The sequence below is a fragment of the Pinus tabuliformis genome, chromosome 6 (assembly GCF_031772625.1).
Source record: "Pinus tabuliformis cultivar Carrire ecotype Pingquan chromosome 6, CPIR1, whole genome shotgun sequence".
Lineage (NCBI taxonomy): Eukaryota > Viridiplantae > Streptophyta > Pinopsida > Pinales > Pinaceae > Pinus > Pinus tabuliformis.
The window spans coordinates 677,638,456-677,782,634 of record NC_142292.1 but is presented as its reverse complement, the minus strand read 5'-3'; the positions used below and the strand labels follow the sequence as shown (position 1 = coordinate 677,782,634).

Sequence of the window (144,179 nt, the reverse complement as noted above, 5' to 3'; positions counted from 1 at the left end):
AGAAAAGAAATAGAGGGATATACTTGAATTAATGCACATAGACCTGTGTGGACCCATGCAAACAAAATAATTAGGAGGTGCACTATATTTTTTACTGTTTATTGATGACTGCACAAAGTTTTCTTGGGTATATTTCTTGAGTAAGAAGAGTCACACATTTGAATACTTTAAGCAGTTCAAAAACATGATTGAAATGAAAGCAGGGAAATAGATAAAAAATCTACAGTCCGATCAAGGGGGAGAATACAAGAAAGATGAGCTTATCAGGTATTGTAAAGACCATGGAATATTGCAGCAGTTCACAGTACCCCATACTCCACAGCAAAATGGAGTATTTGAAAGAAAGAACAAAACACTGGTGGAATGTGCTAGGGGTATGTTGAAAGGTAAGAATCTTTCGAATGGTTTTTGGGCTGAAGCATTGAATACTGTAGTTTATTTGAAAAATAGGAGTCCTACAAAGAGTCTTGAGTTTAAAACTCCTTATGAAGCATTATATGGATTTAATCCTGCAATAAAACACTTAAGAGTATTTGGATCTAAAGCATTTTCCCATATTCCAAAGGAAGATAGAAGAAAACTAGATTCGAAAGCCATCAGATGTACTTTTATAGGGTATTGTTCACAACATAAAGCTTACAGATTATTTAATCCCTCTACTCACAAGATTTTTGTTAGTAGAGATGTCATATTCCATGAGCAGGATCATGAAGAATCTGATAAGCACAATGAGGATATTATGTACTTGGTGGAAGAAGAAGCAGAAAATAATCAGGATCAGCAACATACAAAAGCAGAAGATGAACAGCAACAACAACAGCAATAGCAACAACAACAGCAATACCAGATGCAGCAGCAGGAAGAAAATAATGATCAATCAAGGTTTGAAGCTACCCCACCTCTTAGGAGATCAGGTAGGAAGGCTCAATTGCCTGCAAGATATAGGGCAAATGATTTTATAACTAGTATGATGAATGTGGTTGAACCTTCTAGTTATAAAGAAGTAAATGAATGTAGAGAATGGAAAACAAACCATAGGTTGTAAATGGTTATAAAAACCGAAGATCAACGCAGATGGAACCATAGAAAAATTAAAATCTAGATTGGTAGCAAAGGGGTATTCACAAAAAGAAGGTATAGACTATGAAGAAACATTTGCCCCTGTAGCTAAACTAAACACTATCAGAATGTTAATTACTTTAGCTACTAAGAAACATTGGATAATACACAAACTAGATGTAAAGTCTGCATTTTCAAATGGAGAACTAAAAGCGAAGGTTTATTTAGAGCAACCTGAAGGGTTTGTCCAGAAATGGAAAGAACATTTATTCTATAGACTGAATAAAGCACTTTATGGACTAAAGCAAGCACGTAGGTCTTGGTCAGAAAAGATTGACTCATTTTCTCTGCAAGCTGGCTACAACAGAAGCAAAAATGACCCTAATATTTACACCATGCAGGATGAACAAGGGCGCATAGTGATGATTTCTTTGTATGTAGACAATTTGATCATTACATGTGATGCTACCTGATCAAGGAAATCAAGCATAGATGTCATAGGTATTCGAAATGAAACACCTTAGAGAATTAAGATACTGTTTGGGTCATGAGATCTAGAGAGATTCAGGACAAACTTTTTTGTCCCAAGGAAAGTATGTCAAAGGCCTGTTAGAGAGATTTAGGATGGATCAGTGTAAGCCTACAGTAGTCCCATTACAACAGAACATCAAACTGTAGAGTGGAGATGGCTCAAAGGAGGCAGATGCGACACTTTACAGACCGCTGGTTGGGAGTCTAATCTACCTAACCACCACTAGACTAGATTTGGCTTATGCACTCAGTGTGCTAAGTCAATATATGTCCAAGCCACTTGAAAGCCATTTGAATGCAATGAAAATTGTTTTGAGGTATCTACAAGGTACTGTAGATTACAGTATTATTTACACTGATTCTTCTGATGTTAGATTGACAGGATTTGTATATTTAGATTGGGCTGGAAATGTAGATGATCGCAAATCCATAACAGGTTATGCATTCAGCATTGGATCTGGGGTGATCACATGGTGCAACAAGAAGCAAAACATAGTCCTCAACAGAAGTAGAGTATCAAGCCATGTGTGCAGCAATGTGTGAGGCAGTTTGGTTGCGGAGAGTTCTCCAGGATGTCAGGGAAGAACAGATAGACGCAACAACAATCAAATGCGAAAATCAGAGTTCAATCAAACTTGCTAATAATCTGGTGTTCCACAAAAACTCTAAACATATTGATACACAATTCCACTTCATCGAGGAGAAAGTGCAATCCAAAGAAATCCATTTGGTATATTGTAATACATGTGATAATGTTGCAGACATTTTCACTAAGCCTCTTGGCAAGATTAAGTTTGAAATGTTTAGGGAGATGTTAGGCATATTTGTGAACCCCTTCTCCATCAAGGGGGAGTGTTGAAGATAATGGAGAATATCTTATAACAGTGTCAGTTGGTTCACATGACCTCAAGATAGGAATTAGTTTCTATTTCTTAGGTTACTGTTCTAACCTCCCTAAAACCATGATTACTATATAATGTGTGATGTACATGAACAATGTAGAGCGTTCTACAGAGCCAGACTCTCCTGGTTCAAACTCTCTTTCGTAGAGCTGACTAGTGGGTTTTATTTATTTTAATACAACATTGCCATTTTTATCAAAAGTCCTCACCTCCAAGATGAGTATCACCGTTTGTAGCCAAAACCTTGTTGGTACCATTCCTTGACCTCCTTTTTCCTCTTGAAACACATCGTTTGCCTACCTTTTTCCTTCATACATCTCTTAGACCCCTTGAAATTGATTAGTTAACAGTATTATAGTTGTTAAATGCATTAGAATTGATTTATGAGTTTTATGTTAAAGAATTAGGGATTTTTGATAAAAAGACTACAGGAAGTTGCAACATCCTGTAATTGGTTTATTGTTTGACATATGGCATTACAGCTAAGCTAAAGCAAAGGGTAGGGATGAAAAATAGAATGTACAAGCATGGACGAACACCTATCCTACAACAGAACCAACACTCCTGAATGCGCGGTCAATGATGGTCAAAGCACAGCATGTTGGCGACAAAAGCAGCAACAGCATAGGGTTCTAAACCGATTTAGTTTTGTTCCTTTTTGGAATCGGTTCAGAATGGAAACAACTTAAAAACTATGCCATAGCAAAAGCAACAACAGCCGCATAACGAATGTACATTCGTTCCGAAATGTAAACGTTGAAAAACATATGTAAACACAGTTATGTGTTGTTAGTTAAGTGTTATCATTGTATCGTTTTGAAAACTGAGCTTTTGAACTTAATACCAAAAACACGGTTGCAGTCACGATTTCATTGTTGCGTTGATTCTATAGTTGCTTGAGCACAGTCCAGTATAACTTTGAAACACGGATGGGCCCTACGTGGAACGGGTATACTGCCATTTCATTTCATTTGCAACTTCTGAATATTCAATAGTATGCACAGTGATTAGAGTTTGGTTTATGCTTTCATTGATTTAATTAGAAATTTGTATGAGTAATGTTTATGATGATAGCTTGAAGGATTCATCGCTGAGATCGTTGAATTGTATCCTGTAAGGGATCTGATCTTTCGTTATTTTTAAAAGCATCTTCATGAACCCTGTTTCTCATATATTTGAATTTTAAGTGTGCTTATGATTTTAGTATGTTTCAATCTTTCATGAATGATAAACATTGAATGCTGAGTGTTCACTAAACAGGGGTTTTATGCACAGCATCCTCGTAAGGGGATTGAAATCTTGGTTTAAGTAATACACAGTGTTTTTAAAAATAGGTAGATGAATTGAGTGACCTGAATGTCCAGGTGATAGGGAGCATACCTCAACCTTCTGTAAGGAAGTTCTGTAACCTACCATCACGAACACTTAGTTAGGAATCCTTTATGTCTATAGACTGTAGATGCATGCCTCGAAGTTTACTGACCCTGGTCGATAATAAATATAGCCTAATCTAGCACCCTAGATAGGACACTACATTTTGGTGCCGTTGCCGGGGAGGCGTAGTTAAAGGATTTAAAAAGAAAAAAAAATTCAATAAACAAAAACGAGCAAAAACATAGATTTAGAAATCATGTTCACTTATGCCTAGATCTAGAGATAATCAAGGTAGATTCATAAAAACCCCCCATCCAAAAACTAACCTATCATCAGGAGCAGACTCTTTAGGAAATACAACACCAGCTGAGGAATCCACCATACAAGCATTAGAGGATAAACAAAAGTCAGGGCAAAGACTTACTCTCATCGAAAGGCAAACTTTATTAGCACATAAATCGCAGAAGAAACACTTTCCTAGATCCTCTATACAAGGAGAAAGTAGCACAGTGATCGAACAATCTTTCTTTAATTTTCTCTTTAAAACAAGTGACACTGACACAGAGGAACCTATTAAAATGGTTGAGGAAGGAGATGGATCAGTACCAAATCAAGGACGAAGAGATGAAGAAGAGTCAACCTTTAAGTTTCCTATTCATGAACCATAAGAAGATGATGAGATCAAAATGAAAAACATACCTCCATCCGTGCTACCAAACTTTTATGGTATGGCTTCGGAAGACCCAGACTCATTCTTGTTCGAGTTTGACATTGTATGTTGAACATACGGTTACACAGATGATGCCCATAGGCTTAGACTCTTCCCAGCAACATTAAAGGCATCAGCCTTAAGATGGTTCATGAGGCTTGGTGAGCATGCGATAATTGATTGGGATGGCATGAGAAGGATATTTCTAAAGAAATATTAACCTTATTGTAGATCCAAAGATTCCAAAGGTGATATCTTTAGAATGAGCCAACAAGAGGATGAAACCTTAGAGGAATACTTAGAACGGTTTGTCTACAACTTACAAAAATCCAAACACCAAACTATGCCTCTTGATTTAATTCGCACAATATTCTTGAAAGGCATCCGAGAGGAATACATGGATGATCTTAATTTGATGGGCAAAGGTGACATTTCTACCTTACCTTTTGAAGAAATCACTGAATTATGCGAAAAGTATTCAAGAAGTAAAGCTAAAATTGGAAAAACAACCTTGTCATCCAAAGTCACAAAATCTGCTTCAGCAAGTGTCACAAGGGCTGAAATAGGGAATCTGTTAGAAGAATTTAAAACAGATCTGTTAAGCACCTTAGGGAACCAAATTGACACTCTAAAAGCTAAGAAGAAACAAGAAGATGAAGATCAGATAATGGCTATCTTCTACCCAAAATGCCGGAAGAAACATGCCTTAAAAGACTGCCCATTAGAAAACATCCAAGTTTGTGCCTTCTGTACTGAAAATCATGACATATTTAATTGTCCTAAAGTTAAGGTTTTGCAGAACTGTAATATGGCAGCTAATGCAGAGATGGAAAATGTGTATTACATGGGCACAAAGAGACCATGGCAGCCAAGGCCAGCACCTCAAGGTATGTTTCCAAATCAAAATTTGCAATTTCCTGTAAATGATCAAATGTATGCTCAGAATTCATGGAATGTACCCATGCCATGGCAGCACCAAAATCACCCACAGCAACAATGGAGACCATCTCAACAGTACTCTCAATCATATCATACATATCCTCAATCATACCAACCATATTTGCAACCATATCAACGATATCATCAGCCATACTCATCACATCCTCAACCATATCAGCAGTATCCTCAGCAGCATGTTGTTTACCAACCTCAACCTACTCAACAAGCACTGCCTGCTCCTCCATCAATAAATCCACCACAACTGCAATTTCCATCTAACTCACAACCTCCCAGACCTACTCAAATTCCTGCTCAAACTGTCCCAAATCCAAATAACAGAGCAGAGAGGCCAGCCTACAATGTAGAAGAGGGAACCTCATAACCCACACTACCCTTGCAAAATATCAACTTGAGGTCTGGTAAGGTACTCCACAAAGATTCTCCAATAACTTATAAACAAGAAGAAAACACAGAAAATGAAAACGAAACGACAAATCAAAGAAAACTAAACGATGATACCAAAGATAAGCAAATGCAACCATTGCATCCACCTTTTCCAGACCGATTGGTCCAAATGAAACTTCCAATGTCTATACCACAGTTTGATGTTTTAGATGAGCTCAAGAATGTCTATATAAAAATTCCGCTACTGCAAGCCATAAAAGACATTCCCATATATACTAAAGCAATCAGAGAAATGTGCCTTAAAAAGCCCACTAGGAAAAAGATTGATCCACAAACCATTCATGTTATAGGACATTTAGCTGGCCTTATGACAAATACCATCTCAATGGAGAAGTATGTTGATCCTGGTATCCCCAGAGTTACTACAATCATTAACAACATACAGATCCCAAACACTTTAATAGATCTTGGGGCCGCAATAAATGTCATGACTCTTGAAACCATGAGAACACTCCAGCTTATAAATTTGCAACACACAACGATTGTTCTAGAACGAGCTGATAGGTCTAAAGTGATTCCTGAAGGGATTTTGGAGGACATAATTGTTTCACTAGACTCTTGGGAGTATCCAGTGGACTTCTTAGTTCTTCAACCCAAATCCAATTTAGGAGGGCACCCTATCATTCTTGGTAGACCATGGTTAGCGACTGTTGATGCATTCATAGGATGTCGATCGGGCAACATGATCATTTCACGAGGAACTGAAAGAAAACAACTCACTCTTTATCCATCGGCACAATCACCAGCAGTAACACACAATTTATGGCTCGATGAAAAATACAATGATAAAGAATAAGTACAATCTATTTTTAGCATCGACCAAATCTATGATTTCCAAGAACAAAATAATAATGATTTGGTAGAATTGTTCCTTTCTCAACCTGATATTTCCGAAAATTTGAGAAACGACCAATATCATGCTGCAGATGAGCTTTTAGCCCAAAATTTTCAAGAAACATGCACCATTCAATCTTTGCAAACCACATTTCACGATATTTTTCCAGTTCAATCCATCACAAACACACAGAGTCAGATCATAGAGATTAGTCCAGGGAAAACTCTGAACATTGGCAGTCACCTAGACTCATCTCAGTAAGAGAAATTGACTCAACTATTGAGAAAATACCAGAAAGCATTTGCTTGGGACTACACCGATATGCATGGGATTCACCCGGACACATGCACTCACCATATTTATACAGATAGTACTGTCAAACCAGTGAGGCAACCGCAAAGAAGAATGAACCCCATGCTCCAGGATATTGTCAGAGAAGAATTGCAAAAACTGTTGAGAGTTAATTTTATATATCCTATTTCTGATAGTCAGTGGGTATCCCCATTGGTTATAGTGCCCAAGAAAAATGGTAAGTGGCGCATTTGTGTTGATTACAGACAATTGAACAAAGCAACACTCAAAGATTACTTCCCACTGCCATTTATTGACCAAGTGTTAGACACATTAGCTGGGAAATCATCATTCTCTTTTCTTGATGGTTTCAGTGGCTACAACCAGATCAAGATAGCCTCAGAAGACCAGGACAAAACCACATTCACCTGTCCTTGGGGCACTTATGCTTATAATGTTTTGCCATTTGGACTTTGCAATGCTCCAGCTACATTTCAGAGAGTTGTATTAGCTATTTTCGCTAATTTAGTTCATGATTGTGTTGAAGTTTACATGGATGATTTTTCAGTGTACGGCAATTCATTTGAACATGCATTAGAGAACCTTGAAAGAGTTTTGAAAATATGTATTGAAGCTAATCTGTCCCTGAGCAATGAAAAGTGCTTTATGATGTTAAACGAAGGGATAGTATTAGGCCACTATATTTCTTTTCAAGGCATTAAAGTTGACCCAGCAAAAATCCAGATCATTGTTGATTTGCCAATTCCAAAGAATCAAAGAGAGGTAAGAAGTTTCCTTGGGTATGCAAGCTATTACAGAAGGTTTATTGAACATTTTAGTAAAATAGCTTTACCTTTGTTTAAGCTTCTAACAAAAGATGTACTTTTCAACTGGAATGAGAACTGCCAGCAAGCATTTGAAGCACTCAAAAAGAAGTTATCAACCGCACCAGTCTTAAGGGGGCCTAACTGGAGCCTACCATTTCATATCTTTACAGATGCATCTGACACTGCAGTAGGTGCCTCATTAGGCCAAAAAGAGGAATCTTGTAATTATGCCATTTATTTCATTAGCAAAAATCTAACACCTGCAGAATCAAACTACACAGTCACAGAAAAGGAAACACTTGCCATCATATATGCTGTGAATAAATTCCGACATTATATAACTGGTTATGAAGTCTTTGTACATACTGATCATTCTGCCATTAGACATTTAATGAATAAACCAATAACTAGTGGCAGAGTTACCAGATGGTTATTATTGTTACAGGAATTTAACATCACAGTGTTAGATAGACTAGGTAAAGAGAATCAGGTGGCAGATTTTCTTTCTAGACTGCAAAATCCAGGTGAGGTTGTTCCGGTTGAAGATTCCTTCCCAGATGAAAATTTATTTGCAATTTCCATAGTGAATCCTTGGTATGTTGACTTGGCCAATTATTTGTCTATAGGAAGGACACCCCCATACTTTACTCCATATGAAAAGAAGAGACTAGTCAAACAAAGTGCTCGATACTCATGGATTAATGGCGATTTATTTTACACTGGTTATGATATGATTATTAGACGATGTGTAAGAAATTATGAGATAATTGATATTTTAAAATCTTGCCATGATGAACCGTGTGGTGGGCATTTTGCAGCTAAGCGAACAACATTCAAAATTCTTAGTCTTGGATACTATTGGCCATCCATTTTTAAGGATTCCAAGAGGTACGTGAAGAGTTGTGATAGTTGCCAAAGAATGGGCAGGGCAACAACTACAGATGAGATGCCACTTTAGCCCCAAGTTCACCTAGAGCCATTTGAAAAATGGGCTCTAGACTTTATAGGACCCATTAACCCAACCTCCAATGGTAAGAAGTACATCTTAGTATGTATTGATTACGTCACAAAGTGGGCTAAAGCAAAAGCACTAGTTAGAGCCACCGAACAAACAGTGGTAAACTTCCTTTTTGAAGAGATTTTTGTAAGGTATGGAGTACCAAGGGAAATAGTGACTGATCAAGGTACTCAATTTACTTCAAATTTAGTGAAGGAAATCACAGACAAATACCAAATCAAGCACAGAAGAAGTACACCTTACCATCCACAGGCCAATGGGCAGGTGGAATCCACAAACAAAACTTTGGAAGGGATCATCACTAAAACTGTGGCAATGAACAGAAAGAATTGGGAAGAGAAGCTCAAAGATGCACTCTGGGCTTACAGAATTACGTGTAAGAATACTACAGGATTTACACCATATCAGTTGGTGTATCGCAAAGAGGTAATGCTTCCTATTGAGTTTCAAATACATACTTTTAAACTGGCTGCAGATTTGTAAATTGACCTGGACCAAGCACAACAAGAAAGAATTCAGCAGTTGAACCAGCTGGATGAAATGAGGCAGCAAGCAGAGGAAACCACAATCCTCATGCAAAAACAAAGGAAGCAGTGGCATGATGCACATATCAAGAAGAAGTGGTTCAAGGAAGGAGACTGGGCTTTACTTTTTGACTCTAAATTCAGAGATCATAAAGCCAAGTTTACCACACATTGGATGGGTCCATACCAAATTATTCAGGCTTACGAAAATGGTTTAGTCAAGCTCAAAACTATTGATGGAGAAGGTCATTCCTTTACTGTCAACGGCATCGCCTGAAACTTTACACTAAGCCCATCAGCAAGCAAAATTTTCTACAAATAGTATCTCAACAAAGAGAGGTTGAGATACTGCAGCCTTCAGCTGCAGTATCCCTGCCTTAATTCATTTCATTTCAATTTAGAAATTCAAAAGAAATTTAAAAAAAAAAAAAAAAACAAAATCTAAAAAAAACACAACAAAAAAATTAAAATAATAAAAATGGGTTAGATGTGAAAACCAGACTCTGGCACACTCTAACCCCGACTTCTTACTTGAAAACCAATTCATTGGCAGGTAAGAATTCCTTTTCTTTTGTTTCCTATTTGATTTATCAACTGAATAATGACTTGAGGACAAGTCAAAACTTTAGTGGGGGAGAGAAGCATCAGCATTTTGTCTCCCCATTGTAAATTCTTAAAGATTTCTTATCTCATCTCCTCACTGTAAATTTCCAAAGAAGTTTGTTTCAGCACATCAGATTTCAATAAAGAAGTTGTTTTGTCATTGTTTTATCTCAGAGGGACCTGGTTAAAAACATTATGCAGGGGGACCTGTTCTGTCCAAAAGACCATGTTACCAACACCAGCAGTAATGGGACCTGTTTAAGACACATAAAAGGGACCTGTTAAGAGACTGTTACTTCAAGATTACTTCAACAAAGCTTCATCAAGTTTCAACAAGGATCCACAGGTTGCTGGGCACCAAGACTTCATCAAATACCAAAGATCAAGGAACCTGTATACATATAATTCTTTTTCCGGATTTCAAAGAAGCTGCATGAACATTTTCTAGATCTCAGAGGGACCTGTTGCATTCGAATCTATCTCAGGGGACCTGTTATGAACAACAAAGAATAGTCAAAAGAGACTAGTCCTACCTAGCATGCCAATGCAATGCTTGAAAAACCAACAAAAGTGTAATGTATTCCTTATTCTTAACATTTAAATCCTTAGATTAATTTTTAATGTTAAATTTAATAACTGTGACTGCTACGGTCAATTTCAGAGACACCTCCATACCTATCACTCCTTATCCTATTGTTAATCCCTATCATCTTCCAATACTCCAACCCATCTCATACTTATATGATTTTGTTAATCCCCTCTCATATCACCTTTTCAATCTCTGTTACCAACCAATTAGACCCTACAGCCATCCCAACATTTCTATTTGGCCGGGTACCAACAGAAGCAGGACACGTGGTGAATTGTTTGGAAACCAAATGTTATGCGGGCTTGTTCATTATGTTTGAAACGACCGAATTATGATTTAACCACCCGACGAAGTCAAATGATGCAAACGACTACCTGAAATCATATCCCAGTACTTCATATATGCTTCTAGCGCTTCTATGATGGCATCCATACGACCAGTACAACCATTCCTCTATTTCAAAAGATGAATATGTTATGAATTGAGTTAAGCCAGTTATTTCATTATCATTTTCAGTTGTTCTATGTTAGCATTCGACTCCTGTGACTTCAACAGTAAAGACTGAAAGTAGCAAGCGCCACGAAAGGAAAATGTAGTTAATTGGGTTCGACCTCCACCATAATTACAAGACAGTCAATCGAGCATCGCTTGGGTTACTAAAGGAGCTAGTGTTAAAGAGCCGAGGACGCCACCAGGTCAGCAGTATTGGGGCGGAAGACAAAAGGTAACAAATCAAAACTTCTTTGTTGAATTTGCAAAACATAAACAAAGAAGAGTTAGAGCACAACTCTCTGCCAAAATGACCAATAGGGTCGAACCAAGCATATTCAACAGTTCCCAGTATCACGAAGATTGCATTTCAATTCTTAAAGAAATACAGTGGCTGCCCTTTTTAGAGAAATTTCGTGGAAGTAATGAAGAGGTCACCAAACAATTCGCTTTTACATTCAACGGAGAGAAAGCTTTGATAGGTAATTTTTCATTCAGAGTTTTGGAAGACACCATAGCTCAGTCCCTAGGGATCAGCCTAGAAGGGAAGAAGTACTTCAAGACAAAGCAATTTAAAGAGAAATCATGGACTCAATTTATGTCCAGGTCCAGGGTTTCATCTGTTAATTGGAAGAAAGGCATCCCAAGGAGTTGGTTGGTGCATCCCTGGGACAAGATGGTCTATATCATCCAAAAGTTTGTAACTTGTGAAGGCCGCTACAGTATTGTTTACTTGTACCATATCAAGTTACTGTTACATTTGAAAGGGCAGTGTGTTATCAGTCTGCCATACTTCCTCTTGCAAAGCCTAACCAAAATGTCGAAGACCATCCAAAAGCAGAAAGGTAACGAAGACAAGAGCTTATATCACTTTGGGCTAATTAAAATTCTTATTGAGTATGAGTTACAGAGAAGAGGGAAAACGTGGAAGGAATTCTTGGCTGCTAACCAAATTAAAGACGAAGAGGACAAGGAAGAACCATAAGAAAACTCAGGATTTATGAATGATATCGATGAAGAGATTCCTATACACAAAGCAAGCAAGGTACCTCCACCTGTTAGCAATGTGAGGACAAGGAAAGTGAGAAAACAAGATGCTCAGGAAGCAGAGCAAGATAAAATTTTTACCACCTATACAAGAAGAACCAGGAGAGCATCAAAGGCCCAGCTACAAGAAGACTAGCCTGAATCAAATGCACCTATGCCGATGGATATTGAAAGTAGTGCCCACTCACAACCTGGACTAGGAGCTGAGATGGAGGTTGAAAGCAATAACAGGCAAGAAAAAGATTCACCACCTGCCATAAAGAAACAGAAGAAACTGGAGAAGCAAATTGAGAAGTTAAAGGAAGAACTAATGGAGGCCAATATGCTGGAAAAAGTTATCAAGAAAGAAAATGAAATGCTCAGAGCACAGAGTAAAGAGACTCAACAGAAAAATGAAAAGTTAAGGGAAAAAATTAAGGAACTTGAAGCTGAACAAACAGATATTTGTAAGTGGGCCACTAAATGGTACAACCAAAAGAAGGTCCTCAAGGAAAGGTACAAAAGTTTAAAGCATGAGCTCCATGATCAGAAAGATGCCCAGGTGAAGAAGAATGTGGATACATTGTTGAAGGCAGCAGAGGTACAGGCAGGGACAAAGTTCAGAGAAAGCACATCGGGGTTAGCATGAGGTCATGCTAATTCATTAAGTCGGGGAGAGATGTTGGTACCATTCCTTGAACTCCTTTTTCCTCTTGAAACACATCGTTTGCCTACCTTTTTCCTTCATACATCTCTTAGACCCCTTGAAATTGATTAGTTAACAGTATTATAGTTGTTAAATGCATTAGAATTGATTTATGAGTTTTATGTTAAAGAATTAGGGATTTTTGATAAAAAGACTACAGGAAGTTGCAACATCCTGTAATTGGTTTATTGTTTGACATATGGCATGATAGCTAAGCTAAAGTAAAGGGTAGGGATGAAAAATAGAATGTACAAGCATGGACGAACACCTATCCTACAGCAGAACCAACACTCCTGAATGCGCGGTCAATGATGGTCAAAGCACAGCATGTTGGCGACAAAAGCAGCAACATCATAGGGTTCTAAACCAATTTAGTTTTGTTCCTTTTTGGAATCAGTTCAGAATGGAAACAACTTAAAAACTATGCCATAGCAAAAGCGGCAACAGTCGCATAACAAATGTACATTCATTCCAAAATGTAAACGTTGAAAAACATATGTAAACACAGTTATGTGTTGTTAGTTAAGGGTTATCATTGTATCGTTTTGAAAATAGAGCTTTTGAACTTAATACCAAAAACACGGTTGCAGTCACGATTTCGTTGTTGCGTTGATTCTATAGTTGCTTGAGCACAGTCCAGTATACCTTTGAAACGCGGATGGGCCCTGCGTGGAACGGGTATACTGCCATTTCATTTCATTTGCAACTTCTGAATATTCAATAGTATGCACAGTGATTAGAGTTTGGTTTATGCTTTCATTGATTTAATTAGAAATTTGTATGAGTCATGTTTATGATGATAGCTTGAAGGATTCATCGCTGAGATCGTTGAATTGTATCCTGTAAGGGATCTGATCTTTCGTTATTTTTAAAAGCATCTTCATGAACCTTGTTTCTCATATATTTGAATTTTAAGTGTGCTTATGATTTTAGCATGTTTCAATCTTTCATGAATGATAAACATTGAATGCCGAGTGTTCACTGAACAGGGGTTTTATGCATAGCATCCTCGTAAGGGGATTGAAATCTTGGTTTAAGTAATACACAGTGTTTTTAAAAATAGGTAGATGAATTGAGTGACCTGAGTGTCCAGGTGATAGGGAGCATACCTCAACCTTCTGTAAGGAAGTTCTGTAACCTACCATCTAGAACACTTAGTTAGGAATCCTTTATGTCTATAGAATGTAGACGCATGCCTCGAAGTTTACTGACCCTGGTCGATAATAAATATAGCCTAATCTAGCACCCTAGATAGGACACTACAAACCTCAAAAACACTGTTTTCAATAGTCAGAATGCTCACATCAAACGTGCCACCTCCAAGATCAAAAACAACAATATTTTTCTTTCCACCCTTCTTATCCAAGCCATACGGTATTGATGCAGTTGTGGGTTCATTGATAATATGAGTTACATTCAAGCCAGCAATAACACCAACGTCCTTTGTTGCTTGGCGCTGTGCATCATTAAAATAAGCAGGGACAGTCACCACAACATCCTTTATAGTCTTTCCAAGGAATGCTTCTGTAGTCTCCTTCATCTTAGTCAAAATCATAGCACTGATTTCCTCAGGGATAAATACCTTTGTGTCTCCATCTCATACCTGAACTTGAATATAAGGTTTCCCATCTTTGTTCACAATCTTGTATGGTATCAGTTTCATATCCTTCTGAACTTCTTTGTCTTCAAAAAGTCTTCTGGGATGGTCGCGTCAAACAAATGTCTCTTTTAGATGCAGATGTATACAGATTTTGAATGGTGCATAAAGACGTGGAGCTTCAGCTCTCCCAGTGGTGGATCTACCTCCTGTAGATCAGGGAGACTGGATTCTTGGTGGATTGTTTGCAGGAGAAAACTGAATGGCCGCAACTTTCTCTGTGCATTCATTAAAAAGCCATTTTTTTCTCACGCAATTTACCAAATAAGGCTCTAGAGAACCCCTAATATCTCCCAATCAGTTACAAAGTTGCTAAAATAGTTCCTTGGTTTTATAACTGACCCCGTTTTGAAAAAAACCCACATTTTATTGTTTTGAAATTCGTTTTCATTTGGACATAAATAGTGTTTTAAAACTGACGTTTTTAAGTTGTTATGCATTTCATATGCTCCTGTAACTGTTGGGTCTTCCATGTCCACGACCAAGCATGGATGAGGAGCACATTAAATCATTCCTCACCTCAAACCAAAATTCTATCACGTCATTTTTCCAATGGAACCATCAGAGATATTTGTTTGTATCTTGTTCATAGTGTGGCGAATCCATGAACATGACAAGTGTGAGTTTCCACTGAAAGTTGTCAATCTTGATAAACATCTAAACATATGTGGGAATAGAACAGAGTATTGTAATCTATGGCAAGTATGTGAGATTCTGTAAAAAGCTAGCTCATGATTTACAGTTCCGTGAAGAAAATTCTAATGACACTAGAGATTATTCAAAAGAGCAGCATGGACAAAATAATCACAGCTCACCAGTAGCAGAATTGTCTCGGAGAGGCCGTAAGATACCTTGCAGCATCGTTGGCTTTAGCAATCACAGAAATTGCCATAATCATAAGATGATTTGTTATTCAAAGACGCAATCCTAATCAGCGACAATAATATCCATTTTTACACCACTGTATATGCTTATGCTTAATGTGATGGTGCGTATGATGTGATCGAAAAATAAACTTTTTTTTGTCCACTTAGACTGGTTGTATATGTCTGGAGTCGTATCCTTGAAAATTTGACATGTTTCCCACCACACAATTGGATTTGGAATCCAAGCTAACACAATTTTTTTTACAGGTCACATGAGAGCTAGTTATCAATTTGTCAATTTCCCAATTCTCTTAAAAGAAATTGATAATTTTTATTAAAAATTTACATTTTCCTTATTCAAAAACATGAATTTTTATTTTATTTTATTTTATTTTTTATTAAAAATATGACATGATTTTTTTATTTTTTATTTTTAATTATTTAAAATCAAAACATGAGTTTTTTATTGAAAATATTTGTGATGTTAATGAAAAAAATGCAAGAAAAAAAAAATCTAAATATTTTAATGTCAATTTTTTTTAAAAAATGCAATCAAGAACTTTAAAAAAAATGCAATCAAGCTTGATTTTATTTCCCTATTTTATCCTTCTTGAAAGAATTCTTTATTTATTTTTTAAGTATATGAATATTTCCAATGGAGCCATTTATGGATTAGACCATCTAAAATGTTCATATCCAAATTTGCAAAATGTACCTGATTGTGTATGAGGACATGAGAAATCGTTTTAACCTTTAGATTTGCCGTAAAGATCTCTTGAAGAACAGACGGATGTCTTGGCGCAATCGCATTTCGACACCATTCCTCAATGTAGTCCTTATGCTCCAAAGAATGTTTGATCTGAATTCTAGATCCTTTGTCCATAAATGGTTAATATCGAAATTTTGTATATTTTTTTTTATAAAAATGACATGCATCTAAATGATTTATGCATCTACATGCTTTAATCATGCATCTAGAAAAAGATTGAAAAATGAACTCTAGATTGAAAACTAGTTCCTATGCACAATTCCCCAGCAACAATGCCAAAATATTGTGGCAAATTAATTACCTATCATTTAATTGTCAACCCAAGGGTTTCGTAAAACTTGTGAAGCATGCGTGCACTATATATGCTAGAAAATAACTTTCAATTTAGATCAATCTAACTACGAAACCAAATAATGAAGAACCAAATTCACTTATTCTAATTCAACGCTCAATTCAAAAGAAATTATAGTACAACATGAGGAATTGAAATCTTAATCTTTCAATCTTGCAGAAACTAAAAAGCATACCACTCTTTCAGAAATGAAAGCAAAAATAATCATTCTTAACCTCTCACACACGAAAAGATATGAAAGCAAATAAAAAGAAATTCTCTTAATTTCTAGGTAGAAAGCAAATAAAAACAATCACTCTTAACCTCTCACACAGGAAAAGATATGAAAGCAAATAAAAAAAATGCTCTTAACTTCTAAGTAAATATCAAATAAACACAATCACTCGCAACCTCTCACACAGGAAAAAATATGAAGGAAATAAATCTTAATCTATGAAAGTAATAAATCTTAATCTATGAAAAACAATAAATCTCACACATTGTAGGTGGCCAATCCAAAAGCATGAGAGATGGCAAGTTGAGAGGCTCCAAATGCAAGCATAACCAAATCAAGGTGAACATCACTCATGAGCATGGTGCCAAATCCAAATTCTATATTCAAAACATGAGCATTTCCCCAACTTTACACATGCCTTTCAAAGGATAAGGTTCTCTTATTTATACAAAAACATAAGAAGCTACCTCATTAATGGAGGTCCATTATTCTCTCCCTAGATCCCTAGAAAATCTCATAGAGTTACAACTCAAATAGGTAATGATGAGACACATATCCTCTTTGACCTTTATCCAAATCTTCTTCCATATCTTGAAGATAATTCGAATTTCAGTATTGGAGGCCACATAAGGGTGCCTTGGAAGCTTCCAAATGACCTTCACATGTCATGAAAGTCAAGCCACTTTTAAGTATTAGCAAGTATATGTCATTTTTCTAAATTTTAACCATTTAATTCACTGATAATACTAGAAATCATTAACTTTCGAAAAACACAAAGGTAATCCATATAATTATGAAAATGGAGGCTAATGAATGGTTATATGGTCGTGGAGTTGTGACATGTGAGTGAAATGGTGGTGATAAAGGTGAAAGTGGATGATATTTTGAGTACATTTCAGAGACTCTACAGATTTCAAGATTGTTTGAGAAAAACCTGTTTACAATCATCCATAGAGCCAGAGAAAAAGAGAATTTTGAACTTGAAAAGACTGTATTGATTGATGTAATTAGAAAGTTAGAAACATTGAGAACCATAATAGTTAAAATACTAATAGATTTCTCAAGAATTGGAAACTTCCATAACCCAAGTAAGATTTAATGGAAAGGGATTTTACCTCTTATGTATATAAATAAAGGCTGATGTACCTAGGTTGGGATTGAGTAGATAGTCGAGATGGCCAAATTAATTATTGACCCAACCTATTAGGGAGGTGTAGAGAAAAATCCTTATCCTTCTAGAAGGAAGAAGTTTGAGTTGAACATGGGTCAGTGCTAGGGTAATATCAAAGATAGAAAACACATCGTGTTGGGGGAAGGCCTGTCAAAGAAAAATTGTGTGAAAAATTTAATATGGGAGTCAGGAGTCATGGTCTTGTAGTTTAGATGCACCAGTGGCAGTGTTCTCTAGCATGTGGAAGCTTAAACACTCATGTGGAGGTTAGAAGAACATTATAGAAATTATACAAAAATGACCATTCCCACATGAAAATCCCAGCTGAGATGAAAGAAAATGGCTGGGAAGGTTGTCGAATCTTATCTAGGTTAGAGGAGAGAGCACGTGAGTATTCAAGATGAACCATGGATTATTGGGAATATGGGACCAAATATGGGTAATATTGAGGAAAAAATATAAAGTAAGCTGAAACTAACTGGGATAAAATATGTGACACATGTAAACCATCTCATTAGGTTGAGCTAAAGGAGGATATTTGACATGGCTTGAACACAGATAGTGATTTATGTCTGCTAACCATAATGATTGAATCAATGTCACAATCATACAAACAAAGGAAGAAGGAAGCATGAAGTGTTATAAAATACCACCCCTAGGGATGGATAAGGAACAAAGGAATTGTTGAAATGAAGTTCTAGGTCAATAGACAATTAGAGGAGACAAGGATCATCCATGTTTGAAGCAGGAGGAGTAGTGCAAGGATGGTGCAAAAAGGGAGGAATATGATGAAGTGCGTAGAGAGAGCTAAAGGAGGAATAAAAAATATTAATAAGACGATAGGAGAAGGAGCCCCAAGTATTGGAAATGGTAAGGTGACATGACTATGGAAGAGGAGATTGTGTCAAAAGATTTTGGCATGGAAAAACAAGAAAGGATGTTTTGTCTAGAGTAGGTGGTTAGTTTACATCAAGAGGCCTAGACAAGGGAGGGCCTCCTCCACTCACAAGGATGGTTTTCATGTTAGGCTACAATCTCACCAGTTAGTTTAACCTAGCATCGATTTTGGGAAGGACTTGTAATTATATTTAACAAAATGGCGTCAAGACAATCTCCATTATGGGAATGTAGTAGCCAGGAACTCACTCTTTCCCCTGCATGATGGCAAGGCACTGGCATATTAGGGGTAAAACCCCTACTATGGCGAGTGGATGGAATCACAAACACCTCGAGGGTGCATGGTGGTTGCAAAAAATACCAATCACCTTGTCACAATGACCCTCATGGTACTGTGGAGAAGGTTAAAGCATTGAAATATAGCCACCCCTTGCTAGAGAAAGGAGAAGGTGTGGCAGAAAGAAGGTGGCAAGGGTCAGGGACAGACATAGAACTTGACCCTAGAGCAATAGTGGTGGCATGGATACTTTTTCTGAGCATGCGACTTTGGAGAGGGGGGACATGGAACTCCCCTCCTATGTTGTTGTAAGAGCTCCAGAGAAACTAGGCTCCCTGACCACCCGTACAACTACTGTACTAGAGGCTTGAAGACAACCTCAGTAATGATAGAGGTTACCAGATCCATGGGGATAGAAGGAGGATTGAGTGGCTCAAGTACGAGCCAAATTTTTTTGCTAGGGACCTATTGGAGCCCATAAATTTATTTCTGAAATTTTGATAAGTTTTGTGAAATTTACCAATAGTTAAGTAGTTATAAAAGTTTTGACAGTTAGCTTTGTAACTAATTTTGATGTAATGTTTAAAATACATGAGAACCACATGATGGGCCTCACTAATAGGTATATAATAAGGCCCATCTGGCCATCTTTCAACATATATTTACCTCTCTCCTTGCATTTGATAACACCTTTTTTACTATAATGTGTTTATTATGAAGATTAAAGGATGTTTATCATAACTTGTGGCCTAACATGATTAATGTATAGGAAACTGGTGCATTTATTGTTTAGATAATGCATCACCTACAATTCAACATGCTCCATGTATTTACTCACCTACAGTTAGAGGATCTATTGAACAAGTGATGCGCTCAAGGATTACAAGTATCACAGGGAGCCCGATCTACCTTTCCAGGGATTTTGGAGGGAACCAACCCTCCTTCCAAGGATATTGTCCCCTAAACTACTTTTGTATAAATAAGGAAGCCCATGGGCTCAAAATAATTTAAATTTTTAAAGAAGAATAAAGACTACTAGAGATAAGAGATTGTACTTGTCATTTTCAGTTTTTATATCATGTACTTGAGCATTTTTTTAAATTAATGAAACGCATTCTGTCATCTTAAATCTGAGCTTTTTTAAGAGAGTTAATACCCCTTGGGTTAGCGCCCAACTCAAAGGCTCTAATCTCTCTCCTTTGTACATTTTACTATGCATCCTTCCTTTTTGTACTTAGGTTAGAAGTATTTCCTTTGTTCCTAGCTTTGTTTATATGAGAAGTTGCCTTTGCAGATTTAACAGTCATCTCTCTTTTGGGAAGTTTGGTTGTGACCCTTATATTTGCAAGCATAAAATTATAGGCTTCATTTTCCATGCAGTAGGAAACTCTTGAATAAAATTCAATTCATCCTTTCTTTTCTGGTTTAATTTTCTGCAATTGACATTGCTACCATGCCTTAGATGTTTTGCAAGATTGGGTAATCTTCGTGGTGTGCAAGTCATAATGTTGGGTTGCAAGGAATAAAATTGTAATTTACATTTTTCATATTACTTTCAACACCCTCCCTCCTTCCTCAACAACTTGTTGAACCACATTGTTCACCGATAATTTCATTTCAGGTTTGTTAGCGGCCAACACAATCATTTATCCTTGTGAAATATGGGATCTTGAGGGTTACTAAGATTGGAAAGGACCTCATACTCTAACCATAGAGGAATTGCATAACCCTTTAGGTGAGAATCTAGAGATGTTTTGGGAACCCATAGGGGAGGAATAACCTACATCACGTACCCAAAAGATGGCTGAAAATAGGTAAACTAAGATCTTCCCTATCAAAGAAATCAATGGGGAAGCTAGAATGAAAAATATAAGCCATGTTTCACTCCCACACTTCCACGGCCTAGCTTATGAGGACCCTAATACATTCAATGATCAAGTTTTTTTGTTTGTTTGTAGAACCTATGATTACACTTCTAATGAGAAGAAGATAAATGTGTTCCCTTCCACCCTCAAGGATGTAGCCTTGTGCTGGTTCATGAGCTTGGAAGGAGGAAACATCACCACTTGGGATAAAATGAAATGATCTTTTAATTAGATATACAAGGATTATTGTAGATCAAGGGAAATAAAGGAGGAGATCTTCAAAAGGACCCTAGGGCTAGATGAATCCTTAGAATATTTGAAGAATTATTTCAACTTAACTACAAAAGAGCTAACTATACGCCTGACACAGAATCCCTGAAGCTTGTACTTCATCGAGGGATTAGAAAGGATTTAATGGAGCCCTTTAATATGTTGTTTGGTGGAGATATTTACCAATTGACTTGTGAGGAAATCAAGACAGTATTTGAGAATCATTCTAGGGTTGCAAGGAAGAGAGGTAGGTCTAGTCAAGGCCTGGTCAACCGTTCTCCCTCTACCTCAAATATCAAACATGAAATAAGGAGTATGCTAGAAGAATTCAAGAGTGAGATGTTGCATACCATTTTCTTATAAATGGATACTATGCAAATTAAGAAGAAGCAAGAGGAGGTAGAAAGCGCACTAGCTATCTTTTGCCCTAGATGCACCAAGAGGCACCCTAGAAATGAGTGCCCATTGAACGTTATAGAAGTCTACTCTGTTTGTGAGGATAACCATGCAACTAAAAAATGTCCCTCTCTTCCAGACCTAAAGGTTGTATATCAAGGGTAAAGGGTGGCTTGGAAAAACTTTGTTTCATTAACCAAAGGGGGCCACAAGGACCTTGACCCTATAAACAAAGCATGCAAGGTGAACAATACCCTTCTTTTAATCCAAACAAGAATGCATCCTTGCAGCCTTGGTATCCTCTAACCCACTCACCTTAGTCCTTTCCTTCTACTTGGTCCTATCCTCCTTAGCTTGTCAATCCACCCTTCTAGCCATATTAATCTCAACCTCCTCAATGGGGAAACCCTTCACAAGGATGGAAACCTTAGGAAGCCCAACCACCTACCTTAATGCCTCCTCCTCCACCTCAACCATATTTGCCCCACAATAATCCACCTAAGTAACCTGAGATGCCTGCCAAACCTAATATGAACCCGAACAATAAGTAGGAACAACAAGTCTATAGTGGGGAAACATCCTATCTTGATTATGTTGTGGAGATCCAGGAGATCAACCTTAGGTCATGGAAGGTACTTACAAATGCTCACCCACCTTCTCCATTTGAAGATCTCAAATAAGAGAAGGAATATAATCCCCCTGAAACCAGTATACCCTTGTATCTTGAATGGTTGGTCCAACCTAAACAAAACACCCTAGATGATGCTGAACTTCTAGGAGAATTGAAGAACCTGTGTTAAAATACCCCTTCTTCAGGCCATCAAATATTTTTCCATCTACAAAAAGCTCATAAAGGAAGAGTGTTTCAAGAGGTCTAGAAGAAGAAAAAGAGATTCCCCCACTATCAATGTTGTTGAGCAGCTGGTTGATCTAATGCTTCAAAAGGTCATCTCCCCAAAATATTTGGATCCACGTATCTCGGTAGTGGATGTACACATTAATAGTATTGTAGTCCCCAACACACTGATTGACCTTAGGGTTGCAATCAATGTCATGACAAGGGGAATTATGTTAAATCTCAACCTCCAAGGAGCCTTGAGGAAGACCACAACAGTGTTACAACTTATAGACATATCCACAGTAGCCCATGGGGGTGTTATTGATTATTTGATGGTGTCCATTGATTCCTGTGAGTACCCCGAATATTTCCTTGTACTCCAACATGAAACCAAGTTCAATGGGTATCCTCTAATTTTTGGGATACCTTGGTTCGATACTATTGATGCTTACATCAGTTGTAGGGCTAGAAACATGACAATTATAAATGTGCAGCTCACAAAGAAGCTTGTATTATACTCCCCTACTCAACCTCTTGCTAAGCATGACTTACCTATGTGCATAAAGGAAGAAGAAGAGGAATACTTTTATCAATCACCCCTACCCAATCTATAAATTACACACCATTGCTGGAAGCAAATAGTTAGATGAGGATGACCTTATTGAGGATGACCATGAGCTAGTAGAAGAATCCTTAGGGAGTCCTGATAAAAATCCATGGTCCAAATTGTTCAATGCTAGTTCTGATCAAGATCGTCCTAATATTGTGGAAATATGTCCATCCAAAACCCTCAAAATCGATCCTTCCCTCTAAGCATATAAAGAAGAGAAACTTCTCACTATGCTAAGGAAACATCTTGATGCTTTTTCATGGGACTGTAAAGAGATAAAAGGGGTGTATCCTTCATTTTGTACACATCACATTTACATTAAAGGGGGATGTAAACTCGTGTTCCAACCCCAGAGGAGAATGTATTGTGCCCTTAAAGACATTGTGAAAGAAGAACTATAGAGGCTATTGGATGCATGCTTCATTTATCATATTTCAGATAGTGAGTGGGTGTCTCCTCTTGTTATAGCACCTAGGAAGAATGGGAAGTGGAGAATCTGTGTTGACTATAGGGAATTATACTAGGCTACAAATAAGCATCATTTTTCATTTCCTTTCATTGATAAGGTTTTGGAAGGTCTTAGAGTGGAGAAGTTATTTTCATTCTTGGATGGTTTTAGTGGGTATAATCATATCCAGATCAGCCCTGAGGATTAGGATAAGGCCACCTTCACATGTCCATGGGGTACCCTTTTCCTATAGAGTCCTTCCCTTTGAGTTGTGCAATTCCTATGCAACCTTCCAAAGGGCATTGTTGATTATTTTTTCCAATCTTGTTCATGATGCAGTTGAAATTTATATGGATGAATTCACTCCTTATTGGAATAGTTTCCAGGAAGCTCTCTCTAATATGTGTAAATTTATAAATAAATGCATTGAAATGAATCGCTCACTAAGTACATAAAAGTGTGATTTTTTAATGAATGTAGGGATTTTCCTAGGTCACTTCCTCTCGTAGGAAGGGTCCAAGTTGACCCTAACAAGATTTCCATTATCAAAACGGTCTTTGTCCCTCAGAAACAAAGGGATGTTAGGAGTTTCTTAGGACTACATGGATATTATAGGATATTTATTAAATATTTTAGTAAGATGGCCTCACATTTGTTTGGATTTATAACTAAGGATTCATGCTTTTCTTGGATAGATAAGTGTCAAGATGCATTTGAACAGCTGAAGGAAAAATTGACAGATGCACCAATTCTTAGGGGGTCCAATTAGGCCTTGAGATTCCACATCCACATAGTGAATTTGACAAGGACGTAGGAGCATCCTCAGGAAAAGTGGAAGGTAAGTTTACCTATGCCATATATTTTATCAATAAGAATCTATCAAAAGATGAACTCAACTACATTGTTACTAAAAAAGAGCTTCTAGCTATTTTCATTCCTTCAAAAAATTTGGGAATTATATCATAGGGTACTGAGTTTTTATACATACTAATCATAAAGCCATCAAGTATTTAATGAAAAAACCTGGTTTTGATGCTAGGAACATTAGATGGTTGTTTTTGTTAAATAGTTTTATCTAATAATTGTTGAGACAGGGAAGGAAAATGTGGTTGTTGATTTTTTGTCTAAACTAACATTGCCTGCAGAAAAGGAGGACATAATAGATGATCATGTTGAGAATAGCAACAAGAAATGCTAAAAATAGCATTCAAAATATTCCAATTTTAATTTGTCCTTGAATTAAAATTGAGAATTAAAATTCGAATTTAGTCTTACCAGCTGCTTGGAAAATAATTAACTAATTCATTTTGAGTTAATTAGTTGGAGAAATTCAAGCTAGAAGTCTTTGTGAAGTCATGCAACAGTTATCCCTTAAATTAAGGAGATTATCCCTTAATTAAGGAGATAAGTATGAGTTGTATTTGAGTTGTAATTAGTTAGCTCAGTTAACTGAGTTATGTCCAGTTAAATTAGTTCCAAACAGTTTGAGGAATTAATTGTGAGTTCAGTTAGTTAATGCATGCATGCATCAAACTAGTGTACTCCAGATAACTGGAGATTTTCTCATAAATAACTCATGCATGTCTATTCAGAGAAAGACCCAGTTGAGATTAAAGACAAGGACATTGTACTATCAATTGCATGAGTTTTCCTATAAAGGAAACTCATCCATGCAAAAGGAACAAGGTTCCTTGAGGATTGCGCAGTTCTGACAGTCTGTTGGAGCAGTGTGTGAGATCAGTGTTACACTAGGTAACAGCTGGATCACCCAAGGAAATAGGAGGCTTGGAGGGCAGAGGAGAAGGTTTGTGAGAAGATTTGTTTGCCTGTGAGCATCTAGGAGGATTGTACTGAGAGTTGGCGAGCTGTGAGAGCTAAGGCTTTGTGTAATTATGATATATTTCCACCTTGTATGATAATACAGATAGCAGGGTTTTTAGCTGAGGCTTTCCCCAGAGTATTCTTTTGTGTTTCATGTGCATTGATTCTTCTTCTAGTTATATGTGTTCTGCTTGATCTTGCTCAAATCTATTAAGCTTCCACAAGTTTGATTGTAGAAGTAGATTAAAGTATTTTGATTTAGTTATATTGCATTATCAGGTTAATCTACAGTTAGAATTTCTACATGGTATCAGAGGGAGGTTTTGTAGAAAAATTCCTACATGGTATCAGAGCAAAGGTTATCAGGGCTGTGAACAGTTTACTGAGAATAATTTGAAGTTTGAAGTTCGGGGTTGCAAGTGTAAACCAAATTCACAAGATGGGACATTATTCAACTAATTGCCCATAGAAGAAGTCTAAGAAGGGATCCTCAGAAGGATCAGAAGGTGAGTCATTAGCCTCTCAGTTCGAACTGGACTTTACCCTCTTCGCATGCATGGTGTCATCAATGATGGGTTGTGTTTGGTATATTGACAATGAAGCCTCATTCCACTTGACTGGTGATAAAATTTTATTCAGTACCTTGGAGGAGAAAGACCTCAAGATGCACATAGAGATGGGTGATGATGGAAGGTATAGTGTTTCAAGAGTGGGCATAGTTACTTTTCAAAGGAGCATAAAGCTCCTATCACCTTAACTGATGTGAAGTATGTGCCTGGACTGAAGAAGAACTTGGTATCTATATTGATGTTGGAAGACAAAGGCTATGATGTTGTCTTCAGTAAAGGAAAGGCTTTCCTAAGACACATAGCCACAGGTCAGACCAAGAGGATCAGGATTCGAGTAAAGAATCTCTATAAACTAGAGGTAGATGATTGTTCTGCATTGAGTTCGAAAGAAGAATTGGTGCAAAGCCAAGACATTGGTGAGTTATGGCACAAGTAGTTGGGCCATTTGCATCATGGGACCTTGAAGATAATGCAGCAGATATCCACTGGACTTCCCAAAGGTAAACTTGAGCAAGTTGACACATGCAAAGGTTGTACCTTGGGAAAGTACGCCAAGTATTCCTTTCATGATCGAGACAGTTGAGTAGAAGCGATCTTAAAGTGAGTTCATACTGATGTGTCTAGACCATTCTCGATGGCATCCACAACGAAGCAAAGGTATTATGTGATTTTCATTGATGATTATTCTCGTAAATGCTGGATTTATTTCATGCAGAAAAATAATCAAACCTTCTCAAAGTTTTGTGAGTTCAAAGCTTTGGTTGAGAAAGAATCAGGGAAGAAGATCAAGGCCTTGAGAAGTGACAACAGTGGAGAATATGTCTCTCAAGAGTTTAAGGACTTATGTGCAGCGGGAGGAATTAAACGAGAGTTGACGGCACCTCATAACCCACAACAGAATGGGGTGGTTGAGAGGAAGAACATAATTATTGTAGGAGTAGCACGAGCGATGCTGCAAGACCAGGGCCTACCACTTCACTTATGGGCTAAGGCATGCAACATAGCGGACTATTTGCAAAATAGAAGCCCGCATCGCATACTTGGGATGAAAACACCAGAGGAAGCTTTCTCCGGTAAGAGACCAGATGTGGGTCACTTCAGGATCTTTGGCTCATTTGTATATTGCCATGTGACAAAGGATGCACGAAAGAAGCTTGAGCTAACAGTTTAGTTGGGAATACTTGTGGGGTACACTAATACACCTCACAATTATGGGGTGTACTTTCCTACTAGTCAAAGGACAGTGGTTCGCAGAGATCTCAAGTTTGATGAGTAGAAGGCCATGTGAGTTTCCCTTGAGAGGAGCTCAAACTATAGATTGTGGAGGAACTGTTGGTTCCTAAGGAGGAGGAGCCTCAGACTAATGTGAAGCAGCCGCATGTAAAGGTTCCAGGAGTGGAGACATCCACTCAAGCAGAGTCTTCCAGAGATGGATGGAAGCACACAAGAGAAGCTAACAGATTTGTTGTCGGATGTGAGAAAGAATGTGGGAGAACCATCTTCTCAGTGCAGACAGAGGAGGTCACTTGAGAGGTACATTAGATACATAGCCCTTGTTGGGGAATGCGTTGAGACCGAGCCATCTTCCTTTGAGGAAGCAGTGTAGCAACCGATTTGGGTTGATGCTATGGTGGAGGAGCATGACTCCATAGTTCGAAACAGTGTTTGGGATGTGGTTCCAAGACCAAAGAACAATTCAGTTGTGAGTTCCCATTGGCTTTACAAGGTAAAGCAAGCTGTTGATTGTAATGTGGAGAAGCATAAGGCAAGATTTGTTGCCCGTGGCTTTTCACAGGTCAAGGGGATTGACTATGATGAGAATTTTTCTCTTGTCACAAGGTACACATCTATCAGATCTATATTGGCTCTATCAGCACAGATGGGTTGGAAGATCCATCAGACAGATGTGAAGACTGCATTCCTCAATGGCTAGATTAAGGAAGAGGTGTACATAGAGCAGCCGAAAGGTTTTGAGACCTTCAAACATGAGTCACGTGTGTGTCGACTCAAGAGAGCTTTGTATGGGCTGAAGCAAGCACCTCGTGCTTGGTACACCAGGATCAACAACTACTTCACCAAGTTGGGCTTCACAAAGAGTGAAGCGGATGCGAACCTGTACCACATCATGGTGAAAGGTAAGCAGTTGATCATTGTACTTCATGTTGACGATCTCATATTGACAGGTGATGATAAGTTGATCATGTCTTGCAAGGAGGACCTTGCAAGATAATTCGAGATGAAAGACATGTGTGTCATGCATTACTTCCTTGGTATGGAAGTATGGCAGAAGGATGGGGAGTTGTTTGTGTCTCAGGGCAAGTATGCCAATGAGATATTCAAGAGATTCCACATGGAGAAGTGAAAACCCATGCAGACTCCTCTAGCAGGTAACTAGAGGAAGGAGGATGCTACTTCAGGAGAAGTAGTAGAGGCTACTGTGTACAGGCAGCTTGTGGGTTCACTGATGTACTTAGTGAACACACGACCAGATTTGTGCTATGTGGTGAACCAGCTGAGTCAAGTGATGGTTTAGCCTACCAAGATGTTTTAGAAGGTGGCAAATCATGTATTGAGATACCGCAGAGGCACATCTCAGTATGGATTATGGTACAGACAGACAGAGGGAGTGAAGCTATAGGGCTTCACTAATGCAGATTGTGCAGGGAGTCCATCATATCGGAAGAGCACATCAGGAGGGATTTTCAACCTTGTGTCAACTGGCAATTTCTTGGTATAGTAGGAAACAGAGGTTCGTTTCACTCAGCTCGGTAGAGGCAGAATACATGGCTGCAAGTCAGGCAGCATGTGAGACCATCTAGATTCGGAAAATCCTAGGTTGTTTGTTTGATCATAGGATGAATCCAACTGTGATCTATTGTGATAATCAGATTTGTATCAAACTCTCTGAGAATCCAGTATTTCATGATAGGTCTAAGCACATCGACATCCAGTATCATCATCTCAGGGACTGTGTAGCGAGGAGGATCATGTTGCTACAGTATATTTCGATAGAGGAGCAAGATGCTGACATTTTAACAAAGGCATTGTCAAAGTGTAAATTCGAGTTCCATAGAGATAGGATCAGGGTGGCAGATAATCCCTTTCTTGTTGAGAGGGAGTGTTGAGAATAGCAACAAGAAATGCTAAAAATAGCATTCAGAATATTCCAATTTTAATTTGTCCTTGAATTAAAATTCGAATTTATTCTGACCAGCTGCTTGGAAAATAGTTAATTAATTCATCTTGAGTTAATTAGTTGGAGAAATTCAAGCTAGAAGTCTTTGTGAAGTCATGCAATAGTTATCCCTTAAATTAAGGAGATTATCCCTTAATTAAGGAGATAAGGATGAGTTGTATTTGAGTTGTAATTAGTTAGCTCAGTTAATTGAGTTATGTCCAGTTAAATTATTTCCAAACAGTTTGAGGAACTAATTGTGCGTTCAGTCAGTTAATGCATGCATGGATCAAACTAGTGTACTCCAGATAACTAGAGATTTTCTCATAAATAATTCATGCACGTCTATTCAGAGAAAGACCCAGTTGAGATTAAAGACAGGGACATTGTGCTATCAGTTGCATGAGTTTTCCTATAAAGGAAACTCATCCATGCAAAAGGAACAAGGTTCCTTGAGGATTGTGCAGTTCTGAAAGTGTGTTGGAGCAGTGTGTGAAATCAGTGTTACACTGGGTAACAGCTGGATCACCCAAGGAAAACTGTGCAAAGAAATAGTAGGCTTGGAGGGCAGAGGAGAAGCTTTGTGAGAAGCTTTGTTTGCCTATGAGCATCCAGGAGGATTGTACTGAGAGTTGGCTAGCTGTGAGAGCTAAGGCTTTGTGTAATTTTGATATATTTCCACCTTCTATGATAATACATATAGCGGGGCTTGTAGCTGAGGCTTTCCCAGAGTATTCTTCTGTGTTTCATGTGCATTGATTCTTCTTCTAGTTATATGTGTTCTGCTTGATCTTTCTCAAATCTATTAAGCGTCCACAAGTTTGATTGTAGAAGTAGATTAAAGTATTTTGCTTTAGTTATATTGCATTCTCAGGTTAATCTACAGTCAAAATTTCTACAGATCAGCTCCTGAATGGGTGTCTCTTTTCTATTCCATTTTGTCTCCTTAGTTTTCTGATATATAAAATTACTTGGTTTCTTGGAGATTCCCTCCTAATATCTCCTCCAAGGAGAAGAGAAAAATTTTCAGAAGAAGTACCCCTTTCACTTAAATTGGGGGAAATACTTTCAAATTGGGAGCATATCAAAATTTGAGGAGGTTTGTAAGGGAATATGAAGTCTTTGAAATCCTCTGAGCTTTCCATGATCAACCCTGTCGAGGCCATTTTGTTGCAAGAGGACAACCTTCAAAATTCTCCAAGTGGGATACTATTGGCCTACTCTACGCTAAGATGCTAAGAGATACACTGCTAGATGTGATGAGTGCCAAAGGATGCACAAGCCTACACTAAAGGATGAAATTGCCCTATAACCTCAAGTGACTATTGAGCCATTTGAGAAGTGGGGTGTGGATTTCATTGCGAAAATTAAGCCCCCATTTCGACAAAAGAGATACATCATTGTATGCACATATTACCTGATAAAGTGGGATGAAGTGAAGGCAGTTAAAGAAGAAATAAAAAAAAAATGTGGTAGAGCTCCTGAGGGAGAAAAATTTCTATAAGTTTGGATTCCCAAGGGAGATAGTCACTGATTAAGGGGCTCATATCACATCAAATCGGATTGAGGGAGTCATCGCATTGTATCACATAAGGCACAAGATATCCACCCCTTATCATCCTCAAGCAAATGGATAGGTGGAGGCGAAAAATAGAGATTTAGAGATAATCTTAACTAAATTTGTCAGAAACGAAAAAAATGGATTGGGCAACCAAACTTATGGAATCCACTTGGGCCTATAACACCACATAGAAAACTATGACTGGGTTCACTCACTTTGAGCTAGTTTATGGAAAAAGGACATTGTTGTCCATTGAATTTGAGTACAACACCCTAAGAATGGTAGCACATTTGTACCTAGACATCACCAAATCTTATTAGGAGAGGTTGCAACAACTCAATGCTCTTGATGAATATAGATTGTAGGCTCTCATGCACACTAAAGTGGTTTAGCTGCAAAGGAATATTTGGCATAGAAAAAACATCAGGGAAAGGACCTCCTAGGAGGGTGACTCAATGCTCCGATATGACTCTAGATTCAAGGACTTAAAGAGAAAGTTGATGAAAATATGGTTAGGTCCTTGGTGGAAAAGTGTCATAAGAATGGATCTATCCATATCATAACAATTGATGAAGAGGGAATTCCACTTTTAGGCAGTGGTTACCAGTTGAAGCTCTACAATAAAACTCTGTCAAAGGAGGAGTTTACCAGTTCAATAAGTAATGAGATGAGTGTTACTTGGAGTACCAAAACTACCAATCCATCTAGACACTAATGAATAGAAACAAAAAATAATATAGAAAAAAAAGGAGAAAAGGCACGAGGGCTTCACTTAATGGACCTATGATTTATCACGTGCATTCGTGGCATACTAAACGATATCCCTAATTTGACTATATATTGGAACATGCCTCTAAAAATATCATTATTTAAACCCCTACCAATATGAACCCAATACACCTTCCCAATTTAAAAAAACCCCTACTTTCACTAGATATTGTCGGTATCTGGTTTTTCATTAACATTTTTTATACCCCTTTATATTTTTCCATTAACTCTGAGGTCCATTTTTTATACCTTCACATATAAAATCCCTTTACCCCATATATATCCTCCAATATATATTTTCATTTTTTCCACAAGATATATCCCCCAATATGAACCCATGTGGTATGGTATTTCTCCCTCAATGAAGCCCCATGAGAAAAGGAAAAAAGAAAAGAAGAGAAAAATGAGATAAAAATCCTGGGTAAAAACCTCCACGAGGCACTCGAGGCAAGATTTGGGATTGCAAATGTCCATGAGGCGGTCCAAGGGTCTAAAAAAATGGAAACAAAAAATAAAAGATCCCTAGGTGAAAACCTCCTTTGAGGAACTTAGGGCAATCTTGTACGTTGAAAACCTCCTTGGAGGTAGCCTATAGACCTAAAAAGAAAACAAAAACACAAATAAAGAAGAGCAAAGGATCCCTTACAACATTTTTCTAACATTTATTCTTGCAAGGTTCTCGTCAAAGTTAAAGGAGGATAACAAATCGGGAGATAAATTCAAACCCAATCTCCATATCCTCCAAGCTAACTCTCTACATGTCCTCCATCACTTCATTGATTTCCCCAAGTTCCTCTATCACCAGATGCCTTTTTTACTCAATCTTGCCTCAGTCTTGAAGTGCTACAAGATTGTCCTGCATTACTACAGGATTGTGATCGGTACAAAAAGAAGGTACAAATCCTATGTTTTTCACCTAGGAACAAGGGGAGGGGTCCACCATAACCTCATCATCCATTTCACACACTACTTGTCCTCTCCACCACCCAAATTTCCACTTCTATCCATTAAAAACACTCCTTTTCACCCATTCTTCATCTACTCACCCACAAAAAAGGCCTCTAACCCTTGTAAATAGGTTAGTCATGAATTATTAGTATTTAATTCATCACTTGTTCCCATAAGATTTAAGAGTTCTAAAAATTCATCCTTGATTCCTTTGAGTAGGAGTGTTTTCAATGTGTCTTTTGTCTAATGTTTATGTTTTGATTTTTGAAGGTTGTATCGAAATAAAAAAGAACACAAGCCTCAATCCAAAAATTCCAAAAGAGTGCTTAAAGAAACCACATAGGTCTCAAAACATTTCGACACTATCTCAACTCTCACTCCTTTATACTTTCAATTCATGCACTGCTCACTCCCACTCACTATGCTTTCAAAAGTAAAGTGTAGAAATCCTGGTGCACTTAACAAAATGGATAAACTTGCATAACACAAAAGATGACAACTTGTCTTACTTCCTCAAACCAAGAGGTATCTCAAACCAAACATCTAAATGAATTTTGCCTACGAGAAAGATTTTACGAGAAGGTTAAGAGAATCAGATTCTAAAGAAACTATGGGAAAGTAATGAACTAATTCTCAACAATACTTTTTACAATAGTTCATTCGAAATACCAAAAATACATATTTCACGCATGTTCCAGCTAAACAAACCAATCACAAGATGAAATCATTTAAATTTGTTGAGCAACCATACTCTATTCAAATGAAACTTATTAGAAGTTAGTCAATCTTCACTGACTGGGTTGTAGAAGCACTTTAATCCTTAATATGACTTGGTTACTAAAGCCAAAAGAACAATATTGTAACAATAGGCAAGTCTCAAATAAGGAAAAATAAACAAGATCATTTCCTGCACCCAAATATACATATAATGACACTCGAATATAGCTTGAATTTCCAACAATGAAACTTAAAGATTTAGCAACTTCACTATTGTTTACATTTATGTTATGTGTTACAAAATCTTCTAAAATGTCCAAATTCCTTTGATATGCTAGATTCAAAACACTTCAAGGGTTTTAATGGAAGATCTTGTTAAATGTTTCTACTAGATTATAATCTTTTTTAAAACCCCGAAAACTAAGGTTACCAATACCTAAGAAATGACTTCACAAATAGATCTTCCAGTTTACGAGTTACATACAAAATATAATGTCCACCTTCAGGGTAACTTTCGTAGAACCCATAACTCATAATGATTTAACAAGGTGTCAAGGTAATTGAACTCTTACTATAACCAAATATTAAGAGGGTAAACAAATAGTTTCAAGAATCGATCTGAACATAGTTGTAACTCAAATATAAATAACACAAATAAATCTTAAACTTATACAGTGACTCCTTCTCATATATGAGCTATGAATACTCTAAATCACACATAATTCATATATTTGAATTCAAAAGAAATAAAAGAATATTAAACAAGTTTCACAAGAACGCTCAACCAATGAACATGCACACCACAATGTTTATGTTTCAAGAATAGGCCACACACAATGCTATCTAATAGAGGAGTAACGAGCTAGACTGGTTGGGCCCAGAGTAGACACCTCATACCCTCATTACTAAAGTTTAAACTACAGATACCCTCGTTAAGAAAAGATTAAATTACAAAGAAAATGAGAACCATTCACAAAATTTAACAACAGTGGAAAGAGAAACAAACATTGATGTATTTTATTAAAAAGATCTCATTCTTTAATACATCTTGATATCAATAGTCCAAATAAAAATTGATCTGAGGAAGGGGGAAGAACCCCATATAATTTAATCCAACAACATGACAGTACAAGGAATGGCTTCTCTCTGACATAACTCTATTCGTTATGCTTTTCACAATACAAATTTGGCTTTAGACTGGCCAATCCATTACAACAATGTGAAAAAAAGAATCCTAAATGTTTTCCATCAATGCAAGTCTAGTACAACCATTATCCAATTGAGGAAATAAAGATTTGATACATAATCTTGCAATTTTTGTAAATCTAAGAATGATGCTAGAATTCTAGAAAAGTTGCACCCTTTTACAAATCTTCCTCAAAGAACCCTAAGTATCTCCCAAACCATGACAAATTTTGGAAAGTGCTCACGCGTTACTCAATTTCCTATACTGGGAGAAAAACCCATGTCCCAGAATTTTGAAATTTTTCTTCATCAGGGTGCATTCTAACTCACATGGAAGCATTAGAGATCATTATGGACAAAAACCATCTTTGATTTTTCCTAGAATTGTGCCAATACATCGAACCCCAAATTGGTGCGATAACTATTTCTGGTGCAGGAACAGGATAGAAAATGATGCACTTAGAAATAAACTGTTAACTCACGTATATCCTTGACCGGAGTTTCATGCATCTTGTTGAGAACTTGAAATAACACAAAAAGCCATAATTAATAACAATTTTGATATATATTTTTATTGAAAAAAGGGGATATGCTAAATAATAAATGATTACCTTGTCATGCTCCAATAATCATGCAAAATGATAATGAATTAAATAAAATCATGAGTAATCAAAGGGAAAAATGATGTACAAAATTCGACAAAATCGAGGCCCAACAACCACTTATTTTAATATTTGAAAATATAATAAGAGCAAACATGTTCCTCCTAACCACTGAACTACTATAACAACAATTACCCTCGAGCCTCAATCTTTCCTTCTATAAAAAATCTTAATAAGTATTTTTTTATAATATTCCTTATTATACCTTAGCAGCATCCTGCTAGATCAATGTCTAAATTTTGTTTCTTCTAGTCTACTATTTATCTTCCACTAGAACCCCTTTTTTTCCTTAGATTTCCTTTATCTCTCACAATCTTCTTTCTTCCTCCCTTCACCACATAGCTTTTCTCGCTTGCCATTTCTATTTCTGCTGGAAAGAATCTATGAAAATATGGAGGATTTTAATAGTGACAACTATCACTTCAAAAAAATTCCTTTTCTCGATTACAACCTATTTTTAACTGATATCCTGACAACTAGTAGTTTTACTACTCACATGTTGGATCATCTTATATTGCCAAATAAACAATACGCAGAATAAGTAATATTTACAAGTAAATATAAATTTCAATGTATGCAAAAAGAAATTGCACTGTGGGTATCACACCTCCACTATCAACATTTACAAATGTATCTGCAACATTAAACACCACCTACTACCTTGATATCCTAAATTCCTAGTGTAAGTGTGGATTTTCTTTGTGTGGAAAAGATGGTTTAGTAAAGTTTATCCTTTGTGGGGCAGCGACCGTGAGCCCCCACATCGATAGCCTCTCTATCACCCCATCTAGGGGTTCATACTCAATTTGATCATAAATAATATAATAAGAAATTTAATGAAATAATAGTTTTATTGTATTTAATTTAATTTATACTTCAATATTTTTAAATAATAATGTATAAATAAACATTTACAAGTAATATTAGTTTCTAAGATTAAAAGGTGATTATTTGGTGTTTAAACTTTGATTATAAATAATACCAACCTAGATCCATCTTAACACCGGATCTATCAAGCACCGAGTGGGATCAAATCTCTCGAGGTGCAAACCTATTTTTTGAGTGCAAAACTTGAGGAAAGGTTTGCACCTCAAGAGATTTCCTCCCTCTCAGCACTTGATAGATCCAGTGTTAAGATGGATCTAGGCTGGTTTCAGTCATGTGTGGTCATACAAATTTTGATGAACATCTAATTATTTTAATCATTTTAAATATGCTAAATATGTCTAAGATTAATCTGGTCAATTTAATTTAATTTTTTCTTAGTTGCCTCAATTCGTTGAGATGAGAAAGACTCTTAGTAACTTGAATGATGAAAAATGATGAAATACAAATTTTGAGTGCAAAGTGTCAATGTAACAATTTTTATAGATAGAAAATGTGAATACTAAGAATATAGTCAATTACAAACAATCTTCATTGCAATCAATTTGAAACTATTTTCTTCTATTGTTCCTATTGTCACACCTATTAGTTTTTCCATTTTCTCATATCGATCATATGAAAAGAATAGTTGGAAGCATAGACCATTCAAATATTTAACTCAAGCTAATGTAGTAAACAACATACATTTTCTCTGTTGCTATCCAATATTAATAGTAGTTTTCTCGAAATTCAATCATTGTGACTTATGGAGTGTTAAACCCCAAATAATTTTCAAAGGTACTTATTTTCTACTCCCGCATTTGAATGCAAAGTAATTAATAATGTTGAATGATGGAAAATGGGAATAATAAGAATGTACCCAATTATAAATAGTTTATAGTTTCAAGAAGCAAACATTTGGGGTAAGACAACATTTTATTTAGGATGAAAATTCAAGTATTGTATTTATGGTTGAATAATTTTTATCTGCTTACATTGAGAGAGTGTGTGTGTGTTTTGGGGGTCAGAAGGAGATAGAAGGGGAGATAGAGATATAGATGGGGCAAGGAGAGGGAAGAAGAGAGGGGCAAAGATAGGGAGGGAGGAAGAGAAATATATATGGAGAGAGAAATGTTAAAGAGAGAGAGAAGGGGAAGAGAGAGAGAGAGGGAGGGGAAAGGGAGGGAGGGAGAGACAAATAGATAGATATAGAGAGAGAGTGTGTATGTTTAGGGGTTGAGATAAAGAGATAGAGAAGAAGAGACAATGGGAGATATAGATATAGATGGAAGAGGTAGAGATGTACTTACACTAAAATCAATGCACACTATTAATCTAATTACTTTGAAATTAATGTGTATCATACATCTTGTTGCATCAAATCATAAATCAACATCTACACTAAAATCAATGCATCTAGTGCAAAAAATCAAATAGGATTAGAAATCAACATCTATACTGAAATCAATGCATCTAGTGCAAGAAATCAAATAGGATTAGAAATCAATATCTACATTGAAACTAATGCATCTAATGCAAGAAATCAAATATCAGTAGAAATGAACATCTACGCTGAAATCAATGCATCTAGTGTAAGGTATTAAATATGATTAGAAATCGATATCTACACTAAAATCAATGCATATAGTGCAAGTGATTAAAAAGGATTAGAAATCAAAATCTACATTGAAACCAATGCATCTTAGCAAGAAATCAAATAGGAGTAGAAATCAACATCTACACTGAAACCAATGCATCTAATGCAAGCAATCAAATATGAGTAGAAGTCAACATCTACATTCCCTAGTACATGACAAAATCCAATGGAAACATTGCAAACCCCCCAATCTTGAAATCCTAAAAAAACTAAAAAGTATGTTGGATTTTGAGTGAGATATAAAATTCTACTTTCTCCATGGTAATGTTAAAAATTTAAGTAAAAGGATGAAAATTAAAGTTAAAGGAGAATGTCACTTTTAACATTACCATGAATTGCATGTCAACACTAGCGCCATAGGTTTGAATATTAGGCTACTATATGCCTAATATTACCATAGTTTTTTCTTTCTCCTTCCCACTCCCAGTACTCCCACAATACTCAACCTCTATTTCTCCAAACCACTTGTTTCTTGCCTCCCCATGGAAAATGTATTGTATAAACAATACCTTATAATGTACATATTTTTATACAGTATATAAAAACCTTTTACCCCCCTATTATATGCTCAATATATTATTTCACTTTTTCCTCATTGCTTCTGCCCCAATATGAGCACACATGATATGGTATTTATTTTTTAGTGAATCGCCCATGCATTAGGCTCCATCCCATGAGTAGGTTGCTTAAGAGAATTTTTGTATCTGAGGTATTAAAATACCAATCCTTGAGCCAAGGCATGATGACAAAGAAAGAATAAAACCCTGTTGAAAATATGTTTCCATTGATGGAAATAGGGTGTTCATTGATAATTAGTGGTGGCACAAGTGTCAAATAATTCCTCAAGAGATCGAGTTCAAAGAAGAAGTATAAAAGAGCAGCATGGATAAGAGTGGTTCAAAGACTTTGGAGCTAGTTTTGGTGTAGCATATCCCCTCAAACACAAGGCATACCCATCCATATGGAAAGAGACCAGAAAGAGATTTCCAGTGGTATGTGGAAGTGAAAATAGCCTCCTGGATAAAAAGATAGATCAATTCAAAGTTTGGTGATCCTAAGTCAAAGTTAGCAGAGTTAGAAGGAGTTTGGGAACCCTTCTATGCATAACCAAGTTTTGCAAAGCAACCAAAACTAGTGACGATGGTGGAAGAGTGGCCAAACTAAGGACCAGGATGATAAGGGCAATAACACAATAACAGGAAGTGTTTTTATTGGGCATTGGTGGATCCCACCCCACGCAGTTACCCAGCAGAATTAAAACAATGCTCAAATGAAAAGAGTGGGATGATGTTAAGTGGTGATGCCATCCCGACATACTTAGCCCGGTGGGTGCACCCCGAAGGATTGCAAAGGACACACAATTGGTAGCTCTAGGAGATAGTCACAATAGAACATGGCAGCAGAGAATGCAGACTAATGAGAAGTGAGTGAGAGCTCCCCACTCCAACAGCTCATCCCACTGAGGGCTAGCCCAGAGGTTCATCCTAGAGGGATAACAAAGAGGAAATGCAAAGGAGATCTGACTCGATGGAAAATTATGCAACATAAAGGAGAATGGCTAAGACACTTTAAAAAATTTCCACAGGAAATTCGCGAAAAACAAGGCCTCGAGGACACTTTTTCTCTCCTCTGTGATAGGATAGGTGGCAACATGTGAATGGTCGGTGATAACATCAGCACAACCAAATAGAGGTGGACACGAGTCAGGACATTTTGGCATTTTCAAGTACCCAAAGGGCCCATATTTGAGTGAAACATGTCACCTATCACAGGCTGACATGTAGCATAGCTGACATCATCTTGACATCATCATAGTGAATATATCCCAAAAGACTTAAAGAAGTGTGGAAGGGATGTCTTGGGAAAGAGGTGTTGAGAAAACGTGGCACCTTATTCAGCATAGCTGCGTTTTTATTGGCTCTTGGTAGTAGTGGGAGGACATCGCAGGACAGTTAGGCCTACAAGGACCAACCTGACAGTTTATAAAAGGTGTAGTTAAGGAATGTGCTAGAAGATAATGCGTCAGGACACATTGGCATTGAAAGGTTGGCATAGCAACAAGAAAAATGATTGAGGCCAAGAGGACCCCAGAAGACCCATAATCTTGTAGAGATGACCTCAAGACATAGAGGACAACAACAACCAATCACAGCGCAGGCGCGTGGGCCCATATGACAATGTCACCTGGAGGAGATCACCCGCCAAAAGCTATTTTGCACAATTAAAATAAATTCACCGATAAATAAAGCACTATGGGCTTAGTGCCCGAGCCTTGGTCATTTCGCATAGAAATAGACTAAGGGCATATAGATTAAAACAAGGAAATTTTGCCCCCGACAGGTAAAAAGGGCTTAGTGCCTAAAATTCCTAGGTAGTGGTCGCAGAGACCCGGTCCTATGGCATAAAAATAGGTAAAGGGCCTGAGAAAAGTTTCTTAAGGCCTAAATTCGGTGGAACTATTAGTTTGGTAGCAAATTTAAAAATGAAGATAATGTTTTCAGCAGACAAAATTAGAAAAAACTTTTGCTAAAATCTATAAAAATCTATATTAGCTAAAATCAGTGAAATAACTTAGTTCAACTAGAAGAAAAGGATGATCAAGGTCAAAGAACATGGTGAATGAAGTTAGAGGACTAAAATAAATAGGACAAAGGAAAAAATTAAGAATGCATGCAACAATACAAGAAAATAAAAGAGGCCAAAAATATCAAGCCAAAATTCTTCATAAGCAGGATTGAGCAAGGAGGATACAAGAGTTTTTCAGAGAAAAGATATGAGTTTTGTGAGCCAGTTGAGGTGAAACTATTGGTGATTAGAGATTGTTGAAGGTATTGCTGATTCAACAAATTAATTTATTTTGGAATCATAGAAGGCCTTCATAGCTCTAGTATGAAAATGGATGAAAGATGAACCATTGAGTGTCAAGCAAGTTGTAGCTTGCAAATCATGGGTTGGTTCTCCTTCTAGTGGGTGTTGGTAAATATTTGGGTCTATAGGTCCATTTAGTTGTAGCTGATAAATCGAGTTGTAGCTCCCTGTTGGTTGTAGCCAGATAATTATAATAATAAGTTGTAGCTTTCTTTGAGAATGAATTGAAGAAGTTATTTTTTCTTTGTGTGTTCCATTGATTGCTGAAATTATTGCATGTCATGCTTATTTAACTAGTTATTTAAAGAATTCTATGGCTTCCTATTGTTCTTGCACAAAGTAAAATAATTTGTTTTTGGGAAAAAATTCCTACAATACTAATTCATCCCCCTCTCAGTATTGACATGGTTTCCAACAATGGGTATCAGAGCATTAGATACTTAATATTATTTAATAGTTGGAAGAAACATCAAGGACCATGGAAAGCTAGGAAGGAGGTTTTACCAACAGGGCACCTATGTTCAATGGAACAAACTACATGTTTTGGAAAGTAAGGATGAAGACCTACATTCAATCACTTGGAGTTGATGTGTGGGATGTTGTGGAAGAAGAATATAAAAAGCCTCTAGTAGTGGTTACCAAATATCATAAGATCATATTCACGTGCACTTCTAAAGCAATGAATTCCTTGCTTGTTGGCCTACCTAAACTAAAGCTTCTCAAAGTAATGGACCACACATCTGCCAAATCTATTTTGGACAAGATGAGAAGCTGCTATGAAGGAGACAACAAGTTAAAGAAAGCTAAACTCCAAGGGTATAGGATGCAATTTGAATCTTTAAGTATTCATGATGATGAAGGTATCACACGGTATTTTTTAAGAGTTGATGAAGCTGTGAACACCATAAGAGGGTTTGATGAGGAGCTAGATTAAGTTGTAGTAGTTCAAAAGGTGTTAAGAATTCTCCTAAAAGGTTTAATCCCAAGGTCTCAACCATTGAAGATATCTGTAATCTAAATAATTTTACTCTAGATCAATTACTTGTTACACTCATTGCCTATGAGATGAGGATTTCTAAAGGAAATGCTGCAACCAAAGAATTCAGCCTTCAAAGCAAAAAATAAGTGAAAATAAGAGCATGATGGCTCCTATCAAATAGATAAAGAAGAAGCCAAATTTGTGAGGAAGCTCAAGCATGGATCAGGCAATTATAAAGGTAAGCTACCATTCAAGTGTTTAATTTGTGGAAAATTTGTTCACTAGGCATCAAAGTGTCCTAAAAATAAGAACAAATATTCAATAAAGTTCGAAAGGATAGAAAGAAGTCCAAGAAGAGGGTCTTTTATTATCAAGAGGAGGGCTCCTTGGAAAGTGAACCCGTCCAATCCTTAGATGAGGACAGAGATGATGAGAGTACTAAATAATTTATCTCGATGGCCATTGAAAATATGCTAGTCAAGGATATTAATCTTGATGATGGAGAGGGAGAAGTCGATCTTGAAGGAGAACTGGTAAGTGCACTTGAGGAAATAGAGAAGTTGAGGAAGAAAAACAAATCCCAGAAGGAGTATTTGATAAAATAAAAGGTTGAAGTTGTCAAGCCATTGCTTTTGCAAATAGAAGAAGGTAAGAAGATTCAAGATTCTCTGAACCAATAGTTAAATAACAGAGTTCAAGCATGTGAAAGGCTAGAAGGAAAAATTGTCCAACTAAAGAAGGAGTTGGAGAAGGCCAAAACATAGCTCAGTTTCAACCAAAAAATTGGAAATGGGACTGAAGATTTAAATGAAATATTGGAAGTGCAGGGAGTCTTTAAATATCGAAGTTGTCTTGGCTTTGAAGCAAAGTCCAGTGCAATAGAAAATCTTAAGGGAAAGAAACAAAATACCTTTCTTCTAGTAGCAAGTAAATTGACTGTGCAACATCAAAAGGGAGACATGCAGCCCAAAAATCAGATCCATAAAAAATAGCATCAACAAAAGCAAAATGTTGGCTAAGAAAATCAAACTTCCCAGAATTCAGCCTAGCATAGAAGTCAACCTTCCAGGTATAATGATATTTTCCCAGGGTGTTATATCACATGCATGAATTATGGTCATAGAGCACCAAATTTCAAAGTCAATCTTTCCTACAGGAAGCCCATATCTAGAAGAATACTTCAGTGTAATAAAAGAAGACCCGAGTATAGTAATTATTTTTCTCCTATGAATTATTTGGTGCAATGTTTTAAATGTCAAAATTTTGGGCATATAGCAATTAGTTGCAAGCTAAAAGGAGAAGAATATAGAGCCATTAATTGAGAAAATGAATAAAAAACCCATGGTATGGAAAGAAAAGAAGAAATTAGAGCAATGTGATATTGCTTTGTATGCACAGAATGAAAGGAGGCATTAGTATGTGGACAGTGATTGTTCTAAGCACATTTTAGGAGACAAAAGCAAGTTTTTGGCATGGGAACTAGTTGAAAAAGGTAATGTAAATTTTGGCAACAATGTTCCAAGTAAAATTATTGCAAAAGGAGTGCTCAGCCTATCAAATGCCAAAGGGAAAGCCAAGAATGTTTTATATGTTAATGGGTTGAAGCATAACTTTCTTAGTGTATCTGAGATGTGTGATTAAGGCTATGATGTGATTTTTAAAGCCAATTTTTTCAAATCATGTCTACATGCACATATGGGATAATGTTTGAGGCTATGAGAAAAAATAATAATGTTTATGTGCTCAAAGAGAAGACAGAGAGATGTTTCTTGTCAAAGATTGATGAGAGTCGGTTATGGCATAACAGACTTGGAAATATGAACTTTGATCAGATAATCAATCTTAGCAATAAAAAAGGTGTGAAGGATTATCCCAAGATTTCAAAACCAAAGAATATTATTTGCAAGTCCTACCAACTATGAAATCAAACCCAAGTTCCATTCAAGGCCAAATAGAACTCATCAGAAAATCCATTGCATCTGGTAAACATGGATCTGAGTGGACCATCCAGAATGAAGTAACCCACAGGTAAATTATATTTTATGCTAATAATTAATGATTTTAGTTGGGTGATGTCGGTTTCTTTCATCAAAGATAAATTTGAATCTTTTGGGAAGTTTAAAGAGTTCAAGGCTATGGATGAGAATGACATTGATTGCAAAATCAAAAGCATAAGGTCAGACAATGGAGGTGAGTTCACTTTGAAAGAATTTTATGAATTCTATAAAACATATGGCATCAAAAGGAAGTTTATAATAGCAAATACTCCCCAACAAAATGGTGTAGTAGAAAGAGCAAACAAACTGGTGCAACGGTTAGCCAGAGCCATGATGAACGAAAGGAATGTCCAGTAGAGGTTTTAGGCAGAAGTTATTCATACAACAGTGCTCATCCTCAACAAAGCTCATTTTAGACTGAGTGACAAGACTCCTTATGAGTTTCAAAATGGTAGACCTGCACTAGTTAAACACTTCAAAGTTTTTTGTAGCAAATGCTACATCAAGAGAAATTATAAGAATCTTGGAAAATTCGATGCAAGGGCATATGAAAGCATTTTTATGGTATATTCACACACCAAAAAAGGATACAAATGTTATAATAAAAATATCAAGAGGATTGTTGACTATATTAATGTAAAGGTGGACAAACACATTGAGCAATAAGAGAAACAACTAGTAAAAACCAGCACTGACGAACTAGTCAACATTGGTGAAGAATGTGTTGAGCCATCTACAGAAGAAGATGATGAAGAACCTTCCAGTCCTCAAGCCAAATATCCCCCAAGGTATGTATAAAAACACCACCCATCTCATCAGATTATTGGTGAATTAAATACTAGTGTGCATACTAGAAGGAAGTTGCTCAACCCCCAGCCATGCACATGTTTCCATGTTGTCCATGAAGGAACCAAAAGATGTTGGACAAGCCAGTAAAGGCCAACATTGGTTAAAATCAATGAATGAAGAATTGGACCAAATAGAGAAAAATCATACTTGGGAACTTGTTCCAACACCTACTAATAAGAATGTCATTGGAACAAAGTGGGCTTTTAGGAATAAATTCAAAGATCATGGAGAAGTGGTAAGAAACAAGTCTAGATTGGTATGCAAAGCCTATGCTCAAATAGAGGGATTTAATTTTGATGAAACTTTTGCTCCTGATGCTAGATTAGAAGAAATAAGAATGTGTTTGGCATTTTCTTATTTTAGGAAATTCAAAATCTATCAAATGGATGCCAAATCTTTCTATCTCAATGGAGAACTACAAGAGGAAGTGTACATAGAGAAACCAGAAGATTTTTCAGCTAAGAGAGAAACCAGATTATGTTTTAAGACTCAAGAAGGTTGTGTATGGTCTTAAGAAATCCCCTAGGACTTAGTATTCAAAGCTAGACAACTACCTGCTCAATTGTGGATTTAAAAGAGATGCAACTGATAGAAACTTATATGTCAAAAAAAAAGATTGCAAACTAATTGTGGTGGTCGTATATGTTGATGGAATCATATTTTCTAGTGATTTAAATTTGTTGACCATTGAATTTTCATTTGATATGATGGTCGAGGTTGAGATGTCCATTCTTGGGGAGCATTCCTACTTCCTTGGGTTGTAGATTATGCAGACCCCCGAAGGAATTTTTATCTCTCAAAGTAAGTATCTCAAAGAAGTGCTGAATAAATTTGGCATGAAAGAATGTTCTTTAGTGATCACTCCAATAGTGACAAGTTGCAAACTTAGCAAGATGGATGAATCTCCAGCAGTGGACTAGAATTTATATAGATCCATCATTGCAAACCTCTTATATTTGACAGTTTCAAGACTAGACATCGTGCATGTCATTTCTATAGTTGGAATATTTCAAGCAGCTCCCAAACAAAGCCATATATTAGCATCCAAGTGGATTCTTAGATATCTCAGAGCAACAATAGACTATGGATTTGGTACCCAAGAGGTAAAAAATTCTCATTAATTGTTTTTACTGATGTTGATTGGGCAGGTGATGTAGATGATCAAAAGAGCACAAGTGGTGATGATTTCTTTCTTGGAGAATGTCTAGTTTCATGGTTGAGCAAGAAGAAAGCATCCATTTCCTTATATAAAACTAAAGCATATTACATTGCAACAACTTCTTGTTGCACTCAACTTTTGTGGATGAAGCAAACCTTGCATGATGTACAAGTGTTCTATGATTAGATTATTCTCATTATTTATGACAACACAAGTGGAACAAGCATGTCAAAGAATCCAGATTTTCACTATACGACAAAGCATAATCCAATAAAGTATCACTTCATGAGAGAGTGGGATGCAAATCAGATTGTGAAGATGGATTATGTTCCTACAAAAGAACAAGTTTCTGATAATTTCACCAAGTCCTTGCCTAGAGAATAATTTGAGTATTTGAGGCAAAGACTGGTAGTTACTTCTCTCGCATCCCTACACTAGCTCTTCCTTCAAAGAGGAAGAAAGGAAGTTTTTGTGTTTTCAACATATCAATATGAAGCGACCAGGTCCACAGGAGCATGTTGACATGGGGAGTGTGTTAGTGTATTTTTCATTGATGTCAAAGGGGGAGAGTTAGTAGTGATAAAAATAAAAATAAAAGTGAAGAAAGTTGTATTGTGATCAAACAATGGAGAGATATATGTTGAAGATCAAGCAACAACAAGAACAGAAGAATCAGTAGCATCATAGTAAAAACAACAAAGCATAAGAGAGGTACATCTCAAGGGGAGCAACATTCAAAAGAGACATTCAAATTTGATAAGGAAGTTTTATTTGATCTTGGTATTGTCATCAATGCCAAAGGGGAAGAATGTAGGAATTATGTTTTAATTGATGGCAACAGGGTATTCATTGATGATTACAGGTGGCACAGGTGTCAAAGAAGGCCTCAAGAGATCGAGTTCAAAGAAGAAGTATAAAAGAGAAACATGGATAAGAGTGGTGCAGATATTTTGAAGCCATTTTTGGTGAAGAAAATCCTCTCAAGCATAGGTCAAACCCACCCAAATAGAAAGAGTTTGGAAAGAGATTTCCAATGGTATGTGGAACACTAAAAATGGACTCCTATATCAAAATATAGAGCCAGTCAAAATTTGGTGACCCCAAGTCAAATTTAGCAGAGTTAGAAGGATTTTAGGAACCCTTTGGTGCATAACAAAGTTTGGAAAAGAAACAAGAAATAGTGGTGATTGTGGCGTAGCATCCAAACTAAGGAGTGGGCTAACAAGGTCAACATCCAGCAGTCGGAAGTTTTATTATTGGGTGTTGGTGGAGAATACCTGACGAAGTTATCCCAACAAATATACCCTAGAAAAATTAAAATAGTGCTCGAATGCAAAGGGCAAGATGATGCCAAGTTGTGACGCGATTCTGACAGCCTTACCCTAGCAGGTGAACCCTCAAGGATTGCAAGGGGCACACAAGCAGAAGCACAAGGAGATAATCACAACAAGACATGACATCAGAGAATTCAAACAAATGAGAAGTGAGTGGAGGTCCCCACTCCGATAGCTCAGCCAACTGAGGGCTATCTTGGAGGTGCATCTCGGAGGGATAAAAAAGAGATAGCGCAAAGGAGAGCCGACCTAACAGAAAACTATGCAGCATAAAGGAAAATGGTTGAGACCCTTTAAATTTTTTACAAAGGAAATTAGTGAAAAACAAGGCCTTGAGGACCCTTTCTCTCTCCTCTCTGACAGGATAGGTGAAAACATTGTTGGAATCGCGATTTTCGTTACACAAAAACCCGCAAGTGTTAGTAAACGGATGCATCACTAGAGTTAACAGGTCCACAAGAGATAGTTAATCCATGTCGTGAAACACACAGGGAGCACTGGATTAGCCAATGCCCAACAATCTTCCCCCCAACGTGAGTTGAGTGTGATTCGAACTCGAGACCTTAGGCTCTGATACAACTTGTTGGAATCACAAGTTTCATTACACCAAAACCCGTAGCTGTTAGTAAATGGATGCATCGCCAGAGTTAATGAATCCATGAGACTTGGTTAAGCCATGTCGCGAAACACACGGGGAGTGCTAGATTATCCAATGCCTAACAAACATGTGAATGGTTGCAAATCAGAGGTGGAAACGTGGCAAGAAATTTTGGAATTTTTGGGTACCCAAAGTGCCCCATATTTGAGTTACACATGTCACCTATCACAAGCAAACATCTGGCACAGGTGATGTCATCCTAGTGGATATAGCCTAGAAGACTTAAAGAAGTGCGCAAGGGATGTGTTTTGAAAAAGGCGTTGGGCAAACATGGTGGTTGATTTAGCCTGATTGTCTTTTTATTGGCTCCCAGTAGTAGTGGGAGGACCCTTCTTGACAGCTAAGCCTGTAAGGCCCACCCTAATGGTTTATAAAAGGTGCAGCTAAGGAAGGCGTTGAAACAGGTTGACATTAGCAGGTTCACAAAGCGGAAAAAAATTAGATTGAGGCTAAGAGGACCCCGCAAGACACATCATCCCGTAGAAATGACCTCGATGGATTATCAAAGGGAACAAAGGGAATGAATTGAGAGAAGAGGTGTCGGGACATGGAGGACAAAGGCGACCAATCACAGAACAGATGGACAGCCCCACATGACAACATGGATCGAAGGAGATTGTTGGCATTATGACACAGGTGTGGCGCTATGGCATAAGTATTGTCCTTGATGGCAACTCACTCAAGTGGCAAATCACAGTTCAGGCTCTCAAAATGATAGAAAATGAGATACCTGTAGGTGTGCCGAACAAAAGCTGCGGGCCAACAGGTGCTCCGAACTAGAGGTGCAGACATACTCGCAGGTTCTCCGAACAAAAGGTGTGGACATCAAATTCACACACTTTCATGCAGAGAAGCGCATGCACGTGGGAAATTTTATGATTGATCCATGGTATTTAGTCCGATGTTTTTGATCCTATGGTTTTGGTCCATGGTTTTGTTTCTAAAGCATTGAACCCCAATTTTGGATCCCTTGTATTGGCTTTCTATGGTTTTGGTCCATGGTTTGAATAAGGGCTTGTCTATAAAAAGGAAAGGAGATCATTTGGCTGAGAACTCATGTGTTGAATATCTTAAGGAGAGAAAGATCTGAAATTCTTGTGATTGGTTGGTGAATAATAGCTGGATCTGAATCAAGGAGAAACCTGAGCTATATAAGGCGGATCTACTGATGGGTCGAGATCTCCTTGGCGCATGATCGGATCTATAAATCTGATAGTCTGTGGTATACTTGAAGTCTGAAAAACTCTATAACCACAGGACCGCAGGTGCAACACGGTGCAAGTGTGGAGATCCGCAGGCCAGTAAAGGAGAAAGTGCGGAGATCCACAGGTTTATCAAGGAAAAGGTGCGGAGGTTCGCAAGTTTTGCACACCGCAGGTGCGAAGGTTCGCATGTTTTTCACACCGCAGGTGCGAAGTTCGCAGGACTGACACAGTGTGGGTGCGAAGACCCGCAGATTAGACTCAGAGAAGCTGCGGATGTGCGCAAGTTTCTGTTGGTGAAGTTGCGGACTTTTCTTGAAATCTGTTTTAACTGCTTCTTTCTGTTACTGTTGTGTTCTGGGTTTTGAATTAGTGTCTGGTTACTGGTACTGTGTTCTGAGAAGTTATTGATTCCATAGTTGCACAAGGAAGTTGATTAATTGCAAATCTATTTGAAGTTTGATTGCTATTCATGGATCCAGTTTGAAAATTCATTAAACGTGGTCGTTGAGAGAAAAGAGAAGGTTGTAGCCTTCTGCGGGTTGAAGCCTGCGTGTTGGTATAAGACTGCACCAGTACAAAATCATTGTAAAAAGAAGTTTCTAATTGAAAGAAGATAGAGACATATTGCAGCAGGTGGTTTTCACCCACATTTGGTTTCCACCTTATACCTTGTGTTCTTTGGTGTGATTGGTTGCTCTATTTTTCATGTTCCTATTTACTGTTATATGGTTCTGACACTCAGATTAATAATCCACATCTGAAGAATATATTAAATTATAACTCTGGAAGGCATACACAAGTTTCATTAGTCATAACCGCAAATATCTGTATAAGTTGAAAAGATTTTGATAATACTGATTCACCCCCCCCTCCTCTCAGTATTATTTCCAACAATTGGGATCAGAGTAGGTCCTTCAGAAGAAGCTTGATCGCTTGAAGGAAGATCTATCATCATGAACAACTACGAGAGAGAAGCATCAATCAGGCCACCAATTTTTGATGGGACCAACTTTGTCTATTGGAAGGTAAGAGTCACAGCCTATTTTCAATCTCTTGGTACAGAAGTCTGGGATATCATAGATACAGGGTACACTTTTCCTTCAGCAAATCCTACAGATCCAACTAGTAAGATGCAATATGAAACAAATGCAAAGGCTGTCAATACTCTATTAGGATGTCTATCTCAATTAGAATTCATCAAGGTTATGCAGTACAAATCCGCAAAAGAAATATGGGATAAGATCGTTCTGAGCTATGAAGGAGATGAACAGGTAAAACGAGCAAAACTTCAAACCCTCATAATTCAGTATGAAAATCTCAAAATGTACAATGATGAAAGTGTGGCTAACTATTTCCTACGTATAGATGAGATTGTTAATTGTATGAAAAACTTGGGTGAAGAAATAAAAGAGGTTGTTGTGGTTGAAAAGGTTCTAAGATCTTTGTCATCTAAGTTTGAATCAAAAGTTTCTGCAATAGAAGAAAAACAGAATCTACAAAACCTTACCATGTCACAGCTGCACGGAATTATAACTGCTTACAAAATGAGGAAAGGAGGACCATCAGACAGGAGAGAGGCTGCATTCAAGGCTTCAGGCAAAGGAGATTACTATGAGACATGACATATGTCAGAAGAAGAGGAAGAATCAAATTTTGTGAAGAACCTTCAACGGGGTGCTGGAAGATTTAGAGGTAAGTTGCCTTTCAAATGCTTTGCTTATGGAAGAGTCGGTCACTATGTTGCCAAGTGTCCTCATAAAGATAATCTTGACAAAGGTAAGGAACCTGTTAGATGGAACAAGAAACGGAATGTAAATAAGAAAAGCTATTACACTCATGAAGACAGTGATGGACTTTCAAATAGTGATGAAGATGAACAAGGTAATAATTATAGACTTTTAATGGCTTTTGAAGATGATGATTTCATGGATGCTATAGATGAATAAGGTCTTTATGAAGAGATTTCTAAACTCAAAATTTGTTTAGAAGAGAAAAATATGATTATTGATACTCTGCAATGTCAACTGGATGAAAGGGAAAAACATCATGAAAAGTTAGAATGTGAAATTGTGGGACTTAGAAAATAGATTGAGAAAACTAAAGCTCTTAATCTTAGATTTGCTAAAGGATCTGAAACGTTAGATGAGATTATCAAAGTGCAGTGTTCTCCACTAATCAAGACAGGTCTGGGATATAATGAAGAAACAACCCAAGCACAGAAACCATCTACCTCCAAAATTTATCTTGATGCAGCAAGGAGAAGTGAACAAAGACCCAATGGAAATCACCAGGTAAATCAGGGACAATTTACCTCAAGAATGAACAAAGACTACCAAGTAAATCGAGGGCAATCTACTTTAAGGACAAACATAAGCTACAACCAGCCTCAGGTAAAACCTTTTCAATTTGCCTCAAGAATGGATGTCAATAGAAACTACAATCATTTGGCTAGTAGATTTGATAATCACAGGGCCAATGTTTCTCTTGTCATAACTTTGGTCACAAAGCAGCTCAATGTGTTGCCTATAAGACAATCATGACTAGAGAAGCTCAAAAACAGAGGAGTATGACTGGGATCATGAAAAGAACCTACAATAACTTTTCTGCTCTTGAAAATGAAATAGAATGTTCTATTTGTAACAATTTCGGTCATGAAGATTCTGAATGCAGGAGCAGGTTTCGACAGACAACTCAGAAGGAGCAAGCCTCAAATGCCAAAACATGGAGAATGAAGGAACCACAACCAGAGAGATGTGGTATAGCTTTATATGCGGAAGGGCAAGAAAATCAATGGTACATCGACAGTGGATGTTCGAAACATATGACGGGTGATAAAGAAAAACTTCAGTCATATAGTGCCTTAGAGAAGGAGAAGAAGGTCTCCTTTGGAAATGACACCCCTGCTCTCATAAAAGGTAAAGGTTCTGTTCAGTTAAAGGAAAAGGTCAAAGCTAGAAATGTCATGTATGTTGATGGCTTAAAGCATAATCTATTGAGTGTCAGTCAGATGTGCGATCAAGGAACTGAGGTAATATTTCAATCAAATGGATGTAGTGTTTGTGATCTTGATACAAGAAAAACAATGATCAAAGGCATAAGAACTCCAAATAATTTATACATATTCAAAGAAGGACAACATCAATGCTATCTAAGCAAGAATGATGAACACTGGCTATGGCACAGAAGATTGGGGCATCTAAGCTTCTCACAGATAAGGAAAGCATGCAAATACCAGGTAGTTCGTGGTCTTCCAGACATCAAAATGCCAACAAATACAATATGCAAATCATGTTAGTTTGGTAAGCAAACCAGAACTAAATTCCCTGAGAAGGAAGGATCAGCTAGCAGGCTGCTTGAACTAGTCCATACTGATGTATGTGGTCCATCTAGGAAAAGGTCACCTTGAGGAGAAGAATACTTTATATTATTCACTGACGACTTTTCCAGGATGTGTTGGATAGGACTTATGAAGCACAAAGACAAAGCCTTCGAAAAATTCAAATCTTTCAAAACCTTGGTTGAAAACGAATCAGATCACAAAATTAAATGCCTCAGGTCTGACAAAGGTGGGGAGTTTACCTCAAATGAATTTTTCGATTTTTGTGAAGAACATGGAATAAGAAGGGAATTCTCTACTGCAAGGACTCCTCAGCAAAATGGAGTAGTGGAAAGGATGAACAGAACAGTTCAACAAATGGCTCGTGCTATGATGGATGAGTCTGGAACTCCTGCAACTTTCTAGGGTGAAGCTGCATTTGCTGCAGTTGTTATTCTCAACAAGACAAATGTCCGGGTGAACAGCACTCAAACTCCTCATGAGCTCTGGTATGGTAAGACTCCTACGGTAAAACATTTCAAAATTTTTGGAAGCAAATGCTATATTAAAAATACTGATGAAAATCTTGGAAAGTTTGAACCTAGAGCAGATGAAGCCATTCTCCTTGGATATTCTCCCCACAGCAAAGCATACAAGTGTTACAATAAAAGACTTGGAAGAATTGTTGACAGCATTGATGTAGTGGTGGATGAAGAAGGAAACATTCCTAAGCAAGTAAAGTCCAAAGATTTTGAAGATGATGAGCACTATCCTTCAACATCCAATCAGAGTTATGATGAAGAAGAAGTTCAAGAGGCACCAGCAGAATAGACAAGGATAGAAGAGAATACTCCTTCCAGATACGTTCAGAAGAATCATCCAGAAACTCAAATTCTGGGGCAGAAAGAGGCATGTATACAAACAAGAAGAAAAATTGCAGAAGCCTCAAGCTATTTGGCATTACTCTCCTCCACTGAACCATAAACTGTAAAAGAGGCATGCAAAGATGAATGTTGGGTCAAGGTAATGGATGAAGAACTTGAGCAGATTGAAAAGAATAACACTTGGGAGTTGGTTCCTAGACCAAAAGATAAGAATGTCATAGGGACAAAATGGATCTTCAAAAACAAGTTGAATGAAAATGGGGAAGTAATTAGAAACAAGGCCAGACTTGTTTGTAAAGGGTATGCTGAACAAGAAGGAATAGACTTTGAAGAAACTTTTGCTACCGTTGCTAGACTTGAGGCCATCAGAATGTTTCTTGCTCTCTCTAGCTTTCAGAAGTTCAAAGTATTTCAAATGGATGTGAAATCAGCCTTTTTGAATGGAGACTTAGAAGAAGAAGTGTACATTGAGAAACCAGATGGTTTCATCCTTGGGAATGATCCAAATCTTGTATGAAGACTAAAAAAGGCTCTCTATGGTCTTAAACAGGCTCCAAGGGCTTGGTACTATCGTTTGGACAAATACCTTCATCAACAAGGTTTTTCAAAAGGATCAGCAGATAGCAATCTTTATATAAAAATTGAAAATGACAAATTTTACACACTTGTTGTGTATGTAGATGATATTATCTTTGGCAGCAATGAAGAAGCTATGAGTCAAAACTTTGCCTTGGTAATGCAGAAATAATTCGAAATGTCATTGCTTGGAGAACTGACATATTTTCTTGGTCTACAAATCCAACAAAATGAAGGCAGTATCTTTTTATCTCAAACCAAGTACCTCAAGCAGATATTGAAGAAATATGGCATGGAAGATTCGAAACCAGTATGTACCCCTATGGTTACAGGATGCAATCTCAGTGCAAATGATGAATCAGCAGCAGCGCATCAACCAACCTATAGATCCATGATCGGAAGTTTTCTTTATTTGACAAGTACCTGACCAGACATCATGCATGCAGTGGGAATAGTTGGAATATTTCAGGAAAATCCAAAGGAAACTCATCTTCAGGCAGTAAAGAGAATTTTCAAGTATCTTCAAGGAACTCAAAACTATGGCTTATGGTATCCTAGAGATACGGATCTCACACTTCATGCTTATACAGATGCAGATTGGGCTGGAAGCGTGGATGACAGAAAAAGCACAAGTGGTGGTGCATTCTTTATGGGTTCCAAATTAGTACCTCGGTTCAGCAAGAAACAGAGTTCGATTGCTTTATCTACAGCTAAAGCAGAATATGTGGCTGCCGCATCTTGTTGCACACAACTCCTTTGGATGATGCAAACTTTGCAGGATTTTCAAATCACTTGTACTCCACCTATCTCCATCTTATGTGATAATACAAGTGCTATCAGTATCTCAAAGAATCCTGTCATGCATTCAAAGACTAAGCACATACCGATCAAGTATCATTTTCTCCGGGAACAAGTGTTGGAACAAAAGGTCAAATTGGAGTATGTTCCCTCTAAGGAACAAGTTGCTAATATTCTCACCAAACCATTGCCCAGGGAAACATTTGAATACCTTAGACAAAAGTTGGGAGTAGTTCATGCATCATCTTGCTGTTGAATCTTGTCTGTTGTACGCGAATTTCATATGGGGTATACACGTACATGGATTGGTCAGAGACCGATTAGCACAGGTTTAGGGGGAGCATATTTTCTTCTAAATATGCATTGTTGGCATTATGGTAGAAGATCTTGGAGGAGCAAGTACAGAAGAAGAACATGGATGTTGATTTGAATAATGCTGCTAATATGTCTTATATTTTTTTTTGACAAGATCTGGCCTACAATCAAGGGGAGCACGATCAGCACACTAGAACAGAGTTTTCAACATGTTCTCAGGGGGAGCATAACCCTTTGCCCTTGATGACAAAGGGGGAGAATGACTTTGAGGATCTTGGGGTTGCCATCAAGTCCAAAGGGGGAGATTGTTGGCATTATGACATAGGTGTGGCGCTATGGCATAAGTATTGTCCTTGATGGCAACTCACTCAAGTGGCAAATCATAGTTCAGGCTCTCAAAATGATAGAAAATGAGATACCCACAGGTGCGCCGAACAAAATCCGTGGGCCCACAGGTGCTCCGAACAAGAGGTGTGGACATACCCGCAGGTTCTCCGAACAAAAGGTGCAGACGTCAAATTCACACACTTTCATGCAGAGAAGCGCGTGCACGTGAGAAATTTTATGATTGATACATGGTATTTAGTCCGACATTTTTCATCCTATGGTTTTGGTCCATGGTTTTGTTTCTAAAGCATTGAACCCCGGTTTTGGGTCCCTTGTATGGGCTTTCTATGGTTTTGGTCCATGGTTAGAATAAGGGCTTGTCTATAAAAAGGAAAGGATATCATTTGGCTGAGAACTCATGTGTTGAATATCTTAAGGAGAGCAAGATCTGAAATTCTTGTGATCGGTTGGTGAGTAATAGCTGGATCTGAATTAAGGAGAAACCTAAGCTTTATAAGGTGGATCTACTGATGGGTCGAGATCTCCTTGGCGCATGATTAGATCTGTAAATTTGATAGTCTATGGTATACTTCAAGTCTGAAAAACTCTATAACCGCGGGACCGCGGGTGCGACACGGTGCAGGTGCGGAGATCCGTAGGCCAGTAAAGGAGAAAGTGCGGAGATCCGCAGGTTTATCAAAGAAAAGGTGCGGAGGTTCGCAGGTTTTACACACCGCAGGTGCGAAGGTTCGCATGTTTTGCACACCACAGGTGCGAAGTTCGCAGGACTGACACAGTGTGGGCGCGGAGACCCGCAGATTAGACTCAGAGAAGCTGCGGATGTGCACAGGTTTCTGTTGGTGAAGTTGCAGACTTTTCTTGAAATCTGTTTTAACTGCTTCTTTTTGTTACTACTGTGTTATGGGTTTTGAATTAGTGTCTGGTTACTGGTACTGTGTTTTGAGAATTTATTGATTCCGTAGTTTCACAAGGAAGTTGATTAATTGCAAATCTATTTTAAGTTTGATTGTTATTCATGGATCCAGTTTGAAAATTCATGAAACGTGGTCGTTGAGAGAAAAGAGAAGGTTGTAGCCTTCTGCGGGTTGAAGCCTGCGTGCTGGTATAAGACTGCACCAGTACAAAATCATTGTAAAAAGAAGTTTCTAATTGAAAGAAGATAGAGACATATTGCAGCAGGTGGTTTTCACCCACATTTGGTTTCCACCTTATACCTTGTGTTCTTTGGTGTGATTGGTTGCTCTATTTTTCATGTTCCTGTTTACTGTTATATGGTTCTGACACTCAGATTAATCACCCACATCTGAAGAATATATTAAATTATAACTCTGGAAGGCATACACAATTTTCATTAGTCATAACTGCAAATATCTATATAAGTTGAAAAGACTTTGATAATACTAATTCACCCTCCCCCCCTCTCAGTATTATTTCCAACAACCACCCAACAGAAGTTATTTTGAGCAGTTAAAAGAAATGTATTGGGAAATAAAGAGCTATAGAATTATCTCCTGACCCTTGGTTATTTCACATAGAAATAGACCAATGCTACGAAGCTTAAAACAAAGAAATTTTGGCCCCTAATAGGTAAAAAGGACTTAGCACCTAAAAGGCCTAGCTAGAGACCCAGTCCTATGGTAGAAAAACATGTAAAGGGCCTGCGAAAAGGTACTTAAGGCCTAAATTCGACATAACTATCAGTTTGGCAGTAAATTTAACAGTTAATCCAAAGTTAACAACAAACAAAATTAGAAAAACTTCTACTAAAAGATGTAAAAGGCCAAATTAGCTAAAATCAATAAAATAACTCAGTTTAATTGGTACAAAAGGATGACCAGGGTTAGAGAACATGGTGAACACAATCCAATTATAAATGAAATATATGGAATAGTAATAGTAGATAGATAAGACTCCCCATAGGTTGTCTATATTTATTTGCATCCTCAAACTAATCCCCTTATTTTTATGTTAGCTCCAATTTTATTCTATTGGATTAGAGATAGGATTACAGTTATACATGCAAAACTTTGTCAACATCTATCCAATATAATATTTTTTGCAAATAAATGTGTACATTGGATCCTGAGTTACTTAAATGACCAAGTAGTAGTGAAGATGCTCCATGTTTGTAATATTAAAACCATTCTTCATTCTTTTCTTTAATGATTCTATTAACACCTAATCATCAGGATTGGGTGAATAACTGAAATTGATGTAAATAAATAATAGAGAATATGAATAGTCACTGGGAGATGAAATGAATAGTCTCTCCCTCATGTATATAATAAACACCAACCTAAATTAAATAAACAAATTGTTTTGAGGAGTTACTGCCTAGTCTGACATGTTACCAGAGCCAGTGCCATTTTTTGGCTTCCCTCTGCTTTGTAACTCCCTATTTTGGCTATGTTCTGCCTTGCATACAAAGCGCTACTTCTATGCTCTTCTCTAACAGTCTTTTATTCATATTCACCTGCATATAATACGTTACTCTGCTCTGACATATAATCTGCTAGTATGCTGCTCATTTCCCATATAATCCGTTGGTATGCTGCTGATGGTGTTAGTTGCCTAAAGCCTGCTCTTAACTCCCTCTTTGGATTTTTGGGGTTTTCTTCACTGTTCCGGGAGAGTAGTGAGCAAGAATTAATGGTTGTTGCACTGCTTAGAAGAACTATGTTGTATCATGATTACTGCAAAGTGGAAGAGTGGTAAGCCTGGATTTTATTTTTTTTCTAATTGATAGAATGGTGCAAGCGTGAAGGTGACTATGTTAGTGATACGCTGGAATGATATGCTGGTGTGTTACTATTTTGAATGGGCTTGTATTTCATTAAGTTCGATCGTGGTCACGTTTTTGAATGGTTTACACCACACCTCTTTGTTGCATTAATTGTGGTTACCGTGGGGTTTATCCCATACTCCGCACAATATATAACACCTAAGGTTCTCCTCCCATATTTTTTCAACTCCACATCCATATCCCGCTCCTAGTTTGGTTGGTTGTATTACATTGGTTGAATGTTGTTTTATGTTACATACCACCCATAATATATATTGCTTGATATCACTTTTGTGTCATTGCGATACCACTCCACACCTTCCATTGGTTATAATATATTATTGTTAGTTATACATTGAATCTCATTGGTTATACATTGAATCATGCGTTGTATCACACACCTTCACTTCTGGTTTTTTAATACCTACTCCACTTAACACCTTCTCCATACTCTGATACACTTCCACTCCCATTTATTACATTAAGCATTGTCCATTGAATGTTATTGGCAATACTCCATGCTACATTTTTAATATAACTAAGGTATAATCTAGCATACCATAGTCCTCTGCCACTGGTTCATATAATATAACAGCGCAATATTGATATAATGCATGATATCAAAGCCACTAAGGTTGAATTGGATATTCCTGTTATCGCTTTTCTGAAGGCACTTTATCCTACTTACTCCAATTATCTTGAGTCATTGCAAGCAAATGGAAATCTCAAAGATATTACCTTTAACTCTCTTGTGAAAAAATTTGTTGAAAGAGAGAAAGCTTTTGGAAAGAAGACAACCCTTGAATCTTCTGAAGAGGATGTGTGCCTTGCTCATAAAGAAGAAAATTCTGCTCAAGATCCTTCTAGAGGAAGAGGTGGTCGAAGAGGAAGAGGAAGATATTTCAGAGGTAGGGGGGGCAGAAAATCTCAAGGAGAAAAGTTAGATTTGCATTGCATACGCTGCAAAAGAAATGGATCACATGATGCCTATACATGCAAGTTACCTTCGGACAAAATTGAGCAGCAAAGAAACCAATAGAAAGGTAAAACTAATGACACAGAAAAAGGTAAAGCACCTAAATCTGCTCATTATGTTGTGGCACAATGTAATGTCAGAGTAAATGAAGACTTATTTAATACTTCACTTTCTTCTTGGAAAAATGATTGGTTGCTTGATTCAGGAGCAACTTGCCACATGACTCCTAGAAAATATTTTTTTAAAGAATTTACTGATAATGTTGATGGAGCAGTATATTTTGCAGACCAATCAAAAATCAAGCCATCAGGGCTTGGCACAATCAGGCTTAAATTGCCTGGTCTTCTAGAATTTCTTTTGCATCATGTTCTATATCTCCCACAACAAAATAGAAAATTGTTGTCGTTGGTCCACATCCGCTAGCAAGGTCACTCCATTCAAATGTTTGATGGCAAGCTTGAGGTGAGAAGAGCATTTGACCATTCACTTGTCATGAGGGGAACAGAAGAAGAAAGGCTTCTCAAACTGCAAGGTACCTCTGCTCGTGCACAACATTTCTCATACAATTCACATTATGAAGAAGGTACACTTCCATCAAGTTTATTATGGCATGCTAGATTTGGACATTTGAACTATGACAGCCTCCGCTTGTTGTAGAAAAATGGTGTTGCTAGTTTGCCTAAAATTCCTAGGAAACTTAAGCAATGTGATGCTTGCATTCTAGGAAAGCATAGCAAACAGTCCTTTCATGATTCACATTCAAGAGCACATAGAACACTTGAACTCTTTCATTCAGATTTATGTGGTCCAATTCCTGTTCCTTCTGCAAATGGAAATAAATATATGATGACATTTATTGATGACTACACCAGAATGTGTTGGGTTTATTTATTGAAGAACAAATCTGATGCTTTTCAAACATTCAAGAACTTTCATACATGGATTGAAAATGATGCACAATATCATATTGGCTTTATTCACACTGATAATGGAAATGAATACACTTCAAATGAATTTGAAAACTATCTTCACCAACATGGGATCAAACATCAAACAACTGTGCCTTATAATCCCCAATAGAATGGTGTAGTTGAAAGAATGAATAGGACAATCTTAAATATGGTACGCTCCATGATGTTTTTCAAAAATGTAAAACTGATGTTTTGGGCTGATGCAGTTCTATGTGTTGTATATATAAAGAATAGATGTCCATCTAATGCTATTAGAAAAAAGACTCCATATGAAATGTGGTATGGGCATGTTCCTTCGGTAAAGCATCTTAGGGTCTTTGGTTCCACCTGTTATGCCTTGATACCAAAGGTACATAGAAAAAAACTTGGTGCAAGAAGTCATAAGTGTATCTTCTTGGCGTATTCAAACACCTCCAAAGCATACTGTCTCTATGATGAAGTCAATAAAAAGTTTGTTGTATCTAGAGATGTAATCTTTCTTGAATCATCCAAAACTGACAATGTTGTTGAGTGACAACTTGATTGCTTAGATAGATTCGTAAATGCAAAATCATTTCAAGAATTTGATAATCAAATTCCACATCTTGAAGGGGGGATTCCTATACTAGATCAACATGTGGAATCTTCTTCTAAAGAACTCTCTCCCCCGCATGAAACTCCAACAATGGATGATGCTTTAAGTGATGTAATTGATAGAATTGGGAGACTCAATCTTGATTCAATCCCAACTCAATCAATGGAGCAGCCTGGACCATCTAAGAAAGGTCCCCCAAAGTGGTTGATAAAGACACTTGAAAGTGTTCATCCTGATGAGGTTGGAAAGACAAGAACTAGAAATTCAAACCAGCAAAATGGAGGTGATGTATATGCCTCTGATTCACCTGTTGATATGGATGTTTCTTATGATTGTGAATTGAATTTGTCTACAGATTTTGAACCAACTTCCTTCAAAGAATCTGCTTCTCATGATGAATGGAAAGATGCGATGCAAAAGGAGTATGATGCCCTGATAAAAAATGGCACTTAGAAGCTAGTTGATCCTCCATTAGGAACCAAACCAACTGGCTGCAAGTGGGTCTACAAGAACAAGTATAAAGCAGATGGCTCACTTGACAAGCACAAAGCCAGGCTTGTGGCAAAAGGTTTTGCACAAAAGGAAGGGGTCGATTATGAGGAGACTTTTCCCCCACAGCAAAATGGGCTACCATCTGGACACTCTTTGCCCTAGCAGCTCAGGACAGTTGGAAATTCCATCAATGGATGTAAAAACTGCTTTCTTGAATGGAGATCTAAAAGAGAATGTTTTTATGTCCCAGCCTGAAGGATTTGCTATGAAAGGACATGAACATAAAGTATGCAAACTTGTGAAATCCTTGTATGGCCTTAAACAAGCACCCCGAGCCTGGTATGAAAAACTAACTGAGCATCTTCTGAAACTCAATTTCAAACATTATGATCTTGATGATCCAACTTTATTTGTCAAGAAATTTGGCAAAATAGTTGTATATCTTGTGGTATATGTATATGATCTTTTGATGACAGGGACAATGAAAGCTACATTGCATCCATAAAAAAGGAATTGAGGAAAGGTTTTGAAATGACTGATTTGGGCTATGTTCATTACTATCTTGGTATTGAAGTAACTCAACATCCGAAGTCCATATTTCTTTCTCAAAAGAAGTACATTGGAGATTTTTTGAACATGTTTGGCATGACAAAATGCAATCCTCTTACTACTCCAATGGAACAAAACTTAAAGCTCACATCCATTGAAGGAAAAGAATATGAGGATGCAACAAAGTATAGACAGCTTGTAGGAAGTCTCAACTACCTAACTACTACTAGACCAGACATTTTGTTTGTTGTTGGAATCCTCTCTAGGTTTATGCAAAAGCCTTATGAGGGACATTGGTCTGCTGCAAAAAGAGTTCTAAGGTACTTGAAGGGAACTCAAGACTTTGGAATCAAATATACACAGGTAGATGACTTCAGCTTGATTGGATACTCTGATTCAGACTTCAATGGAGACAAATAAACTGGGGTATCTACCACAGGTTATGCTATGATTCTTGGATCAGGAGCTGTCTCCTGGAGATCACGCAAACAATCAGTTCCAGCAGATTCCACAACAAAAGAAGAATATGTGGCAGTAGCTAAGGCAACAAAAGAAATTGTGTGGCTCAAGAAAATTCTTGAATATTTGTAGGTAAAACAAGTACAATCAACTCCACTCATGATTGACAATACCTCTGCAATAAACTTGGCCAAGAACCCAAAGTTCCATGATCGAACGAAGCACATCAATACTAAATATCATCTGATTCGACATCATGTTGAGGCTAAAACAATCCATCTTTGCCATTGTTCCACGAACGAGAAAATTGTAGACATCTTCACCAAAGTGCTTGGAAGAGAAAAGCTTGAAAGATTCATAACGATGCTTGGACTCACGAAACCTTTAGATTAAGGGGGGAAATGCCGACACCTAATCATCAAGATTGGGTGAATACCTAAAATTGATGTAAATAAATAATAGAGAATATGAATAGTCATTGGGAGATGAAATGAACAGTCTCTCCCTCATGTATATAATAAACACCAACCTAAATGAAATCAACGAATTGTTTTGAGGAGTTACTACCTGGTCTGACAGATTTAATATATGGTTCATTATTCCCTATTATCAAAATATCATATACATACACCATAAGATTTACAATAGTTTTACCAACATTCCTGAAAAACAAAGTTGCATGATCAAGATTAAAATTCTTCAAATTGGTATTCAAAAGATACTCATATAGCTTTTAATACGATGTGCAAGATTCTTTATCTTGGCCATAAAAAAGCTTGATGAGCTTAGATACCCTATGTTCTTGACCATTCACAACAAATTCTTCTAGTTGAGATATGTAGATATTCTCTTCCAAGTGTCCATTCAAGAAGGATATGTTCACATCCATGCAATAAATCTTCCGTCGATGTTGTGCTACTAAAGACAAAAAAAGCATGAATTGTATCCCATTTCATTAAAGAATAAAAAATATCCCCATAGCCTATTCCTTCATCATGTGCATATCCTTTCACTAGAAGACTCATCTTTTACTTTTCAAGTGAACCATTTGATTTTTACTTATTCTTATAGACCCACCTACATCCAATTGTATTGGTTCCAAATGGAGGATGCACCAACTTCCATGTCACATTCTTAATGAGAATCATACTCCTTCTGTATGGATTCTTTTCACCTATCTTGAGAACAAAATTTTCAAATGAATTTGGTTTAGTGTGAGTAGATAAATTCACATCATAATCATATCAATCATCCATATTATTTACATTACTTGAATCCAAATTATGTACACCACTTACATCACCTTGTTTTTTTGAACTTCCATTTCTTGAAATTTTAGCCTCATTAGGAAAAACACTCTCAAGTATATTTATGATCCAAACAATGTAAAATTTGAAATGTGAACTGATATGATACCAAAAAAGTGACCCGATTTTGAAAATTGGTGATGTAGAATACACATATTTTTTTTAGCATAGTTTTTACACTAGAAATTTTTTTATGTACATTACTTTTTAGAATTTTAGTGATTTGCATCTTGATTTTAAAAAGTGTTGATTCTGCATCATACCCTTTTTTAAAAAGAACTATTTTTTTACTTTAAATTTTCTAATATATTAAATGTGAATAATTATTTTTTAAATTTAACAATTTTTGAAATGGTATTCTTCTTCATATTTTCTTGTTTTTTCTTTTTGTAGTGAGGTTTTTATTGTTTTGCATATTTAGGGAAGAAGGTCGATATTTTAAAGTTTCAATATTCTACATATTTATATATCGTTAATTAATTTTTCAATGCACATCAAATAATTGTCTCTAAAAAACAATAATTTTTAACAATTGACATAAAAATAACCATTTTCAACATAAATATAACTAAAAAATTACACATTTTGATAATATTTTGCTAGAAATGACATGTCAAAATCACAATTTTTATAGGAAAAATTTAACAAAAAATGGCTAATTAATAGTTTTTTTTAATGAATTTCATGTCAAAAATAATAATAATTACTGCTTTTTTCAAAAAATAATGATTCACATAAAAATTAAAGAGAAAATCACATAATGCAAATATTGAACACATAACAACATTAATTGAATGCTTATTCTTCTCATAAAATGTCAAAGTCAAAACATTACAAGTATAACTACTTAATTTTACAAAAAATGAGCTTCATTTCCAAGCATAACTTAAATGTAGTCAACAATATCATGTAATCCAAACTCTTCATCATCTAGAGTTTCATCATTGTCTTCTTCTACAATATTTTCCACGTCATTTTGTTCATTTTCCTCTTCTAATGGATCTTTGATGTCTGTGAATCTCCCAATGTATGCCTTTCCAATCATTCCATGTAATGGTGGTTGAGGTTCCTTTGTCTTTTTTGTCACACGTGATTCACTAAAATCCCCTTTCTTCAACCCAATTTCTTGCATTGCATCTGGAAGAAATTGAAGAGAATTAATTCTTTGCTGAATAAAATTGCACTGTACTGGATCTTTTTCAATGGAAATGCAATTTCTTCCTTTTTGTAGGCAACATGCTAGTGTTGTACCTAATTATCAAGCACAAAATAAATAATGAAGTAAATTAATATAATGACATATAAATTAAGAAAAAAGATATTGAAATTCAATTCCATATAATAAAACTTACCTGAGCCAGAAAATAAATCCAGAACCCAATCTCCTTCATTTGAACATATGTCTATAAGATAGTTAATCAATAACTGTGGTTTTTTATAAATGTTAAGTATATCTCCTTTTGTTTATTTGTCTTCATATGTTAGTTTTTTCATAAAAGCATCATAAGCCAATACTTGGTTATGACTCTTTCCATCTACTCGATTAAAAAGCATAGACATATAGCTATCATCTTTTGCCCAACTATCAATATGGATGAACTCACAATCATTTATAAATGGTTGATCTTCATGGTTAAGAAGATTTGACTTTTGCCTGTAACATGAAATAGTAAAATTTCAATTAACTTGTACATAAATGAAGTTTTCAACATTAATCAAACATACATTTTCAACATCTTACCATGTAAGCTGCATCTTTGAGTTTGTTTTCCCCTTGAAGCTTGACAATAACATTGCCAATTGTGTGTCTAAATGAAATGTCACAAATCTCCATAATGGTGATGATGTGACTTCTACAAATCCCGCAACCACTTTACTAAGAACTTGATAAGTATAAGGGTCACTATCATCGTCAATGTTTGGGATATTGAAACCATGGGGAATATCTGCAATAACTAGGGCATAATCCCTTTTAGGTATAAGTTTAGAAATGTCTTCACAGTCGCCTTGTATTACTTGATATTTAATAGTGTGAAGCTCATTCCAAATGAAATGTGTAAGAGTTGGATCAAGTTCAACATTCCTAAGACATTGCTTCTTCAATCTTTCGATCTTAATTTTTTCAATAAAGGTTCTTAAACTATCTGGTGCTCCATTTTCATCATTCCTCATCTTTAATAAAATAAACAAATATATGTATAAGTTATAAAATAAAAATAGTATACAGATGAATAAAAATGAATGTATAAATCAGCATACCTTTTTTAAATGCAAGATAAAAAAAATTAGTGTTAATATAGAACTTGAATCTGGATAGTTGCGTACAACATCATCCCAACTATCTTCATTCAACAATTTAACCATTTGTTCTTGTATTTTCATGTAAGCTTTGTGATGAATAGATAAAGTAAAAAAAAGTTAATATAATGATATGTATAACAAATACTACCAAGAACAATATGTTATATTTAAAAGAAAATTATAATCTAGAAATAAGTAAAAATAATTCAACAAACTTACTTTTGAAATTCCTTAAACATTTCCTCCAATAATAATTCCCCTGACCTCACACGAGATAATATTTCTTTGACAAGATTTTCATCCTTCACTCCTTGTGTGATAGTCATATCTTCTGGAAGCTGCTTCATTTCAAGACCTGATATACTGTTGCTACATATCAATGGTTTAGACCTTTTGGCCTTTGCATTTTTAATGCCAATGTTCTCCTACATGCTAAAAATATCATTAATCAATTCCCATATCTCTCTAGTTCTAAATGCCAACTGGAAATCTTATCAATAGCTCTGAACATATCAGTATTTACTCTATCGCCTTTTGAATTGATTTTCTCCTCAATTTGATAGCATATTTCCATACAACATTCCTTTCAGAAATTTATAGTGACATTTATCTTATCCCCACCACCGTTTTCTTCAAATTCACTATGAATAGATCTAACCCTTTGGATGAAAGTCATGGACATTCTATATTCATTATCTGAATTATGATCCAATGCCACTAACTTTGCTTCTATAGATCTGATAAACTAGCATTAATAATATATTTCATTTTTTCAAAACTTGGGTTATTCCTCCATCAATTGTCTTTGAACTTCTATAGAATGGTTCCCCCCAAGCACATAATAATTTTATTCAAAACATTTTGACTTATCAAATGCTTTTTTGTTGGAAACTTGAACTGGATCAATAAGAAGCACATAATTAACCACATGAGCATATGGATTGTACCTCATCAATTTCTTCAAGTAGTGAACATGTAGGTGGTGTGGCTTTCTGATTTGATATTTACATGGTCCTTCACTCACCTTATAGATTTGTCTCAAATTAAGCTAAAATGTACGACCAGCCTCAATTAAGTTTCTCTTTGTCAAGTTCTATCGAATGTCATTTTGTTTTGTTTTAATAATGCCATCCTCTAAATCAACTCCTAGTATAATGATTTCCCTACTTTCTTTTGAAGCTTCAGTAGGATCTTCACTATTGGTAATGACTACTTGAGAATGTTCAACTTTAGTTTTCTTCCTCCTAACATTCTCATTATTAACTAGAACAGAGAAATTCCTGGGCATTGTTATATTTTCTCTTTTATGGCTCTTCTCCTTTCTAATATCAGTTCCAATGTCATCCTTAGTAACGACAACATATTCTCTAGTGTCAGTTTCAACTTCCTCATCTTCAAGAGTAACATGTTTACCTTTGCTAGATTTATCCACTAGGCATTTTTTTTCTAATCCCTTCGATGTAGTTTTGTAGCATCATGAATTACGACTTTTTTCTTGTTTTCCATAACTTCTTCTGACCCTGAGTAGAAACTATTGACAACATTCATAATATCTTGCTTTCTGAAATGAATGCCTCCCGACATAATTGAATGACTTTCAACAAAATTCTGTCAAACAAAATGTCATATGTCAATAAAAACTAAGTTATAAAAATATAATGAGATAGTTACAATAACACAAACACAAAAATAAATAAAAATACTTACAACATCCTGTGCAATCTCATTTACGATTTGTTTACACAACTTTGTAGATACCTCTCTCGTGTCATACAATGAATAGAATAAATGATATTTAATCATGTCATGTGACTTGGGCGGTTTTGTAAGTATATAAATAGCTTCAGTGTCTAGTACCAAACACACATCTATGACCCTTCCTATCACCTCATAAATTCCACTACCGTTAGGGATATCAACATATAGATATATCTGCACATCTTCACCTTCTCTTTCTTTCAAATACCATAAATTTTCTAGAAGCCTCACTTCTTTTTATTTCTTCTAGTATGAAATTGTCTTCTTATCGTTTAAGGCACTTTATAGATTTGTAGCTATCAACTCAGGTTTGGTTCGTTCAACAATGCTTTTTTAGGATCCACCTTTAATTTTATCAGTCATTGGTCCAGAAAGATTCACATAAATCTACTTTGATGCCATTCTCCTACCAAAAAAATACACATATAAATCAGTAAATTACAAAAAAAATAGCTTAAATTAACAACAAAAACAATAAATGATAATTGTTTTTGTAAAACATAACAATTTATAAAAGAAAAAAAAAAAATACAGCTCCTTCTTGCCCCACCCCAGAAATCAGCCCACCACCCAGCCCCCCATCCAACCCTGGTGGACCAACTGCCCACCACCCGAGCTGACTGTTGGGCCACCAGGGTCAGGCAAGGGGACTGGTGCCCGTCCCTCCGTCCCACTTTAGGGACCCAACAGTCGGCCTGGGTGGTGTGTCGTTGGGCCACTGGGGTGGGGTGGGGGGCCAGGCACCAGCCCCACCCCTCCCCACCCCGACGGCCCAATGGCCTGCCACCCCAGCCAATCGTTGGGCTACCGGGGTGGGGCAAGGGGTTGGGCAGCTAGCCCCACCGCCCCTCCCCCATGAGCCCATTGGGCCACCGGGGAGCATTATTTGGCCCACCACACCCTCTACGGACATAGTGTGTAAATCTGAATCATTTAAATTTTTTATTTCTAAAAAAAAGAAATTCAGTAAACCTATTGAATTTTAAAACTCGCACGCGACAAAATAGAAACTAACCTTTCAAATGTGATAATCTTCCACTGAAAATGTTGTTGATAACAATGTTGCTTCTCCACAAATTCACTCCAAGTCTTTTAACGAACCTCGAAAACCTTGATGTGATGTGAGAAATAGTGATAATGAAATTTATGTTATAGCAGAAATTACGGAATTGTTTTACCGCATGGTTAATGTGGGACTAATTTGTTTTTATAAAAACTTTAACATGTAAATTTTGTTATGGCGATATAGGGAACTATGATAAAACAAACATTACAGAATTGTTTTATCGCATGGTGAATGTGGGATTAATTTATTTTTATAAAGACTTTAACATATAATTCTTTTTATGGCGATATAGTAAACTATGATATAGCAAACATTATGGAATTGTTTTACAGCATGGTGAATGTGAGATTAATTTCTTTTAGAAGATATAATAAAAATCTAAAAAAAACATTCAATTGTCTAGTAAATATTATATAGTTTAAATAAAAAAATTAATTTAGGTAAAAGATTTAGTTTACAATTTGAATTTAAATATTTAATTTAAAAGATTTATTTCATAAGAAAATTTCAGTTAAATTCTTTTTAATAAATTGTAGAAGAAAATTATGGAGGAAAAAATTTTGGTGAAAAATTTTAGAGGGAAATTTTCATTCTTTAAGCTATATATTATCATTAGGAGAGAGTGCATTTGTATCATTCAACCTCTTCTATTTGAAAGGCATGGATTCTTTTGATAGTGAGGTTTCTCTTTGTGAAGCATCAACATCTTCATTGCGTAACAACTCTATTCATATTGATGAATATAACGGAAACTATTCCACTATGAATAGAGAGTCAAATATTCCACTTACTCCTAATCCTAAGGACTATGAGAGCAGCGATGATGAAAGACAGGATGAATAATTTCAAATAAATAACGAGTCAAGGTTTCCAGATAGTCCTAATCCTATGGACTATGATAGCAGCAATGATGAAGAGCATGATGAAGATTTTCAAATAAATAAAGGGTCATGGTTTTCACTTAGTTCTGATCCTATGGACTATGAGAGCAGCAGTGATGAAGAGAATGATGAAGAATTTCAAATGAATGGAGTGTCACATTGTCCACTTAGTCCTAATCCTATGGACTATGAGAGTTGCATTGATGAAGAGCACGATGAAGAATTTCGAAAGAATGGAGTGTCACGATCTCCACTTATTCCTAGTCCTATGGACTATGAGAGCAGTAGTGATGAAGAGCATGATGAAGAATTTCAAAAGAATGGAGTGTTATGGTGTCCACTTAGTCCTAATCCTATGGACTATGAGAGCAGTAGTGATGAAGAGCATGGTGAAGAATTTCAAATGAATAGAGTGTCACAGTGTCCACTTAGTCCTAATCCTATGGACTATGAGAGTAGCAGTGATGAAGAACATGATGAAGAGTTTCAAATGAATATATTGTCATGGTGTCCACTTATTCCTAATCCTATGGACTATGAGAGCAGCAGTGATAAAGAACATGATGAATCATTTCAAATGAATATATTATCATGGTGTCCACTTAGTCCTAATCCTATGGACTATGAGAGCAGCAGTGATGAAGAACATGATGAAGATTTTCAAATAAATAAAGAGTCGCGGTTTCCACTTAGTCCTAATCCTAAGGACTATGAGAGCAGCAGTGATGAAAGACAGGATGAAGCACTTAGTCCTAATCCTAAGGACTATGAGAGTAGCAGTGATGAAGGGCAGGATGAAGAATTTTCAGTAAGTAAAGAGTCACATTTTCGACGTAGTCCTAATCCTATGGACTATGAGAGAAGCACTCACAATGCACATGATGAAGATTATCCAATAAACATCAAGTAAAATTTTCCATTTAGTCCAAATTCTAAGGACTATGAGGTTAGCACTGTAGAAGGGAAAGATGAAAAATATCCTCCAAGTCAGTATTTCAAAAGCATATATGATCATATTGAGGATAACATTCCTCAGAATGACGATGAAAATTCTTATGAAAATGATGATCCAGTGATGGAGATGTTGCCATGAAATATTGTATCCAGGAGTAGGAGCAGACCTTTTCGTATCAATCCAGGATGTTCTAGTTATACAAGGGGTAGAGCATAATATCTAATGAGAATAAGTTCTATCAGCGCTCTCATTTCAACTGAATGTTTTCTAAAAGATTGCTTGAAACGGATGGATTTTAAGATTGCATTAGAGAAAATGAAGAGATATTTGTCAATGAATAAAAGCATGCAAAATTCATATTTAGTGGGGTGCATGCAATCTACATTGTCAGGTTATGATTATCAAATTCGATTGTTATTTATCTGTAGAAAGGCTTTCAAAATGTTTCATTCAATGGGTAATTTTCGTCTATCAAGAATCCAAGAAAATTTGGAAAAGGATCCCACATTTTATTCAGAAGTATGTCATAAACGATAGTTTGGGCCATCATCAAATACTACAATGTCCTGCATGAAATATCTCTTTTCAAAGCATGGGGAGTGTATGCCAAATAGAGAGATAATACATATTCCTAATAATTTCTCAAGATGAGAAATCTACAACTTATAGAAAGAATATGCAGAAGGTGTTGAGGGACATGGTTGATTTATTACATATCAATATTTTGTGAAGGTATGGAAGAAAGAATTCAACAATGTCTGTATTCCTAAGAAGATAAGGATGGGGATTTGCAGTACATGTGATTCTCTTAAATCAAAAACGGATAAATGTGAAGGGTCAGAAAGAGGTAAGCATTCATAAATTTAACTTTTAAAATTGTATAGTCATCAACTATGAAAACATATTTCTTAATGACTTTCTTTTATGTTGTGTAGATTCCATTGTCAAATCACTTCAGGAGCATCACAAACAACAAACAAGTGAAAGGAAAAATTTGTACAAGAATCGAAAGAAGTGTTATGATAATCCAAATAAATATTTGGGTTTGATAATTGATGGTATGGACCAGAAGAAAACACTTCTACCACATTTTGTTTGCACAACCAACAATTTACAGGAGGAAAATTTTATTCAATATCACTTGGTCAATTGTATGGTCTTCAATGGGAAAATGTTGCCAAGGGTATACTTCACAGCTCCAAATATTCATAGTGATGTAAATCTGACAATAACCATAATTCATTACGTGCTTTCTCATTGGTCTGGTAATCTTCCTGGAGTTTTCTATCTACAATTTGACAACACTTGTCGTGAAAACAAAACTCAGATTGTTTTTGTATATCTAAACATGCTTGTTGAATTGGGAATTTTTTAGAAGGTAAAGGTTGGTTTGCTTCTTGTTGGGAACACTCTTGACCATATTGATTAGATGCTCAGTCATTTTCAATCACATTGAGGAGGAAGGAAGTTGGGAGCTTTGCATTATTAATTGAATGTATTAAGAAATCATACATGCTAGAGCCTACTTTTGATGTGTTGGAAAAAACTATTGACATGCAAAGGTTTATTCTCAGATCGCATGGTGAGGAGAAATGCATTGAACAACTTAATGACATTAGCTTCCAACATCAATTTCGTATCAAAAAAATTGATGGGAAAAAATTAATATGGAGCAAGAAGTATTCAACTACTCCAGAATGGGCACCATCATCAAGTTTGGAATTTTTTAAGTTCATTCTAGATCATCCAATATATTGTTATTACAATCAGTTGTTGAAGTTCATAATGCACGCAAATAGAATAGAGATATAAATATTTTGAATCCCTAGAATAAATTTAAAAATGTATTAGATATACATATCAGTACTTTGATATTGCTGATTCAGTTTGGTGGGAGCCTTTTTTCAATAATCAAAGTGATATCATTTCCAGAACAACAAATGAAGACATACCTAAATGAAAAATCCATTTATTTGGCCACAAAATGTGTCAAATGAACATGAGGAAAAAAACATTGTTGAACAGCAACAATCTCAAGGTATTATTAATTCTTCATAGGCAAAGGAAAGAGAGATGTATATTGGTTCCAGAAGATCTCCTGCACAATGTGAAGCCATGGAATACCTTTACAAGGGTTCAGTACAGGATATTAAGGAGGGTTACATGATCACAGTGCTAGCAGATGGAGATCCCAATGTTTATCCATTCTCGGTTGCTAAGGTTATAAAGGTCATTACAGAAAATGGAGATGTTACAGGTGTTAAAGTACATTGGTATGCCACAAATACACACCCATTCAATGGTGTGTATAAGCCAGAGATGGTAGTTGATAAAAAAATTGGCGGAAAGAGAAAAAGAAAGGGTATAAATATAAATCATCGTTGCACAAACCTCTTAAAATTGGAGGATGTTGACATACTTGTTTATGACTTCAATTTAACGAAGAGAGGAACTATTCGCTTAAAGACAATAGAGATTCTAAAAAGTTTGTTACCAAAAGGAACAACATTGAGATGGGAGTCTGTTGAAACTAGTCATAGATCCAAAAAGAATTTTGAAACCTAAAATGGTGGGCATTCATGTGGACTTATATGGGGCACTAGTTGATGAAAGAGAAGAATATGGAACATCTTCATCTGCATCCATTCATTCATCTGAAGATGTAAATTCTAATGGTGTACAAGAAAATATGAGTGATTTTGAATAATTGTCTAAGACAGTTTATATAACTGATGTTTTCATCGTATCTTGAAATAAAAGTTTTGATTTCCATATGGTCTTAAATCAGAAGGTATGAGTCATTTTTATGTTTGTTGGATTATACGTTTTAATTAAAGAGAAGAATATGGAACATATTCATCTGCATCCATTCATTCATCTGAAGATGTCAAGTCTGATGGTGTACAAGAAAATATGAGTGATTTTGAATAATTGTCTAAGACAGTTTATATAACTGATGTTTTCATCGTATCTTGAAATAAAAATTTTGATTTCCATAAGGTCTTAAATCAGAAGGTATGAGTCATTTTTATGTTTGTTGGATTATATGTTTTAATTATGATGATTTTTATTGTTTAGAATATCTACAATGCAACAATAACTTAGAGATATAATGTATGTTTCATTCAATGTACAAATAATGACATTTTGATTAATTTAATCATGTAATTTGTTCATAATTTCATGGTTTTTTAATTTTATGGTTGTAAATTTTCCAAAATTTTGTGTATCTTTAATGTTATTGTTGAAAAAAATTAGAATTTTAGCGATCTTTAGTTTCATGTTATTATATGTTTAAAAACATGGATGAAAACTAAAAGAATTTTAATGTGTTTCAAATCCCATTATTTTATCTTATCATCATTACTAAAACATGTTGAAATTATACTTAGGAAAGAAAAATGTTATTCTACCAAAAACATTAGTGTGTTTTTTCCTCAAAAACAGTTTTTGTTGCACATAAAAATTTGGTTTTACTACCATGTTTTAAAAATGTTGAAAATTGACCCTAAAAAAAACCATCATTCTAGTATCAACACTTTTCGTTTTTAGGATTTTTTTGCACAATTTTTTCACAAAAAAATCATTTTCATTTCCATTTTTAGAACATGTTGAAAATTGACCCTAAAAAAAAAACATTGTTCAAGTATACACACTTTTTGTTTTCAACACTATTTTTCATGTTTTTTTGGGGTTTTTTGGCTAGAGTTCCCATTTTGAGTTTATAGTTCTCATTTCAAAGTTTACATTGTTTCCACTTCATACATTTATGTGATGGTCCAAGTTGCACCATTGATTGAGATGGTGTTGCATTCCCATTTAGGATTAGCCTTTAAATTCTCTCAATCACATTGTCCAATTAAACTTCCCATTTTAATGAAATGGTTGAATCATCTAGAAGAGTGATATATAGAACCTAAAAGGAGATCCAAAAGGTGGATCCAATTTAGGGATCCCAATTTCAAGTTGTGGAATCTCAAACTCATGCTATGTCTTTACATCAAAAAATATATCTAGATGATCAAATTATTGCTAAATATTTTTTCATTCTTAATGGATTCAAGGGAATCACAAATATGGAAAGAACTAACTCCTTATTTAACTCATTAAATTTTACATTCCTTGTTGGTACATGAGGACCAAATAAGATCCATTTTCATTTCATTTCCCTATGTTTTCTTCCTAATTCCTTAGGAATTATGGGATAATAGGTTAAACCAAAACCTTTGAGATGTCTCACCAAAGGAATGTGATCATACAACATTTAATGAGTCTTATTCCCAAGATCATGAGATGAAATTATATTTCTCACATAGACTATACAGAAATCTACATCAACCCTAAACATTAACTTCACATTCTTGAAAAATAATATTGAAGATATCTTATTCAAAAATTCCCCATTCATTATTTCTACTACACCATTATATTGACTTTGTATGGTAAAATGGTTTTAAATTTTATTCCATGTTGTATAATATGGTTTTCAACCTCGATAGAGATGTATTCCTCTCCATTCTTAGTAAAAGAGTTCTAATACTAGATTGACTTTATTTTCAATCCTTCCATGAAATTTTTATAAGTTTCAAATGATTGAGATCTATGTTGTAATGAATAAAGCCAAAAAATGATAGTGTCTTCATTGATAAAATTCATTATATACTTATTATCAAAGTCATATGAAACAAGAATGGGGCCACACAAATTGGAGTGTATCAATTCTAGCTTTGTATGTGTCTTGAAATTGGAATCATGAAAATATTCATTGCTATGTTTCTTAAGGATACAATCCTTTCATTTCATAAAATTACTAGAATGGTTGGAAAACTACAAACACCTTTTTTCTTCAACATAAAAAGAATATCATTAGTAGATGAACCAAATATAACATTCCACAAGACACTAGAAGAGTATGTATCTTCATCATAGTCAGAAAGGTATGTGAAATTTTTTGTTCTTTCAAATTTCCCTTTAGGATTCAACAATTTTCCATTCTCTCATCCTATCATAATGGCCATGTTTTCAAACCAACTCCTTATTTAAAATTTTCCACCAAATGTGTGAATGGAATGGCCTTACTATCAAATGTACATAAGATACAATAAGTTTTTGTAGGCTTCATACTATATCTATCTACAAAGTATACTGCACCCTCTACGTTGTCATTCAATTCTTCAAATAAATATCCTTTGAAATTTCATGTCGCAAGTAGCATAAACATCAAGAAACTAAGCATATTTCCAAGAAGCAAATGAAGTTTTGAATGATTCTTAATTTATGCCAGTATTGCAATGATAAACCACTTAATAAGCATACTCAGGAAATTTACCTTTTTCTTCCTTTTGTTCTCCTTTTCTTTGATATTCACCCATGGGATTTTTCATTGATATGCTTCATTTACATTTTTTCCATAATGAACACAGTGAATATATTAACTCTCGCCTTGATTATGCCTACCCCCATGCCTCTAAAATTATAATTTCCATATTGTCTCTTACTCCAATCTCATATAAAAGGATCACGTAATGGATTCTTGCCTTTCTTACCAATGTACGTAGTCTCTCTAGTGGGTTGAGTTTTCTTCTTCTTGAAATCGCTTTCACAATCTATAGTTTTCTCCATCAAAGAGTCAAAATCAAGGGACTTTAGTTATCCACTAGATTGAAGTGATTCAATATAGTGATAATATGTGGAGTAGAGGGCCTTGATGAAGCATGAGAGAAATTTCTATATTCACACTAGTAGAACCAATTTCATGCATCATGGATTTAATTTCGAAATATAAAGCCATGGGATTATTATCATTCATTTCCAAGTTGAAGACATTCATAATTAATAGAATTAGCCCTAATTTTGAATGTGAATCATTTTATTATATATTTTAATTTCTTCGAAGTACTCAAAGAATATTTCATAATATAATATGATGTTTCACTCTTCACTTATAGAATTATTATTCAAGGCATATTCTTTCTCATCTTAATCCATTCATATGGAAATCTCTCTGTTATCGATATAGTAGGTTTGGTATAACTATGACAAATGTTATCCCAAATATAATTAAATTTTTGGGCATGCTTGCTCTTTCTTGGCTATTCTAAATAGTCTCCACTAAGAACCACACCAACAATGGAAATCAAATGATGCAGTTTCACTGTCAATTGTTCCTCACAATAGAGATTATTTTCTCATGATCTCTTATTGTTGGATATCTTCGACATGTTGATCATATTTTTATTAAATTTTCTTTGATTATGGATAGGCATAATCTAGAGTAGCATGTGAGATCGATGATGACCAACAGCGTTTTCCTACTTTGACTAAGGAAGCACAACTCAAAATGTATAGGAATTCATGAATGTGTAGGTTTTCCTCAGTCTCTTTTCAAAGCCTTTTGTATTGCTGAAAATGCATTTTAAAAAGCCTATGAAATAGATTGAATAGAATGGTCCTCTGGTCCATAGTACAAATCAATCCAATGAAAATGAATATGTAAGATATGTAAAGGAAATTGTCACACAATAAAATTGAATAGAATATAGTTCTTCATTATATAATTTATTCAAACTGCATGGTATTTCAAAAATTAAATAATAGTAGAGTTAAATATATATCTATATATATATATATATATATATATATATATATATATATATATATATATATATATATATATGGTGTTTTTAAAGAACAAAACTAGAAGGAACATTGGGTTGGAGCATTACATAAAGGGAACTGATCCCTAAAACAATGATAGGAGGTTTTGGAAAAGGAGGAGAAGAGGATATCATAAGTTCAAAGATGAGAAAATCCTAAAGAAGTAATTAAATTCAATAGAAATTAGCGTTGTATTTCGATGGTGGACCATTGCGTAAATGAATGTGAAAAATAAACTTTGTATTTTTTAAGGAATTATTCTCCTATTCAACGAACACAAAAAAAAGTTGCAAGAGTGAATTGAGTCTTGACTTCTTTTGATTTACTATATATTTCCAACCATATGCCAAAAATGAAATTTTTACTAGGATATGTGCGAGAGAAGAGGAAGAAACTCAATTCATAGGAAAGGAGAGGCTAATGGATAGTTCTTCTTCCATGCATATAGAAAATAATGCAAGACATCAACAAACTATGCCAATAGTCTCTGTCAGCAAATTACCCATTTTTTCCAACCATTGAATTTTGAAAAACGGATGTAAATGTTTCCTTGCACAAGGTCCATTAAGTTTAGAATTGATCTATAAGTTTTCATGGATATTCCACTAGACAATTCATCACAATAGATTTGATAAATATTTACCAAAATTCAAAAAGCTATAACCCAAGAATTAATTTTCCTTATTATTTCTATATTTATTAAATTATTTAATATATGAACTGAAAATTTAGAAAAATCACTGACAAAAACCATAATAACAAAAGATATGAGCCAAGAAGCCCTTCCGGGAAAAAACCAACTAGAGGGTGAGGTTTCAATGCTCTCCCTTTCTCTAAATGGAAGTGGTGCAAATACAAAGGAGTGAGACTTGTGGCTTATGGGATACTGCATAACAAAATCCCTCTCTATGTTTCCCTCTCTGTATCCACTCTCAGCTACTATACTATAGTCTACTATGGAATAAAATGCATTAGAATAGAATTGAACACCTTTTCCTCCTAGTCACTTAGCTATAACATAGCTTGATAGTGATCAATAGATTAAATTGACCCACTCAATCCTTAATATGAGTTACACCTTTTTACTTCTAGAGTCTTCTACATAGTACTCATGTGGATAGCCCCTTTCCATGACTAATGGTGCCAACATCACATCCTCTTGAATCACGGTGGACAAAACAATAAGGTTAATTTATGGGTGGAATAATTTTTGTAGACAAACTTTGTTTGAGGTTTTCCTTAAACCATTGGAAATTTATTTGTGTAGAATAGTTCCACGAGATCTATTGTAAGTGAGAGTTTTTAGAACCCAAAAAAATTCATTGAATTCCTCAAACTAGCTTCAGAATATTTTAAACCCCAATTCAATAAACTAGGACCTGCCTACAAAACTGATCTTGTGAGTTGATTCCTCCCAATTCTCTACTCTAAAAGCATCAATATTGATGAAAAATAATGTAATGATCTAATCAATATCAAGATTTATTGAACATTGATAACGAATGAATTTTCTAATGCACCCATGGATACATAGAAATACATGATATTCCAATTCATTGGTCAATGATTTCCTTCATTTTCTTTTAACAATGATGCACTTTATCCTTAAAATATCGTCTATCTTTTAAATGACTAATGCAATGAATAAATCACCAAGGTGATGTAAAATGATTTGGGAAGAGATCTGGGAGTTATAAAAAAAAACACTAAGTTATGACACCACTAATAGGTTAGGGATTGAATAAAACAATAGATATATATATATATATATATATATATATATATATATATGTATGTATGTATGTATGTATGTATGTATGTTCTTTGGTTTCATATTCTTTTGCATCTATTGGTTGTTCATATTCACCTATGATTCTTCATTTTATCTTAAATTAAATATATACAATACCATGTCTAAGGATTTGGTATCCAACCAATAATACCACCTCACACCTTAGTACAAATCCCATTAACAATGATTTCCAATTGGAATACCACCCAACACTCCTGCATCACCCAATCTAACTAATGAATGTGTCGAAAGGAAATTTCTACAACCATGTATAAAGTATATGTGTAATTACTTCCATAGTATTAGGCACCTAATCCTTAGGGATTGGGAGAAAATAAGTACATATGTAAATGGAGAAATTTATTAGTTCTAATAGGAAAAGACCTTAGAATTGGAATCCGAAGGTCACCATTATTCTTGTATATAATAATGTTCACCTTAACTGAAAGCATACAATTGGGAGTGACCTTCCTGACCTGACATGGTATGAGAGCTCATGTCCCAATTTAGGTGCTTTTTCCCTGCTTAGTTCTCCTTTTCCATCTCTGTGATATGCTCATTTATGGCCTCTTTTCCTATCAGATCTTCCTTTCTTCCATTCTGTCTTTTCATATCTTCCATTCTCCTATCGTTAGTAAACCTACGCCCTATCTTTTCCCTGCTCCTAATACTCTATCTTTCTAGGCATTATCAACACTATGAAACTATTCCAATATTGTTTTTCCAATTGTTACTTCTACAAGCCTTCCATACCATCAGTCGTCTATTTTGAGGTGCTAAAGACTAAATAATGAGTGAAGCATGGAATCTATATTTATAGTACAATGGCCAAGAGATATAATCTTCATCAAAATATACATTTAATAAACAAGGCATATCAACTTAATGTTTTCTCCTAACTGGCCTAATTTTTCAAATATGAAGAATTTTAAGCTACAAACAATCTTTTCCCCTTAGTAATTATGTGTTTTTTTCTTCCTCAAATGTTTCACTAAAGATGATAAAGTTGAATGCCTTTAGAATTCATGTGAAAAGCCCATTCCAACATTACTTCTATAAACATGAAATCCCTCTTTGTGTATAGTCGTCGTTGGAAAGATGAGTCATGGTTGTAAAGTTCAATCATGGTTGTAAATTTGAGTCATGGTAGAATTGTAAAGTTCAGTCGTGGTTCTAAATTTGAGCTATGGTTTAATTGTAAATTTGAGTCATGGTTGTAAAGTTGAATCATGGTTAAATTGTAAAGTTAAATTGTAATGGTGAGATGGTGCAATCATTTAAGTGGTGAGAGGTGCGATGAGTAAAATCCAGGAATTGGATATTGGGAGACAAAACCCATGCAGAAGAGACTTTCAAATATGGTGGATGAGCTTACCATTGGTAGCCATGTGTAACAAAGCATTATTTCTCGTGTGTGTTCCCATAACCATAGCACTCAAGACTAATCAAGGGTAATATTAGGTACAATTTTGGGATGATCTGATTTTGGTGTACATAATAATGCATTGTCTAGACATAGTCATCTTATTTACAATTGTGGTTTGACTAAATTATGTTATTGTTATAGCATTAATGTATTTTTTTTAAAAATTAAAATTTAAAAGGTCAATAAAAGGTCAGCGGTATTGGCACCTCTTTTTTTTATGCAATTTTATATTTCAAAGATATCACCCACTAATATCCAAAGAGTTTCATACCACGTTTGTATATTTTTTGTTGAAATTTATTTTGGAGAAAGTGTTTAATACCACTACATAGAGAATGGTTTCCATATTAAAAAAGATTCATTATCTCATTTCCATTGTTGGAGTTGTACTCATTAGCAAGGAGAACTACCATGAATGATCAAAAAAGATCAAGAACACCCTTATCCTTAATGACCTATGGACAGGGAAAATTTTAAGGATGGAAATTTATTTTAAAGTTTAGAAACCTTGGTGAATCTCACTAGTACATAATATGCAATTTGTAAAATGTTTGGCAATGTTTTTGTAAAACTATTCAAATTTCTAATAATTTTATATAGTATATGCATAATGTTTTGGTGATTTTTAAGGTAAAAAAAATTATACTATAAAATTGGGGCGAATAATTTTTAGAAAAAATGGAAACTAAGGATTTTTTGTTGTTGGAAAAATCATGGAAAATTAGCCCACTTGCGAATATTAGCCCCTAAAATTTTCCCTGCCTATGGAAGGGTGTCTATGAAGGAGAAGGTGAAAATCTACCTACCAAGCCAACATCAGATAAATAGCTCACAATATGGGAGAACAAGGATAACAAGGCCTATGCCCTGAATTTTTGTGCAGAAAGTGAAGAGGTTATTTGTCATATTATTCCAAGTACAAATTATTTTGATGCATTACAAAGCTGAAATATTTAAATAACTCAAACCCAGAAATACAAGTAGTTTAGTTGATGATTAAGCAATTTAAACTGGAATTGAAGGACAATGACCCCTTAGCCCTAGCCTAAAAAATTAGAGCCGTCATGTATGATGTTGAAGCCACTAGAGCTAAAATGGACATCCCTCTCACAACCTTTGTCAAGGCCCTCTATCCTACATTTTCTCACTATATTGAATCATTACAAGCTAGTGCCCAACCTAGAGACATTAATTTTGACACTCTTGTGGAGAAGTTTTCAAATATGGAAAAAATATTTTGGGAAGAGGAAGACAACTACTCAATCACATGAAGAAGTTTTATGTCTTGTATATAAAGAGAAGAATAAGATACACTGTTCTTCTAGAGGAAGAGGTGGTAGAAGAGGACATGGAAAGAAGAACAATAGAGGAAGGGGGTAAATATCATCAAGGGGGGAATTTGATCTCCACTATGTTGATTATAATAGAGATGGACATGACGCATCCACATAAAAAAATTCTTAGGAAAGAAACAAGCAATAACAAAAATAAGGCAAGGGTAAAACACCAAATCTAGTGACAGGTAAAGCACCTAAACTTGAGTTTTATATTGTTTCCCATTGTTATATTGGAGTAACTAAATATTAATTTCACACTTTATTTTCTTCATGGAAATATGCATGGCTACTTGATACAAGTGCAACCTACCATATGACCTTCTCAAAACACTTCTTTGAATGCTTCAGTAACAATGTAGATGGAGTAGTACACTTTCCAGAAAATTAAAGTATCAAGCCATCCAGACTTGGCACCATCAAGATTTAACTCCCTAGACTTCCTGACTTTCTTTTACATCATGTACTCTACCTTCCAGAGTTGTGGAGAAAATTTTTGTCCCTTTTTCACATTCACCTGCAATGAAACTCCATTCATGTGTTTGATGGTAAAATTGAGATAAGAAAAGAAGCAGAGAACAAAGTTGTCATGACCGGAATATACGGGGAAAGATCGTTGAAGCTCCAAGGAATATCTACTCATGCACAGAATTGTCCACATATTTTTTGTTGGCATTGTAGTGTTGGCATTGATGTCAATAAGGTATTAGCATTGTTCATCAGATGCCTATGACTACCTACAGATGTTTGATGAGTGTTTAGTTGTTTCATTGTTCAACTTGATGGTATTGTTAGTTGGCATTGATGCCATTAGTTTTATGACATGACCTAGTGCAGGAATGGGAGGTTGAGTAGAGATGGTTGTAAGGTATGATATGATGCCTTGTCATAGGTTGATGATTGAATTGCCACTTATGTTGGATATGTTGTTGTTTTAGGAGGTCAGAGTGTTGCTAAAGGTGTTGCATATACTTCTACATGTCTTGGAAGCATTAGAGATGTTGCTGCATATTTTGGAGGTGATTCTACTAGTGTTTATGGCAGTTGGATGACTTGATGTTGTTGGTACAGGTGTTGAGGATGTTGCTACAAGAGTTACAGATGTTTTTACAGGATGAGGAGGTGTTTGGACATATTTTTGTTGCTGCTTGAGGAGCTAGAGGTGTTGGTCTTGATGAGGAGTTTGGTAGACCATGGAAAACATGGCATTGACTTGTTGAAGATGTTCTTGGCCTATATCATCAATTGTAGACTTGTCACAGAGTCTTGGAGGAGTTTCTAGAATATGATAAAGGTATCACTGATGTTTGGCAATGATCTAGGCTGAATTGGTTTGAGTTTTCCTTATCCTCCACCCCAGTTGCATGGATGGTGAATCATGGGAGCGACTAAAACTTTACAGTCGTTGGAAAGCAAGCTTGTGGGAGTGACTAAGGAGCTCCATTCGAGTTTGAGAAGTGTTTTTCATGTGACAGAACCTTTCCACGACTTTTTCTTCACATTCCTCACGCATCTCAGATAATTTTGGTATTAGGGAAACATTCTTAATCAAAACTTTTCAGCGTATGGTAAAAAAAGTTAGTGCGGCCTCCAAATATTAATCAAATTTGAAAATATCAAAAGGAAGTGGATTTAGTGGCTTGATTGAGTCAATGAGATGAATCTAGATCAAATCAAGCATATGAACAAAGGTTGTGGAGCTTAGTAGTTCTTGGTAATTATTGAGTTGAGCACCTTAGTTCATTTATATATTGGAGGAAGCTCAATGATAATATGGTTGATTCTCTTGGGTTCAGAGTGTGTGATTTTAGAGGATTGTGTGAAAGTTGTGTGAGCTGTCTAATGCAGAATTGCTCAAGTAGTTTGCAAGTATTGAAGCAATTAGATGAAGTATGTTTCAACCACCATTTTTGTGCAGTGAGTGAGAAGGTGAAGTGTGGATTGGTAGAAGTACGTGGAGAGATTGTGTTGTAGTTTTGGTATATTTGGAGATTAGAGATTTGATTTTTCATTGTGTTATTTGATGATATGTTGTTGCAGTGATCATGTTGAGTAGTTCTTGGTTCTGGTCTGAAATATTTTGAAATGAGAACCACGTAGAGGAGTGGAGTTGGAGGACTCTGGAAAAACTAATATAAGTGAGAATTTTACTCAATCCAATGGTGGTTGGATAGTTCGAAAGAAACTAGGCAAGGCTTGTTGGTCATGGTGGCTTTGAATAGATAGGAGTCTGTAGAGTCCTTTGTTAGTTCAGGAGTATCCAGGTGAGGATCATTGATCATGGTGGCCTTCACCAAATGGTAGTCCGTAGATCCGCATGATAAAGAGTCTCCATTTGATAGTAGCAAGCTATAACTCTATGTAAAGAATTTGCTTAACTTCGTAGAATATTTTTGCAGCATAGAAGCAGCAGGTGGTTTTCTTCCCTCGAGAGGGTTTTCCACCATATATACTTGTGTCCATGTGTTGAATGGTTTACATTCTTTCATGTTTATTTTTTATTCTTTGATCTCTACTTGTGTGTTTCAGTTTATGCATGGTTAAAGTGTAATAATTTGGAGAAAAATTTATAAGTTCCTTCACTACTGAATCACCACTCCCCCCCCCCCCCCCCTGAGTAGTGATCTAGTTTCCAAGAATTGGTATCAGAGTTGGGGCTCTCAACTACATCTTGATCGTTGAAGAATGGATTTGAGGAGTATTAGTAGAAATTTTGCAACTTTCTTTTCAAAATGGATTGGCAAGGAGTTCTAGTTCTTCCCAAAGATAAATTTGCAACTTGGAGAGTGAATTTGGATTCATATTTTTTGTTTGTTAATGAAAATATTTTTCTATCAATTGAATATGGAATTAAATATGAATCTAATAATTTGGGTAAAAATATTATTTTACGCAATGTTTCAAAATTTGATAGCATGTATGTGAGACACTGTGAGAGTGAAAAAGAGATGTTGGACCGGTCTTAAAGTTTGTATCTTGGAGGAAAATTGCAAACTTCATAAATGAAGAACCATTTAAAGGATTCTACTTTTATTACATTGACAAATCAATCCTCCTCACAAGAAGAAGATTTTTGGCTGGAAAAGTTCCCTAAGGTAAAGGTTGATAGCCTCAACAGGTTAGAACAAGAAAATCAACAAGTAGTCAAGCAAGCATGCCAAACATGTGAATTATTAAATGTGGACTTAGAGACTTACCTGGAATTCATACGTTTGAAGATGTTCCCGTAGAGTCCAAACCCTCTACTTCCTCCAAAATCGAGCAGGCATGCAAATCAATTCATAGAAGCATATACATGATATATAATTCAATGTGCATAAATAAAAGACATGTTAGATCATCACATATAATTATAGAAAATATTATTCATGAGACAATAACATATCAAGAACAAGAAATGAGCTTCTTTACTTATAAGCAGAAATAGGTACAGGAAAGGTACAACCCAATCCAATCCAAAGCATCGACGAAGCCTTCCTCTGGATCTGTCTAGCCCAAGCCATGAATAAAACCTCTCTAACAAGTGCAAGGAGATGCTATAAAGACAATGAACATCTCTACAAAGGAAACAAGGGTTTCCATAGAGATTGAGAGTGTAGGAGGCACGGGAAAATCATATTTGATTTTGGAGAAAAATGAGTATAATGTCAATAGCCCTTGTCTTATATCCTTTAGGCCTACCCAAAGTTTGTATATATACCACCTAAAATCAATTAATTCAGTTGTGCTAGAGGCCCCTATAGGTGGGCTCTTAGTAAAACTCATGAACCACTCCCAAAAAATAGAAAAATATTTTATTTTTTCATATTTAAAAAGGTATATGTGGGTATGAAGTTATATAACCCATGTATGTACACACTTTTGAATGGGAAGAGTCATGTATGAAATTTGAAAATAGTTTTTTAATAAAAGGATCAAGTCTGCATGGGAAAAGACTGCCCAAGGCCATACAAGAGCATCAAAATCTACAGGAGTGGCAAATGATATTATAACAAAGATGAAATCTCTAGTGAAAGCAAAGATGATGAGCAACCCAATATTATGGAACTAGAAGCAGAGATTCATATACTCATGGCTGAAAATAAAGATGAATGGATGTTGCTGCAAATGTTTGATGAAAAGGAGTGTGCATACAAAGAAGAAATTTCATATTTGAAAACTTAGCTAGACGATGGAATGAATATTGAAATTGGAATGAGGAAGTAATACAATGAGTTGGAGGATGAATATCAAAAATTTAAGTTTGAAACAAATTCTGCAAGGAAGGAACTAGAGAGGCTCAAAACTAGTGTCCAAGCATCTACAAGAAAATTAGAAATTATTGGAGCAGTTAGTAACAGTGAGAAAAATAAGAATCAAGTGTCATGCAAGAAGAAGAAGAACAAGCATAAAAGGCCAAAGAAGAAGAATCAAATTGGAAGTTGTTATGATTATGGAGTTTGTGGACATATAACAACAATTTGCAAAATTGGAGAGATCAAACTCTATCATCAAATCAGAAGCCAAAGGAGAAGCTACATCAAGCTTGCATGCAAACAAGATCTCCATCCGTCAGTTATAATAGTCTTTTTTATGGTTATTGTTTTGCATGCAATGATTTTTTCCATAGGGTTATTGACTGTAGGGCACATGCAAGGAATAAAAATCATATCAATAGAATACATCAGCCTATTCCCCTATTCCTTGGTCACATAAGATGTTTTGTGTGTGAAAATATTGGCCATGAGGAAAAGGATTGGAAGTTTCCCATGTGTTATAGGAGATCCAACCAGAGGGAGGATAATATGTAAGGCCAACTACATAATAAGAAGAAGGATCAACATATGAAAGTTTGGAGGAGAGAAGATTAGTAAGGAACTCCCATAAAAACCTAAGGCATCTGTGATCTTAGGGGGAGCATATGGTTGCATCATGAGTTCCATGTATATTTTTGGATGTGCAACCATATCTGAAAGAGTGTGTGAAGATAAATATGCATATTGAGAGATACATGTGTTTAGGGGGAGTACCTGAGGTTTGGAGTGGATTTTCATTTCTAATCTATTTCTATTCTAGATTTTTTTTTAATTGGATAAGCCATGTAAATTTGTTGATGGTTTTGGAGCAACTATATATTTTGGTTTCTATTGATGCTAATGAATATTTTTCAGCCTTGTATTTTTATGCGCTTGATTATGGTGTGATGGAGGGTCACACATTCATGGGGAGAATTGTTTCTTCCTAATGGAGTTGCAGATGGTTGGCATTGTGTTCTTATGTAGGAGCATGTAATGCATATACTTGAAATTGATGCAGTAGGATTATTGTTGTTGTTATCACATATTGTAGGATGGTGTGCTTGTATGACATGGTACATTGATAGTGCTTATATTGCTAAATCTGATTTATGTCATATTTTGTTGTATATTGCTCCCATGGAGATCTGATGATGTGTTGGAGATAGTTGATCTAGAGTATGCAACTTATTTCCCATGTTTTCTTTTCTAGTTGTATCATGTTGTTGCCCATGTGTTTTTGGACGGATGAGACATGAGGAGGAGGATTTTTGTTGCTCATGATATTTTGATGCATGATGATAATGAGATATTGTGCATTTATGGAGTGGATAAAATTATGTGTTGCTCACAAAACTTTGTTGCTAGATCTTATGTTGTTGCTTATCTATCTATCTATATATATATATATATATATATATATATATATATATGATGTTTTGTTGCTCACTGATTTTTTTCTTATGCCTTATTGATGACATGTTTCTCACTTATGATGAGGAGATTATGAGTTTAGTGATGTAAATAGTGCTATAGTGCTAGATCTTATGCTATTGTTGTTGTTGCTATGTGTTGATGTGTTTCTCATGACTTAATTTGATGACATATTATGTTGATGGTTGATGAGCCTCATGATGATGAGGATATGTATTTGTTGTTTTCTTTATGATATATTGCCATGTTACTACTAGTAAGTGATTTTGTTGCTAATGCCTATGTAAAGCATGGTTATTGTGGGTCGCTATCATGATGATGGTTGCAAGATCTTCATTGTTGGGATGGTGATGGACAAAGTGTTGAGTGGCCATGCACTAGCATAGGGTGTTGCTAGTTCTTTTATTTTTACTGCTACACAATGAGATATTATATCATTGCTCATGAAGAACTCATATTTTTTACACATGCCATATGTTTCATCTTTCTTGGTGTTGTTGTATGGAGCATACATATTTTCATGGAGGCCATGTATTTCATGTCATATTATTGTATTTGACATGCTTAGATGAGAGCACACTTATGTGCATATGTAAAAGCCATGTACCTCTACTGTTCTATCTAGCTGGCATATTGCTTATGGAGAGATCCATGGTGTCTAGTATGTCTTTCCATTAGCTATGTATGGGTCAATGTAAGTCCAAGTCATGAATTATTTTGTATATCTTTAATGCAGCCCCACTTAATTGGGTGCATGATGTAAACTTGGTTCCATAGAATTCTTGGTTGTTGATAAGTGTGTTTGTAGAGGAGTCAGTTGTCAATCCTATGTATGTGTCATAGCCATGTATTTGCTGCATGAAGCATGGTATCATATTGTAATTCACTGCATATCTTGTCCAAAGTCAATTGGATTCATGGTTCATGAGGAGTAGTCTCTTGCACTTAGCAAGGAGGCTTATTGCAGTAAAGAGAATGTGTTGTTTCAACATTAAAGAGAGTGTGTTTGTAGCTTCATTACATGCTTAGGGGGGACATGTTCAGTTTCAAAGATTGCATGGAAGTGGCTAGAGATATGTTGGCAGTTGATTTCCTTGCTTCACATTCTTATATTGTAGGACAACTTTGAGTTGCATCTGTATGGTGTTGAGTATGATAGGGGGAGCACTTCTCTCATCTGGCACATTATTGGCATTGTCTTTAGTGTTGATATGGCCCTTTTACGTTCATGTCAAAGGGGGGAGAGAATTTGGATGGATAGATTCTAGCTTCAAAGTTTCAACTTCATTATTGGACAGAGTTGGAGATCAACCTCATATGTTGGAGATCAGGTTGAGGTTGACATCAATGCCAAAGGGGGAGTTTGTTGGCATTGATGTCAACAGGGTCTTGGTGTTGTTCATCATATGCCTATGTCTACCTCATGATGTGTGATGAGTGTTTGGTTGTTGCAGTGTTCAACTTGATGGTCTTGTTAGTTGGCATTGATGTCAACATGTTTATGACATGACCTAGTGCAGGAATGGGAGGTTGAGTAGAGATGGATGCAAGGTATGATATGATGGCTTGTCATAGGTTGATGATTGACTTGCCACATATGTTGGAGATGTTGTTGCTGCAGGAGGTTGGAGTGCTACTATAGGTGTTGCATATGCTTCTACATGTCTTGGAAGCATTAGAGATGTTGCTACATATGTTGGAGGTGCTTATACCAGTTTTGGCGGTAATTGGATGACTTTATGATATTGTTGTAGTTGTTGAGGATGATGCTACAGGAGTTAGATATGTTGTTATAGGAGTAGGAGGTGTTTGGATAGATTGTTGTTGTTTCTTGAGGAGTTGGAGGTGTTGGTCTTGATGAGGAGTTTGTCAGATTGTTCTTGGCCTATATCATCAGTTTCAGACTTGTCACCAAGGTTTGAAGGTGTGTTTAGAAGATGATAAAGGTGTCCCTGAAGTTTGGCAATGATCTGGGCTAAATTGGTTTGAGTTTTCCTTATCCTCTGCCCATGTTGCATGGATGGTGAGTCATGGGAGCATGATCTGAACTTAAACAGGAACGCAAAAAACTTAAAGATATCATCATAAACACAGAGATGCAGAAAAAAAACACTCAATTTCATTAATAGAAAAATATTGAACTATGCTTACAAATAGAATGGAAATAAGATGGCTCGGGTGATGGTAGCTCATCTCTGAGAAGAGATGTGGCAGCTACATGCCTCTAAATTGTGTTGCAATGAGGCTCAAGGGCCTATTTATTATTGGAAAACATGAGAAAACCATAGAAAACCAAAGCCCTAACCCTAGGAGATGTAACACCAAGAGTGTGTGGCTCTCATTGGGGTTAGTTTGGCAGCCAACTTCCCGAGGTTGTAACTTGATCATATTATCTTCATTTGGCATGTACAATACCTTGTTTGAAAGGTCCCTCTGAGTACTACAGGTTCCCAAGACCATGCCTATGGCTACGGCTTGTTGTGGACCCCAAACAAATGCAGTTTAGGGGGTCAAAATTGATCTAGAAGTTTAGGGCCCGAAAAACGGTTAAAAATAGTAAATGCTGAAATGAACAACGAAACAAATGAAACAGATTGGGGGGTCTAGGTGGAATAGGCAGGTGGCCACCAATATCCACCTGGATTAGAGCGACTAAAACTTTATATTCACTGGAAGGCAGGTATGTGGGAGTGATTGAGGATATTGAGTCAAGTTTGAGTAGTGTTGTGCGTATGACCAAGCTTTTTCACGATTTTTTCTCTGCATTCCTTGCACAACTTAGCTATTTTTGGTATTATGGCAACATTCTTGATTATAAATTATTAGAATATGGTCTAAAACGTTAGTGGGGCCTCTAGAAACTAATCAAAGTTGAAAATATCAAATGGTAAGTTGATTTAGTGGCTTGGTCAAGTCAATAAGATGAATCTAGATCAAATCAAGCATATGAGCAGGGTTTGTGGAGCTCATTAGTTCTTGGTAATTCTTGAGTTGAGCTCCTCAGTTCATTTATATATTGGAGGAAGCTCATGATAGTATGGTTTATTATCTTGGGTGTGGAGTGAGGGTGAGTTAGGAGGATTATGTGCAAGCTATGTGAGTTGTCTAATGCAGAATTTCTGAAGCAGTTTGCAGGTGTTGCAACAGCTAGATGAAGTATGTTTTAGCCATAATTTTTGTGTAGTGAGTAAGAAGGTGAAGTGTGGATTGGTAGAAGTGTGTGGAGATATTGTGTTGTATTTGGAGATTTGAGATTTGATTTTTCATTGTGTGCTTTGATGATATGTTGCTATAGTGCTCATATTGAGTAGTTCTCAGTTCCAGTCTGAAATATTTTGAAACGAGAACCACATAGAGGAGTGGAGTTGGAGGACTCTAGAAAAATCAATATAAGTGAGAATTTTTCTCAATCCAATGGTGGTTGGATATTTCAGCAGAAACTGGGCGAGGGTCATTGGTCATGGTGGTTTCCAACAGATAGGAGTTTGTAGAGTCGTTTGTTAGTTTAGGAGCATTTGGGCGAGGATCGTGATCGTGATGGCATTCAACAGATGGTAGTCTATAGATATGCATGATAAAGAGTCTCCATTTGATAGCAACTAGCTATAACTCTATGTAATAAAATTGCTTGACTTAATAGAATATTTGAGCAGTGTAGCAATAGTGGGTGGTTTTTTTCCTTAAAGAGGGTTTTCGACCAGATATACTTGTGTCCATTTGTTGAATGGTTTACATGCTTTAACTTTTATTTTTGATCTCTACTTGTGTGATTCAGTTTATGCATGGTTAAAGAGTAATAATTTGGAGAAAAATTATAAGTGCCTTCAGTATTGACTCCCCCGCCCCCCAAGTAGTGATCTAGTTTCCAATAGTTTTGAGTACAATGAAGGTACATTTCCATATAGTCTTCTAGCATAATTTGGACAAGTTAATTATGATAGTCTTAGTTTGTCGAAAAAAATGTTGTTTCCAGATTTCCAACTATTCCAAGGAAACTGAAGTAATGTGATGCTTGTATCTTAGGAAAACCTAGCAAATAGCCATTTCATGATTATGTTTCCAGAGCACAAAGAAATATTGAAATGATTCATTCTAATTTGTGTGGCCCTATTCATATTCCTTATGTAAATGGAAATAAATATATGAGTAATTTTATTGATGATTACACCAGGATGTGTTGGGTATATTTGTTGGAAATTAAATTATAATATTTTAAAACTTTCAAAAACTTTCATGCATGGATTGAAAATGATGCATAATCACATGTTAGCTCTCTTCATACTCATAATGGAAAATAATATAATTCAAATGACTTTGAAAACTATGTTTGCCAACATGGGATTCAACATCAAATAATTGTTCCATGCTATCCTTAATAAAATGGTGTATCTTGAAGAATGAACATGGATATTGTAAATATGGTTCACTTGATGATGTCTCTCAGAAATGTAAAGCTAGTGTTCTAGGTTTATGCATTTCTATGTAAAGTATATAAAAAAAAAATATGTCCATCTCATGCTCATGAAAACAAGAATCCTTACGAAATATGGTATCACCACATTCCTTTGGTAAGGCATCTTAGGATCTTTCATTCCACCTGCTATGCCTTGATTCTCAAGGAACAAAGAAGAAAATGTGGTGTAAGGAGATGGAAGTGTATCTTCTTGGGGTACTCAGTTACAACCAAAGCATATCATCTATAGAATGAGGTAAATGAAAATCTTATAGTCCCCATATCAATCAGTAGAGAAACTTGTACCATCTTAGAAAGGTCCTTCAAAATGGCTCATTAAAACACTTGAAAGTGTTCATCCTGATGAGGTTAGAAAGACAAGAGCTAGAAATTCCACTAGACAGAAAGGAGGTGATGTAGATGATTCTGATTCATTTGATGACATGGATTTTTCTTATGATTGTGAATTAAATTTGTCTACTAATTTTGAACCAACTTCCTTTAAAGTATTTTCTTGTCACAACGAATATATATCATAAATGCACAAAGAGTATGAGGCTCTCATAAAGAATGGAACATGGAAGTTTATGGAACCCCCATTTGGGACTAGACCAATTGGCTGCAAGTGGGTATTCAAGAACAAGTATAAATTAGATGGATCACTTGACATGCACAAAACAAGGCTTGTGGCAAAAGGATTTACACAGAAAGAAGGGGTTGATTATGAAGAGGCCTTTTCCCCCATAGGAAAATGGGCCACCATCTAGACTCTCTTTACCTTGGAATCTTACAATGGATGAAAATTCAATAAAATGGTTGTAAATATTGATTTCTTGAATAGAGACCCAAAAGAAAAAAAAATTGTGTCTCAACTATAAGGTTTTGTTGTGAAGGGACAAGAACAAAGGGTATGCAAACTCATTAAATCCTTGTATGGACTAAAACAACCACCACAAGCCTGGTATGAAAAATTGACAAAGCATCTTCAGAAATTAAATTTCAAATACTTTAATCTTGATGTTGCAACTTTATTTGTCAATAAAGTTGGAATTTTTTTTTTTTATATTGTGGTATATGCACATGATCTATTGATAATAGGGAACAAGGAAAAATTTATTGCACCCATAAAAAAAATTAAAAAATAAAAAGATTTAAGATGGCATATTTGGGACATCTTGATTACAATTTTGGCATTAAAGTGACCCAACATCCAATATATATATTACTCTCTCAAAAGAAGTACATTGGAGAATTGTTGAACAATATTGGCATGACTGAATGCAATCATTTTTCCACTCTAACAGAACAAGATCCAAAGCTCACATTTAAAGAAGGAAATGAATTTGAGGGTGCATCCAAGTATAGATAGTTTGGGTGAAGTCTTATCTACCTCGCCGCTACCATACCAAATATTTCATTTTTTATTGGAATCCTTTATAGGTTTATGCAAAATTCTTGTGAGGGACATTGGTCTCTACAATAATATTATAAATTACTTGAAAGGAACACAAGACTTTAGACAAATATTCACAAGTGGATGACCTTAACTTGAATGGATATTTTGATTCAGACTTTGATGGAGATAAGGAAAATGGAGCATCTAATTTAAGCTATGTTATGATTCTTAGATCGAGAGATGTCTCAGGTCACCCAAATAGTTAGTTCTAGCAGATTCCACAATAGAGGTAGAATATGTAGTAGTTGAAAAAGCAAGCAAGGAGATTGTGTGGCTTAGGAAAATTCTTGATGATTTCTAAGCGAAACAAGTGAACTCTATTCCTCTTCTGGTTGATAATAATTATGCAACTAAATCGGCCAATAATTCAAAATTCCATGATAGAACCAAACATATCAACACAAAGTATCAATTGATTCAACTTCATGTAGAGGCCAAGACTATTCACCTATGACATTGTTCCACAAATGAGAAAATTGCAAACATCTTCACCAAAGCACATGGAGGAAAAAGTTTGAAAGATTATAATGATGCTTGGACTCACAAACACCCCTTTAGATTAACGGGGAAATTTTAGACACCTAATCCTCAGGGACGAAGAAAATATTTAAATATGTAAATAGAGAAATTTGATGAGTTAGAATAGGAAAATACTTTGTAATTGGAATCCCAAAGGTAAATAAAAAAAATATAAAAAAAATATAAATATAAATAAATATATATATATATATATATATATATATATATATATATATAAAAAATAAAATAATAATAATAATAATAATAATAATAATAATAATAATAAAATAAAAATAAACAAATAAAAAATAAAAATAAACAAATAAATAATAATAATAATAAATTAAAAATTAAAAAAAAAAATAAATAATATATATATATATATTATTCTGTAAATATGTGTTTTTTACCTCTAAGTATGAGATTGATGTGTAATTTAATCCATGCTCGACATCGAGTTGACACGTGGGATTTTCAATTTCAATTATAAATAAAATATTTCAAGATCAACTTTATGTGTGTGTATGAATAGAGAGAGAGAGAGAAAGTAATAGGTTTTTGACATCGATGCATGTATATGCAAAAAAATAATTTAAATGGAAAAATTGATTGGTTTTGATACCATTACATTATGATTGACCAGTTAACATAAAATCAACGAACTAAGAAAAGGGAGTACAAATAATAAAGAACTCATAAAAGTATGTCTCTTTGTGTGGATTTAGAAAGTGTCTGAAAGATCTATCATTATTGGTTTCTTGTTGTACCAGGTGCACATTCTAGTTCCAAAGATAATATTAGATGGTCCTCATATATTTTAGGCACATGTCCAAGGTTTTCAAAAATAGTTGTAACTCTTCTAGCATAAGGAAAATTTCCTCCTTAACTTCATTTCCATCTAGAAAAACTCATCCCATAAGAATTTTTATGTTGAAATAAGTGTCCACTATGTGCATACATTGACTAAACCTACCCTTGATATGCCCTATGTCTAGATCCATGTTTTCACTCTCACCAATCACTTTTGAATTAGTAAAAATCCAAGTTTTCTAGTAATATCCCACTCATGAACTACAATTTCATCTTGGATGGGTTGGGGAATCTTAGTTCTATATATATGCAGGGATGATTTGACTCATTTTTGGGCTCATAAACCTCCATGATTTTTATAGTAACCAACCATTCTTTTGCATCATTCCTTTTTATTGAGGAATTTTGTATAGCATTGAGATAAAAGACAAATAATTTGGAGCATGGAGACTTTACAAATGGAAGAAGAATGGCACAATGAATCTTCGACCCAAGGTGCTAAAAAGGAGTTGAGTATTCGAATCCACTAGTGTGAGAAAAGGATTTGAAGTAAGCCAAGGAGAAACATAGGCAAAGTTGAAGGCGGGGAGAGAGTGAGAAAAGGAAAGGAAGATGGAACCAAAGATATTTAATGGCATTAGGCTAGAAGGTGAAATTCAATACAAGGTGATAAAAAAAAAACAACAATGTTTGGAAGTCATGTCATGGAGATGCACCAAGGCTATATAAGATAACAAGAGATAAATAACCTACCAAAGGAAATATGTTACATATAAATTATATATATGACCTCCAATTTCATAGATTCCATTGAGAATGGAATGCCCATGATATATAATTATTGTCAAACTTTTATTGTTTCATCCTTTGTAATAATAGGGGCTTCATACAACAACCATCAACTAACGATAATAAGAATCCACCTCTACAATTCATGATTATCCTTTATGGGATGATAGACAAAGAAAATGGGTAGACACCTTCTCAAACCAATCCAATTTTGTTTCATATCATCCCTTGATTTTCCTGAATTCAATTTGTTTTAAATTCCTATTAAATCCTTCATCAAATAGAGTGGATGCCTAATGAAATATATTTCAAGTGATTTTCTAGCAATGATGGTCATTAGTGAGGGGACATGGCCACTTCCTTAACAATTATATCTTGGTGGGATGGCTACCATGTGCTCTCCCAACTAGAACTCCTTGTACACCGAATACATGAGGGAAATATATTTCCCTTCCAATTTTAAACATGCTTGTTTTATGGCTAAATCAATCCATGATTCCTTAGTGTATCTTAAAATCATTAAATGTGTGAGGAAATCATGATAAAAATTGAGGAAGGGCATTTTGTAACTTGATCCAGGCCACTTTCTAGACACCAGTAGTTGGAAATTGTAACAACCCTAGTTAAAAACTCATGTAAAAATATTTAAGGCTATGACCATTGAACATGTATTCCAAGATTAATGGTGGGAAAAATTCCTAGTGGGTGTTCATTCAGTTTATTATGGCTAAGGAAATTGGCAAAGGCAATGGCAAAGGCTTTGGAAAGGCATGAGGCATTTATTGGCATTTTATTAATTTTGTGAAAAGAATGCAAATTAGGAGAAATAGAAGCTGAAAGGTCACAGGTAGCATGTGAGGAGGAAATTGAAGGAAAATAATGGAAAATGAAGAAAATAGAGGCCTAATTAATAAAAAGGCTTATGAGGATTAGTGGGTAGGCTTGGTCAATGTAAGCTTGGTCAATTCTGTTTTGGTGGCACTCACTTCTATTCCTTCTCTCTCACTCATGGACACTTGGAGTTTTCTTGGAGAACTCTTGGAGAGAGTGGCATACTTGGAGTTTTGGAGCAAGAAGGAAAAGAAAGAGCAGGAAATTGCAAGGGGACATTGAGATCAGTAGCTGCAGCGGGTTTTGATTGCAGGTATCGAGTTGCATGTATGTTTTCCTTGCTAGTTTTGGCATGCATGGTGCATGCATGTGGTATATTGGTCATGATTTGGCGTTGGCATGGAGGATTGCCCAGATTGACAATGTATTTTCCTAGCCTTTCCATTTCCTAGATAACTATGGTGTTGTGGGTTCATTTATTTATTTTTCTGGTTGGTTCTCATGTTTCCTCTAGCTTGGGTTAAGTTATTAGTTCCTAGAGCTTTGGTTGGAAAAATGCTCTGGAATTCGTGTAACGGCTTGGGTTAAGTTATTAGTCCTGGAAACCTTGGTTGGACAAGCACTCTAGAAGCCCTGTAATACCTTGGGTTGAGTTACTAGTCCTGGAAGCCTTGGTTGGAAAAACTCTTTGGAAGCCCTTGGTGCGTTGAGTTACTAGTCCTGGAAGCTTTGGTTGGACAAACACTCTGGAAGCCCAATGATAACAATGGGTTGACTTACTAGTTCTGGAAGCCTTAGTTGGAAAAACGCTCTAGAAGCCTGGTGACAGTTGTGGGTTGAGTTACTAGTCCTGGAAGTCGGGGTGGAACAAATGCTCTGGAGCCCTGAAAGGATTGGATAGAGACCAATATGATGATGTTTTTTTGATGTCCGACCATGAGGTGGAATCAGTGTTTGATAGGTTGAGGTGGTTTGGCCTCTAGAAGCCCTAGATGGTTTTGGATTGATGTATTCTATGAGATCCCACATTCATGCTTGGAATATGGCACAGGGGTGAATGGCTCAAGAGATATTTAGCTCAGTCATTCTACAGTCAGGTGGAATGTGGCAGTCCCATACCAAGTTGGCTTTTGCATCATTAATATGAGGTTATTTCTCCTTGTTATCTCATGAGCATTATACTAGTTAATATGTTTATTTGATGGCTAATGTATCCTTGGTATTTCTATTGTTATTATGCTGGTTGTGATCATGTATTATGACAGTAGCTATGTATGACTCTCAACATGTTTTTACTTGTATAGAATGAACAATGTATCTATGGCCTAATGGATTAAACTACAGCTAAAGTGATAAGGAAACAATGCCTCATAGTGAATCTCAGAGAAGTATGAGACCCCTATGCTTAGATCTTTCATTTACAACCATAAATTGCATTGATGCCAAGTGTTTGACAAAATGTCAATCCCAGTTGGGGATGGTCTAGCCTAGTCCTGGAGTTAGTTTTTGGTTTATTAGTCTTTTCATCATGTGTTTAAAGGATTCTGGAAGTTACAACAAGTTCTGGGAAGTGGCCAGAATTCTAGGCTTGAAAAGTGCCTTAAATTCCCCAGACTCTAGCATAGGTCTGCTGGAAATAGTCCCTGGACGTAGGCATGTAGGTTTGTGGGAGCATCCAAAGCTCTTTGGACACTAGCATGCCCATATTTTGAGAATGTTTAGAGGTTTAATAGCTTAAAAACTTAGTGGGACCCAGGGGATGGTTAGCAAAAAGGTTGGGATGGTTCCTAAGAGTCCTATTGTTGATGTTGAAGGCCTGTATGGTGTGTTTCCATCGGTTTCACTTCCTTAACGTGACTTAGGAGGTCAAATCATATCATAGTAATTTCTCATCACATGTTTTCTCCAGTTGGTCGGTTACTTGGGTAGATGATGGAGGAGGGTGTTACAGAATGGTATCAGATTGTGGTTCACCCCTCAGACTATATGGACATTGTGTTGGTCATGAATTCATGTCGGTTGCATAAGTGTTGTTTATTCTTGTAGTCCATGTGCTTGTTGCATTTGCATGGTGTTGATCATGGTTTTAGTGATTTCACCATGTGGAAGTTGATGGTGTTGTTGTGGGATGCATCATCATGAGTGTATGATTGGTTACATGTCATTATATGTCATTTAGATGTATCACTCTTGTATGCTTGGTTACATCCTTATATGCTTGGTTAAATGTATCATTCTCGTAGGCTTGGTTTCAAGTATTGTTCATTTATGATTGATTATATGTGTTTATGAGTGTGTGTGGTGGATTACTTATTGATTATGTATGTTAATGTTTGCATGTGGTCAAGTGTACAGTGTTGTAATGGTGGTTGGCATGCATGAGGTCATGGTATGCATTGTTGGTAAGGTCATTCATTGATGACTAGACCCTAGCTAGAATGATGGTTTCATGGTTATATGCTTATGTGCTATGTTATATATGTTGTCATGATTATATTATAAATGTCTCACGCTGATTTTTTTATCTTTCAGACAAGGTATCCTCCTAGAGCTATACTAAAGTATGTTGGTTTATTGTGATTTTGTTTAGTTGACATGATATACCTTGTAGGAATAATATCAAATATGACTAGTAAGATGGTAGACTATAGTTCCCGAGACTCTCCCTATGGATCAGATGAGCAGCATGGTGTTGGGAATTCTTCTCATCTAGCAGACACATTGAGAAGCTTCAAGGCAGAAATAAGGAGTTGTAAGGAAGACAATGACAGAATCATACAGGAACAAGAGTGATCTGGATTTAAACAGGAATGCAACAAATTACAGAGATAACCATAAACACAGAGATGCAGCAGAAATAATACTTCATTTCATTAATGTAAAATACTAAAATATGCTTACAAATAGAAATGGAAATAAACCAGCTAGGACGATGGTAGCTTATCTCTGAGAATAGATATGGTGGATACCTACCTTTGAACTATGTTGAAATGAGGATCGAAGGCCTATTTATTGTTGAGAAATAATGGAAAACCCTAAACATCCAAAAACATAACCATAGGAGATGAAGCGCCAAACTATGGGCCCCGTTTGGATAAAATGGTACATCAACTTCCTGGGGTCGTAAATTTGGCATACGATCTCTGTTTGATGCGCACAATAGTTTGTTAGAAATATCTATTCGACTATAACTTTGGGAAGAGCAACATTGGTCAAAAATCCATGTTTCTCCCCAGTTTTCCCAAAAAACGTCATTTAGGGCCTCAAAACGGCTCCGGAAGTTCAGGACCTGAAAAACTGCTGAAAATAGTAAATTGTGCTACAATTAAGGAAACTGAAAAGCGGAAAGAGACAGTTGTGGGGGTCCAAGTGCGATAGGTGGGTAGCCACCAACATCCACCTGAATCATTCCTCCCCCCTTAGGAATCAAAGGTCCCCATTGTGTTGAGTTCCTCCATCTGCTGAACTTGGTCCCTGGTGAGCTGTTCTGCAATCTCTGATGTGTCCAGTAATGGTGGGAAGCATGGTCGATGGCTTTCCACATTAAACACTCGGTGCAAGCGAAGGAATGGAGGAATGTTGTGCTCCAAAGCATTGTTTCCCACAACCTTGGTAATGTTGTAAGTACTATGTCGGAGTGGTCTGAGCTTCTAATGGGCTCTTGTAAGGTGTTCTTTCTGCAGATGTAACCAAACTTTGTCGCCCACTTGAAACTTGTGTGGTACCCCTGTGGGTGAGGAGAAGTTGTTTCTATGTTTTGTCATGATCGTATCCCTTTGCTGTTGTTGTTGCATGGAGAAACCCTTCGCAGAGGTCATGGATGTGGGAACGATCTTCCCCTTACTTTGGGAGCGAACCAGACAGAAAATGAATTTCCTTGTCTGGGAGATGAGCTTGTTGCCTTTCTTAGCAGTGATCAAATAACTGGTGGTCGGTGGGGCTACCTCTAGTATCCTGTCTAATGAATTACCCAAAGTAATAATAACAGCATGAGGCCTTGACTCATACACAGCATGTCACTTCCATAAGTATGGTTGGCCTAATAGTACATCACAAACATCAAGAGGTGCAACATCACACAATACCTCATCTATAAAGGGCTTGATGCTGTAGGGAAGGTGGCACTGTTGGCGGACTTGGAGATCTCGTCTTTGGTGAATCCACCCAATATTGTATGGTTGTGGGTGTGGTGTAGTTGGTAGGCCCAACCGCTTCATGACCTCTGCTAAAATGAGGTTCTTTCAGTGGCCACTATCAACAATGAATTGTAGCGGCGAGCCCTTCACCCACATTTGTGAGTGGAAAAGATGCTCCCCCTCTTCTGGATCTTCAGGCTCATTCTTCTAGATCTTGGCAGTGGCAATAGTGGCGTTGGGCTCTGCATCAATGATCTGCTTCCCTTTTCCATTCCCCTTGTCGAGTTCTAACTCAAGGTCGGAACATGCATCTGATTCTGAAGCCTTCAACTCGGCCACCAACGACTGCTTGGTCCGACACTCACTTGTGTTGTGAGTGGGGCTCTTGTGGAACTCACACCTCCTTCTTGTGTCCTTCTTCAACTTCGTCGTGTTGTTCTTTTCTTGTGTCTTCAACAGGTTGTCTTGGGTCACCCCACCTTGGCTTTGTCCTTTAGTCTTCAAATTCGTAGATCCAAAGTCTCGCTACTTCTGTTTGAACTTTTGCTCAATTTTGACAGTGTATAGGTATGTCGTGCCGAGCGAGGAGATGTTCAAGAAATCCATCTCTTCTTGGATGTATCTATGTAGGCAACTGCAATATTTGAGTACCAAATGCAGCTCAGAGTCCTTGATACCCAACTGTGTGCGAAGGGTATGAAAAATGTTTGCGAACTCTAGCACATCTTGGTCCCTTCCTTGCTGCAGCGTGGTCCACTTTATTTATTTGTCTTCATAGCTTTTGACAGGGTAGTACTTCTCCTTGGTGGCATCCTGGAGATAATTCTAAGTGGGTGTGGCTGAAAATAGTGAGCTCGTACTTTCATCCTTCTGCTTGTAGAAGGTTTCCCACTAGTCCATGACGGGGGGGCTACTTTGAGAAGAGCGAAAATAATCTTTTCCGGACCGGAAAAATCATGAACAGAAAAATACCCTTCTAGCGTATTTAACCATTTATCTATGACCTGCATCTATTTGACCCTCGAATATTGGGATTTCAAAATTAACTTGTACCTTAAATGGTGTGGTGTTTCCAGAGTAGCTGTTGGAAGTTGATGCGTTGCCTCTAAGTAGCCGCTGAAGGATCTGGGCAAAGTTGTCCATCATCGGGCTCTTTTGTCACTCAAGGGATTCTTCGAGCAAGATTTTAATAGGATCTCCTACCCCCTCGTTTTTCTTTTAATCCTTCATGGGAGGCCATCGGGATTTGCAAGGCTGGTCTTGTAAAGGTTCGACTAGTTCATGCCCTAAATCCTTATATCCCGACCTCGTTGGGGAAATGCAAATAAAATCAGAGAAAAAAAGCAGATCGCTCTGATACCACTAATTCAGATTTAAATAGGAACACAACAAATTACATATATAACCATAAACACAGAGTTGCAGCATAAATAATACTCCATTTCATTAATGTAAAATACTGAAATATGCTTACAAACAGAAATGGAAATAAACCAGCTAGGGCGATGGTAGCTTATCTCTGAGAAGAGATGTGGCGACTACCTTCCTCTGAACTGTGTTACAATGAGGCTTGCAGGATTCGAAGGCCTATTTATTGTTGAGAAACAATGGAAAACCCTAAACATCCAAAAACATAACCCTAGGAGATGAAGCGCCAAACTGTGAGCCTTTTTTGGGTAAATTGGTACATCAACTTCCCGGGGTCGTAACTTTGGCATACGATCTCCATTTTACACACAAAATAGCTCATTAGAAAGATCTATTCGAGGACTATAACTTTAGGAAGAGAAAAATTGGTCAAAAACCCATTTTGCTCCCCGGTTTTCCCAAAAAATGTCATTTAGGGCCTCAAAAAGACTCTGGAAGTTCATGACCCAAAAAACTGCTAAAAATGGTAAATTGTGCTACAATTAAGGAAACTGAAAAGGTGAAAGAGATAGTTATGGGGGTCCAAGTGGTATAGTTGCATGGCCACCGACATCCACCTGGATCAAAGAGAAACAAGCAGAGGTAAATGTAATGATACTTCAGAGTTTGTGATATTTGCAATGATAGGGGCCATGTTAGATCAGCCATGAGCAGGAGGACAGAACTAATTGGGCATATGGTAGTAGGTCCTGAAGTGGTCACAGGTCAGATAGAGACGACATAGTGAGAGATGGAAGATTGTTGGACACTCCAGATAGGAGAGGTGATGGACACAGGTATTATTCTAATTATGGATTAGATAGGCACTATGATCATCATCGTTATCAAACTTACAGGAGGATTGATAGTGGATACTTGCCATATGAGTTTAAGAAAGTGAAGCCACTTACTTTTGATGAAGAGATGAAGAAACCACGGGATGTAGAGACATGGTTTCTTGGCATGAGGAAGTTCTTCAGGTTACATGATTATTCAGATCACATGAAAGCTATAGTAGCTACATTCAACCTCAAAGGTAAAGTAGAAATTTGGTGGGAAGATGTGAAGAATGTCAAATGTATTCATAAGGAGGACTTGAATTAGAGTGAGTTCAAGAGTTTTTTCAAGAAGAAGTATTTATTGGAGAGATACTTTGATGACAGGGAAAAATAATTCTATCAGCTAAAGATGGGATCGATGACAGATGAGGAGTACACTAGCAGGTTCTTGGAGCTAGTAAGGTATGTGCCTTACCTCACAGAGGAGAAGGCCAAGATTAAGAGGTTCATTTGTGGATTACTATCTGTATTCAAAGACAAGATTGAGTTTGATGAGCCTAGATCATTGGAGGAGACCATATGAAACCTAAGGCATTGATATGAACAATCAAAGCGCAGATTTGATACTAAACCAGACTGGAAAGGTAATGCAAAGAATAAAGGAAAATAGTACAAGAAATTAGAAATACCTTAGGGTATAGGAAATAAAGAGAACATAGCACCATCTAAGAATTTCAATGCATATGATAGAGGATATGTACATCAACATGAGGAGAAGAATAAGGAGCCCATGTGGTGTTGGACATGTGGAGGGGATCATCGTAGGAGATATTGTCTGTAGCATCAGGGTGGTAGGCCTCAGATATATAGTGCACAGGATGCACAAACTGTTGGGGATGTTGGTCAGAGCGTTCCTCATGTTTATGCATCATTGGATAAGAAACAAATAGACCATTAGGAATCTATCATTGAGATGGACATAAAGCTTTCTTATCAAGTTATTTCTATTTTGATTGATCCTGAATCTAATAATAGCTATGTTAGTCCTGACTTGGTGCATAAGTGTGGTTTTGGTAAGGAATTGCATGCATAATCTTGGTTAGTGTAAATGGATACAGGTACAAAGAAGCAAGTTCACCATTGGGTAAGATCTTGTGCATTTGATTTGAATGGTATGCCTACTGCAACACATTTGAATGTATTACCATTGGGATCATGCAGTATGTTGTTGGGCATGGATTTTTTGTACCTTCATAGAACCAAGGTGGATTGTTATGACAAATCCATTGAGTGTGTGGATGAAAATGGAGAACCCAAAGACTTACAAGGAAAGAAGAAAGGCACATTAGTTAGGATGGTAACAACTATGCAGGCCAAGCATAATCACAGGAAAGTGTGTGTGTTATTTGTAGTACACATTTCTAGTGACAAAGGTAAGGAAGCTGAGGATGCAAATGTTTTGAGAAATTACCTAGTTCTACAGCAGTTCCAGGATGTATTTCCTGAGGACATTCTAGAGTTTTCACCTCACAGGGAGGTAGACTTTTCTATTGAGTTGGTGCTAAGGGAAACTTCAGCATCAAAGGCACCTTACAGGATGAGTACACCTAATTTGGTAGAGTTGAAGTTGCAGTTGAAGGAAATGTTGGACAAGGGATACATTAGTCCAAGTGTATCACTTTGTGGTGCACTAGTATTGTTTATGAAGAAAAAAAATGGTACTCACATATTATGCATTGACTATAAGCAGTTGAACAAAGTGACCATCAAGAACAAGTATCTGTTATCAAGGATTGGCAACTTGTTAAATCATTTGAAGGGAGCATTAATGTTCTCGAAGATTGATTTGAGATCCGGATATCATCAGGTATGCATCAAATAGGAGGACAACTATAAGACAAATTTCCAGACCAAGTATGGGCATTATGAGTTTGTTGTAGTTCTGTTCGGCTTGACTAATGCTCCAACTACTTTTATGTGCTTTATGAATAGTGTGTTGCATACGTATTTGGATAAGTTTATTATTGTGTTCATTGATAACATATTGGTACATTGTAAAAATGAGGAAGAGCATGTCAAGAATTTAGCAATAGGGTTGAGGTTGTTAAGAGAGCATCAGTTGTATGCTAAGCTCAAGAAGTGCAGTTTGTTTCAGACTGCAGTACATTACTTGGGGAATTTTGTCTCCAAGGAGGGAATTGGAATAGATCTAGAAAAGATAAGGGCCACCATGGAGTGGGTGGCTCCTAGGAATGTAGATGAGGTGAGATCCTTCATAGGGTTGGCAGGTTATTACAGAAGGTTCATCAGGAACTTCTCATAGATTTCTTATCCTATCACATCATTGCAGAGAAAGGGTAAGAAGTTTAAATGGACAGAGGAGTGTGAGGTTAGTTTTGAGAAGCTTAAGTAGTTGTTAACACATGAATCAGTGTTAAATATTGTAGATCGAGACAAAGAATTTGTAGTATGCACATATGCTTGCAAGAAGGGACTTAGTGGAGTCTTTATGCAAGATGGAAAGGTGGTATGCTATGAGTCATGAAAACTGAATGAGCATGAGTAGAACTACCCCACACATGATCTTGAGTTGGCATTGATCATACATGAATTGAAGATGTGGAGACACTACCTTCTAAGTAGGATATTGGTGTTGATGAGTGATCACAATGGGTTATGGTATGTATTTGACCAACTGAACCAGAATGGTAGGCAGGCTTGGTGGTTGGCCACAATTAGTGAGTTATATTTTGAGATCAAATACATCAAAGGTAAAGAGAACAAGGTGGTAGATTCCCTTAGCAGGTGAATACAGGTAAATCACTTAGTAGTTATGAGCTCCAATGGGGCAGACTTACATGATAGGATTCTGCACGCAGGTCAATAGGATGTGAGGTCTATGGAGATTTTTCACAGGTTACAACAGGTTTCAGATAGTAGTAGAGGTACAGTTGATAGTACAAGTACAAGTATAGGTATAGGTATAGGTACAGATATAGGTGCAGGTACATGTGGTGGTACAGGTACAAGTGTAAGTGCACAAATTGTGGACTATTTCCTTACAACAAATGGATTGCTTAGATTTAGAGATAGGATATATGTACCAGTTAGAATTGAGCTCAAGAAGGCGATCTTGAGAGAGTTTCATGCAAAACCACATTCGGGTCACCCAGGTTATTAAAAGACATTGACTATAGTAAAGCAGTTTTATTATTGGCCGAATTTGAAGAAGCGTGTAGAAGAGTTTGTGGCTACATGTTTCGATTGTAAACATGTGAAGGCAAAGTGTAAACATCCATATGGACTGCTACAATTGATTGTGATTTAGAGAATGGAAATGGGAGGTCATTTCCATGGACTTCATCACTAGTTTGCCAAGGACAATGAGACAACATGATTCCATCATGGTTATTGTGGACAGGTTGACAAAGGTTGCACACTTCATTCCAGTGAAGTCTACATTCCAACTAAAGATGTGGCATAGGCATTAATCAGAGATGTGGTCAAATTGCATGGTGTTCTAAAGAAGATTGTGTCAAACAAGGATGCAAAGTTCACTTCTAGGTTTTGGAAGGAGTTGTTTACAAGTTTGGGCACAGAGTTTGCATTCAGTACAACTTATCATCCGTAAACCAATGAAAATACATATAGGGTTAACAAGATATTGGAGGACATGTTGAGTATGTACGTGATCCATTAGTAGTGAAAGTGGGAAGAGTATCTTCCATTGGTAGAGTTCACTTACAACAATGGGTATCAGGAATATTTGAAGATGAGTCTGTTTGAGGCATTGTATGGGTGGAGTTGTACTCCCATAAGTTGGAGTGATCCAATTAACAGGGTGTTGATTGGACTGGACATGTTGGTGGACATGGAATAGGAAATGTAGGTAATCAGGAAGAATTTGAAGGCATCAAAGGATAGGTATAAGAGTTATGCATATCAGAATAGGCTGCTCAAGGAGTTACAAGTTTGGGAATAGGTGTACTTGTGCATCAAACCAAAGAAGAGCTCCTTACAGATTGGATCATGTTGGATCATGTGCCAAGTTGGCACCACAGTTTTGTGCACCCTTCAGTATTATTGAGAGGATTGGGCTAGTAGCCTATCAACTTTCACTACCTTCGACAGTCAAATTCCATGACATTTTCCATGTCTCATTGCTTAATAAGTACATTAAAGATGTTGATCATATGATTTACTGGTCTGCATTTCCATATGGAATTAGATGCATAGTGGGAGTGTGCCCTAGAAAAATGAGTCAGTTACTGTTCACTAAGAGGAGAAGTGGCATTGGATTGTAGCGCTAGAAATTGGATGTAGATTTGACTTTGCTATGGATTTTGACTTTCTAGGAATGATCTAAATCCTTGTATTACTTTGAGGGTGGAGGTGTCAACCTCTGGATTCCCTTATTGCAGATGCAAGCATCATATCCATTTTATTTGTTGGTTAAGAAAATGTGCACATGTGTATATGTGTTTATTATTGTAAATATTGTATCAAGATGGATTTATAAATCTCCATAGATAGTATGATTATTTTATGGTTGAATAAAATGTGTATAAGTATATGTGGATTGTAAATACCATAATGAGTTGTGTTGTAAATCTCCAGTAAATGGTATGTTTGTCTTGTCTTAGCAAATGGTCATTGTAAATACTACAACAAGTTGTGTTATAAAGCTCCATGGGAAATATGTTTTGTTTTAGACAATCTTGTTGGTTATAGGTGTCATTGAACACCAAGGATGGTGTTCCCCCAAGGGGGAGGGTTCTATAAAACCCCTGGTTAAAAACTCATGTAAAAATATATAAGGCCATGATTATGGGACACGTATTTCAAGATGAATGGTGGGAAAAAAATCCTACTTGGTGTTCATTTGGTTTATTATGGATAAGGAAATTAGCAAAGGAAATGGAAAAGGATTTGGAAAGGCATGAGGCATTTATTGGCATTTTATTTATCAAAATAATGGAAATTAGGAGAAAAGGAAGGTGAAAGGTCATAGGTTGCATGTGAGGAGGAACTTGAAAGAAAATAATGGAAAATGAAGAAAATAGAGGCCTAATTAATAAAAAGGTTTCTGAGGATTAGTGGGTAGGCTTGGTCAGTGTAAGCTTTGTTAGTTCACTTTTGGTGGCAGTCACTTTTATTCCCTCTCTCACTCTTTCACACTTAGAGTTTTCTTGGAGCACTCTTGGAGAGAGTGACATACTTGGAGTTTTGGAGCAAGAATGAAAAGAAAGAGTAGGAAACTGAAAGAGGAAAGTGGGACCAACAACTACAATGGGTTTTTCTTGCAGGTACCGAGTTGCATGTATGTTTTCCTCACTAGTTTTGACATTCATGGCGCATGCATGTTGTTTATTGGTCATGATTATTCATTGGAATGGACGATTGCCTGGATGGACAGTGGATTTGCCTAGCCTTGGCACTTCCTGGATAGCCATGGAATTATGGGTTCATTTCTTTATTTTTCTAGTTGGTTCTCATGTTTCCTTTAGCTTGGGTTGAGTTATTAGTCCCTGGAGCCTTGGCTGGACAAACGCTCTAGAAGCCCTATAATAACTTGGGTTGAGTTATTAGTCCCTTGAGCCTTGGTTGGATAAGCGCTTTAGAAGCCCTATAAAATCTTGGGTTGAGTTACTAGTCCTAGAACCCTTGGTTGGACAAACACTTTAGAAGCCATGTAACAACTTGGGTTGAGTTACTAGTCCTGGAAACTTTGGTTGGGAAAACACTCTGGAATCCCTTGGTGGGTTGAGTTACTAGTCTTGGAAGCCTTGGTTGTAACAACGATCTAGAAGCCCGACACTAGTTGTGGGTTGAGTTACTAGTCCTGGAAGCCTTGATTGGACAAACACTCTAGAAACCCAGTGACAACTATGGTTTGAGTTACTAGTCCTGGAAGCCGGGTTGGAACAAACGCTCTGGAGCGATAGAAAGCTTAGGTAGAGACCAATATGATGATGCTTTTGTGATGTCTGAATGTGAGGTGGAATCACTATTTGATGGGTTGATGTGGTTTGGCCTCTAGAAGCCCTGGATGGTCTTGGATTCATGTGTTCTATGATATCCCACGTTCATGCTTGGAATATGGCACAGGGGTGAATGGATGAAGAGAGATTTGGCTCAACCATTCTACAGTCGGGTGGGATGTGGTAGTCTCATACTGGGTTGGATTTTTCATCATTTATATGAGGTTATTTCTCATTTTTAACTCATGAGTATTATACTAGTTTATATGTGGATTCTATGGCTAATGTATCCTCAGTATTTATGTTATTATTATGTTGGTTATGATCATGTATTATGACTATAGCTATGTATCACTCTCATCATGTTTTTACTGTTATATGAATGAACAATGTATCTATGGCCTAATGGATGAAAATGTAGCTAAAGTGACAAGGAAACAATGCCTCATAGCGAATCTGAGATAAGTATGAGACCCCTATGCTTAGGTCTGTCATTTACACCTGTAGATTGCATTGATTCCAAGTGTTTGACAGAATGTCAGTCCCGGTTGGGGATGATCAGGCCTAGTCCTAGATTTAGTTTGTGGTTTATTAATCGTGTCATGATGTTTTTAATGGATTCTGGAAGTTACAGCAAGTTATGGGCAGTGGTCGGAATTCTAGGCTTGAAAAGTGCCTTAAATTCCCCCGATTTTGGCACAAGTCTGCTAGAAATAGTCCCTGGATGGATGCATTCAGGCTTGTGGGAGCGTTCATAGCTCTCTGGACGTTGGCATGCCTATAGCATGGGAGCGTCTAGAGGTTTAATAGCTTTAAAAACTAGTGGAACTTAGGGGTTGGTTAGCAGAAAGGTTGGGATGGTTCCTAGGATTCCTATTGCTGATGTTGAAGGTCTATATGGTGTGTTTTCATCAATTCCACTTCCTTAATGTGATTTAGGAGGTTGAATCATATCATAGTAACTTATCGTCACATTTTTACCCCAATTGACTGATTTTTGGATAGATGTGGGAGTAGGGTGTTACATAAATTTTGCTGGGCTTAGTACCATGTAAAAATTTTATGATCATAGAAATGATTATTTGGGATTTTCCTTCAATGCATAATTTAGTGAATGATTGGCTTTGTGCTATCTAGATGCCCATTTCAGTATCTTTAAGTTCAATATAGTTGTTGTTATTTAAACCCAAAGGCCATGAATAAATGAAAAGATCTTCCTTGTATGATCATAAAAAGTTCCCCCAAAACTTACTTGGGGTCTCCTTTAGAAGAACTATCAAAATTAAGTTTGATAAATTTCAAGGGAGGGACTTCCAAACAACTAGGATTGAAGAGGATATTAAGGAAAATTTTCGTATGTTGAAGGCTGGTTATTAAAGCCTATTCATTGACAATGGCCAATTTTTGTCCTTGGCTTGTCAATCCTACTTTGACTATTGTTGAGAAGCTATTGTTTCTTATATATGATCCTTGATTCTGATTCATTTGAATTCCTAAGTGAAAGAAAATTATGAAATATTTGGTGATTTATTTCTTTCCAAATTGCGAAAAGAATGAAACTAGATAGAAGTGACCATATTCTATTGAGAATGAGATTAAGATAGGTAATTTTACAGAAAATCTTGATTGTATCGTCGAGGTTTCTCTTGTTACAATCTGAGGGAATTGATTAAAGATATGTTCAACATCTCTTGAGGATGATTTGAAAAGATGGTGAAAGGAGGGCCTTGATTAAAGATATGTTCAACATCTCTTGAGGATGATTTGAAAAGATGGTGAAAGGAGGGCCTTGATTCCATATATTTTCCGCTAGAGAGAATTGATTAAAGATATGTTCAACATCTCTTGAGGATGATTTGAAAAGATGGTGAAAGGAGGGCCTTGAGAGACATATTTTATTGAGTTTGTCCCAGGTAATATTTTTTTCCCTGCATTAGGACCGAGAGGAAAAATGATATTTTAGGCACACACACACTACACACCCCAATTGAAAATCAAATATATTTTTATTGGAAAGAGAAGGACATCTATCCAATCCATTTTGAGGAAGATTTGTAATTATTTCCCTACTTAACATGGAGTTGAAATGTGGAATTTTAAACATTGTTTTAATGGTGATCATAAAAAAATTACTTCATCACCTTAAAAAAGATATTTCAATATTAATTATGTATATATACTTAACCAAGCTTGATGGTTAAGAAAATTTGTTTCGTCCTAAGAAATCACATGTACATCTCCTTTTGATTCCTTGAGGGTCCCATACACCAATTTGGTACACCAAGATGATTGTTCCTCAATTTCAATTTCAAGGAAGATATGTAACTAACACATGACACTTGCGCGTATACACACACACACACACATATATATAAGTTTCTTGGATACATCTTACCTATAAATTTATCATGTACTTAGAGTGATCAAGTTTTTTTTATTAGTAAGCATTTTCTTAACTTTCAAAGGAATAGCACATTAAGTATTTGACATACCTCCACTCATAATAAATCTATTAAAATAAATGTTTTAATACACTTAATGTTTATAATTTTTGTATTGTAAGTATTATGTGTGTAAAATAAAATTTGAAATAAAACTTTTATTAGCAAACTATATTTTTATGTCGATCGATGATCCTTTTGAATATGTTCACCTCATTTTTTCGTCTACCCTTTTCGTCTATGTGTGAAATTTCTTCACCATATGACCTTACATTTTTATGCTTACGATAATACATATGACATATGTATACTGGTGACATCTGTTTGACGTGACGTATGTTCCACATTCTATGTACCTATGTGTGATATCAAATTTAAAACATGATTGACTATGAAGATCCCTTCTATGCTACAAGGGCATTCTCAATGTTAGTAGTATGCATTGATTTTTTCTTTGGAATAGGTTCCATTATTTTAATAGATATGTCATTGAAATTAATTTTTCGCCCTTGCTTTTAAGTTGTTAGAGTATTTTATGTAATTTTTTTTGTTGAGAGAGGTAATGGATTTTATTTGATCTACGGGGATCTTTGAATCTCAACGCAGTAAACTACTCAGATCCTAAGGTTTTAGTTTTAAACAGGAAGTTTAATTTGAAAGTTTTCAAAACTATTCATATCTTTGAGTACCAATTACTTGTTCAAGGGTCCAAACCGAATGAATACGATGTAGCATGGAGGTTCAGATCTAAGAATGAAAAAGCATGGAGGAATTATAGGGATTTTAGAACATTCACTTTGGTTTTCAATATAAAATGAAAGTATAAGGTCATAGGTGTTGGCCGATGGAACTCAGGAAAAAATTCCCAACCAAGGATGATAAGAATAGACATAGGGAACTTCAGTGACCCACTTCATCACATCACATCTCCTTTTTCGAATGCTTCTTTTATGGTTCTCAATGAAACCATAAATGACACAGTCCCTCGTTCCCTCTTCTTTCAATCCTTCAATGCCATGGCCAATAAACGCCCAGATAGCTTATCAATATTGTGAAACTTGCACTTGATTTTATTAGTCCAAAATCATATCAAATGATCCCTCAGTGCACTTCCATCACACATCATCAACTTTGGTACTTATTCCTAACAATATTTAGTCCTCATACCCATTCGTTTGCAACCCAAATTGTTTCACATGAGAACCCTTGTTCTCTACTCTCTCTACACATGAGAACACATATTGTATCGTTGTTGGGCATGGGATCCCCTGAAGTAAATTTTGGGGCTTAAAGCCCGAGTTTTGGTCAATTGTATTGTAAGACTTCGTGAAGTACGGGTGCGGAGCGTGAAAGTCTAGGATGAGTCATAGGGTTTTCCACCCTAAGAATTGTAAAATAATGTAAAGTTGTGTTGGCCTACCCATGGTCCACGAACCATGGGATTGTATAAATAGAGCGAGGCTCTGAGTGTAAAGATAATTTTAGTAAGGAAGTAATATATAGATGTGAAGGCATGTTTAGATCATAGAGTGAAAGCTGAAGTGTATTGGGTCATAGTAGTAGGAAGAGGCTCTGCAGCTGAGTGCGGAGAGGCCTAGTAGAGTCCGCAGTTGAGTACATAAACCCCTGCAGCTGAGTGCACAAGACAGGGTTGGGTTTGTAAGTGGGATTGTACTTGGATTTGAAAGCTAATAAAGAGAAGTTTATTCTATGCATCTATTCTCGAATATGTATGTTGATGTTATGCATTACTTTACTGTGTTGTTTACTATGCGCAAGTGATAATTACATGTATGATTGCTCATAAGTTAATTTAGTCTAAGTAATCCGGCTAACGGAGACTAAATAAGGAAGACTTGGGTAAATAACATGGGTCACGCTATGACTAGAACTACACGAAGATAGTATCACAGGGCACGGGGTGCCCGCAGGTGCGCATAGTGCAGGAAGTGCGAAGGTTGGGTCACGTACCAATCACCACATATCAGACATCCCCAAGGTGCGGAAACCTGGTTCTAGCACCCTCTCATACTACTTTGAGTGGGACCTCAGTCCGTTGTTGTTGGGAAAAGTATCCAATTCGGAATGCCCCTATCCCACTCTAAGAGGTGATAGTGCCTTAGCAACAAACAAGGAAAACTATCTGAGTATTCTTCTTTATGAGATGTAAATAGAGAAAGAAGGATGTAACTAACCGGTGTCTTCCGCTAGTTTGTCGATCCAATCACTCTCTCTTTTGTTCGCTTCCTGCTGCCTGCTCTTTCACTGGTCCAGCTTCACCGAGTTCCTGCAAGATCACAAGAGAGGAAAACTACACAAAAGACATAGATTCACATTCATAACTAGTTTAGGATTAGATGTAAACTAAATATGCAAATATAACAAAACATCATTGAAATACAAGCATATAAGAGAAACTCAAATAGCTTTATTGATATGATAACAAGGTTTAAGAGGAGATACAACCAAATGAGTCCCGATCCAGCATCTACCTCCCAGCAAAGGAATCCCTTCCTCTCCTCCAACAAAGCATAAATCACCCAATGTACTAATCTCAATCTCAAACCAACAGCAATTCTCTGCAAAGTACAAAATTCCAACCTCCTGAACCTCTGGGTGAGAGATCCATATATAGATGTAAGCAGAGAGGATGAGTCAGCTTATGTTTTGACTTGTGGCTTCTCTCTGTCAGTTCTTGCTTCCACTTGGAGGTTGAGAACCTCTTACTCATCATTTGGTCGAATTCATTGAGGCAAGTGTCATTGAGGAAGATTCTGGAAGCTTCCAGGGTCTTTCCACCTCGTTGAATGAACTTGCCATTTGTCATTTCCCGCTCAGCACACCCTGGTAGTGCTTCTACCTGCGTTGCAGTGCACCTAGCCAGTGTAACCTCTGCATTTCAACGCAGGCAGCTAGTGGAGCCACTGAATTGATCCTGATTTGACCATTTCTGAGTTGTTTTTGGTGGAGAACTTCTGGGAGAAGCTGTCATTGGTTTACCTTGTTCCTTTAGGGGTAGGAACAACTCTTTTAGGGACTTTGGATCCCTTGGATTATGGACATCTCATGCTCAATGCTGTAAGGCACAAAAATGTCTATAACAGTTACCCCCTAAAGTATGAGGCCGTTTATCGGGTGAAATGCTTTATTAGGAGGATCCGAAGTTCTTCCAATGCTGGGAGGAGACCTGTAATAAGATACAATACATTACATTATTTTTCATACTGCTTTCATGATCTAGCTGAGGCGGGCATTCCCATGCTCAGCTTTATAAATTCCTTTTTTTGTACATAGAACAGACAATCGTTGATGGTAGACTGATGATTTTGATGAAATCACCATCCTTTTGGTAGGATGATTATCTGTTGTAATGCTGTACATGTCAATGTCTTTATTTTTCCTGAATATATATCGCAGCCCGGATGGATGAAACTAGATCCGGGGTCTTCAATCTCGTTCGATCTTCACTCTAAGTACAAGTCGATCCATGTGAGAAATGTTCTGAAGTCGAACATGGAAAGACATCGCTTGATTACCAGTCAATGATGTAAACTGTTAACAAGCGCGAGAGGAATCACCGATAATGATAATGACCCTCAAGGTACTGCAGTACAATTCACGTGGTGTGAATAAAGGACTTGGCGTCGAACACCACGCAAAATCTCTCGGTCGAAGGTCATTGATGTATACCTGTCGCCGGAAGTGAGAAACTTGCCATTGAGGCGTGCAAGCTTCAAAGTACTGAAGGGGGTGTTCCTAGATCAACTTCTTGGATAATGAGCTGATGTCGACAAGAAGCGATCCGTCAAAGGAGGGCCTTAATGTATCCCACATCAGTGACACGGAACGGAGCAAATGATTTTGATGGAGGTGAAAACGATCTGATGATATATGGTTCAGGGTGGCGGTCATGAAAGGATGAAGGATAATGTATGGTAGTGGACGGGACACGGTTGACTTCTCTGGATGACTTCTCTTGAACATATCGGCGACACTTGTGTGATGGATTGGTAGCATTTACCCCAAAGATGGATGGTATGGCGAGACCATGGTGATGTGACCGGTGAATGACAACCCAACCCGACTCAGGCACGGAGTGGAAGTGTCATGTTCAAGAGCGACTTGCTACCAATAAAAGTTCTTTGAGTTTCTTCCCAATTTTTCCCCAGTCATTTCTGACCAGTACCTCTTTATTTTTGTCAAGCTTGAGGAGGATAACATATGCTTGTTCTATAATTTGCCCTTCGGGCAAACCCATCGCTATGTTTTAACGAGCCTAGCGATAGTGAAACTCGTTCTCGTCTAAAGACAAGTTTGTCACTATTAATGTTTTTTAATGAGTTTAACGACAAAGATAACTCAGTCCATTTTCATTTTTAGAGAGTCTAAAAAGGTACGTAAAGATAACTCCAAAGTTCCTTTTTCGTCATCTAATCCCTTAAGTCCGAAAAAGTATAAAACAATACAGAAGGGATGAGTTTTCGATAGTTTTAACGAGCCGAACAAAACAAGCGCTCGATCTTTTTGTGCAATAATCCCTCAGGTCCAAAAAGATTAAAATCTAGAGGAGGGATAGCACTTCCGGTCGCTTTAACGAGATGGAAGGCCAAAACTCGGCAATCTTTTCATATTTTACGAGTCAGATGAAAAGAGCTTAAAGAAGACTCGTCTTTTGAGGAACGAGTGATAAAACGGGTAGCAGTTGATTCCAGGTAAGGGTCGGAATCTTCCAATCACGGCAGTGTTACAAGGATGGCTAAGTGAAATCACTCTTCGCAGTTGTTCCTCAAAATGGGTAAACAATCAAATGGAGGTGAATGATCGACCAATGGAAAAGTGGAGGTGACGGTGCAAACACGACCAAGGCTTTAATGGCTGATAAATTTACATTCACGGTGGTTATTTACCGGAGGGTTCATTTTTTAACGAGCTTAAACGCGGATTGAAACACTTGCTCGATCTTATGTTTATTTTTTAACGAGCATGAACTATGTGCTAAAACTGCTCGATGATAAGTTTGCATGCCCCCAGCATAATAACGCAAATCAAGGTGCATGCCCCCAGCATAATAACGCAAATCGAGGTGCATGCCCCCCAAGCTTCATTGCATTCAACTCGGTGGTTGGAATGAAGGTTTACCTTTGAGATTTGAAAAGGGGATTTGTTTCATTTTTTAATGAGGTTGACACAGTAAAAGAACTATCCTCATGACTCCTTGTTTCATTTTTTAACGAGGTCGACACGAGATAAGAACCATCCTCGAAATCCACCGTATTTACAGTATTTGATAGAAAATCGAAAACTGAAGGATGATAAAGGTCATCTTGAGTATCTTCTCCACAATCCGGGAGAAGGGAACGATGTTGGGAATCATTCCATGGTGCCCCATCAATTACCATTGATTGGACAATTCCTTCGTCGGTTCCATGCTCTCGCGACCAAGGATCTGAAGGGGTACCATATTCTCTAGACCTATCTATCCAAACGCTTGATGGGCGTTGATTTGGGGTTGCCCCCCAGGCCAAGAAAATTGATTGCTACAATATTTCTATTAGGGCGATGATCCATGCTAACAAAATGTTTAGGAATCTTCCGAATCCATTAGATATAGAAGATTTCATATTGTAGGTTTCCACTGTGGCCACTTCTGCCAGATTACTTGGAGGCGGTAGGGCAAAAGTACCCATTAAGGCAGGGTCTTTTAGGAGGCCTACTCCAATATTTTGAAGCGAATGATCGCTTCCATGGATCATTGGAATGCTTCCCGTAACTTGTGAATTGTTGGGGAGAAATGTTTGTTGGTCAACGATTGTAATTCTTCCTTGAAAGGGAAATACAATCTTCCTGAAGTAGGTCGACACAACTGCAGCCATGGCATATATCCAGGGCCTACCTAGTAGTATGTTGTAATCGAGGTCTTCATGGATAACCTCAACATCAATTTCTACTGTTTTGCCCCCCAGTTCAACTCGCAAGTTACTTAAAATCCCATATGGAATGTATGATCGTCCATCAAATGCTTTTAACGTCGTTGACGATCTCGACAAGGGTGGTGAGCCTAAATTTTTCCAGCAACTCATCGATATGATACACGTAGATGCCCCCTCATCAATAATTGTTCGGTGAACAGTTTTGTTGAGGGCTTTCACTTGAATAAGGAAAGCTAGTTGAGCTGGTAACTGAGGATCGTATCCTTTGTGGTCGAAGGATACAAGATTGGAATCCTTAGGATCAACCCCACCAATGGCCGATAACAAAGCCTGCCTTTGGGATGGACAATTTTGTAGTACTTCAAGAGTCGACATAGCGGATGGCGATTGGGCCAAATCTTCCACTATGTTATAATGCTACGCTGCTCTGGCGCGAGGATTAAATGTCGACTTGTGTACTACTCCCTTTGGCGGTTTTATTCTTAATTCAGGAATGATGGGTGGTACAACTTCTGTCGAAGTTGTTGTCGAACTACTCGGTTGATCTTTACCTTTGTCATTCGACAGCTGCGGATTCCCGTAATCTTTGTTCCTTGTCAAAATCAAAGCATCATTTTGTTGCTTGGAAATCGACAACATTAGCACTTGCGACGGGGAAGCATTTCCACTATCAACCAGATTTGTTCCTGGATTTGGAAACGGATCAGTTAACACAGCTGAGGTTTGCGAACTCTTAAAGAATCTTTTAAGCTCAACTTTGTATGGACAATGTGAGGTCCAATGATCCTCATCACATATGTGACACCCTGAGGGGGGTGGTTTCCTATTTCCAGGAGGGTTTGAAGAAGTTTTTTCGGGAGATGACTCACCCTGTTTCTTCTTCTTCCCTTTGCTTTGTTTCTTCTTGCTTCCTGGTTGTTTGGTTTCTTTGCCTTTATCTGCTGATACGGCATTTACTTCTGAAGCAAGAATTTTGTCTTTTGCATTTTGATCTGAAATCTTACGGGCCTTCTTGGATGTAGCCTTTGTCGATTTTGCGTTTGTTGTGCCAATCACACCATCACCGGCGTGAGAGTCATTGTTTGATTTAGGAGGAGGAGGAATTGAGAATTCCGGTCTAGGGGCGTCAGGTATTTTGTCGTAGAGTGTGCCAGACTGAGTATAGACCAAGTCTAGATATTGCGCACGAGCGATAACTTGCTCTTCCGTTACGACTCCCCCCTTCGCCACATCTTCCGTTATGGCAAGAAGTAACGAATTGATAAACCATTCAGCTAATAGCTGATCGGGAACGTATGTTTTTACCATCCTACGACGACGTCACCACTCATGTATATGATCAGATATGTGAGTGGCCATTGTCTGTTTGAAGTTGGTTAAGATTTTCGTTCCCGTTTCATACCTTATCGGTAATTGAAAATGGGTTAAGAAAGTCGTGGCTAAGGTGCTGAAATTGTCGAACGAAGCTCTAGGCAATTCAATATACCATTTTGCCGCTGGACCCATTAACGTCCTCTGAAAAAGGTGAAGTCTTATCGAATCATCGTTTAGGGTGTTTGATGAACACCATAGATGAAATGTCATCACGTGATTCGACGGGTCTTCACCTGGATTTCCATTAAATTTAGGAATATCTGATGGAAGTTTATGAGGAATCGCTAGCCACCAAGGGGCGTAAGCAATTGGATCGTTCGTTAACCGGTGTAAATTGGGTAACTCTAAAATTGCCACGAATGGTAACTGTTGATTCAGATTAGGTGAAGCATACCCAGGATACGATGGAATTGCCTGAGCAGTTGGCCTTTGCATACCAGCATAATGTAATTGATGTTGGTACGACTGATATGGTTGGTGGACATGACCGCTGTAAAGTGGTTGATTTTGACCGTTTTGAATGTACGGCTGCCCACTGTTCGCAAAGATCTGCTGCTCAGAACCTTGGTACACTTGTTGGAATTGTGGTTGTTGGTATTGCACTAGCCATGGTTGTGAAGCCATGTTCTGTTGTGCTATACTAACCGTTGGACCAATGTGTGGGGTAATTGTACCCGTTTGGACCTGTGTCGTCCCACCAGTTGGCGATTGTGGTTGAGTCACAGGGTCAGGGGGCTGTTGCATTACAACCTGAGAAATCTGAGGTTGACATACAACAAGCAGCATTTGAACTTGTGACACTGTTACAATAGCTGGTGTTGTCGAGATGTTCGACATAGGTACACATTGTTGCATAGAATACACAACTCTTGGTTGTTGGGGTAATATAGGTACCCAACCACTTGTCGTAACTCCAGTATAACCTGAATACTGTTGAGAACTCCCGTATGGATATCCTCCCGGAGGGGGTAATGAAAGGGCATACTGCCCCCCCATACGGTGGTAATCCGGAACTCAAGGGGATTGTTTGCCCTTAGGGACTGGATGGCCCAAATTGACCTCCAAATGGATCAATTTGTCGAGTCTCAACATAAGAGTTGCTGGATATTATTCCGGAGGAACAAACAGGAACGGACTACACTGTCGAAATAGTCCCTGGATGGACTCCTTCTAGCGGTTGTGAGCTAGTCGGGACAGATGGTATGCCGGAAAACATTGTCAGAGTGACGGCAGGGAGTTCTGCCGTCGCTGTGTCATTTGACACAGTCCTAGATGTTGATGGTTGTTCAGACATTTTGAGTCTATCCAAAAGATTACCTAGCGATTCTACAGGAACTTCCACTGGTGGTAGACTAACTTCTGATGTCGCAGGAAATAGAGTGACCCCGACTCCAAAATGTGTTGGAGTACTTGCTTGCGGATCTTCTACAATTTCCTCTATCGCAATCAAACCAGGTGGAAGGGGAAGACCGTCAGGTCCGTAAAATATTTCTGGTGCCGAAGAAGGGGTTGAATCGACAGTGACAGATGTTTGAGGAGCAAGACTCTCTGAACCGGTTGCAGATGGAACTGGTTCAGTAACGCAAGTGCTTACTCTCAGACCAGGATCAGTATCACTATCCCTCTGTGGCTGTTGAACTTCTTCTATAGGGGCAGGGTTTCCAGAAATGTTTGGAGTAACTGGAATCTCGGATGTTGTTGGAACACTTGTTCTAACTTTGATAGGAGATTTTGAACCGGTTAAACGAGTCCGCTTTGTCTGTACTGTTTTCGATTCTGGAGACAAAGACGGTTGACTCGTAAGCCTCTGCGAATGACAGGGTTTCAATTGACTTTCTTCCACGATTGCGGATTACTCGATCAACCAAAATACAAAAGGGGAAAGTGTGTTTCCGAATTAAATGAATTTTTTAGACGCTTTAGACACAACTTGCTTTTTCAATTTTAAAGAGTCGAGAAAAAGCTAAAGATGACTCTAGTCTCCTTCGATGTTTTAACGAGCCCGAAGTGACAAATGCTCGGATGGACTTTTTCCATTATAGAGTTTGAAAAAGGCCAAAAGGAACTGCTCTGGAGTTCTAGGTAGAGGGTGTGCCAAACTTTTCGCAAAACCGCAGAATACTTTTTAGGGTACGGGCGGTCAATCTTCCTGAATGCTGTGTTCAGTGCATTGTGATCAGTAGGGCGGCCGACACGGCTTCCTATGGATAAAGGTTATATTCCTATAGGGGTCTCCCAATATATACGCGATGGTACGTGGGAGCACAATCTGTACTGGCACTTATCGTCTCTCAGGAGGAATCACCCAACCATCAGCGAGGTGACCAGTGACCAGGTTTTACGACGCCGGAACACGTCTCTAGCCTAGACCTCTATGTTGTGCGTTATGTTACAAAGCGTTGTTAAGTTCATTCAATTTATTTTAGGTTGATCTTTCTTAGAAGTTTTCCTTTTTGGATCACCACGAGATGTATGATACAATTCCTAAATGCAGTCTAAAGATGATAAGCAAGCTTTTATATCTTTTCAACAATGAAAATCCTAGCTACAAGGGGAAAAGAAAGACACCATCTTTTCTCAAAGAGCATAGAGCACACTGTAATGCACTTTTTCCTAAATCAACATACAAACTGTCAAAATGCAAATGCACATATGCATGTATTTGTTTTCACTTTCTTAATATTGATGCCTAAAAAGAAAGCTGTTGTACAAATTCGAATTCGATTTCAAGTGAAAAACACAAACAAGTTCCTTTTTCGAAATCAAAAAGACGATTACGACACTTTATGATTTACTTGTTTCGACACTTGAAATGCATAAATTCAAACCAAAAGACAAAAGTAGAAGCTAAATCAACTGTGAACAACAAACAAACTCACTCCTAAGATCAAAACGACACTTACGACAGGTCTAGATCTAAGGGCGACAGTATGACTAGTTTACTTTTGTGATGGGAAACTGCAAATGATGTAACAAATACACAAAGAACAAATACAATTTCTTTATAAAACTGAGGCGGAATTGAGGCAAAGAAAAGGGGTTTCAGATAGGTACACACACTGATAACAGGCTGCAAAAAACATAGATAAAACTGAGCAAAAGGAAGCAGGGAACCACAGCTGCACAAGGCAAAGGCTGATCAGCGCACCCCCAGCACAGAGAAACTGAACTTCAGCGCAGGTAGCCTTCACGGGACCTGCGTTGAAATGCAGAACCTCTTCACAGAGTCTGCGCTGAAGCAGAAACGAGAGTTTTTTCTGGGTTCTGGGTCACGGTTTGCAGTTTAATCTACAGTTTTTGGCTGGATAAAAGCTATCAATTAGGTACAATTAGAGGGATGATTTAAAGGAGGACTAAGATCTATCACAAAGGGCTGTTAGAGCACTTGTAGATCAGCTGTTCAGATCATAAACAGGCTCAGCGAATGGACTAGAGTAGTAGATCTCTACTTTGCATTTGAAAATGGCAAATGCAGTTCGATTCGGCACTCCTGAGTTTATGAGAAGAACAACAATAGAAACACAAATAAACTAACAAGATAAGATCCCCAGCGGAGTCGCCAATTTGTTGTTGGGAAAAGTATCCAATTCGGAATGCCCCTATCCCACTCTAAGAGGTGATAGTGCCTTAGCAACAAACAAGGAAAACTATCTGAGTATTCTTCTTTATGAGATGTAAATAGAGAAAGAAGGATGTAACTAACCGGTGTCTTCCGCTAGTTTGTCGATCCAATCACTCTCTCTTTTGTTCGCTTCCCGCTGCCTGCTCTTTCACTGGTCCAGCTTCACCGAGTTCCTGCAAGATCACAAGAGAGGAAAACTACACAAAAGACATAGATTCACATTCATAACTAGTTTAGGATCAGATGTAAACTAAATATGCAAATATAACAAAACATCATTGAAATACAAGCATATAGGAGAAACTCAAATAGCTTTATTGATATGATAACAAGGTTCAAGAGGAGATACAACCAAATGAGTCCCGATCCAGCATCTACCTCCCAGCAAAGGAATCCCTTCCTCTCCTCCAACAAAGCATAAATCACCCAATGTACTAATCTCAATCTCAAACCAACAGCAATTCTCTGCAAAGTACAAAATTCCAGCCTCCTGAACCTCTGGGTGAGAGATCCATATATAGATGTAAGCAAAGAGGATGAGTCAGCTTATGTTTTGACTTGTGGCTTCTCTCTGTCAGTTCTTTCTTCCACTTGGAAGTTGAGAACCTCTTACTCATCATTTGGTTGAATTCATTGAGGCAAGTGTCATTGAGGAAGATTCTGGAAGCTTCCAGGGTCTTTCCACCTCGTTGAATGAACTTGCCATTTGTCATTTTCCGCTCAGCGCACCCTGGTAGTGCTTCTACCTGCGTTGCAGTGCACCTAGCCAGTGTAACCTCTGCATTTCAACGCAGGCAGCTAGTGGAGCCACTGAATTGATCCTGATTTGACCATTTCTGAGTTGTTTTTGGTGGAGAACTTCTGGGAGAAGCTGTCATTGGTTGACCTTGTTCCTTTAGGGGTAGGAACAACTCTTTTAGGGACTTTGGATCCCTTGGATTATGGACATCTCATGCTCAATGCTGTAAGGCACAAAAATGTCTATAACATCCGTGCTTGGCGGGTTGTTACTAAAAGGGCCAGTAGTACCAGGATTTGCTTGGCTGAATCATTTCCGAACCTGCGTCAGGCCCCACGTAGCCAACAAATGGTTCTGTTGCCGGGACCGGGATCTGCATAATGGATGTCTGATTTCGTGCCACTGGAACCCAACAAAGAAGGAAATTGAAGAGTGATTGGATAAGAAGATTCATGAGTTCGCAACACAGGAAAACAGAACTCCGCAAATATCTGAGAAAAGGTGGCTGGATCGCTATGTGTATACAGAAATCCATCAGATTTTATTTGCATCCTTTCCATCTGAGCTGTATGAGTGGATCGTGAGGTTAGCTAACAGCCAGGGAAGGTATAGGCTCAACCAACCAATAGTGTGGACTTCGGAGCTAGTGCGCAGACTAGAAGCCTTAGAGGATAAGATAGCATGAGGTGTGGACCACTGGCTCAACCAAATAATAGGAGGATTTATCACTGAGTTTGTGGTGGACACAACCGTCAGTTACAGCGAGGCAGAATGACATTTTCTCAAGGGACCGCGAGGTAAGTATATTAAATCTTTGAATACCTGGATTAAGATGCTCTTATGTGAAAAGCGGGTTATGCAAATAAATTAATGTTTGGGACTACGCGGAGCGGAAGAATCTACAGAAGCGGAAGTAGTGAAGAATTAGAAAACAGTCCTTTAATTTCACCCTCGCGGGAGAGTGAGGACGAGCTCGCGAAATTTTCTCCGAGAAGCATGGTCAGTTTGATAAGGCAGCAGATTCCGCGGTTACCTCCACCCACCCCGCCACCCGCTTCACCTCCCTCACCTCCATCCTTGCCCACTCCACCTCCACCACCTCCATAGTTCGGTATGGCAAGCGCGATCAAACTACCAGTATGCAGAGGAGTAGGGAATGAGGATCCGGACCAATTCTGGTTCATGGTAAGAGCAGTATGGGTAGCACAAGGTGTCATGGATGATAATATTAAGAAGGCTACATTGGTGAGCACGCTGTAAGATCACGCATTAACATGGTACATCAAGCACTCTAACAACCACCCAAACGTAGGGATAGCAAAGATCCAGAATGTGTTAAACAGAGAATTTAGCAGGCCTAAATCAGAGATGCAGTCAATCATCGTGTTTACAGAGATCGTGATGCTTCCAAGTGAGACTCCCTGGGATCTGAACCAAAGGCTGAAGAGTACGATCCACAAGGCCAATACGACGCTAAAAGATGCACAACATCACGCATGGTTTGTAGCCTCTCTGACACCACACTTCAGGATAGTGCTGTCACATCAAAAACTTTCTACCCAGGCCGAAGCGTTGGAAATGGAAATGAGATTACATGAGACCTCGATACAAGACCCTGGGTTGGGAGTTCAACAAATCCATGCACAGCTACAAAATCTATGTTTGGAAATGCAAAGTTTGAAGCAGGATAGGGCACTGCGGCCAAAGGCGTGCGAGGAATTATGGTGCCTAAAATGCAAAGGCCAAGGCCATGACAAGGATCATTGTCCAGTGTTCGTGAACTACTTGGCAGGAGGACGACCAATGTCGTTGAGACCAGAGGCGCAGGCAGGGCCGAGCACGGCACCCACTTTATGGTGCGCGATCTATCAAATAGGAGGGAAACACAATTTTCTGCAGAAGTATACACAAACTCCCCAACAGTTGTTTTGTAATTCCTGTAGGTCGGTAGGCCAGAACGACCACACTTGTCGCAGCTACGAGTTAATTATGGATCGGACCCCAGCCTATAAGATGCAAACAGAAACGCGAGCCCTCAACCCAGCTGCAAGGATGGGGCACGCTGGATTTCAGGGTTGAGGTCAAGGATGAGGAGGAATGGGACCAGGAAGGGGCCACAGACAGTTAATTTGTTACAATTGTGGAGGACTAGGGCACTATGCCCGCGATTGTACCAACCCGACGAGGATATCATGTTCGTACTGTGCTCAGTTTGATCATGAAACAATAGATTTCCCTACGTTGATCACACAAATGTGCGAAAAGGGGTATTCCATCCTCCTCCGACTCAAAATATACAAATGATGAGGTCTGAACCGCGCGAAGAAGACCTGAATGTGAACATGATGCTTAGAAGCGGTGTGACCACAGGGGAGGATAAGGGGAAGTAGCCTAAGGAAGATACATGGGTTCGCAAGGCTCTTGCAAAGGAAACTGAGTTTGACTTAGAACACACAAAGGAGATGTTCTTGGAAGCTAAGAAGAGCTTCGTAGAGGCCTCCACTTCAGGTAGTAAGGATCAACCAAAGCCAGGAATGGATCCTTCAATGCTTACTACCTTTCTAGAGACATGCATGAAACTGTTGCGCGACATCAAGGCAGTTAAGGGACTATAGGAGCTGATCACCTGGTGCACAGGGTCAGGAGAACCATGTGTAGTCCGGAAATTGGGAAAGCATGTATTATGCACTGGGGGGGAAATGAGATTGACTACATAGATTGGTGAGTATGAAATGGATCAAGTAATCCTAGATCTAGGTTCAGATGCGAATGTGTTACCAAAGCAAACATGGGAACACATGCGCAGGCCCACGTTACATTGGTCCCCTATTCAATTATGAATGGAAAACCAACAGAAGATTTTTCCCATCGGGAGGTTGCAAGGGGTAACAGTTGATATTGAAGGCGCAAGCACATAGACGAATTTTGAAGTGATAGAGATTTTCGATGACATCAATCCCTATCCTGCATTGTTAGGAATCGACTGGGCCACTGATATGAACGGAGTCATCAATATGAAGAAGCACAAAATGATCTTCGAGAAAAAGTCACTACGTGTAGTAGTCCAACTGGACCCACCCGAAGGAGCACACTACACTGAACCAGTGCGCGACGATGATCTCGATTGTATTTACAATATCACTACGCAAAACCAGGATTGGGTGAATCTGACTATAGATGGGAGGATTTCGTGGAAGCGCGAAAGCTCCCGCACTTTGGATTTAGACGAATAAGTAGAGTTGGCATAATCAGTTGAATGAGGTAACAACGCTGAATTGCAACATGATGATTAGATCACTACGTTGTGTAACAACAGAGACCCGAGAGATGCCGACATATGATGGATTGACAACGGTGGATGAATTCTTGAGCAAGTTTGAAAGCGCAGTACCAGAACAACAACGGTTCGATCCATTGAAGTGGGTGCTATGCACAACACCTGCACGCTGGTGGGGAACACATCAAGGAAGATTTGAGGACTGGCGCAGATGTAGAAGGATGATGTGCCTACAATTTGGGAAACCATAGCTACGATTAGAAGACAAATATGATGGATGAGATGACCTGCACATGCACCTCGCGAAATGGACCAAGGTCTACAGGGAAGAACCACAGCTCGAATGGGTACACTTATTCTACCATACCTTGGATGTAATACCCATGAACTGGTATACTGAGACAGAACTCCACAGATCCCCCGCAGTAGGTTTTGGGGCTTAAAGCCCGAGTTTTGGTCAATTGTATTGTAAGACTCCGCGAAGTACGGGCGCGGAGCACGAAAGTCTAGGATGAGTCATAGGGTTATCCACCCTAAGAATTGTAAAATAATGTAAAGTTGTGTTGGCCTACCCATGGTCCGCGAACCATGGGATTGTATAAATAGAGTGAGGCTCTGAGTGTAAAGATAGTTTTTAGTAAGGAAGTAATAGATAGATACAAAGGCATGGTCAAAGAATAGAGTGAAAGATGAAGTGTATTGGGTTGTAGTAGTAGGAAGAGGCTCTGCAGCTGAGTGCGTAGAGGCCTAGTAGAGTCCACAACTGAGTGCGCAGACCCCTGCAGCTGAGTGCGCAGGGCAGAGTCGGGTCTGTAAGTGGGATTGTACTTGGATTTGAAAGCTAATAAAGAGAAGTTTATTCTGTGCATCTATTCTCGAATATGTATGTTTATGTTATGTGTTACTTTACTCTGTTATTTACTGCGCGCAATTGATAATTACATGTATGATTGCTTATAAGTGAATTTAATCTAAGTAATCGGCTAACGGAGACTAAATAAGGAAGACTTGGGTAAATAACACGGGTCACACTACGACTAGAACTGCGCAAAGACAGTATCACAAGGCGTGGGATGCCCGTAGGCTACGTGCAGTAAGTGCGAAGGTTGGGCCACGTACCAATCACCACATATCAGACATCCCCAGGGTGTGGAAACCTAGTTCTAGCTCCCTCCCATACTACTTCAAGTGAGACCTCAGTTCGCGCTCCACAGGCTGTTGCTGAATGGGCCAGTAGTACTGGGATTTGCTTGGCTAAATCACTTCTGGGTCAGGGCCCACGTAGCCAACAATCGTGCACAATGTATATACAAAAATATTATCAAACAAATGAGGCTTGAAGGAAGGTTAAAGATTGACATGATCATGAAAGCCTTAAAACATTTCAAATTGTAATGAATAAACACCAACCTTTCATCCTTGTAGTGAATGATTCAACTTGGACTACCAATACACCATTTAAATATGGAACCAACAAAAAAGGCAGAAAAGTAGTGTTCATTTTTAAATTCGGAAGTATCTTGTGTCTATTCATCAAATGATTACATAATTTTTCTTGTTAGACAATATTTCAGTGTTCTTTATATACTTTGAATAGGTATGCGTGAAGATCTACAAGTAGCTCCAATTAGAGCTACAGTGATACTTTATGTATATGCACATAATCCCACTGGTGTAGATCCTACATTAGACCAATGGGAAGGAATTTTGAAATTAATAAGATCAGAAGGTCTACTGTCATTTTTTTACAGTGCTTATCACGTTATCTAATATCAACACATTGAAACTTTCATTTCTACACGATATTTTCCCTATCATGTGTGGTGAAATTGAAGGATACATTTGTTTGTCTTATGTTCATCCATATGTTATTTGTATTGAAGGTTTCTTTAAATTGTGCAACAAATCATGACCTTTCACTTCTTTGATTCAGGGATTTTCTAGTGGAATCCTTGATGTAGATGCATACTTTGTTCGTTTGTTTGTAGGAGATGGTGGTGAATGCTTTATTACTCAGAGTTATGCAAAGAATATGGGGTTGTATGGGGAGTGTGTGGGTGCTCTTAGAATCATAAGGACAACTAACCTCAAAACCACTATGTTTTCAGGGATAAGTTTTATTTGTAAAAATATTGTATGTCTCAACTAAAATAAACTATTTGAACTTGTCATATGCTCAAATATCACCACTCTTGAATATCCAACCCTCAGATTAGTTTCTTGAAGTGAGCACTTTATTGTTACAATGATATTTTGTTTAATATATTTTAAATAATTTGAATGATGTTCTTTTAGGTTTGCAGGAGTGCAACAGTGGCAACTCGAGTTGAAATTGGTTATTCACCCAATGTACTCAAGCCCTCCTATTCATGGTGCTTTGATTGTATCAACCATTCTCAGTGATAGGAAAATGTTTAATATCTACATTTCCTCTAGCATGTCAATGATAGAAGTTTCACTACTTAATCTCTTCTACATATTGGGAATTGTATCTAATGTTGGAATCTTTATTACAATTGGACTATTAAGTTGAAAACATGGAATATCGATTTATTTGCATGCACCATCAACTCTATGATGCTATGAATCATGGTGAGATTTTGTACTATATACTCCATTAGGAACCTTTCAATTGCATATATAGTATAGTCACATCAAATTCTACACGCATTAATATATTTGTGGATAATCATTCACCGATAGGAACTCCTCAAGACTTGAGCCACATTATTACGCAGACTGGAATGTTCACTTTTACTGGCCTGAACAAATATTACCATATTTATGACTAGAGAGTACCATATTTATTTAACTTATGATGAGTCTATCTCTCCCTTTGCACTTTAGTGTGTTTTAGAAAAGCACAATAGAAGCACTCAATTTACTACTGATTTGGTACATAAATTCCAATTCACTAACTTGTGCTACCTATTGCATGAGGATAAGCATGGAAGATCTGAGCTCTAAAATAGTCCCACATCTTACTGATGTCATCCATGTTGTTTTTCTTCACCTTGGTTAGTCTTTTGGTTTTCCATACAATAACTTTTGAATAAAATAAAACATGCCAAGCCTGAACTTGAAAAGCACACTTTCTTGCGAGAGGCAAAGAACTACAGAAATTTTACTATCTTCATATAATTTGATTTTTCATGCAATTCATTAATTACTGAGACTTGAATATTTTAGTGTACATAGTATCTCTTTATAAAGCGATAAACTTTGATAATATGTAGCAAATTATCCTCAAAACCTTTTATCACAATCTTTCCATTTACCATTTATTTGTTTATCGACCAAAGTTAAGTTAACAGTATTATGCATCAAATATATAATATTTTCTTAGGATTTTTCTTTTATATCAGATATTATCACATCACGTGAGGAATTATAACTTATACTACATGCTCAATGTTATGCTACTATGGAAAATTTGCATGAAAGACTCTATAGGAGAATTATATTTTTGATACACAGTTTATTGATAACTTTGTAAGATTTGGTGCTTGTAGAGCAATTGGAATATTTGATGAAAGTATGATTTGACTTTATGTTAGAAAAATTTATGACCAAAATGCGTAGCATTGTAATACATAATTTTAGTCATGTTTTTCCATGGCTTGAATTCCAAAACAATGGTCTTAATAGCTGAGACACAACATAGCCTATCATCCTAGTTTTGTCCATTAAAGGTTATGTAGGTATATTGCCTTACAAGTTGTAAAAGTAAAAACATGTGATAAAGCATCCTAAAACCAAAAGGAAAAATTAGAGTATTTTGTGTACATGGACATTGGGGGCACCAATTTGTGATTATCTAACCGCATCATGTGGCCAATGTCAGTTGTGGATGTATGGCTAGCTTCTCCAAAAGCATCCATCAACTTCAAGCATTGTGTGTGTAGTTTTCCCAAACACTCCTCTGAGGCTAGAGAGAAGCCACAAAGGGAGGAGTGAAGCATTGGTGTTGCTTGGAGAGGGTGATAGGACTAACTCCTTGAGGAGGTTAAGATAAGATGCAATTTGTCCATAACCAAAGATTGCAAAGACATCACTTGTGAGACCATATCCTATTTATCCCTTTTCTGTATGAGTGTGAAGGATCTCACTTCAGTTTCTCGTTCCTGCATTTTCAATATATGGTTTGTTAGTTTCTCGAATTTATTGTTCAAATCCTTCTTTCCAAGGAAAATTTTAACAATGGAAAATTATCTTGAAGTTTAAAAACATTGGCGAATCTCACTAGTCCCTAACATGCAAACTATAAAATGTTTATTGATGTAGTTGTAAAATTATTCAAATTTATATTGATTTTGCATATACTCTTTATATGATGTTGGTGACTTTTATGGTGAAATAATTTTATATTGTAAAATCTGGGCGAATCATTTTTATAAAAAAATGGAAATTGGTGAATCTTTTTTTTGGAAAAATCATGGAAAATCAGCCCACCTGCCCTAAAATTTCCTATGCTTCTTTCCATGTTTTCTCCACCGTGAATCATTCTATCATTGGTAAGTACAATGTATATTCAAATTTTCCATGAATTGGAGTATGGTCCTTTTAATCGGCTATATCTTGAATTGCTTTAATGTTTGTTTTCCTAGTATTGATTTAATCCTGAATTGATTCAATGCTTCTTTTCTTGGTATTGAGCATACTCATATCAGTGAGACTTTCTCGAAGTTATAGAAGAGTTCAATATGATCCCATAGTCCAGATGAAAGAAGTTATCCATTGTAAGATCACATGAAAATTTATATCCATGGTAAAGATCACATGAATTAGTCCTCATAAGTAAAACTGCTCATTGATCATAGCTGATATATACAGCATAGTTGGCCTTCCCTAAAGAAATATTGTAATCTAAAGAATATTTACTTGGTGGTTATCCTTACAACCATTAGAATATTGGCTTGACCAATTATGACTGTAAATACAGTGGGCTTATCTGATTCCTTTTACAACTTCGATGCAACAAACTAAGATAATCATTGACCTGAGACAAAGTAGTGATTTAAATCAGATCCTAATCTTTCAGTATGAATTCTTGTTCTAATGGATTACTCTAAATTCTAGAGAACTAGTCTTAAGTCTTGGGAAACTATTTTCAACTTACTTTTCTAATAGAGTACATGATATATTCTAACAAAATTGAAATATTAACTAGATGAGAGGGTACTATTTGTCTGATTATGGAAATCAAAATACAACTTTTCCAATTTAACAGTACAACTTTTTTCAATTTAAGAAATAAAGGATTGCAACTTCTAATTAAACCATGTTATAAAAATATATATCCAAAACACATCAACATAAAACAAATACGGAAACTAATGGGGAAATATGAAAATATGTTTCTCTCATATTCTTTTAATCCTGTGTTTATAGTATCTTGAATTTATATACATTTTAGGAATAGTTTGAAATTTAAATAAATATTGATCTCTCCTCATTCCAAAATATTTCCAAAATTTACAATCAACATAAATATACTAATCATAATATATCTATTACAATAAATTATTTATAACATATCTATTACCATGAATTATTTATAACATATTTATTACCATGAATTTATAACATATTTACACAAGGATATTCTTGTTTAGTTATCTCCAAAATTAATCTGAAATACAAAATGCATCGAATTTATTTTTATTGCGATGTGAGAAAACTTGTAAGTAAAATCTAATAACATGAATAAAAAACCTCAAGCTGAAGTTCAATGTAAATAATGAGATATTGGATATTAAAATTAAGCTTAGAGTGATCTCCACATACCAGAGAATTTATGCCTCGGTCACTATTGAGCGTCAGGAGGGATCAAATCTCTCATGGTGCAAACCTTTCCTTAAGTTTTGCACTCAAAAAAGAGCTTTGCACCTCGAGAGATTTGATCCCTGTCGGTGCTTGATAGATCCGGAGTTATGATGGATCTAGGTTGGTTACAGTCGTGTGCGGCCAAGGAAAATCTATCGAACATGTGATTAATTTTATCAATAATATGTAAATACATCTACTATTAATATAAATTTTAAATATGCTAAATATGTCTGAGATTTATCTAGTCATTTCAATTTTAAATTTGCTTAGTTACCTCAGTTTGTTGAGATGATAAATATTGTCAATAACTTTAATGATGAAAAATGATGAAATAAAATTTAATGCAAAGTGATAATGTAATAGTGTTGAATGATAGAAAATGCGAATAATAAAATGTAGCCAATTACAAATAGTCTTCATTGTGATCAATCTCAAACTATTTTCTTCTGCGATTTTTATTTTCACCCTTGTTAGTTTTGTCATATTCTCACATCGATTATATGAAAACGACAGTTGAAATCATAAACCATTTAAATTTTTGGCTCTAGTTGATGTAGTAAACATCATACCTTGTCTCTCTTGTTCTCCAATATTAATAGGTTGAATTACTATAACACAAAAATCAATGTACATTATCAATAATTTTTTGTGCTTATAGTGAAATCAATGCACGCTATTAATCTAATCACCTTGCAATCAATGTACCATCATACATCTAATTACATCAAATTAGAAATCAACATATACAATGAAATCAATGCATCTAATGCAAGAAATCAAATAGGATTAGAAAACAACATCTACACTCAAATAAATGCATCTAATGCAAGTAATCAAATAGGATTAAAAATCAACATCTACTATCAAATCAATGCATCTAGTGCAAGTAAGCAAATAAGATTAGAAACCAACATCTACACTCAAATCAATGCATCTAATGCAAGGAATCAAATATGATTAGAAATCACCATCTACATTGAAATCAATGCATTGAGTGCAAGCAATCAAATAGGATTAGAAATCATATACATTATGCATCTAGTGCAAGAAATCAAATATAATTATAAATAAACATCTACGTTGAAATTAATCCATCTAGTGCAAGAAATCAAATAGGATTAGAAATCACTATCTACACTGGAATCAATGCATTTAGTGCAAGAAATCAAATAGGATTAGAAATCACCATCTACATTTAAATCAATTCATTTAGTGCACGCAATCAAATATGAATATAAATCATCTACATTAAAATCAATGCATCTAGTGCAAGTAATCAAATATCATTAAAAATCAACATCTACACTAAAATCAATGCATCTAGTGCAAGTAATCAAATAGGATTACAAATCGCCATATACACTGAAATCATTGCATCTAGTGCAATAAATCTTCCTTCCTATTCTCTCACCCCCCCTCCCACCCCTCCATCTATATCTATATCTACCTCCATCTCTCCTTCTTTGTCTCTTTATCTCACCCCCCCAAACACACATTCTATCTCATTCCATATCTATCAATATCTATGTCCCTCCCTCCCTATCTCCATCTCTCTCTTCTTTGTCTTCACCTTCTATCTATATCTCTATCTCCCTCAGTCTCTCTATATCACGCCCAAAACATAGACTCTCTTTCTCCAATATATATATATATCACTCCCTCCTCCTCCTCCTCTCTCTCTCTCTCTCTCTCCCCTGCTTCTATCTTTCTTCCCCCTACTGCCCTCTCTCCCTCTCTCTCCACCTTTCTCTCTATGTCTTTCTTCCTACTCCCTTTCTCTCCCTATTGATCTCGATCTCTCTTTCTTTACCTCTCTCTACTCTCTCACATCCTCTCTCTCTTCATTTCTCTCCTCTCATCCCACACATACACACACTCTCTCCATCTCTCCATATCTTTCTGCTTCCCTCCCTCTCTCCTCCTCTCTCAAGTCCTCTCTCTCATCCTTCCTCTCTCTCCCTTTCACTCCTACCTTCCTCTTTCTTCACCCATCTCTCTCTCTCTCTCTCCTACAATCCTATCTTTTCCCCCATCACTCTCTTCCTCTCTCTCAAGTCCTCTCTCGTCCTTCCTCTCTCTCCCTTTCTCTCTTGCCCCCCTCTCTCTCTCTCTCTCTCTGACTTTTCCCTCCAATCCTCTCTCTCCCCCATCACTCTCTCTCTCTCCAACTATGTTACTATGTCACTCATTTTCTCCTTATCTCTCTTTTCTCCCCCCTTGCCTCCATCTCTCCTTCTCTCTCTCCCACCTCCATCTTTACGTCTCCCTCTTCTCTACCTCTCTCACTCCTCTCCCCCTCTCTCCCTTCATTCCTCCTCTCCCCTCTCCTTCAATTTATCCCCATTTCTCCCTTGTCACTCCCCCTATTTCTCCACCTTTATCACTCTATGTCTTTGCTCTTCCCACCCATATATATTTAGAGTTTATATATATATAACAAATTTAATATTGTATTAATCCAAAGTTATTAAATTTAATAATATTAATATTATAATATATTAATATGAATATGAATATTAGATTTAATAATAATAATAATATTAATATTAATATTAATATTAGGGTTAATAATATTTTTTTGCATGGTATTAATAATAATTTGGTCCAAGCCCCACGGGGGTAGGCGAGTTGGTAATCACAATGCGGTGAAGTTCGTTAGAAAGGTGGGCTCCGTACTGAAGGTCACGAGTTCAAATCCCCCGGACTAGCCCAGAGTTGTGGAGAGGGGTGGGCACAGTTCCCAGGGGTTATAGTGGTAGCAGTTAGAATCGACCCCGTGTTACGCGAGTTGCGAGGCTGCTCTAGTTGTCGATTCCTCTGTAATCAAAAAATAATAAATAAATAAATAAATAATTTGGTCCATGGTATTTAGCCCATAGGCTTGGTATATAATTAGACGTTGATTTCTAATTATATTTATAATATTTGTATTTATTTACCATACCTCTTTATACCTCTTTTATATTTAATTATTTACCATACCTTTTTTATAAATATGGTATTTGGCCCATGGTATTAATAACAATTTGTCCCATGGTATTTGGCCCATATGCTTCACCCAAATAAAGCCTATTTTTTGAGCTTTTGAAATACAAAGAGATTTATGGAGTAAATATAAAAAGAGGTTTTATTTACTTACCATACCTTGGTTTATTTATATTTTTATTTATTTACCATATCTCTTTTTATGTATGTTGTGTTTATATATAATAATAATTAGTTTGATTTTTAAATAGGACTGACATTAGATTAAAAATGTTAAACATTAGATGCTAAATTTAAGTTTACATTTACATGTTTACATGTTTACGTGAGATCTACTCAAGAATGGTCCCAACAAATAAACTTGGAAACTTTATGTAATAATATTGTCGCAATGCTGCAATGTGGTGTGAATATTTGTTTTCCTTATGCAAATAGGAATTTGATGGCTAATATATATTACTTCTAGCTAACCCATTACTTCAACCTAAACAACCATTCTATAATAGCTTATTTTCCATGTTAATATCCAATAGATTTTGTTGTAATAATGATTAAGAATGAACACCAATCGTGTTAATGACTGAGAACGAACACCAATCGAGTTGGTGACATGAATATAGAATAAATTTCATTAATGATTGAGAACGAACACCAATCGTGTTAATGACTGAGAACGAACACCAATCGAGTTGGTGCCATGAATATAGAATAAATTTCTTTATGTTAATGAATTTTTAATTGTTTATTTAGATTTAATTTTTTATATTTTTTTTTAGTTTTTTTTTTTTTTTTCGCTGACATGAGTGAAATTTCGGCCTAAAAGATACATTTACACATCTAGCTCATATCACATCTAGCCCATATTGGGTTGTAGAATACCCCTCTCCATACAATAAGTGTATGTGCAAATTATCCTTTATAGTGTACCACAAAAAATGAACCTCCCTAATTTATTCCACACTAATAATTCTCTATTTTTCATTAGGCCATAATGGCCATAATTTAATGGGCTATCACCCAAAACAATTATGGAAAAAAAATAAAATTACATTGTTTATAATATAGAAATTACTATTTTCTTCCATTATGAAAATGAAAAAAAAACAAAAACTACATTTTTTATAATATAGAAATTACCATTCTCTTCCATTTATTACTTTCATTTTTAATAAGAAACATATTCTTTAATCAAAAACTTACCTTCTTGATAAAAGACTTCGATTATTTAACTGGAATTTTTAATATACGAATTTAATAATTTTTAATATTAAAACTATTATGTTTTCATATTTATTAATATAAAAAAATTTGCAAACCAAAAATGTATATATCGTATTAAGATCACGTATTATTACTCAAATCTGAATTTTCAAATTTTTTGGCTCAGCATGACTGAATTTGGTAACTATAGTTTTGATTGAACACATTTTTAGGTAGCAAAATCACTTTTTTATTAATAAAGAGGTGTTTACAATGTTATAGATTTTCAAATTTTTTGGCTTAGTATGACCAAACTTGGTAACTATGGTTTTGATTGAACACATCTTTATGTACCAAAAGAACCTTGTTTTTATTAATAAAGACATGTTTACAATGGCATAGATCTTAACACATAGAGCCATATTTGTTTGCAAACATATAGTAAAAACAACATTAAAAAAATTCTCTGTACATTAATCAACATCACTACAACTGGGAGCGAAGTACAAAGGACTAAAAAACCCCGTCTTTATAAAAATTTCAGGACATAAGACTGCATGCAAGTGGAAAAAGATAGGAAAAGTATTCCTAAAAGAAAAACCGTCCCAATAAATCTACCTGGAAAGTGAAGACCCATAAGAAAACTGAGACAATACCACAAGGGAGCCCTAACGAAAACAAAGACAAGAGAGCCTCGGAAAGTTAAATCTCAAAAGAACCATCTCAATAGACAAAACCATTAACCAGGTACTCAAAATAATGTGCCCCAGAAAGAGGGAGAGGCCATGCTTGGAGAGAGCACCTTCTTCAGTATTTTTTTCTCTATATACTTGTTGGAAGGAAACATCAGAGGAAGAAGTTTGTAATGACTGGATCTTCTCCATCCAATTGCATAAGCAAGGGACCTCAAGCGCATTTCTCCCTTGAATCCATTGAATGATGGATAAAGAATCTTCGACGATCAAGATCTTGTCGATGTCAAGCCACAAGGCACATTGCAATGCCCCCCACGAGGCCACCATATTAGCCCTGCAATTATTGCAAAGACCCCCAAATCAACAAAAGCAACATGCAAGGGAGGGATTTATTTAGATAAGGACTCCATAGCCACACTTCCCACTAGAGGAGACCCCATCAAAATATCCAATAGGGAAAGTATCTACCAAGTCTACAAAGGATATGGAGCAATAATGGACCTTGGGGAGCCAAGAACCTATCTCCTAGAAATAAGCAACTATCATCAGGCTTGAGATCCTTACACCAGGATTTTTTTCCCTCGAAAATAACACCATTCCTAGTGTGGCATATCCCCCACAATACATATAAAGCCACTTCTCTATAATTTTTGTCTCTAGTTTCCCAAGATATGAGGAAAGATGCTATGGAGGTACGATCAAGCTGAACATTATCCATCAATAACCTAGAGATTTCCTCCTAAAATGGCAATTGTGAATGACCAATTTTAATAAATATGAATACAATCTTCTAAGTCCATCCCACAGAGTTTGCATCTCCCTAGCCCCTCAAAGCCACTCTTTATCAGGTTATCCCTGTAAAAACCTCAAATTAGACATACAACTAAATACATAAATTTATGCGATTAATGGTCAACACACAACTATTCAACTAATTAGCATAGAATTTCCAAAAAACGTGAGCAGAGTTGACTTACTTGTGAAGACGATATTCCTTGTGATTTTGGAGTTGAAAGTTATTTGAATCCCGCTAACCACAACAAATTTTTTTGGGATGACTCTCCACCTAACCATAGGCTCAACTTCATATCTACATACAATTAGCACATGCTTAATATCATAATACAATCATAAGTAACAACAACAACTTATCTTGTCAATATATATCATATCATAACATCATGATCCATATGCATATCATATCCATCATCAGCATACAACATCATTACCATAACAAATAAATAAATAAGCACCAGATATGCATCAATAACCTCTTATTAGAACTATATCCATTTACCACATACCATCACATCATGAAACATCATTAATATGACAATCGTCTCAATACTTATCAGATATTGAAAAATAATACACTATAAGCATTCTTATCATGGTTTATCAGAAAAATCAATTTCATTTGTTTGTATAAACAATGAATACCAACTATGCAATAATATTATTCAACATCCCTTTATGATTTAGGGTATCTCACCAATATTATTAGCGTCATGTTTTCACCAATATGCCAATTACTTTTAGATATTCATTTCCACTTCTTTCAACTAGGAAGTTGATCATTTACACCATAGGTATACTCATTTTAAATACATCATTAAATTTTAAATGAGCCTTAACTTCTAGCCATGTATTCTTCTTTCCCAATTAAATTTAGTGAAATTCATCATTAAGATATTATTGGTTGCAGAATTACTCTTAAATCGTCAACACCAAAATCAAAATTCCATGATCGCTATTCATATTTTGCTTATCAAATGTACTCATTGGCACACAGATATTAGGCCAACATTGTTTAATTTTCTTTTCATAATTAATCCACTTGTGCAAAGGGATAATTAATCTTGAGTGGTTTATCCATCACCTAGTAATCATCATGGTTCGCCTTAAGAAAGATTGCCTAATCTCATTTCTTGTAATAGCCCTCGTGAAAATTTCATGTAATAAAAATTAAAAACAATAACCACGAATGAATGGGACACTCATTCCAAGCTTAATGTTGGGCAACACATCCTAGGGGGTTCCTTTAATTTTTTATGGCTAAGGAAATTGGCAAAGGCAATGGCTAAGGCATTGGAAAGGCAAAATGACATTTTTGGCACAATTATTTATGAAAATAATGGAAATTAGGAGAAAAACAAGGTGAAAGGTCACAAGTTGTATGTGAGGAGGAAAATGAAGGAAAATAATGGAAAATGAAGAAAATAGAGGCCTCATTCATAAAAACGCTTCTAAGGATCAGTTGGTAACCTTTTGTCAGTTCAGTTTTAGAGCACTCTCATTATTCTCTCTCTCTCATACTCTTGGATACTTAGAGTTTTTCTTGGAGCACTTTCGCATTGGAGCAAGAAAGGAAAAGAAGGCAAGAGGAATAAAGGATCAAGTAGGGAAAGGCATGATCAAGCAGCTACAATAGGCTTCATTGTAGGTATCGACTTGCATGTGTATTTTCCTTGCTAGATTTGGCATGCATGGAATTGCATGTGATTTTTTTCTATCATGGCATGGGTTTTGCTAGGTGTAACAGTGTTTTTCAACCTAGCCTTGCGATTTTTGGATAGCCATGGTGTGATAGGGTTCTCATGTTTGGTTGAGCTGGATTTTCGGATGGATTTGAAGCTGAGTGAGATGGATCTCCAAAATGATAGAACACATGACCTAGCAACCACTGAACCACACTATGGGTTGCGGTAAAGCTTGAGTTTGTGTTGCCTCAGATGGCTAGGAATCATTGCCAATGAATGGAAGGATATACGGTGAATCTTAGAGGTGGTTTGCTCTCCGTTGGGCCTAGTAATCATGGGTTTGGGATATACAGTAAAGCTTGGAGATTGGGTCTCAGTTTAGGGCCTAGTGATCTTTGGATTCGGTAAAGCTTGAGAGACTAGGAGACAAGAAAAATCCTCAAAGTGTAGGTGGAGAAATCTGGTGGCATCCATGCTTGTTTAGCCTAATGATCAGGTGGAGATCACAATAAAGCCTCTTATGATGTGTTCATTGTGTTGGCCTGGTGATCTAGGATGGATTACAGTAAATCATGGTTTCTATTGATGAGGGTGAGGAGGTTTAGCCTCGGTATGCCCTGGTTGAGTTCTTTTGGTTTGAGTCCCACATTCATGCCTGGAATATGGCACGGAGGTGAATGGATGAAGAGAGATTTGGCTCAGCCATTCTATCGTTCAGGGGAATTACATGGTAGTCCCATCTCCAGTTGGTTCATTGCATTGATTAATGACAAATTAATTCCCTTTATTTTCATGTGTAAATTTATTGGTGTATATATGGATTTTGATGGTTGATATGTTTATTGTATTTATGTTCCTATTATGTTGGTTATCTGCACATTTTATGACAGAAACTGTGTATGGATCTCATCATGTTTTTATTATTATTTGAATGGATATGGTATCTATGACCTAATAAGTGATAAGACAGCAAATGGCATGAGGGGACAATGGTTCATAGTGATTCTCAGATAAGTATGAGATCCCTACTCTTAATTCTATTATTTACACATGTAGGCTAAATGTTGACAATATGTTTGATGAAATCTTTGTCATGGCTAGTAGGGATCTGGTTAATGTCTTGATCAAATTATTGATTTTTCTTCATTGTTTCCCTATACTTTACTTGATTTTGAGCTTTCATTCCATTTTCGGCTGTGGCCTAGGATCTTGGCCTGAAAAATGGCTTAAATCTCGGGGTCACTGGCACAAAACTAGAAACTTTAGTCCACAGTCACTGGTAGCTAGGCCTATGAGAGTGACTTTAGGTCTCTGGTCTCTCCCTTGCCCATAGCATGAGAGCAACTATGGCCTAAGAGATATAGAACAATAGTGGAACCTAGGGACAGGTTGTCTCAGTGGTTGACTTGTCTCTTGAGGGTTCTATTGATGATGTTGGATTACTATGTGTGATGTTCAACTGACTCCACTTCCTTAAGGCCACATAGGAGGTCGAATTTGATCATAGTAGCCTCTCGTCTCATGTTTACCCCGGTTGGGATGTTTACTTGGGTGGATGTGGGAGGAGGGTGTTACATTTCTCAATGCCACTTGTTCTATTTTATTATAGGTGCACTATTCCTCAAATTGGGCTAAGAATTCTTTCCCTTCGCTTTTGGCTTTTCAAACACTATCTTTGGTTTTTATTTGAAGCATGAAACTACTACTATTGTTATCATCCACCAAAAGGTTTTATATGGTTGGTGTGCTTGAAAATTAACTTCTTAATGTCACAAACTCAGGACATTGTTTAATATGAAGTATTAATAGGTCATCAATCCACGTGTGAAATAATGAGTATAGATTAGTCAAATTCACCGTTTACTTGTTGATATGTTAATTTATGCATAATTCTTCTCATGATCTTGTTATATAATCTCCATCAACCTTCCTTCTTACACTTCATGCTAGGATTTTTCTTGTTAATTTGCATAGTCGATTTCTTTTGCCGAAGGTAGAAAATTGTTAACCTTGACCATCTAAATCTTTAAAAAATTTCCTAGTTTATCATTCCTTATTTATGAGTGTTCACAACTTCCTATCTTGACACTTTTTAAATTATACAAGTCATCAGTGTGACCCTCAAAGTCATTCGTAATCATCATTCATGTTGTTGAATCCGCTTAGTGCATATCCTTAATAGACCTTGCCATTAAGAGAAAGACACTCCATCACTATCATCACATAAGTCGGTCATAGGATTTATTATATTTTCATGGTTCAACCTATCACTTCTATGCTATTCACTAGGTATACACCCCAAGGAAGTTGTTTGAGCTTTAATCAACTTCCTTTATCTAATAATTTCCTTATTTTTGTTGTTCAATGGGGAACCTTACTTAATTATCAATAATACTTGACTAGGTAGGAGATTATTTCCTTTACGTTAAAGTGTTTCCCATTTTCCCCATTTTATCTTTTTGTTTCCATCCTATAGGTATTAGTTTGGTCTAGTGCCATCATACCATAAGTAGTGTATCAAGGTTTCCCTTACCATTTTTTTTTGGTAAGTGTTAGTTCACATAGTTCTTTTATTATTGTTCCTCCCCTTTCAAGAAGAAATTTCCTCGAAGCAAGACAACCTAATAAATAGTAATTATGAATTCAACCACTTGTAGCTAAACAACCTCTAAATCCATCCTATTTGTTCCTAGACATTCACTTCTCTCTACACCATTACATCATGATCCTTGCAAGTTTTATTTCTTTCTTTTTTTCTTTTTTCCATTAAATTTGTCATCTCAAAGTTGTGAAAGTAATCAAATATGAGCCTAGTGTTTCACCTAACCTTTAAAAATGATAAGAATTTCTTATTTCTATTGGCTAATAATTATAAAAGAGAAAAATTTAGCTATGCTTAATAATAGTTATATCAATTGGTGAGACAAGGTTCCTAATCTACACTTGGCCATTTATACACATGAAAGAGCTCATATAATTTATTTATTTTTTCCTTTTCAGATCATCTTAAAACAATATCAATTTTAATAAGCAATTGTACTAACTTTTCTAATTTTTAGTAGGTATTTATATGCATCATAAAAGTTTCATTAAAACTTAACCTTCACATATAATATAACATAAATGTTAAAAAATATATATCATTAATTTCATACTCATGATTTTTTTATTCATAATTATTTTACACTCAATTACCTATTAACTCAAAAATCTAATAAATCTTCATATAATTTAGACACTTCATAAAAGATACAACTTAACAATCCCCCATATATAACTAAGTAGCATCTGCATCAAATGTTGCAAAGGAAACACTGTAAGGCATAAATTGAGGAGCAATGGTGACATAGAAATAGGCAAATCTAAATAAGATGGAGAAATGTAATTATCAACATCTATCCCATGTCGCACTCCTTTAATAAAAGCTCTATCAAGATGGTGCACATGCAAGCCTATACAACATGTGCCAAATTTCAGTTCAAGATTGTGTTGACAACTAAGAGCCACCTAGAAAAATTCTTTGTTTCTGTTTGAGTTAAAAAAGAATTCATGGTGTACACCCAATTTGGATACCAGTTGTCCAGAAGAGCATGTTTCATTGTATTTTCCTTCATTTCCAGTATAACCAGAATCACCACTGGAATTCACATGGAAAAGGAATTTAGTGTCTATCAACTCCATTAAATGCCATACACATATTAGATATAGGTGCATAGTCTCTATCATCTCATGTTGGCAGAGGCAGTAAAAATGATTTCCATTATTGAGAAGTAAATCACTCATCTAATCTAATCTAGCACAAAATTAACACCCATGGCATCCATAAACATCATGGATTGGTTAAATTTGCAAGTATGGATCCTCCCACATTCTGTTATTTCATGACCCTTCACAGTTTAAAAAATTGATAGCTTCTACAAGTTGTAATTTTAGCATCCAATCAAAATTGAAATGAATTAATATAATCAAACAGAATATGCAACTCACATTCTGTCCAAATATGATTTGCAGGCTCTAGATTCATAACCCAAAGAAATTTGCAGGTCTAAAGGAGGCTCTTTGAAAATGCTTCGATTGATTTTTTAAGAGTGTTGATATTCATTTGTTATTGTATTAAAATGGCTGATTCGAACATGTCAATTCTCACTTTGGGTGTCATCATGTCTCTTACATATATAAATGGAAACTGATCCCGAGGATTGAAGATTTCTAATTCATTGAATAACAGGTAAGAAAATAGCTTCGTTGGAAGGGTGTGCTTTCTCAATATTAGTGCAATATCGGGCACATCTGTAATGCCAACAACAACACACAAAATCAAAAAATCAGTTAAAGAGAGAACCAACCTCAAAACAAATCTTAGATTCTATCCCACTAAAACTTCACCATAATTGAGAAAATTTGAGTTCTCATACCACTGCTGTAGGGAAGGGAGACTGAAATTGGCAACATAGACCATTACACAATAAGAGTGGACAAGCAAAATTGTTGTCTAGAATTATTTCAGTTTGCAAATTATAGTTGGAGACTTTATTACCTCAACTGTATTCTAAAGACTAAAATGCATCATCAGTCCCGAAACGATGCAAATATATACCTTGGATCACTTATTATCAGCCTCCTTGCCAACATGTTCAATGGATTTGTAGAATTGTCCATGACAATTATCAGGCTTCTCATGTTCTTCAAGCAATGGGATTTATTGTTCTATCCTGCATGGGCCTTCACTATTCCTACATTTTTACTCAGAATTCCAATGTCAGTGGTGGAGGCTGGAGTTTGGGTGCTGATAGCTTACTATACCATTGAGTTTTCCCCTGAAGCTAGCAGGTAGTATCTACACATCAATCATTTATCAAAACTGTCTCCTTTAGTTATGGAAGCTTAATATTTTCATTGCATTTGCCCCTTTTAAAAGACATCCATCTTTCTACCCTGGCAGGTTCTTTTGACAATTTCCTGTTATCTTCCTAGTTCATCAGATGGCATCGTCCCTGTTCCATCTTATGGCAAGAATTTTCAGGACAATGATCTTAGCTAATACTAGAGGATTTATATTTATTCTACTTATATTCATGCTTGGAAGATTTATTCTCCCTAGAGGTTAGCATTTTTATTTATTTCAAATTCACGGGCATTTAATCTCTCCAAGAAATATTTAAGACTGAAATCTAGAAAATCTTGTTAAACAAGACAGGCTTTACTTGTCACTATAACCATATGCTAGGCTTCTAGTTTTAAACAATGAAGTATAAGTTTACAATAAGATTGACAATTGATTTCTGTTCCAAAGAACATCCCAAAATGGTGGATATGGGGATACTGGTGTTCCCCTTTGATGTATGTAGAAAATTCAATTTCAGTGAATGAGATGATTGCTCCTAGATGGAGTATAGTAAGGCTTTAACATTTTAATGCTTTAAGAATTCATTGAAATATTGTGGAAAAGATGGAAATGATCTAACTTGACTTTCCTTGAAGAAGATTTTTAACTATGAAGAGTATTTCAAATCCTTTCATGAAAGTGACTAGTGTCATGGAACCGTGTTGGCCTCTCAGGTTGCAAAGAATACCACAAATTTGGGTGTTTCTACCCTAAAGATTCGTAACATCTTTCCAAAATCATATTGGTACTGGCTGGAGCTTCTGTTCTATTGGGATTTTCAATCCTCTTAAATGTGCTTTTTAATTTGGCAAAACATGAGTTGCTCTCTAGAACAATATATGT

The 144,179-nt window shown here is 36.6% G+C and overlaps 2 pseudogenes; both read left to right on the top strand.

The window, feature by feature from the left end:
- The first annotated feature begins 41,746 nt into the window (after positions 1–41,746).
- LOC149260458 (aspartate aminotransferase, cytoplasmic isozyme 1-like) lies at positions 41,747–128,284 on the top strand (annotated as a pseudogene).
- Positions 128,285–138,727: 10,443 nt separating this feature from the next.
- LOC149260457 (ABC transporter G family member 29-like) overlaps positions 138,728–144,179 on the top strand; it is an 8,980-nt pseudogene continuing 3,528 nt past the window's right edge.